Genomic DNA, 143,732 nt, shown 5'->3' on the forward strand with positions numbered 1-143,732 from the left:
GAGGATGATTATGTGTATAGATGATTAATATATATATATATACACGAGAAAATAATAGTATGGTATGTCAACTTTCTTTTTTTTTTTTTTTTTTTTGGGGATGTGAAAATTTTGGATTCTACATACCAAAAAAGTGACTTTTTTACCATGCTGTACAATTGGAATGAATCTTGAATTTATTGAATACTTCTAGTATTAATATTTTATAAAAAATAAAATTAAGGTAATGATGTTCAACTGCTGGCCGAAAAACATAAAATTAGTAAAAGATCAGTTTAGAGTTTTATGAGATTTTTCATTAGCAATGTTCTTTGAAATTTTAGCTGGAAAGGGAATACCAGCAGTAAATTGTTTGAAGTGTGAACTCAGTGTGGATGGGTCATTATTTCATATGACTTTATTGCCATGCTTACGCTACACATTGAATTATTAGATAGCGACTCAAACTTGATATTTTTGTTTTTTTGAACAACTCAGACTTGATAGTTAAATACTGCCAATTTTTGTTGGTGAATAAGTTAAATACTGACAATGAAACTTATTTATTTATGTAATTTTAACTTTAATAATATTTTAAAAAATATATAATAATTATTAAATACAAAAATATACATTCACAAATTGGATAGGCGTGAAAGATATAATACAATTGTAGACTGGTATGTTCATATTTTATAATTTCATCGGATAAAATTACTATTTATTGCAGTCTTTTTAAATACGTAGATAGTAAACTGCATAATATATTATTATTTAAATGAGGTTATGGTTTTGTTATTTTATAAATTTTAAATATTAAAATTTATAAATAAATAATGTTGGCGATTTCTTGAAGAAAACAACTCCTTCCGTCATCAGAAGTAACTTCCGTCTAGTTTTGCATTCTTTCCCGCCATAGTTGATAGAACAAGAATAATAAAATATATATATATATATATATGTATATTTGTTATGATATTATTAGTATTATGTTAATAAATTACTTCTCATTATCTTTTCATTAATCATTTTTTTTTAATAAATAGAATCCTTTTTCACTTTGGCCTAACAAAAAATAGAATTTTTATTTACTTTAATAAAGAAAAACAATATTTGATTTTAATTTATGGGAAAAAAAAAAAGAAAAGAAAAAAGGAAAAGGTTTTGGGACTAGTTTGACTAGTTGACTATATCAGCGATTAGTTTAGTCGCATCGTTATTTTCTGAAACGTTGAAGTTCAGGACCGTTACGGTACCCGGAGGAAGAAATTAAGGAGCAATAAACCGGGTCGGAACATATGATCGGATCCAATGTACAACCATTGAATTGAGTTTTTCGGACGATGCGAGGCTGAGGAGGTTTGACTTAGTTCGTCTATATGCGTCAATGGACGTTTTTCCAAACCAGTATGGGCAAACACAAAGCGACAATTATAGCTCTTAATCGCCCTTTAAACCTCCTCAACAACCAACCATCTTAACGACACTCCCAAAGCCCTTCTTCTTCTTCTTCTTCTTCTTCTTTCGCTCTCTTTTGTCCTCTAAAAAAAAAATAAAGATTGGTTCAGATACCCCTCCTCCTCTCCTATCCAAAGGTTGGTGTGGTTCTTTAGCTTTTGATTGCTTGGCAAAGCTGTATTTTTTTTGGGAGTTGGAATTTGCACGTTAACTGTTCGATCATTTTTCTCTGTGTCTGTTTTTGTTTTGTTTTCGCCTGGTGGTGGTGTTAAAACAGATGGGGAAGAAGCGAGTAATGGTGCCAGTGCAAGAAGTTGATATGTCAGCCGTCAAATACCAGCAGGAAGACATTCAAGGTCATTTTCAAATTTTTGTGTATACATTGCTTTGTTTTGCTGTAGATTTGGTTGTGTGTTTGTGGGGTTTCTGTGTTTTGATTTTTGTTCTGAAACTTATTAGTACATGGTTGTATGGTGCTTGTTGCAGCTCCACATTTGACAGGGTTCGTGTTCAAGTTATTCGTTTGGATTATCGAAACGCCGTTGATTGGTCCTTTGATTGTATCTTTCTTAAAGAAGCAGAATAAGTTTGATGAGGTCTGTTGTATACAGTTATTTTTTTGCCTTTTTAAATTGTTTGGCTTTTTCTGATCAAAAGTTATGAAATGAAATGGCTGTCTGTATTACAATTTGCAGTTGATGCAGAACACTGACATACCAGAGGCACCCATGTTTAGACCCGAATTTCCCCCCCAAGGTTTTCTTCTGTACTCCCTTTTCTTGTTACTGTTTTCCATTTGGGCTGCTCCACGTGGATGGACGGCACAGGGATGGCCGAAATGGGACCTTTTTTAAAAGTTCCCTCCGCTGCCTGCTTTAGCCTTTATGGGTTATGTCACATAAATTAAGTGTGATCGTGTGTCTTCACTTGTGTTTGATCAATTATTTTAACTGTTGCTTTAAGACAGACTGTTTGCTTTTGATGTCCTTTTGTGTTACAATGTATGAAAGAGATGTGATAAAGATCCATACGTTGCGTTGCATTTTATTGTGTTAGAAAAGATGAAATTTGAAACATCATTGTATAGAGAAACTAAGGCTGGGACAGAAATGTCAAACTGAAAATCAAACAAATTGCTTATCTTGTGGTTTGGAAAGTGTAATAGAGCTCATCCATAAAAACTGATAGCTTGAGTGTGGCATGAATTAGAACCCGAGCCTGGTGTTGTCATGCTTGATGAAGAAGGAAAACCTGAAGAGAGAGTTGAGTTAGCTTTGAAATCCCTTCCACAATATGATCCTGCTAGCTGCTGGAATGGGGATTCATCCCCATCTTTCCGATACTGGAAAATACGTGATTATGCATATGCTTATCGTTCTGGGCATGCAACACCAACCACAGTAAGTTGATGTTGTTTCCCCAAAATTTTATTTGTTTGTGACTGAAATTGCAAGTATCTAGGGTCCAGAGCACATAATCTCAGTTATAAAGGAGTTACAGCAGTAAGAACAAATTTTCATTTGCTTGTAACTGAATTGCAAATTATGTAGGTTGCAGGGCACATAATCTCAGTTATAAAGGAGTTCAGCAGTAAGAAACCCGCACAACCTTTGTTGATTTCTTTTGATGCCGAGGAAGTCAGGAAGCAAGCTGCTGCTTCAACTAGGAGGTTTGAAGAAGGTACTTTAAAGTGGTGACCATGTTTTGGTAGATTGCACTATGTATATTTAATTTTAAAAAAACCATGTGTCTATTTATGTTGATGGTGGTGGAAATAGATGCATACTTGCATAATACATATGACAACTATTAATTTTTATTTTGTAGGGTGCCCATTGTCTATCTTGGATGGGATTTTTGTGGCAATCAAGGATGATATAGACTGCTATCCCCATGCTTCTAAGGGTGTGATAACATTCACCATGTTCTTTAGTGTGTATATATATATATATATGTATATATTAACAACTTAGATATTATTCCATAATGACAGGTGCAACAACTTGGATGCATGAGGTTCGCTCTGTTAGGAAGGATGCAGTGTGTGTCTCAAGATTGCGTAGCTGTGGTGTCATTTTTGTAGGGAAGGCAAATATGCATGAGCTGGGCCTGGGAACAACTGGAAACAATCCAAATTATGGGTAAGTTTTTCCTAAGCACATATAATATTGATTAGTAAGAAATCCTTGGAGTGCTAGAGTTGTATATTCGAAATTATTTAGTTATAGCTTCGGTATAGGATGAAAATATTCATATCTTATGACTTGGAAGGGCTCAAAGTAATTATTGTTGTAACAAAGATTTTGGGGCTTATTATTTTTTAAGGTATAAATGAACAATGCAGAAAGGTCATTGATCTTGTAGCATGCCTACCTAGCTATTTTGGAATGAAGATCTTTTAGTTACTCTTTCTTCATTAACTTTATCTTCCTCTTCTTTTCAGTAGAAACATTTTCAGTTTTAACTATTATGAAGGTGTCTTATATGCTGATATGATCCATATGCTTTTGCACCATCTGTTTGTTTAGGAGATAAATGCAAATAGTTTTGATTAACATCTGTTACATGATTTGCTATACTATCTGAGTCCAATGTTTATGTACCAAGTTTAATTGTATAATTGTTGGGTGGTCTAGAACAACAAGAAATCCTCATGCACCAGAAAGGTATACAGGCGGATCTTCCTCAGGCCCAGCAGCAATTGTAGCTTCTGGAATATGTTCTGCAGCGCTTGGAACAGATGGTGGAGGTTGTAAAAATTTAATTTGAAAGGGTTGCACTTATTTCTTATATATTTAGCATTAATTATGCTTATTTATTGTAAATGAGCAGGTTCAGTGCGTATACCTTCTTCCCTTTGTGGGGTTGTGGGCTTGAAGACAACATATGGACGCACTGATATGGGAGGGTAAGCCCTTTTACTTTTAGGTTCAAGATTAAAGTCCACTAGCTCCTTTTCTGCTGCATTGCTTTGCAAATGGAACATGATGTCATGGTAGGAACCAGATATTGTTCTCCAGCCTCCGATATTTCTTTATGGCTTTTTAATTGGAGATGTTCTGTGCAGAATCACTCTGAATCTTAATTTATCAATATATAGTAAGTCAAAATGGACAATTCGTTTTATAGTGCATTATACATAAATAAACTTCTAATTATTTGCCTGACAAGCGTCTTATTGGCCTTCGTGCTAAGTTAAATAGAAATGTGCATGCAATGGCTATTAATCTGATAATCAATTCAGAATTTTCTGTTCGTACCGGCTAGCCGATTGGGGTACATGCACTTTAGTGTTTATAATGAATTTTGCATTAATATACACAGCATCTACTAATAATGTTGTGTCAGTTAGAACCTATATTTGGGACATCATATCTTTAGAATGAGACAAAGGGAAATCAAAATGCTCACTGTCAAAAGATCTGGTTGAGTTTGGGATATATCATGTCTAACTGCTACTTTGTGCTCACCCCTAGAAAGGCCAGAATCCTTACAACATGAACGTAGTTTCACACATGGATAGTTAAGAAAGTTCATAGTAATTGAATGGAATATTTTATCTTGTTCACTTTTGTTTTATGTACATATATGATCCTATAATAAGATTTTATCAAACAAGAATAATTTGATATATATTGTTATTCTTTCTTTTCTTTCACAGGTCATTATGTGGTTCTGGGACTGTGGAAATTATTGGACCAATTGCATCATCAGTGGAGGATGTAATGCTAGTGTAAGAAAATCATGCTTGTACCTGGTTTTCCATTATTTTTAGTTGCATCAAATTTGAGTTTCTAATCAGATGGTTTATATATACATATTTTATTTGTCTTGAGATTCTCATCCTTGTAACAGGTTTTCTTTTACTTTGAGTTGCCGAGTTTCTCACCAGACGGTTTCAATAGTTGCCTTTTGTTTTCAGTTTGTTCTGATAGTTACTATTTTTGCTTTTCTAAATCAACTTATAATTTATCAGGTACTCGGCAATCTTGGGCTCTTCTCTTGCAGATAGAATTAGTTTGAAGCCGGTATATTTTAAAATCCTTCCTACTGAATACTTGCCCATAAACTTAGAAAAATAATTGCACTATTAAGATGTTACTTTTATTATGCATCTCTTGAATGGTGACCTTGTTGGCCACCAGAATGGAACAAAAGAAAATTAAGAAAGATAACTGCATAATAGAATGCAACAACTTAATATTTGGATTTAGGATTTAATGATTTATCTTACTTAAATCTAGTCGTGCACGAGCATAGATGGATAAGGTAGTTTCAGTTTCTGCACTGTTTTTGGTAAGACTGGTTTCAACTCATTAACTTGAGCTTGTTATGGATCATGCGCATTTTTATTGCTGATGTTGACCCTTTCTTTTTTTTTTTTTTTTTTCCCTATTGATGATTGAGACAATTTTGGCCAGCTTTTACTCCTCCATAATAATTAATTTGTCTGCCTCTCCTAGTCCATATGTCAAAGTAATCAGTGTTCACTTTTTGTAGGGCCCACCTTGTGTTCCAAATTTATCTTGTGACAATTCAAATACTTTAGGATCCATGCGACTAGGGAAGTATACAGAGGTAATAGCCCCTTCTTATGGAAGTAGATTCTACTCATTTTTCTTATATATCAACTGGCATGTTTTAAATTATATAAGTATATACTCATAATGCCATTCTTCTGCAGTGGTTTAATGATGTATATTCAACCGATATTTCTGAAAAATGTGAGGATGCTCTTAATCTTTTGTCAAAGACCCATGGTTGTGAAGTAAGTCTTGCTATTATCACATGGTTCATATTTTGAAATCCGTTATTATTGATAATATGTTTTAACTAGAGATTCAATATACTTAAGCTGAGACACAAAATTTTCTTTATTATAATTTTTCAAGATGGTAGAAATTGTTGTACCTGAGTTGGAAGAAATGCGCAGCGCTCATCTTGTTTCGATTGGATCTGAGACACAGTGTTCATTGAATCCAGATTGTGAAGATGGGTTTGTTATTTTTTTTAATTTTTTTATTATTATTATTTTTTTATATATTTAATTGTTTATTATTTTTGGCAGAGAAGTGATAGATTTAATACCTAAATAACAATTGAATCGTCTTGACATAAATAACTGAAATGTTTAAAATAGTCCATTTGTTCCTTCATCATAAAAATGTTTACAATGTCTTTCCATTTATGCAAATATTTTTGGGTTTGGTACTGTTTCTCTCTCTCTCTCTCTCTTTCCCTCCCTCCCTCCCTATATATATATATATATATATATATTTCTTTGATTTCTTTGATTGCAGGAAAGGTTCAAGATTGACATATGATACTCGTACTAGTATGGCACTTTTTCGATCATTTTCTGCAGCAAACTATGTTGCTGCCCAGTGTCTTAGGTGAGGCAAAATATTAAATAAAAATACTTCATGTGGATTTGGTATCCAAGTTATGTGTAACAAAGTCAGAATACCTTTTTCGAGAAAACACTTGTATGACATACAAACCACACAAGCAATCGAAATTAGACGAAACCTAATTAAGCAGTGTTTGGATGTGCGCTGGATTCTAAAGCTTTTCCAAGATGCTGAGCCTGAGCCTATAAAAACAGTAATTTAAATTCCATCTTGATGTGAAAGAGGAATAGAATTATTATTTAAAGGGTGTTACTTAAATTTCCACCTTGAAGAATACCTCAAGTAGAATTATTATTTGAGTAACTGCCAATATAAGTATACATTTCAAATCGTTCAGAAAACATTAATTTGGTTTCTCAGAGAAAATAACCAAGAGTAAGTTGGCATTCTTAGATAAGTAGATAATAGCATGTACCATGTGAACCCATCCTCATGTACCTTATTCTAAAATTCTAAACAGCCATTTCCCATGTGTTTCCATGTCATTACTTCTCTGATTTTCTGCAGAGGGTTGCATTATCTTAAGGCTTTGATTTATCTCTTACTGAGAGTCGGTTACAAAGCCCTAGCCAATTTTCTCCTAGAAGCATCTAGCTTGAAATAATTAATTATAAATCAATGTGCAAGATTCTTCTAACTTTCATATTTGCTCTTGCACTTGGAAACATATAAGCTCTTAAACTAGATGGTCAAGTTTTCAACTGATTTAATCTTACTTCTAGCAACTCATCTTTTAGTACCATGTAAGACTTTATTCAGTATTGCTTGTCCCCACATGATAAACCTGAAAATGAAAAATTTCCAAGAATATTTCTTTTCCTGCATATATTATGTGTGAAATGTTGAGCTTTTTGTGCTACTATAATTGGGTAGAATTAAACTTTTGGCATCCTTCTGGCATCAACTTTTGTGGGATTTAAGGAATAGGAGATACTACTTTCATGAATTTGACAAGTGTTTTGTAATTTAGCGCTGTTATTATACTTCTCTCTTTTTATGTATAACTTCCTGTAAAACCTACTAGAATCTCTTATCTTCTAGTTGTTTGGATATTTATACTTTAGTCTTTGTCTGGTTTGTTTCAGGAGAAGGATTATGTACTATCACATGGAGATATTCAAAAAGGTTGATGTCATAGTGACCCCAACAACCGGGTATGTGAGCAGTTTATTACAGGAGTAGTGGGTACACCTGTCGATTAGTTGAATTACAACAAATTCATTTAATGGACCGAATTAGGGTATAGGTTCAAGTTAAATTTTAAAATCTATTTTAAACAAAATTGTCTCCATGACATGATATTTTGGTAACTGATGCTGTTATCAAAATTTAGTTCAAAGGGCGGGATGTGATGCCCAATCTCAGATTTGGAGACACCACAAGGTCTGAGGGGTCTGAGACTCCCTAAGAGATCTAAAGGGTCTTAAAAGTTCCTTCATGTAACTTGGGACTTTATACAGTTTTAGTTATTGTTACTTTCTATAGGCCCCTCTCTTGTTTTTTGAGAACCATATGTAGAGATCCCTCTCAAAACTTGTTATTTAATACTTTGCTTAATTTATAGACCTTTAACTAGATAGTATGAATATCTACTTCTGGAAAAATAATTTATTCACCATATAAATTATTGTCTATCCATTTCAATAGTTTAAAATTTCATTATGAAAAACTTTATTATTTCAATTGAAATGTTATATGATATGCTTTTCTCTTTGTTTTATAACAGCATGACAGCACCCAAAATACCATCTAGTGCTCTTAAAGATGGGGAAACAGATATGCATGTTACAGGTCTGACTGTTTACATCCTGGTTGCAACTTCAGATAATATTTGCCCATTCTTCTCATAATTTAGACAAAATTGCAGAATAATAATTTGCTGTCTTCCTAAATGCATGATCTTGAAAGTGTTTATAAGCCAAATAATTCTTTCAACTAACAATGTTTCTGATGCATTCTAATCTTTTGTTTCAGGCTACCTTATGCGGTTTATCCTTGCTGCAAATCTTCTTGGACTTCCTGCTATAACTGTGCCTGTGAGTGATATACATTTTTCTCTTAGAAAAGGGCACTGCTTGTTTGTAACAGATAATTTGATGTCACTCTTAGTCTTAGCATAAACAAGTTCAGGATAAGGGGCTCCACCTTCATTACCAATTGAGCAAGCTGCTATTCTTCTATGCTAGTAATTCATGGCCTGAGACAGAAAGAGCATTCATCCAGAAAATTGACTAACCGACCAATTTGGTCTAGTTCTTGGTGTCATGGGTTCCAAAAAAATACTTATATATAGCTTAATATCCATTATCCATTATCTTAGGTTAATATTTCATAATGAAATAATTCAGTGAACACAGAAAGAACTTGTAATGTTCTATACCATCTTATGTGTATTACTATTCAACTGATTCTCTGTCCTTTTTTATCAATGCGAATAACGTTCAGGTGGGGTATGACAAACAAGGGCTTCCAATAGGATTGCAACTGATAGGCCGTCCATGGGCCGAAGCATCAATTTTGCGTTTGGCTTCTGCTATAGAGGTATCAACTGTCTGTCTTTAACCTTCCAGTGAATGAAGGAACAATGAAGGCTTTAACTTTTCACTGTTTTCATGTTTTCAGGAACTATTTGCAGAATCCAAGAAGAGGCCTGTTTCATATTTTGATGTTCTGAATGGCTGACTTTGTGATTTTGCTGGCGGCTCGTTATCATGTTTGCAAGAGATACAAATTATATGATACGGTAATTGGTAAATGACAATTTATGAATTTGAAGTATGGAGAGACCTTTTCCGTACACAGTTGTGTAGTGTATATTGAAAATGATCCCATTTGATAATAAATCTGCCCTTGCAAACAACTATTGTATTTCATATGAACCTTCTTATCCCATCAATATTGAAATATTCTGAAAGTACGAAAAGAATTTAATCCTAGTGGACCATAGTCTAGTATTTAATGTATTCCCTCTCCAGGGAAAGTTCAAATACAACAACCAAATTTCATAACTCACGAGTAATATATGATTGGTGGGAAATATCCTATCGTTGTCATTGCTAAATTGACTCTCTCTATTTTCCATTTTATCTTGTATGCCATTTGGATGGTACATAGTTTTGTAGGTCCATAAAAATATCTCCTGAATATATCTTCCATTTTGTATGGTTAATATTCTTTGCCCTAATCCACATAGACCAAGGGGAGAACACCTTGCCAGTTCCAAGATATTGTGGTTATTCCAGTTCCTTTCAGCAATCTATTGCATCAACAGGCAAGGGTAGCAACAACAAAAATTCTGAGATTTTTTTTTTTTTTTTTTTGGGCAATTACTGTTTGGAAAATAGCTTGCAACAAAGAAAATGATGTTTGTCTTATGATGAATGTGGACAATCAATGGAACTAACAAGCCGAAGCCCAGGAGACCTCATGGACTGAATAAGCACAAGAAAAATTTACTATTTTTGATAAAATAAAAAATAAAAATAATAATGGCAAAACAGATTACCACTTGATTTAGATTTAACAATTTCTCATCAGTTTTGATTTAGATATAACGAAAAAGTTTATCGTCTCTGTTAATCTTGTGCGATGCCAGATATCTCAAAGGCAGAACCTTTTCAATCCCTTTATGATGGGCTGCATTGTCACACACCATTTTTCTATGTATAAATTTTGTGAGATACCTGAAATACAACAACATATACATCGTACAGATACAGAAAAAAGCCAGATTCTCAGAAATTATGACTGGTTTCATCACTTGGAATTGGACTTACATGGAAACCCCTTTTCTTTTCTCTCTTTTCCATTTTGTAAATCCAAAAAAATAAAATAAAATTAAGGGTTTTCTTTCTCAAAATTCTCATTTGCAACGTCACTAGGGAGATCCACACCATAAGGAACCTTTCCTGGATAATCAGTTGTTGAGGAATCTGATCCTGTCATGCTGGAATACGAGAGAAGGTTATATAAGCATCCTATACAAGCACAAGCAGCAATTCCTCTGGTTTTTATTGAAAATTCAAAAGCTAACCTTCTGTCTACGAGGACCATAGAGCGAAGCTCACAATTGGTGAAGCTGCAAATTGACATGTTAGAAAAGATATTCCTTACACTATAAAACGGGAAATGGTGATGTTATCATTATCTATCTTGCTAGACAATAAGACTCCACATAAAATACAATAAAAGTGCATGCTGTTTTAAAATCAATTCTTAGCTAGTGATTCACACTTGAATCTGTTGGAGTCGAAATATTCTCCAATAAAATAAGAGACAGTATGAGGAGGTTTGACTTAGTTCGTCTATATGCGTCAATGGACGTTTTTCCAAACCAGTATGGGCAAACACAAAGCGACAATTATAGCTCTTAATCGCCCTTTAAACCTCCTCAACAACCAACCATCTTAACGACACTCCCAAAGCCCTTCTTCTTCTTCTTCTTCTTCTTCTTTCGCTCTCTTTTGTCCTCTAAAAAAAAATAAAGGTTGGTTCAGATACCCCTCCTCCTCTCCTATCCAAAGGTTGGTGTGGTTCTTTAGCTTTTGATTGCTTGGCAAAGCCGTATTTTTTTGGGAGTTGGAATTTGCACGTTAACTGTTCGATCATTTTTCTCTGTGTCTGTTTTTGTTTTGTTTTCGCCTGGTGGTGGTGTTAAAACAGATGGGGAAGAAGCGAGTAATGGTGCCAGTGCAAGAAGTTGATATGTCAGCCGTCAAATACCAGCAGGAAGACTTTCAAGGTCATTTTCGAATTTTTGTGTATAGATTGCTTTGTTTTGCTGTAGGTTTGGTTGTGTGTTTGTGGGGTTTCTGTGTTTTGATTTTGGTTCTGAAACTTATTAGTACATGGTTGTATGGTGCTTGTTGCAGCTCCACATTTGACAGGGTTCGTGTTCAAGTTATTCGTTTGGATTATCGAAACGCCGTTGATTGGTCCTTTGATTGTATCTTTCGTAAAGAAGCAGAATAAGTTTGATGAGGTCTGTTGTATACAGTTATTTTTTTGCCTTTTTAAATTGTTTGGCTTTTTCTGATCAAAAGTTATGAAATGAAATGGCTCTGTATTACAATTTGCAGTTGCTGCAGAACACTGACATACCAGAGGCACCCATGTTTAGACCCGAATTTCCCCCCCAAGGTTTTCTTCTGTACTCCCTTTTCTTGTTACTGTTTTCCATTTGGGCTGCTCCACGTGGATGGACGGCACAGGGATTGCCGAAATGGGACCTTTTTTAAGAGTTCCCTCCGCTGCCTGCTTTAGCCTTTATAGGTTATGTCACATAAATTAAGTGTGATCGTGTGTCTTCACTTGTGTTTGATCAATTATTTTAACTGTTGCTTTAAGACAGACTGTTTGCTTTTGATGTCCTTTTGTGTTACAATGTATGAAAGAGATGTGATAAAGATCCATACGTTGCTTTGCATTTTATTGTGTTAGAAAAGATGAAATTTGAAACATCATTGTATAGAGAAACTAGGGCTGGGACAGAAATGTCAAACTGAAAATCAAACAAATTGCTTATCTTGTGGTTTGGAAAGTGTAATAGAGCTCATCCATAAAAACTGATAGCTTGAGTGTGGCATGAATTAGAACCCGAGCCTGGTGTTGTCATGCTTGATGAAGAAGGAAAACCTGAAGAGAGAGTTGAGTTAGCTTTGAAATCCCTTCCACAATATGATCCTGCTAGCTGCTGGAATGGGGATTCATCCTCATCTTTCCGATACTGGAAAATACGTGATTATGCATATGCTTATCGTTCTGGGCGTGCAACACCAACCACAGTAAGTTGATGTTGTTTCCCCAAAATTTTATTTGTTTGTGACTGAAATTGCAAGTATCTAGGGTCCAGAGCACATAATCTCAGTTATAAAGGAGTTCAGCAGTAAGAACAAACTTTCATTTGCTTGTAACTGAATTGCAAATTATGTAGGTTGCAGGGCACATAATCTCAGTTATAAAGGAGTTCAGCAGTAAGAAACCCGCACAACCTTTGTTGATTTCTTTTGATGCCGAGGAAGTCAGGAAGCAAGCTGCTGCTTCGACTAGGAGGTTTGAAGAAGGTACTTTAAAGTTGTGACCATGTTTTGGTAGATTGCACTATGTATATTTAATTTAAAAAAGACCATGTGTCTATTTATATTGATGGTGGTGGAAATAGATGCAGACTTGCATAATACAAATGACAACTATTAATTTTTATTTTGTAGGGAGCCCATTGTCTATCTTGGATGGGATTTTTGTGGCAATCAAGGATGATATAGACTGCTATCCCCATCCTTCTAAGGGTGTGATAACATTCACCATGTTCTTTAATATATATATATATATATATATATTAACAACTTAGATATTATTCCATGATGACAGGTGCAACAACTTGGATGCATGAGGTTCGCTCTGTTAGGAAGGATGCAGTGTGTGTCTCAAGATTGCGTAGCTGTGGTGTCATTTTTGTAGGGAAGGCAAATATGCATGAGCTGGGCATGGGAACAACTGGAAACAATCCAAATTATGGGTAAGTTTTTCCTACGCACATATAATATTGATTAGTAAGAAATCCTTGGAGTGCTAGAGTTGTATATTCGAAATTATTTAGTTATAGCTTCGGTATAGGATGAAAATATTCATATCTTATGACTTGGAAGGGCTCAAAGTAATTATTGTTGTAACAAAGATTTTGGGGCTTATTATTTTTTAAGGTATAAATGAACAATGCAGAAAGGGCATTGATCTTGTAGCATGCCTACCTAGCTATTTTGGAATGAAGATCTTTTAGTTACTCTTTCTTCATTAACTTTATCTTCCTCTTCTTTTCAGTAGAAACATTTTCCGTTTTAACTATTATGAAGGTGTCTTATATGCTGATATGATCCATATGCTTTTGCACCATCTGTTTGTTTAGGAGATAAATGCAAATAGTTTTGATTAACATCTGTTACATGATTTGCTATACTATCTGAGTCCAATGTTTATGTACCAAGTTTAATTGTATAATTGTTGGGTGGTCTAGAACAACGAGAAATCCTCATGCACCAGAAAGGTATACAGGCGGATCTTCCTCAGGCCCGGCAGCTATTGTAGCTTCTGGAATATGCTCTGCAGCGCTTGGAACAGATGGTGGAGGTTGTAAAAAACTAATTCGAAAGGGTTGCACTTATTTCTTATATATTTAGCATTAATTATGCTTATTTATTGTAAATGAGCAGGTTCAGTGCGTATACCTTCTTCCCTTTGTGGGGTTGTGGGCTTGAAGACAACATATGGACGCACTGATATGGGAGGGTAAGCCCTTTTACTTTTAGGTTCAAGATCAAAGTCCACTTACTCCTTTTCTGCTGCATTGCTTTGCAAATGGAACATGATGTCATGGTAGGAGCCAGATATTGTTCTCCAGCCTCAGATATTTCTTTATGGCCTTTTAATTGTAGATGTTCTGTGCAGAATCATTCTGAATCTTAATTTATCAATATCTAGTAAGTCAAAATGGACAATTCGTTTTTATAGTGCATTATACATAAATACACTTCTAATTATTTGCCTGACAAGCCTCTTATTGGCCTTCATGCTAAGTTAAATAGAAATGTGCATGCAATGGCTATTAATCTGATAATCAATTCAGAATTTTTCTGTTGGCAGCAGCTAGTCGATGGGTACATGCACTTTAGTGTTAATAATGAATTTTGCATTAATATACACAGCAGCTACTAATAATGTTGTGTCAGTTAGAACCTATATTTGGGACATCATATCTTTAGAATGAGACAAAGGTAAATCAAAATGCTTACTGTCAAAAGATCTGGTTGAGTTTGGGATACATCATGTCTAACTGCTACTTTGTGCTCACCCCTAGTAAGGCCAGAATCTTTACAACATGAACGTAGTTTCACACATGAATAGTTAAGAAAGTTCATAGTAATTGAATGGAATATTTTATCTTGTTCATTTTTGTTTTATGTACATATATGATCCTATAATAAGATTTTATCAAACAAGAATAATTTGATATATATTGTTATTCTTTCTTTTCTTTCACAGGTCATTAGGTCGTTCTGGGACTGTGGAAATTATTGGACCAATTGCATCAACAGTGGAGGATGTAATGCTAGTGTAAGAAAATCATGCTTGTAACTGGTTTTCCATTATTTTTAGTTGCATCAAATTTGAGTTTCTAATCAGATGGTTTATATATATGTATATTTGTCTTGAGATTCTCATCCTTGTAACAGGTTTTCCTTTACTTTGAGTTGCCGAGTTTCTCACTAGATGGTTTCAATAGTTGCCTTTTGTTTTCAGTTTGTCCTGATAGTTACTATTTTTGCTTTTCTAAATCAACTTATAATTTATCAGGTACTCGGCAATCTTGGGCTCTTCTCTTGCAGATAGAATTAGTTTGAAGCCGGTATTTTTTAAAATCCTTGCCACTGAATACTTGCCCATAAACTTTGAAAAATAATTGCACTATTAAGATGTTACTTTTATTATGCATCTCTTGAATGGTGACCTTGTTGGCCACTAGAATGGAACAAAAGAAAATTAAGAAAGATAACTGCATAATAGAATGCAACAACTTAATATTTTGACTTAGGATTGAATGATTTATCTTACCTAAATCTAGTCGTGCACGAGCATTGATGGACAAGGTAGTTTCAGTTTCGGCACTGTTTTTGGTAAGGCTGGTTTCAACTCATTAACTTGAGCTTGTTATGGATCATGCGCATTTTTATTGCTGATGTTGACACCCAACACCCCCCCCCCCCCCCCTTTTTTTGTTTTTTTCGTCCCCCTATTGATGATTGAGACAATTTTGGGCAGCTTTTATTCCTCCATAATAATTTATTAGTCTGCCTCTTCTGGTCCATATGTCAAAGTAATTGTTGTTCACTTTTTGTAGGGCCCACCTTGTGTTCCAAATATATCTTGTGACAATTCAAATACTTTAGGACCCATGCGACTAGGGAAGTATACAGACGTAATAGCCCCTTCTTATGGAAGTAGATTGTACTCATTTTTCTTATATATCAACTGGCATGTTTTAAATTATATAAGTGTATACTCATAATGTCATTCTTCTGCAGTGGTTTAATGATGTATATTCAACTGATATTTTTGAAAAATGTGATGATGCTCTTAATCTTTTGTCAAAGACCCATGGTTGTGAAGTAAGTCGTGCTATTATCACATGGTTCATATTTTGAAATCCGTCATTATTGATCATATGTTTTAACAAGAGATTCAATATACTTAAGTTAAGCTGACAAAATTTTTTTAATTATAATTTTTCAAGATGGTAGAAATTGTTGTACCTGAGTTGGAAGAAATGCGCAATGCTCATCTTGTTTCGATTGGATCTGAGGCACAGTGTTCATTGAATCCAGATTGTGAAGATGGGTTTGTTCCTTTTTTTTTTTTTTTTAAATAATTTATTTATTTTATTTTTTAAATTGTATATTATTTTTGGCAGAGAAGTGATAGAATTAATACCAAAGTAACAATTGAATAGCCTTGACATAAATAACTGAAATGTTTAAAATAGCCCATTTGTTCCTTCATCATAAAAATGTTTACAATGTCTTTCCATTTATGCAAATATTTTTGGGTTTGATACTGTTTCTCTCTCTCTCTCTCTCTCTCTCCCCCTATATATATATATATATTTCTTTGATTTCTTTGATTGCAGGAAAGGTTCAAGATTGACATATGATACTCGTACTAGTATGGCACTTTTTCGATCATTTTCTGCAGCAAACTATGTTGCTGCCCAGTGTCTTAGGTGAGGCAAAATATTAAATAAAAACAATTCATGTGGATTTGGTATCCAAGTTATGTGCAACAAAGTCAGAGTACCTTTTTCGAGAAAATACTTGTATGACATACAAACCACACAAGCAATCGAAATTAGACGAAGCCTAATTAAGCAGTGTTTTGATGTGCGCTGGATTCTAAAGCTTGTCCAAGATGCTGAGCCTAAGCCTATCAAAACAGTAATTTAAATTCCATCTTGATGTGAAAGAGGAATAGAATTATTATTTAAAGGGTGTTACTTAAATTTCCACCTTGAAGCATACCTCAAGTAGAATTATTATTTGAGTAACTGCCAATATAAGTATACATTTCAAATCGTTCAGAAAACATTAATTTGGTTTCTCAGAGAAAGTAACCAATAGTAAGTTGGCATTCTTAGATAAGTCGATAATAGCATGTACCATGTGAACCCATCCTCATGTACCATATTCTAAAATTCTAAACAGCCATTTCCCATGTGTTTCCATGTTGTTACTTCTCTGATTTTCTGCAGAGGGTTGCATTATCTTAAGGCTTTGATTTATCTCTTACTGAGAGTCGGTTACAAAGCCCTAACCAATTTTCTCCTAGAAGCATGTAGCTTGAAATAATTAATTATAAATCAATGTGCAAGATTCTTCTAACTTTCATATTTGCTCTTGCACTTAGAAACATATAAGCTCTTAAACTAGATGGTCAAGTTTTCAACTGATTTAATCTTACTTCTAGCAACTCATCTTTTAGTACCATGTAAGACTTTATTCAGTATTGCTTGTCCCCACATGATAAACCTGAAAATGAAAAATTTCCAAGAATATTTCTTTTCCTGCATATATTATGTGTGAAGTGTTGAGCTTTTTGTGCTACTGTAATTGGGTAGAATTAAACTTTTGGCATCCTTCTGGCATCAACTTTTGTGGGATTTAAGGAATAGGAGATACTACTTCCATGAATTTGACAAGTGTTTTGTAATTTAGCGCTGTTGTTATACTTTTCTCTTTTTATGTATAACTTCCTGTAAAACCTACTAGAATCTCTTATCTTCTAGTTGTTTGGATATTTATACTTTAGTCTTTATCTGGTTTGTTTCAGGAGAAGGATTATGTACTATCACATGGAGATATTCAAAAAGGTTGATGTCATAGTGACCCCAACAACCGGGTATGTGAGCAGTTTATTACAGGAGTAGTGGGTACACCTGTCGATTAGTTGAATTACAACAAATTCATTTAATGGACCGAATTAGGGTATAGGTTCAAGTTAAATTTTAAAATCTATTTTAAATAAAATTGTCTCCATGACTTGATATTTTGGTAACTGATGCTGTTATCAAAATTTAGTTCAAAGGGCGGGATGTGATGCCCAATCTCAGATTTGGAGACACCACAAGGTCTGAGGGGTCTGAGACTCCCTAAGAGATCTAAAGGGTCTTAAAAGTTCCTTCATGTAACCTTGGGACTTTATACAGTTTTAGTTATTGTTACTTTCTATAGGCCCCTCTCTTTGTTTTTTGAGAACCATATCTAGAGATCCCTCTCAAAACTTGTTATTTAACACTTTGCTTAATTTATAGACCTTTGACTAGATAGTATGAATATCTACTTCTGGAAAAATAATTTATTCACCATATAAATTCTTGTCTATCCATTTCAGTAGTTTATTTCAATTGAAATGTTATATGATATGCTTTTCTCTTTGTTTTATAACAGCATGACAGCGCCCAAAATACCATCTAGTGCTCTTGAAGACGGGGAAACAGATTTGCATGTTACAGGTCTGACTGTTTACATACTGGTTGCAACTTCAGAGAATATTTGCCCATTCTTCTCATAATATAGACAAAATTGCAGAATAATAATTTGCCGTCTTCCTAAATGCATGAACTTGAAAGTGTTTATAAGCCAAATAATTCTTTCAACTAACAATGTTTCTGATGCATTCTAATCTTTTGTTTCAGGCTACCTTATGCGGTTTGTCCTTGCTGCAAATCTTCTTGGACTTCCTGCTATAACTGTGCCTGTGAGTGATATACATTTTTCTCTTAAAAAAGGGCACTGCTTGTTTGTAACAGATAATTTGATGTCACTCTTAGTCTTAGCATAAACAAGTTCAGGATAAGGGTCTCCACCTTCATTACCAATTGAGCAAGCTGCTGTTCTTCTATGCTAGTAATTCATGTCCTGATACAGAAAGAGCATTCATCCAGAAAATTGACTAACCGACCAATTTGGTCTAGTTCTTGGTGTCATGGGTTCCAAAAAAAACTTATATATAGCTTAATATCCATTATCCATTATCTTTTGAAAGGTTAATATTTCATAATGAAATAATTCGGTGAACACAGAAAGAACTTGTAATGTTCTATACCATCTTATGTGTATTACTATTCAACTGATTCTCTGTCCTTTTTTATCAATGCCAATAACGTTCAGGTGGGGTATGACAAACAAGGGCTTCCAATAGGATTGCAACTGATAGGCCGTCCATGGGCCGAAGCATCAATTTTGCGTTTGGCTTCTGCTATAGAGGTATCAACTGTCTCTCTTTAACCTTCCAGTGAATGAAGGAACAATGAAGGCTTTAACTTTTCACTGTTTTCATGTTTTCAGGAACTATTTGCAGAATCCAAGAAGAGGCCTGTTTCATATTTTGATGTTCTGAATGGCTGACTTTGTGATTTTGCTGGCGGCCCGTTATCATGTTTGCAAGAGATACAAATTATATGATACGGTAATTGGTAAATGACAATTTATGAATTTGAAGTATGGAGAGACCTTTTCCGTACACAGTTGTGTAGTGTATATTGAAAATGATCCCATTTGATAATTGTTGAGTTGTAGATGAGCTGTAAATAAATTAGGTGATTAGTTGAAATCCCTTTAATTAAGGGATTTGGTGAATATATATTTAGGATTGAGTTAGTTTCCTATTATGAGTTAGTTTCCTTTTTTTTTTTTTCTTCTTGTAATTTGTTATATATTATCATGTACTATCAATATGAAAATTAAGGAATTATTTTTCCTCATTTATTTCTATTTTTCTTCATGGTATCAGAGCCTAGGTTAAACCTATCGGTGAACAGTGCTTACGTACATACAGTAATCTCTACGCGAACAGTAACCGACGTGAACAGTGCTTCGCGTGAACAGTATCTACGTAAGCCTAGGTTTTTTTGCTTTCCTGGGTTCCTTCTCTTATTTTTTTTTTTTTTGTTTTTTTCAGCCTTCATCGTTGAGTTTCTTCTTTTACATACTCTAGCCTTCATTGCTAGTACTTCCTTTATCTTCTGTGGAATTTTTTTTATTTTTTATTTCCATTCCCAATGGCAACTTCTGCCTCTAGCACCCTTAGCAATCCTAACTCATCTGAAGAATCCAACTCTGTCCAGAAAATTGGAGAATTACAGAATATACGGACATCCAACAGGTTTAATGGGAAGAATTTCCTCAAATGGTCCCAAATTGTTCGCATATACCTAAAGGGCAAAGGGAGACTTGGTCATCTACTTGGAACAGGACCAGCAAAAGAGGATCCAACCTTCGAAGCATGGGACGAGGAAGACTCTATGATTATGTCCTGGTTGTGGGACTCCATGGAACCAACAATCAGTGATACTTGTATGTTTTTTACCACTGCAAAGGAAATTTGAGACTGCCTTCATCGCACATACTCGAAAGCTCGTAATACCGCCCAAGTATATGAGATCAAAGTCAAAGCTGGGGCCACTAAGCAAGGAGACAAATATGTTACAGAATATGCAAATCTTTTGCAAAATCTGTGGCAGGAACTAGATTATTACCAAGTGATTGAGATGAAGTGTCATGAAGATGCTGTCAGCTTGAAGAATTTTATTGAAAAAGATCGGGTTTATGATTTTTTGGCTGGATTGAATCCTGAATTTGATCAGGTCAGGATCCAAATCATTGGCAAGGACTGCACACCATCTCTAGAAGAGACAATTTCATTAATCCGAGCTGAAGAAAGTCGAAGAAGTATTATGTTAGAACCACAAACCATGGACGGGTCAGCCCTAGCTGTGAAAACAGATCATCAAGACAAAGAAAAAGGTGATCTGCCTAAATTCCCGGGTAGAGAGAACAAGGATACTCTCTGGTGCAACTACTGCAAGAAACCGAGGCACACCAAGGAGATGTGTTGGAAACTACATCGCAAGCCACCAAGCCGAGAGTGGGGAAAACGTTGGGGCAGCAAAGACGTCAGGCATACATGACAGAACAACCCAAATCTGAAGAAAATTCAGCAATAGGAGGGCTCAATAGTGAAGAACTTGAGAAGCTAAGAGGCTTGCTAGGATCTCTTGACAAACCTTCTGGAACTTGTTCATTGGCTCTCTCAGGTAAACCTTCACTTCCTTTTTGCATGAATGCCTCAGATAAATTTTTCAGTAATTCATGGATAATAGACTCCGGTGCCACAGACCATATGACCCCTACATCTCAGTTTTTTCACACCTATACCCCAAGCCCAAGTAACAAGAAAATTATAGTGGCCAATGGATCTTTAGCTACTGTTGCAGGATTTGGCGACATACACATCACACCTACCCTTATTCTTAAAAATGTCCTTCATGTACCAAAATTGTCAGCCAATCTTGTTTCCATTCAAAAGCTTACTCATGACCTTAAATGTTATGCTATTTTTTCCCCTTCTTATTGTGTTTTTCAGGATCAAGACTCGAGGAGGAGGATTGGACTTGCTAAGGAAAGAAGCGGCCTTTACTACCTTGAATCATCTCATAATATTAGGACACCTTTATCTTTATCTTTTTTCAGTTCTTCAAATAAAGAAACCATTTGGTTGTATCACCGACGTCTTGGTCATCCATCTTTTAGGATTTTAAAAGTCATGTTTCCTCATTTGTTTCTAGGATTAGATATTTCTGAGTTTCATTGTGATATTTGCGAATTAGCAAAACATACTCGTGTATCTTTTCCTATTAGTAATAAAAGAAGTACTTATCCTTTCCATTTGATTCACAGTGACATATGGGGTCCTTCTACCATACCTAATGTTTTTGGGGCCCGTTGGTTTGTATCTTTAATTGATGATTGCACTCGGGTTACATGGCTCTTTCTCCTTAAACAAAAATCTGATGTTAGCATTGTTATACCTAATTTTCACTCACTGATTCAAAACCAATTTGGGGTTAAAATAAAAAGCTTTAGGACAGACAATGCTAGAGATTACTTCAACCAGATTTTGTCCCCCTACTTTCAATCACAGGGCATTATTCATGATTCATCATGTGTTCACACACCCCAACAAAATGGGGTAGCAGAAAGGAAAAATAGGCATTTACTCAATACCACCCGAGCACTTCTCTTCCAAGGGAATGCTCCTAAATCCTATTGGGGGGAAGCTGTCCTTACTGCCACATACATGATCAATAGACTTCCCTCACAGGTATTAGACAACAAGAGTCCCATGGAGGTTCTCAACAGTTTCTATCCTCATTTCAGAACCTCAAATGGGCTAACTCCTAGGGTATTCGGATGCACTGCTTTTGTTCATATCCATGGCCAACATAGGGGCAAGTTAGACCCTAAAGCCATCAAATGTGTCTTCCTTGGCTACTCATCCACTCTAAAGGGGTACAAGTGTTACCATCCTCTATCCCGGAAGTTTTACATCTCTGTTGATGTTACTTTCTTTGAATATACACTTTTTTTCTCCAAGTCTTCTCCTCAGGGGGAGATTTCAATGATGGAGGATAGTACTTGTGAGTCCTTTGAACCACTTAAAGCTCTTGACCTTCCTTCTGTTCCAGTTCGTGTTGTTGAACCTGAGTCATCTTCTATTCCCGCTAGTGAGTCATCTCCTATTCCAGTTAGTGAGTCATCTCCTATTCCAGCTAGTGTTACTCAAAATTTCCAGAGGTTTTCTCAGGTGTATTCAAGGAGAAAGGCCGCTCCAGAACTGACACAGGTCCAAGAATCTAACTTAAACCCTGATAATGGGATCACAGTAAGATCTGACCCACTTTTGCAAGCAAGTGAAATATCCAACCAGATCTTCCTATTGCTGTTAGAAAAGGTACCAGAGAATGCACCAAACGACCACTCTATCCACTATCTCACTATGTCTCTCTTAAGCACCTATCACCAGCCCACAAAAAGTTCATTGTGAGTCTAAACACCATTACTATCCCTAACACTGTTTCTGAGGCAATGTCAAAAAGAGAATGGAGGGATGCTATGAGAGAGGAAATGGATGCATTAGAGAAAAATAAGACGTGGGAGATTGTTGATAAACCGAACGGGAAGAATATTGTAGATTGTAAGTGGATTTACACGCTGAAATATAAAGCTGATGGATCTCTTGAGAGATATAAAGCAAGATTGGTGGCAAAAGGATATACTCAAACTTATGGGATTGATTATCAGGAGACCTTTGCTCCAGTTGCAAAAATGAACACAGTGAGAGTCCTGCTGTCATTAGCTGCCCACTTCACTTGGCAACTACTACAGTATGATGTTAAGAACGCATTTCTCCATGGTGACTTAGATGAAGAAATTTACATGAATATTCCACCGGGATTTGTAGAGGACACAGGTAACAAAGTGTGCAAGCTAAGGAAGGCCCTTTATGGGTTAAAACAATCCCCTAGAGCATGGTTTGGAAGATTTGCAAAAGTCATGAAGAAGTCTAGGTACAAACAAAGTCAGGGTGATCACACTCTTTTCATTAAGCATTCAACTGCAGGAAATGTGACTGCTCTCCTAGTCTATGTAGACGACATCATAGTGACTGGAAATGATGAGAGAGAGGAACTGAAGCAGAAACTAGTGGAGGAGTTTGAAATAAAAGAATTGGGTAAACTGAAGTATTTCCTTGGTATTGAGGTAGCATATTCCACACAAGGAATCTTCATTTCTCAACAAAAGTATGTGACTGATCTATTGGCAGAAACAGGAAAAATTGGTTGTAAGCCAATTTCTAATCCAATGGATCCAAATCACAAGCTAGGAGAAGCTAAGGAAGAACCAGCTGTTGACAAAAGAATGTACCAGAGGTTGGTTGGTAAGCTCATATACCTTGCTCACATTCGGCCAGACATAGCATACTCTATGAGCGTGATCAGCCAATTCATGCATGATCCAAGAGAATCTCATCTTCAAGCTGCTTACAGGGTGCTACATTACTTGAAAGGCAATCCGGGGAAAGGAATTCTGTTCAGGAAGAACAATACTCTGGCTTTAGAAGCTTACACTGATGCTGACTATGCAAGTTCCCTAGTGGATAGAAGATCAACTACAGGGTATTGTACTTTCCTTGGTGGTAATTTGGTGACATGGAGAAGCAAGAAACAGAATGTGGTGGCAAGATCATCTGCAGAATCAGAATTCAGGGCTATTGCTCAAGGATTATGTGAACTACTCTGGTTGAAGATCATTCTAGATGACTTAAAAGTCATATGGGAATGTCCCATGAAGCTCTATTGTGACAACAATTCTGCCATCAATATTGCTCATAATCCTATTCAACATGATAGGACAAAGCATATTGAAATTGATAGACATTTCATCAAGAAAAAATTGGAGGAAGGATTAGTGTGTATGTCCTATGTTCCTTCAGAACGTCAATTAGCTGATGTTTTAACAAAGGGGCTAAATAGTTCAAGATTTCATGATCTCATATTCAAGCTGGGAATGGAAGACATCTATTCCTCAGCTTGAGGGGGAGTGTTGAGTTGTAGATGAGCTGTAAATAAATTAGGTGATTAGTTGAAATCCCTTTAATTAAGGGATTTGGTGAATATATATTTAGGATTGAGTTAGTTTCCTATTATGAGTTAGTTTTCTTTTTTTTTTTTCTTCTTGTAATTTGTTATATATTACCATGTACTATCAATATGAAAATTAAGGAATTATTTTCCCTCATTCACTTCTATTTCTCTTCAATAATAAATCTGCCCTTGCAAACAACTATTGTATTTCATATGAACCTTCTTATCCCATCAATATTGAAATATTCTGAAAGTATGAAAAGAATTTAATCCTGTTCTCTCTTCTTTGCTTCTTTGCCGTGACGTGTGAGCCGAACTTTTCCAGTGGACCAGTCTAGTATTTAATGTATTCCCTCTCCAGGGAAAGTTCAAATACAACAACCAAATTTCATAACTCACGAGAAATATATGATTGGTGGGAAATATCCTATCGTTGTCATTGCTAAATTGACTCTCTCTCTTTTCCATTTTATCTTGTATGCCATTTGGATGGTACATAGTTTTGTAGGTCCATAAAAATATCTCCTGAATATGTCTTCCATTTTGTATGGTTAATATTCTTTGCCCTAATCCACATAGACCAAGGGGAGAACCCCTTGCCAGTTCCAAGATATTGTGGTCATTCCAGTTCCTTTCAGCAATCTATTGCATCAACAGGCAAGAGTAGCAACAACAAAAATTCTGAGATTTCTTTTTTTTTTTTTTTTTTTTTGGGCAATTACTGTTTGGAAAATAGCTTGCAACAAAGAAAATGATGTTTGTCTTATGATGAATGTGGACAATCAATGGAACTAACAAGCCGAAGCCCAGGAGACCTCATGTACTGAATAAGCACAAGAAAAATTTACTATTTTTGATAAAATAAAAAATAAAAATAATAATGGCAAAACAGATTACCACTTGATTGAGATTTAACAATTTCTCATCAGTTTTGATTTAGATATAACGAAAAAGTTTATCGTCTCTGTTAATCTTGTGCGATGCCAGATATCTCAAAGGCAGAACCTTTTCAATCCCTTTATGATGGGCTGCATTGTCACACACCATTTTTCTATGTATAAATTTTGTGAGATACCTGAAATACAACAACATATACATCGTACAGATACAGAAAAAAGCCAGATTCTCAGAAATTATGACTGGTTTCATCACTTGGAATTGGACTTACATGGAAACCCCTTTTCTTTTCTCTCTTTTCCATTTTGTAAATCCAAAAAAATAAAATAAAATTAAGGGTTTTCTTTCTCAAAATTCTCATTTGCAACGTCACTAGGGAGATCCACACCATAAGGAACCTTTCCTGGATAATCAGTTGTTGAGGAATCTGATCCTGTCATGCTGGAATACGAGAGAAGGTTATATAAGCATCCTATACAAGCACAAGCAGCAATTCCTCTGGTTTTTATTGAAAATTCAAAAGCTAACCTTCTGTCTACGAGGACCATAGAGCGAAGCTCACAATTGGTGAAGCTGCAAATTGACATGTTAGAAAAGATATTCCTTACACTATAAAACGGGAAATGGTGATGTTATCATTATCTATCTTGCTAGACAATAAGACTCCACATAAAATACAATAAAAGTGCATGCTGTTTTAAAATCAATTCTTAGCTAGTGATTCACACTTGAATCTGTTGGAGTCGAAATATTCTCCAATAAAATAAGAGACAGTATGAAAACTTACCTCCTACAGATTTCTTTCTTCACAAGAGGATGACAGTCATTTCCAAATGCAGTTAGTGTATGAAACAAGAACCCGCGATGGGTAACAATTGCTATCTCCTTCTCTTTCCTAGTCCACAACCTGTGAAATACTCTTTTGTTAGATGGTCCAACATCCACATCAATCAAAATACTCATATGCATACTATATGTATCTACTAAAGAACAGGAGAAGTCGTAATGCCAAACATAATTAGCATAACTAGAAAGCTCTTTGGATATTAAATTTACATGATCTTTAAAACTACTGAATTATGTTAATACGTGTTCAAACAAGAAAAGAATTGTATTTACAGAAACCCCTCAAAAAACTTTCTTCCTATGGAGGGCCAGATCTCAGCAGTACATGATAAATGTTTGTTAGATGATAGATGACTAAATCTAGCGAGACCAACATAACATGTGATTCTATAAGATGAGGTTCTTGCTTTCTGAAGTCCAGAAGATAAACTCGATGGCGGAACCTTGAGGCTCTTGTTAAATTTGACACACTGCACCAGAGGGCTTATAAAATGTAAAACCAGTATAAATTTTAAGAAAACACCATATCATTGTTCTTCCAGAGAAGCCATCAGGATTTAGTCTCTTAATAATCAAATGAAAGAAAGCAACAGCCAAGAAGTTCATGCTAAAGTTTCTATCGCAAAATGCTGTTGCAACTTCAGTATAATAGTTTTATTATGTCCTAGTAGGGGATCACAAGATCCACAGAAATCTTTAGTTTTATACTAAAATAGATATTCACCAATTTAAGAATTGCAATCCCCTCGCTGCAACTTCTTCCTTCGTCTCTCTAACATTGGCCTTCCACAGTATATCCTCGTTGCTTTCTACCTGCAGTATAAAATGGTCATTTTCACATAACACCTACTAAACTACTAACATTGATGAGTTTGTACAGCCACCAAATAGATATCATGCATAAAATTTATAACTATTTTTTTTTTTTCCAGATTTATATGTACGTTACTTACCAGCGAAAAATCAATTGCTGGAAATAGAAACTGATAGTCACTGATATTCCTTCTCTTATCACAAGGATGAACTCCCTGCAATTAGAAATATGCAGGAAAATAATGTTGGGTTGTAAAAGTCAACATAACATCAAATACCATGAATTATTCATTTCTTTCTATGCAAAGGGGAAAATAAAAATAAATAACACTCAATCTTATATACATATTCAAGGAATTGGTACTTGAATGGCAAGCAGATAAATAAATGTGCTTCTTGAATACATTTCAACATTTTGCATCAATATAGAAAATAAATTCCAAACCTTGGCAATAAAAAAAGGGGCAAATAAACAAGTAATATCAAGACAATATCAAAACTATTGTCAGGGATAAAATGGTTATTATCTTGCCTATGAAAACATGCAGCTTTCTTCCCTAGATGTCATAAAGCAGTCATGGTCATTAGGTCAAAACTATATTATATATGTGAATACATATACTTACAAGATCCATTACCATTTACTACATGGTATACTTTCTTGGTAAGAAACATGACAACTGCAAGATACACGAACATTTTGATCTAACAAGACATACCAAATGTTCACGGCAAAGCTCTAGAGCAATGATTGGAGGGGAATCAAGACTAGAAATTGCAGCACGTCCACTATCTGCTGCATTTGCCACCATCAGTGGCACCACATCCAATCTATCCGTATAGCCCTCACCTCCAAATACTCCAACAGCCGTTTGCATGGTCCTGCAATGTCAAAGTGACCATAAGCAAAGCTTTGCAGCATCTAAAATGGAAGCATGTTTGGTCAACAGCTAATCACCTTAGCAAAGGTGATGTAATAACTAGATCAATCTTCTTGTAAAGCCCACATGCACGAACATGCTTACGCAAATTATCAACCTGTAACAATAGCAGCAAATACTCATAGAAGTGTTCCTTCTCTGGTAACATTGACAAAAATGTAAAGTGGTACATGCTTTTCTTTTCTCTTACAAGAATTTGTATCAGAACATGTTTACTTAGCTTCTTACCTGCTGCCAGCCCAGTGGCGTAAGCTCTGCATCAAAATATTCAGGTTTCAGGTATGATTTGTAGTTCTTTTCTCCGTCTACATTGTGGATGCCTTGTCCATGCCTGACCTGGATGTGTGTTTTTATAAGACAACAATGCCTGATTCAAGAAAAGAATCCAAGGAAAAAGGGAATTTTGAACAGAGTATATAGCACATTTCAATTCACAATGGACACTGGGAAAATGAGATTAAAAACAAACCAGGTGAATAGTTTTGCATCGGTGCAAAGGAAACAAACTGGGACCTGCCCCACTATCCATATCTGCAACTAGACTGAACAAAGATCAGCTTTCACATATAAAGGAAATACGAAATCATATATACATCTTTAGAAAAACATGGCTTCCAAACAAATTATGGTTTAAATCCTTAGGCTTAGACATAACAAATTTCAAATTTGGAGCACCTTTAAAGAGGTGGACAATGTTACAAACAATCATAATGTTAGAAACTTTTATGATATTGTAAGGCGATTTCCTTTGTGTACTACTCTGAATCTAAGAACCCTCAACTCCAATGAGAAAGTACAATATCAAAGATCATAATAATTTGTTCATAAGCCAACAATGACATACACAAAGAAAGAAAATTTGTAGCTGAAACAACCTTATTACAATGTTACATTATTCTTTTGACATTAATGCAGGTCTACGATAATATCCTGCCACAACAAAAGCAGAACCTACAGAATAGAATTTGACATGATTCAAGTGTTTAAATTAGCATAACATGCTGTTGGATATTAACACTGGCTCAACATAAGTATCAACTATCATCAAATAAAGCCTAAGGTCTTACAAAAAAGTTAAAATACACTTTGAAGTTTATTAAGTCTTTCAAAGAGGAGAAATAAACTAAGCCTTGCATATTATATGCATTCAGGCAAAGATCATGAGTACCTCCTTGACAATGTAATTTACTATCTCTCCACTATAGCACTATGGGTACGGAGAATGGGAGGAGAACAATAGAAAACTACTCAGATGATCGCTCTCTCTAAAACACCATCCATTTATTTCTAACAGCCAGTTCCTTGTTATGGAAACCCTCCCACCCACCAAAAAAGTTTTCACATTTTCTTGTTGGCACCCTGCATTCGGTTTCTCTTCCACTCTAATTCATTTAGGAATTTTACCGTACTTTTAAAATCTAAAAGCCCCACTTTTATAGAGTTTACCACATTCCTTCCTACTAGAATTTTGCCCGTGAATCTCAACCAACAATGAGAGAAATTAATTATTAAATACAACCCACTTACCAAAGGTTTAAAATTCCCAACTTCCGCTAGCTTCAGCAACTAAACAGTAGAGAAAATGGTTATAAACTAGTAATCGAATCCAAAATGACATGTACAAAAATTCTAAATCCCACGAGCTTCAGCATGCCAGTAATTTCCACCACATTCATAAATAAAAAGAGTCCAACCATCAACTCAGATATACGCTAAACTTCCAATGATCCTTCATCCAAGACACCCAATGTTAAAGAAATTTAAAAGTTAATAAACGAAACAAATTTTCTGAAAAACAGAATGGACTCAGAACGCATCAAGCGGATCATACCTCAAAAATGGCTTTCCATAGAATAAATTAACCAAAAAGAAACAACTTTTATAACAGACTTTGAAATATACACAGTTTGGAGATGGAAAGGTTTACCAGGGGCGAATATAGAGGAGCAGAAAAGAGCAAGGACAGGAGATGGGGATTGGGATCTCAAGGCAGTGGAAGAAGAGAGGAACCTAATGCAAGAAGTGGTATGATTGTGACTGCTAGGACTGGCAAATATAATATTAAGGCTAATAGCCATGTTGATTGTTGAGGGCTGTGGATTTTTTATATATATATATATATTTTAAAATTAATTAGGAGCTGATTGGAGTGAGTGATTGTGAGTGGGCCTCCAATTGGTTTGTATGTATTTTTACGTCTTTACATGACTGCACTCCCAAAGGAGAGAAGAACTCTCACTTCCCCAACAGGAAGGCCGCTGCGTTGTGGTCCATCAAGGGGTATATTGGTCTTTTGAACGTTTGACACTCACGTAGAGATGCCAATGACGCCAAAGCCAGAATCAAAGGCTTTTCTCATTTCATCCATACGAAAGGAGCTTCGAAAATGCCTCCTAAGCTAATCTCACCTCTCTTTCCATGGCTCATCTTCTTGACACTGGTTTTCATCTTCCTTTACTCTTCACTCCTCCCATTTCACTCTTCTTTTTCTTCTTCAAGACCACCATCCAACAAGATCAGAACTTTTTCCCCGTGCGATTTCTTCAAAGGACGTTGGATTCTGGACCCAAGTCGAAAACCCATGTACGATGAGACCTGCCCGTTTCACAGAAATGCCTGGAACTGCTTGAGAAACAAGAGGGATAATATGGATAGGATTAATTCTTGGAAATGGGTGCCTGCAACTTGTGATTTGCCACGGATCGACCCGTTTCGGTTTCTGGGTATGATGAGGAATAGGAATATTGGGTTCGTTGGTGACTCTTTGAATGAGAATTTCTTGGCTTCTTTCTTGTGCATTCTTAGAGTGGCTGATGTGGGTGCAAAGAAGTGGAAGAAGAAAGGGGCCTGGAGAGGAGCTTATTTTCCCAAGTTCAATGTCACTGTCGCTTACCATCGGGCTGTATTGCTCGCCAAATATGAGTAAGTTTGCTAGTTGTGTGGTTTCTTAATATTTACTGGTTTATTTTTAAAAGTTTATCTTTATATCTTCCTGCACCAAAGTTTGAATTTTTTCTTCTTTTCAACTTTCGTGTTTATGTTTATGTTCATTGTGTTCCTTTTCGATTAAAGATGTTATTGTTATCAGTTAAGTCCACTCTTGGCATAGTCTAACAATAAAAACGAAGGATTTGTCTTTTAATCCATTATTAAGTACCGTCGCAAAAGAATGCTCAAATGCAAATATGCTTGTATGGGTAAAAATCAAGCATTTTTAGGCATAAGCAAAAACAAGAAGGTGCCTTTCGGGATCATAGCAATCTTCCCCACCACTGACACAGAAATCACAATACCCTAGGCTAAGGTGATTTCAATCTTTATGGTGGCCAGATGGGTGAGAATCGCGAGGCACTCTGATTCCCACTCACTTTGGTATATTATGATCTTGATGGGTGTTTTCTTAGTTTGATACGCAAGTAGAAGTGATATATGACTTCCATTTCTTTTTTTTTTTTTTTGGCTCAACCTTGTTAGTTGCACTGTTCCTTGGTTTAGATTGAAGTGCACGGTGGTTAGTGGTTCTTGAACTGAAAGTTATTCAAAAACCTTCTTAGATGTCTCTGTCATGGGTTTGATATCAGTCTAAAAATTATGAAATGGCAAACTCATATTTTCTTTTCTGATCAAATCAAGGTGGCAGCCCAAGGATCCTTCAGTGGGTGAGCAAGATGGATTGGAAGGGATTTATCGGGTAGATGTCGATACTCCTGCTGATGATTGGGCTCACATAGCTGATTTCTATGATGTCCTTATTTTCAATTCTGGCCACTGGTAATTTTCTTTTCGATTGGCTGTTTCACAAAAGATGTTGATTAGTTAACTCTGCTACTGTTGCGCTTTGATACTTTACTAATTTGGTTTTTCATTAGGTGGGGTTCTGATAAATTCCCAAAAGAGAAACCTCTTGTGTTCTATCATGCGGGTCAACAAATACATCCTCCCCTTGAGATGTTGGATGGATTTAAAGTAGTTGTTGAGAATATGGTCTCATACATACGAAAACACTTGCCTCACAAGACCCTCAAGTTTTGGCGTTTACAGTCACCAAGACATTTCTATGGTGGTGAGTGGAATGAAAATGGCAGTTGCTTGTTCAATGATCCTCTTGAAGAGCTCCAGGTATGAATAGATTATGGCCCTCCTCTTTTTTACGCCACTACCACCCTTTTCAGATATTACTTGCAATTTTAATCTTCTTCTGAGCTATAGTGAAATTAGATCCAAAAATTTTGATTCTGAATGTGATCTAATTCTAACAGTGCTTTGAAATTTTGATTCTGAATGTGATCTAATTCTAACACTGCTTGGAAAGAAACACAATCATGTACTTCCATAAAAACATTTCCTTTTAAAGTGTCTTTTTGTTTATTGTCTTGAGAAAATTCGATTGTGATACGTGGACAGCTTGACTTGTGGTTTGATCCCAGAAATAATGGAGTGAATAAGGAAGCAAGAGTGCTGAACCAGATGATTGGAGATACATTAAAAGGAACAGATATTCAATTGCTCGACCTGACTTATTTAAGTGAATTCAGAGCAGATGCCCATCCAGCAACCTGGTTGGGAAGGAAAGATGCAGTGGAAATCTGGGGCCAGGACTGCATGCATTGGTGCTTACCTGGTGTCCCCGACACTTGGGTCGACATTGTATCAGAACTCATCCGTATTGGGTTGGAGACAGGGTGATTAAAAGTTTGACAGGATCTTGCATTAAAATCTCATATTGCATATCTGGATGAGTCTCAGGGGGTTTGGTTTGAACAGATTCTTTGTATGCAGAGAAACACCAAGATGAATAATAGCATTGGTGCATCGGTATACTACACAAGAATTCTGATCAGAGATTGATGACAGTGTTCCTAATCGTAAAGCTTGCAGTTCCATATCTCGCGAAGGGAAAAGTGAGTGTTACAGGTACACTCCAAATTGTAACAATATCAGACCAAGAGGTGAAATTATAACAAACGAGTGACATGTCAATTCATTTATTCTTTCATTTGTCATTTTGATCATTATTTTAAATATATGATGAGACAACTGTGCTCTATAGGTATAATACAGATTCTTATATCCTGGTTTTATGGATGATAGAACAGATTTTTTGTGCAATTTTGTGTTGATGCTCATTAGTTATGCTTGCTTCTGTATGTGTGCATTTACGGTTTAACATGCATTTTTCCAACTCCTTGACTGCAAGTTTTGCTGACAAGCAGATAGAGAGTGTTTGTGGATCCGGTTATGATCCATAAATCTGAATATTAATTTTACAGAGGTGTTATTTCAGAGTTCAATAATTACGAAGAGTGATAGATATTGCAAGCCATCCGCCAACATTGTTCCTCCTAGCAAAAGTAATTACTCTATGAATCCAAATTCACATACCTTTTCTAAACGACTTCATCCAAATACCGTTTTGATAATCAAGTTTTGTTTTATTATGTATATTTTCAAGATTGAAGTTAAAACCTTGATAGTCAAATTTTGAAGTTCTTTTCGCCATGGCACGGCAGAATATACTCTTCTGTTTTTAATCTAATAAAATACATCAAAAAATTTATAGTTCAATTGAAATAATTGCCAAATTGATAAATTGTTAAACCAAAATGCTTTTCCAAATAAACTTTATACAAATTGGAAATTAATTCCAATGATTAACTTGGCTTGACCAATCATATATTAAACAGGACTGTTAACACCATGAATTGTTCTAGAAGTATTCGACTTATTACATGATCCTGAGGTCTTGTAAACCAGAGGAACCAATCAAGAGCAAGGCCTGGGAAAGAAAAATTGTTAAAATATTCACTGTTTTAGTCAAAAAGGGAAATTAAGGATGAATCCTATTGTCCCTACAGAAAGCCACCAAAATCAACCTCTCAATCCCCTGTTTATTGTGTTCAGAGTAGTCGCAGCCGTCCTATCTGGAACTATCCCTCCTTCCAGAATTTAGCCTTGAAGTCTCAGACTTCCCAAAAAATCTCAATTAATTTACCAACCCAAATTCCAGAAATCCTCAAATGGCTCTAAAAATTATTCTCCTGTACCCAGAATTTTCCCAACGCCCTCGAATATTCCATTCCCTTTCTTTCCAGTCCTCGACCTTTTTCAGTAACAGAGCCAAAACCCTAGCCCAATGCTCCAAAAAGAAGATCAACAATGGAGGGTTGGCTTCGGATTTGGCCAAAGAGGTGGCGAGGATGAACAGTGTTCTGGTGCAGAGAGAGGAAGCAATGGAGAAGAGCAGAGAGCTGCTGTTCAGGGAGCTGTGTGAGTACCTAAACCTCAAGGCAGAGGAGGTTAAGAAGAGGTGGGGGAAGATGGATGACGAAGAGAAGTGGGCTTTGGCTAAAGGGTTTCTTTCAGAGTGGGGTGCGAGTTTTCATCCACTTTCGGCAAGGTCTGTCAAAGAGTTGGTTGAAGAATATTTACGTAAAGAAGACCCTTCTCCAAAATCTTCTTCTTCTTCTTCTTCTTCTTCTTCTTCTGCTCTGTTTCCTACTTTAAAGAAAATAATGGGATTTTCACAAAACGAATAGATTCATGGATACTACTCAGTAATCAGTAGCAGACATTTAATCTGTTTTCTTAGATAGTTGAGCATGTAAATCTAATATTTGGCTTCATGAGAAATTCAAATAATATTAGTTTTATCTGAAGATATCCTCCATATATGATAGGTTTGGTTCTTTCTTTTGGCAATAGAAATGCTTTACCTTTTTTAAGAACATAAAGAGGGTAGTTTCTTCTATACGTTATTTAAGCCAAACATATGAAAGATTTTATGTGTTTGCTTTGAATATGACATATTTTATTTACGATGTGAAAAATGGTTTCCACTCAGCTGCTTTTTGGTAAGTAATAGAGCCTCTGAAATGACTAATTTGGAGTTTCTGTTGCTTATCTTGTGGTGGTAGATGTCTAGTCGAATCGGTTTTCTTTGCGATTCAATATTTTGAACTTCTTGGTCTATTATTCCTGAAGAAGTCATAAACAGGTTTGAGTTTTATTACTTTGTTCTGGAGGCTCCTTATGGGAATTAGTGCCCATAGTAATGGAGATCGATTGCTTAATTTGAAAGTGTAAAATGGTTGCACCATCTCTTCGGGCAAGATGCAGCGATCTCTTCTTAATTTCTGCCACACGTTACACCGAAGTTTAATGAGCGGAAATCAGAGTCAGTTTATTGGACGGTGACACTATGCAGAAGATGAATCATTGAATCACAAATGTAATTCTATTCCAGAACTCAGGGCAACCAACAAGTCTATTTGACATTTTTATATAATCAATGGTCCTTTTAAAAATCAAACTATGAATCTCAAAAAAATTCCTATATACAAACTATGAACGCAATGCATCCACAATATCATGACCCCTTGTTGAAGGTTGGTGAGAGGAGAGAGCGGATTTCACTAATTTTCAGAAATATAGCTGCCTGCACTGGGCAACTGAAGCTTCTGCTGGACAGTATGGACATTTAAATGTGCGTGTGCTGCTCTTTGAGAGCTTCATGATTGATTGCTTGCAAAGAACATGCAAACATGGCATCAACATGGGTGGATTCTCTTCACTTCCTTGGTCTCTGCTTACAGGACAGACAAATATGGAATGGAACTGATATTCCTTGCTCAATTCTACAGGAACTGGCAACTGCTTCATTGCTTGCCATTCCTGCTTCTTCGCAGCCATTACATTTGCCAACTTTAATAGCGTAGGCAGCCCTTCGAATCCAGCGGTTATTGCCACACTCAATGGGCTTTTGCAGGACTGCCCGAGGAGACGGCAGAATTGCTGAATCAGCTCATCCGTTGATTTCTCCCAATGGGTTGGGGACATCAACTCAGAGTAAGGAGAACTAGCAAGCCTTCCTCGAAATGCAAGACAACCCATAAGCTTCATGATCTCTTCCTTGTAAAGAAAAGCAAAAGGAGCAAGGTAAGTTTTGGCATAGTTAAGTGCGTCAGCTTGGGTTCCGTTCTGTAGTATCTCCATGTACTGCAGACTATGAAGTTTAAGCTCAAGATGGGAACCATTCTGCTTCAGCTTTTCACGGTTAGCAGAGACCCAGTTCAGAGCAGGTTCAAGGTTCTTAACCCTCATGGACTCAAGTATCTGATACATTTCCAAAAACTGAGATTTTAGCACAGTTGCCTCGTGTTCTCCAGCCTCATATATTATGCTATCTCCTAGGTCAAACAAGCCTTGCTGGTAAAAATGGTTTGCAATTATCTGATTCACTATATGGAAGTCAAAGTCAACATTTCTGTATGCCTTGGATATGTCAGGATTGAAGGATCTTTCAAGGAGTTTAGGGTACTTGCTAAGGTTTTGGTTCAGTTCCTTTTGGGAACCTTCAAACTGCTGGACTGGGCTAATTGCATTAAGCTTGAGTTTAAGCTCTGCAAGAATGGACTTCTGATCAATGGATGAAGTAGAGTCATGAGTTGACAAGAACTTTGCAAGTGCCTGCTCAATTTCCTGGCCAACATGATCAATTACTTCATGAGATTTTGAAGATGAAAGCTTTTGCTTCTTAACAACACGGTCAAATGCATCTTTGATGGTATTCAGCTCCATTTTTGAAATTGAATAATAAACTCCTGCATGCAAGTAAAGAAGGCAATTGTTTGTTTGCTCAAATGAATAGAGAAAATGCTATGCAAATTACCTCTTATAAAATGAGAACTCTCAAATGATTAAACAACTCAAAACTGAACAATCTTGTATGAAGGCAAACCATAAAGCAAGCTCGAGTTTTTGCCTTAATGATATTCTCATGCACAAGTCCATATATGAAATTGAATGACAAAGCACAAGCATGGTGTTAGAAACTTGGTTTAAGACCACAAAGCATCCAATTCAATATTGCTTAGTTTGCAATGAAAAGCATGCTAAAAGTATACCAGACAAAGTTGATTACAATTTATACTGCATACTTTCAAATAATCTGCATAGGATGCATTTTCAAATTGCGTAAAATAGAGGGGATGCATGTAATGCAGCTTTTACACTTAAGCCTGCTGCTGTTTCTCCTCCTATTAAAATAAGTTAGGAGCTTGATCTGGACCACAATAGGAGGGGCATATATCTATTTTCTAATACTTATTATGTATTATTAAAAGGCCACAGTTCTAGCATTATTGAAGATATACAGTCCAGAAGACTGTACTTAGTTGGGGACTGTTCTTCATAAAATTAATTGTCACCAAAGTAAAATACTGGACCAGGTGAAATACTACATGTAAAGGGTATATATTAGCAGTAAAACCATGCAAAACTCCATCAAAAACCTTTTATCCTAAACTATGATTTTTAAGTGCTCAATAAGTCACTTAAGAAGTTTGTGCCTTATCCAAGAAGTAGTTAATAAGTGTACATAGCTCCCTAAAACAGGTTATATAATTAGAATGGAAAGCAGCCTCAATCAGTTATTGATAGTTGAGTCTGCTCAATTTATCTCCAGGACGAGCTGGAGTAAAAGGACTCCAAATTTAAACTGATTGCTCAATAAAATCATAGGCCATCTAAGGGGCATGAATCAGCTACTACATTTTTCCCAAAAAACATGTAACAGACAGAAACCATTTTGAAAAATTTGATCGTTATCATTAGACATTTTTGAGAATCTTTATGTATTCTATATTAAATCCTACCACAAATACCATTTACATACTCAAAGCACGTTTGACCACAAACAGACCTTAAACCTCTAAACTGAATGACTTCTCAACCCAAATAATCATGAAGTATCAAAGATCAACCAAAAATTAGTGACGGAAAGAAGCTGCGGGGAACATCAAGGTCTCCAGACAAAATGTCAAACATCTATGCCATTTGTGTTGCAGAAACGCAATGCTAACGTGTCAAACCTCATCTTAACTTGAAGGTGAGGCTATGTTAATTTCATTGTAAATGTACATATCAAAATTGAATAATTCTGGGTTCAGAAGTGTTCAAGTGAACTGGTAAGCTATTAAAGGAACAAGGCACCTGACATCCTCAAAAATTTCTAACATGCCAGATTTTGAGTAAAATTTTCCTATAACCATAGGTGCAATTTTAAGAAACAGATATGACAATTTGAAACATAAAGTAGTTTGACCACAAAAGTAAATAAATTGGCTCACCAAACAATTATTTTCGGTTTAGGGCTTCATCAGAATTAATGTGGAATAGTATATAACTATAGATGGTGAATGAGGGTCTGACCCTACGTCATCCCCATAGAAAGACAATTTTACTTATTGATACTAAAAAGTTGTTCCTAGTTGATCATTTGCATTGATACAAAGTAAGCATCAAATGAAAACATTTATAATTAATAAACTTGGATGTGAAGAACAAAGATAAACGGTATACCTTTTATAATCCTTATAATACCTTGTCTCCAACCAAATATTTCCTGAAATGAAACAAAAAAGCAAAAGAAATTAATCAACTAAGGACCTGTAGAGAACCGCTAGGTTATTGAACCAACAAAAGCCAGAGCTTTTGCACTCTGCTAAATCAATATAAACGATTTGAAAACCATCTCATCCCCTAACAGACATATACAAACAATCATGCCAAGACCAAGTCCCATGGAAACCAATTGGAATAGTGCAATCACAAAATATATTGAAATTGATAACACAAAAAATATTCCAAATAATATGCTTTTGCATTTTTACAGTCCGGTATCGAAAAGTTTTTTTTTTCTACTCCTAAATCCAAATTAGGTATAAACTACCTAATAGTAATTCACAAAAAATCCAAACTTCTTGTTGTCTCCGTTTGGCCACCAAGAGAGAAAAAAAACAAAAAACGAAACAGTTCGGTTTTTATCCAATTAATTATGCGCTAAACAGAAAAAACAGACGCAAAAACAAGATTTCCTTCCTCTGTTTTCCTGGGAAACAAACAGAGTAACGGATCGTGGAATCGAAATTAGGAAAATTGAAAAACATGCTGTGGATTCAAAGAAATTAAAAATTTGGAGAAAATTTTTGGAGAAAATTTAAATCCTTTTCATTAACAAAAAAAAAAAAAAAAAAAAAAAAAAAAAGGTAAAAAGTCGCGGGTTTGGTAAGGTACCTGGAGAGGAGGGTAGCAGAGGCTCCGAGAGAGGCGAGGAAACGCAAGCGTGCGAAGTATGTGAGAGAAATGAGAAATTGTTGGTGACTCACGTGTGAATTATATCCGTTGTTCTGGAATTGCCCTTCATCTATTTACTTTATGCCCTTTGTATCCACTCCTTTTTGGCTTCTATTTTGCGAATGGAATGCGATTGTGTGGCTCGTGAGTCGTGTCAGTTCAGTACGGTTATGATCGGCTGCAGTTCCTTCAATCATGCTGAATAGTAAGTGACACATTTTGGTTATCCTAATATTATGATAATATATATAGTAAATAATATTATATATATATATATATATATTTATACCATATTCTCAATAAATAATAAAAAATACAAACACAAAAAATGAAAACAATGATAGAAAATATTGTATTGTATATATTGAAATTGGAGTATATATATTTTATATATTTATAATAAAATATTTAAAAAAAATTATAATTTATATATAAATATTTTTATTAGTTTGTATGTTTATTTTATTGCAAAATAATAAGATTTTATATATAATAATTAAGAATTAGATTAATTATTTTATTTTATTATATAATAAAGATATTTTTTTAATTAATATATTTCGCTTAAAAATTTTGTATACTAATACATATTCATATATGTATATGTAATAAATAAAATTTCAATATTCTTATATATAGATTTTAATTATAAGATTAATATTTTTATTTGATATCCTTAAAATATATGTAACCATAAATAAATTAATAATGAGATTTAACTTTTTGTTTGGTTTCTTTTAAAAAATTTTAAAGATAAGAAAAAAAAATAATATATATATATGTAATAAAATATTTTGCATAATAATTTCATAAACTAATGCATATTCATATATGGATATGTAATAAATAAAATTTTATTACAAAATAATAAGATTAAAATATAATAACTAATAATGAGATTTATTTTTTTACAAAAATTTTTTTGATGAATAATGTATTTTTTTTAATATTTTCCAAAAAATGTTTAAGATGTACTTATGTATATATATATATATATATATATATATTTTAAGTTGCATTTAAAAGATAATTTTTAAATTACAATAATATATATATAATAAATAATAAATAGAATTTACTTATAAAAAATAATAAGATTAAAAAGCGTTAATAAATAATGAAATTTATTTTCTTATAAAAAATTTATGATAAATAATATATTTTTTTAATATTTTTCAAAAAATATTTAAGATGTACATATAGTATTTGATAAGAGCATGATAAATATTATCATTGTTTTATAAGAAAAAATGAAACATAATGACTAGAATACTTTTATTTTAACAAATTTTTATTTGATAAAAATATTACATAAATATTGGATTTATTAATAATAATCTACAACAAATTTTAATTATATTATTTAAAAACTTATTACAATGAGATTTAGAATATAAAATATTTTTCTGCAAAATTTTGAATTATATTATAAGAATTTAACATAGAAAAATTTATTATTTGTAAAGAATAAAAAAAAAATGCATTTGAATTTGAATTTGAATTTTATAGATAGAATATATTATATAAATATATTTCAATTTAAATTTAAATTTAAATTTTATAGATAAAAAAATTAAATTGATAAATATTTTTTAATTTAAATTTCATAAATAAATTATTTTATAAGGTAAAAATATATTTACAGGATAAATAACAACAACAATAACAACAACAACAATAATATAATAATTAAATAATTAAATTACATTATGAGTATTTAACATATAGAAATTGATTATTTACATGAAATAAAAAAAATATATTTAAATTTGAATTTAAATTCTATAAATGTAAAATATTATTTAAATACATTTGAATTTGAATTAAATTATATAAATATATTTGAATTTAAATTTAAATTCTATAAATAGAAAAAAATAGATAAAAAAATTTTATATATGAAATAATTATATCGGTAAATATTTTTTAATTTAAAATTTATAATCGTATAATATTATATGTAAATGTTAAATTTATAATTTTTAACAAAGGTTTATAGTATAAATTAGAAAAAAAAAATCTAAATATAATTATTTATTTTTAAATATGATTAATTATTATAGATTATTTTTAAAATAATCTATTAGGTTGCATATGGGATGGATGCTAGCTCCAACTTAAAAGAAGAAAACAGAAAGTGAAAGAAGATATCATCTGTAAGAGATTGAAATCTTGTAAAATTTGATTGCATTCAAAATCTGAATCATCAGTAAATTTAATTACAAAAAATCGACGTCAATGAGTATTACAGACATCTCTGCTACACATTACAAATACTCATCTCAAAATGGGTTTGTCTTCCACCATGTATGGTTATAGGTTGAGGAAGATCAAAGAATAAAAAGGGACTGACTTAATCTTGTAAAATGTCAGAAAAAAAATTGGTATACAAAATGTTCTATGATTCTACTGTGTAAGTATAATTAGAGCAGGAGAAAAACGCAGCTGCAAAAGAGCTTACTTCTGGGCTTGTTCCATCTTAGATCGAATCTTTTCTTCTAACACAGATGTTTCCTTCTCAAGATCAAACATTCTATTTACTGCACGCATATTCTCTAATGTCTCACTTAAATCGCGACTGCCACTTGCGTCACATCTGAGGTGCTTCATTGGACCTTGAAGGAGCTTCTTCACTATACCCATGCTAAGATCATGGATTGCTGCTTTTTGTTTCTTTGTTATATCATCGCCCATCTTTGACAAACATTTCTCCTCTTCAGAAGCCCTGATCTTTTCAACGTAAGCTCTAAACTTCTTGATGGTAGGCACTGTCTCTTGAGAATCTTTCCAGTCCTCAAATTTACCTAATTCCTCCTGGATAATCACCTGAGCTTCCATAGATTTCCGGCGCCTATCTTCCATGTTAGAAGACACAACTTCCTTGAGGTCATCCACGTTGTATACGCATGCAGTCTCAAGATCTGAGATACCTGGTTCCACATTCCGGGGAACAGAAATATCAATGAAAAGCCGGCGTCCAATTTCCGCACCCACATGAGGTAGCATCTGTACATGTTCTTTCAAGAATAATGGGGTTTCTGACATTGTGCTTGTGAAAATTACATCAGCTTCCGCAGCACTTGCTAGCGTTTCTGAAAGGGGTTTGTAGATTATTTCTGCATTTTTAAACTCTTCACGGAGGGCAGCAACTTTCTCCTCACTTCTGTTGACAACCACTATTTTTTCACACCCTTTTGCTATTAAGTGTTTGATCACGAGTTTTCCCATCTTGCCAGCTCCAACCACCAACACTCTAGCAGACGCATAAGAAGATTTGGGAAGCTTCATTTGGGCCAGTTCCACAGCAGCTGAACTAACAGAAACTGACCCAGAGGAAATGTTTGTCTCGAATCTAACTCGCTTACCAGCACTGATTGCACGGTTAAAGAGCTCCCTCATTTTCCCATCAAAGCCAGCTGTTCCTTCTCCAAGTTTCACAACTTGTTTAACCTGAGCAAGAATTTGACCCTCCCCTAAGACAAGCGAGTTAAGTCCAGAAGCTACTTCAAACAGGTGCTGGCTGGCATCTTTGTTATAGAGCAAAGACCTGTGCTTGCATATCTCTGAAACAGGAACTCCACTTCTCTGCAAATAACAAAAAAATACATTAAATTTAGAAAATCATGAATGGATGGTCAATTACAAACTGGCACTTTCTACTTATAACTTTCTTCTGAAGAAAAAATATACTAAGAGACAGGACATACCTTTGACATCCATTCAGTCACCTCTTTAACCCCACGTTCCTGAGACAGAGCAACAACATATATTTCTATACGGTTGCAAGTACTAAGGACAGCAGCTTCCTCTATATGATTCAAGGAACAGAGCTCGCCTATGGCTTGCGGCCACTGTTCTTCTGGGATATTAAGTTTCTCTCGTAGCTCAACTGGAGCTGTGTGAACATCAAGTCCTATTACTGCAATACTGCTCTTTGCTTTTGTATATCCTGACAGAAGCGGAAAAAAAAGAAATATATTAGAAAAAAAATGCTTCCTTTGAAAACTTTTGGTAAGAAGAAACACATAATTATTTGAACTACAGTAATATCTATAATTTCTTGGTAAGCAACAGGCAACAATTATTTAGCAATAAATTAAAAAGGACCGAAATTTCACAATTTCAAAGGATCATAGAATTCTGTCAAACAATGTGAAGGATAGTAAAATCTTAACAAGCAGAAAATAATTGCAAAGCATAATAGGAAAAAAGCTATTTAGACAATACATCTAGCAGTCACATGAACCACAAAACAGAACAAGCACATTAAAAATGAATTCTAGCAAACCAAATGGAAAACTGGGCATTCACACACACCAAAAAAAGGACAACTTGGCTTTGCCTCATAAAGTTTAAGTCTAATAGTTACATAAAAATACGTGTTCTTTGTTCAGTTTCCTGGTCAATAAATAAAGGAAAATTCCAAAACTCTTATTTTAGAAAAAGAAAAAGTTCTTTTGGTATATAGGCTTCCTAAAACTTTTGGTTCCACTTACTTTCCATTTTATTTTAATTGACATAATCAAACACGTAATAGTCTGGTTGAAAGCAAAAGTGTGAACACAATTGAGTGGTTGCCACCCACCATTCTCAGAGATGGTCAACAATTGCAACTCCACAACGAATTAATTCAACAAAATACATACACAGAGCTCAATCCCCGAATAATTCTTCGTCATTCAAAAAAATTGCAACTCCACAACAAATTAATTCAACAAAATACATACACAGAGCTCAATCCCCGAAAAATTCTTCGTCATTCAAAAAAAAAAAAAAAAAACTTAATGTCTCAAGATAGTAGTTACCATAATTTGAAACAGTTAAAAGAAAATCAAACACCAAATCACAATTAAAAAATAAAATAAAATTAAAAAAAGGCAATGTTCAAAATTGTAAAGGAAAAACTGTTCGGAATTTGGACTTACTGTCAACAGCGGACGTCTTGAGCAGCTCGAGAGCGGAAACACCAAGAGCCTTCGAATTCTCGTAAGTAAACTCCGATCTTGGAGTAAACAATGGTCCTCTATTGGAAACTAGAGCGCGGAGTCTTCTTGTAGGAGAGTATAGCATTCGTAATTGCGAACGCGAAGAAGCAGTGGAAGAATAAGAGATGGTGGTGTTGGAATCGGCCATTGCGCCTGGAAAAGAAGCCGCGAAGCCATTCGCAGCCGCCGCAGCCATTGAAAGTGAACGGAAAGTAGAGAGCGAGAGAAAGCAGCGAAACAGCTCTGAAACTTGAACCCTAGAGATTCAGAGATCGGAAATTTTGGAAAACGAAAATTGGCGATGAAAAGGAAGAGGCGGGTATATATAATGGTGTTGAAGACTTTGAGGGAAATTGTCAAAAGTGGTGGTGATGGGATAGGGTAGTTGTAGCGGGTACCAAAAATTTGACCGACCAAGGAATTTGTACACGTTTAAATTTCTACTCCTATTCAATCTAAAAGACGCAATTTGAACTCCTCTTAGCGTTGCCTCCACACGCTAATGTTTATACTTCTATTTTTAGAAGACGGTGAAAATTACTATGAGTAGTAGATGGGACACTTTGTGTCCATCTCAAATTTAATCTTGTTTGTTAGTTATTGATTGGTTTTAATTTTCTTATATGATTTACAATTAGGCTGCCCATAATTTATTTTTTATTCTATTTGGGATTTCTTTTTGCTTAATAAAAATAATCAATTAAAAAAATTCACTTTTGGATACCAATATTTTAATAGTTTATTTTAAATTCTAAATTTCTTTAATTCTAAATGGTACAAAGACTTAATATCAATCAATGAATTGTGAAATTATTTTCAAATTAATGGTGATAGCATATAATTATTGGAGGATCCTTAGTCCATCTCAAAGTGTGATTCAAATCCTATTTTTAAAAGATATATGAAACAATATGATTTAAATACAATTTCAAGACGAAACTCTACACGTATTAGACAACATCACTCCAAGAAAATTCATAAAAAAATTGTCAATAGAAAAAAAAATAAAAAATTCAGTATTAAAAAAGTTAAAAATAATCAACCATTCCGTATCTAGATAGCAAATTACCCAAAATATAATTTAAATAGCAATTCAGATATTTGAAAGAGAAAATTTCATTTAAATACTTTTAATTTTATTTTAATCAGAGTTATATTTATATTTATAAAAAATCATATTTAAAATTTATCAATAAATTTATTTTAGCTTAGTTTTTACACTTAAAAATTATAACTGATAAAACTGAAAGTTTTATGGGGATGTATTCGATTCAAAATTTAATGAATTTAAAATGAGTTATAGAGTTTAAAGAATTTGATGGATTGTTATGAAATTTCATATATTTCATAAAAAATTTATAAGAATCCAATGAAATTTTTGGGTTCAATGTTGGATTTCATTTTAATAATTTTATTCACAATTTCACCGTTAAAATCCTTTCAAATTTATTAAAATTCATCATTTTTTAAAATATTTTAAAATTAATAACTTTTTAAATACTACTAAACTTTAAAAGAATTCTATAAAATTCTAATTAAATACATCTAGATTTTAATAAATTTTTATAAAATCTATTAATATCTAAATTGAATATCATTAAATTTATATATATTTTTTTAAACTCTAAATCGAATACAATTAAACTTTTAAAATCTTTCAAATTCCATATTAAATATATTCCCCTTAAATAAAATTTTACCTTATGGAGATACTATTTAAATTCACCACCACCCACGTTGTCATCACGTGCTTAGTTTGACTTTTAAATTGTTGACCAGCCTTATGCGTGGCTCAGGAGTTAAGGTACGTCCTTTCATAGCGTACTATTTTATATACTTTATTATAGCTTATTGGAAATCATTATTTTTAATTTTTTAATTTTTTAAAATTTATTTGGAGTTCCATTTACAATCTTGTTTATAACAATAAATAAATAGACGGGTTTTTGCACCATTGCCCTTTGAGTTTTGCCCTTAATTTATCCTGGATCTTTATATGGGTCATTTTTATCTTCTTATCTTTAAGAATAATGTTATATAAGGATAAAATATTAATACGATTTATTTTTTGATGTTTAAAAGTCCTTTGACATTCACATGCTCTCTTTTAACCTCAAAGTTCAATGACAAATTAAGTAAATCATCTAATTCTTTTTCTAATAATTAACCCCAATTTTTTCAATCAATCTTGTGGAATGGGAGCAGACTCCACCATCATCATCATAAATGAGGGAGCTAGGATTGGCATTTGGAATCAAGATCAAACAACCATAAGGGAGTTTTTTCTAGGACTCACGCTAAAGTTCAAAGAGGGTGGCATCATTGCCAAGTTGAGTGTAAAATAGAGTTATTATCAAAATTCTCCGCCGCCAACCTCATTGGAAACATTAATAAAACCAAGTCTGTTTTGTTGCTCAGTCAAATTTGCTATATACATGCTAAAACAAAGGATCTAACTCTGGTTAATCTATGATATTGGTATGGCCATCCTAAACATGCAAATTTTGTCTTTCATACAAAAATATAATTAATTAAGCTTCCCATAAATTATTTAGATTATTTTTGTTGTATAAATTAAGGATCTTAACATTTTATTTTTATTTTTTTTTTAAAAAAAACCCTTTCTTCTTTTTTCTTTTTCTGTCACTAAAACCCTTTCCTTTTTTCACCTAAAATATGATGAAATTGGTTTTTCCATCGGTTTTTTTTATTTTGTTTATTTTATTCATTTATTTATTTTTTTAGTAATAAAAAATAATAGGGTTTTGGTTATGAGAAATAAAATATGGTGTTTTACCTAGTTTGCCTTTGAATTTAAAAGCCAAAAGGGACCATATGCATGGCATACCTTTTAATACTAGTAAATAAACCGTGTACATTTTGTCCTAGTTTGACACCATTTCAAAAAATCAAGACGTAAAAATAACAAATATAAAAGTTAAAAGGTAAATTATAAAAATGACAAAAGCTTAGAAGGTATTGTTACAAAAAAACCCTAAATAAAAGACAAATAAATATTAATTTCATTGTCCCTTACAGGACAATCTAATAGTTCGGTCAACTATTTTTTACCATCCATGTTGGAAGTTCAAAATCCAACCATAACAAGTTCGAATTACAAATATAACTAAACTTTCAAAATTCGATCTATTAACTAATTCTAATCATTAAAAATAAAAAGAAAAAGTCTCCTTTTTTTTTTTTTTTTTTTTTTTTTTTTGGTTTGTTTTTAACCTGTACATGTAATCTAAGCATGCAGGTAAGAGTCTTTGCGTTTGCATATAATCTCACTTCACCATATACAGTCTTTGTATATAATCTCACTTCACTATAAACATAGAAGCCTAATGAATTGGAAAACCATATAAGCACATGTATACATAAATGAACACCTGATTATGTATTGAGATTTACCAACAAAAATAAAATAACTAACTATGCATTTGATAATGTTAAAGATATTAAAAAGTTTACTAAAATATTTATCTTGCAAATTGACATGTTATTATTTTATTGTTTAAAATATTACTGTAATTTAATTATTTTATTGTTTAATATATTTAAGTCTGGGCTTATTGTAGTATATTTTGATTCGTTTATATATATATATATATATATATATATGATTTGATTGATATATGTGATGGATGGATTTGAATTTTGTTTTTTTTTTTTTTAAAGAAAATAATAATTTTATTAGTAGATTGCAATTATCTTAAAAAAAGGAAATGGCTTTGTCATTGTACCAAATGCCATGAATAAAAGAACTAAAAAGGAGTTAAATATAGAATAACTAATTTATAATAAAAAGAGTTCTATACATTTCATCATGTTTTACTAGTTTTATAAATTAAGCTACAAAATATAAATATATTCTTTTTATGGAACATGTAAAGTTGTTATACAACATTAGAAAACCTTATAGAAAAAAAATTACAAAATAAGTTAAATTCTTTATCAATTATGAAAATACAAAAATATATTTATAAAACTTGCAGAAAAAAATAAAGTTAAATATATTTTTCTCTAACATAATATAATACACAATTAAATAAATAGATTTACACATAATTAATAACAATATATCCTATTTATACAAATTAATGAAATAAAAATCATATCGAAACAAAACAATAGCACGAAAATTTTCTAGCATACAAAATCTAAATCGAGTTGTCCAGCTAACCAAACAAAATTTTTCTCCAATTTCCAACAAATGGGCTCGTCGCATATTCTGAGAGCCTCACCGCTGGCTTCGTCCAAAACCAAAATCTTCAACACCACGACCATTACCAAACCCACCACTCTCTCGAAGCTTCTCTCACCGCAAGGCACCATTGTGCCCACGTCTCTCTTCAACAGCATCCATTTCACAGCCACTTCACAAAAACCTACCACCAGCGCGCCATTTGCGGTTGGGTTTGGCGGGTCTTTTCGTCAGAGTAAGCGTACCTTTCGTGGTGGGGTTGTTGTAGCCATGGCGGCATCTGGGTCGGTCCAGAAATCGGAGGAAGAGTGGCGGGCCATCCTCTCCCCTGAGCAGTTTCGGATTCTGAGGCAAAAAGGAACTGAGTAAGATTTCTAATTTCTTTGGATTTACTTGCAATTTTTTGTTTTTAAAATTTTTCTTTGTGTTAATTGGAGGATAAATCAGTTAAATATTGTGCAAATTTATTAGATAGCATACTATAGAATTTGATTCCAAGAAAGGGAATGTCTTTATTTATATGATAGTTTTTAAGAATAAGCAATCTTGGTCTGCGAAACTATTGATTTTTTGGAAGCTGGATATGAGTTTGCAAGAGCGTCCATGATGGATTTAGGCCTAAAAGACTATAAGAAATTCTGGGTGTTTGTTGCAAAGGTGCAAAGTTTTATATTTTTAAGTACATACAAGAGAGGTAAGAGAAAATGGAGAGGTGGGACGTTGTACTAGTGGTTCTCTTCCTTGAATTTGGCAAACAGGAATTGTTGGTGAGAGACTATGTTCTGTTTCTGAGATTGATAGGAAGAAGAATAAGCAAACGACAACCATGGTGATTGAGGCTTGTTTATGTGCCTTTTATAATTGGGCCAGCCTTCATTTAACTGAATGCTGCATTGGTTGTCTGTCATGTTAATCTGTTCCGTTTTACCCTTAAGTGTTTGTGTTTCCTGTATTCCTTTTTTTTTTTTTTTTTGGGTGCGGAGGTGGTGGATTTGAAATGAAGTCGGTGATGAATGAAAGGGCATTTAGTTTGAACTTGGAAAGAGGATAGGGAGTAGTAGTAGAAGTAGGTTTTATGAACCTAATGGAAGATATTCTACATTCAAGATGGGACTTTTTGATAGGTGTTGTAGGTGTGGCTATAAGTTAAGTTTCAATTACCTATGACCCTTATCTTTTCCAATTGTGGGACTGGTTGTGTAAAACAGGAGTACAGCATGATGCAGGCAGGTTTAAATTTGGGAGTTGCTAAATTGACAAACTTGACTAATCATGTTATGGATCGAAGGCAGTAATCAATATGTTAATAAAATGCAACGGAAAGTCTATTTATTAATGAGAACTTTTGTTTTCATTTTGTGTCTTAAGAAATTACCAAGAACTAAGAGAAGAAAAGAACCAAAAAGCACGAAAAGCTAAAGGAATGCAAGAGAATGAGAAATATAAATGTGGAATCATCATGACCTTGAATAGCATCGTTTAATGCATGACTTGTCAACATGTCTAAATGTCATCTGTTTTAAATTTCTTGATGTGGGAATGAGAATAGGATGCTGCTTGCTTAGTTTTCTGTTAGAATATCTAATTAAGAATCAAGAAGTAAAGGTGAATCATGTTCTTATAATTGTTTGGATTCTATCCAGATACCCTGGCACAGGTCAATATGACAAGTTCTTTGAAGAGGGTGTCTATAAATGTGCTGGTTGTGGTACTCCTCTCTACAGGTCGACAACCAAATTTAATTCTGGTTGTGGCTGGCCAGCTTTCTATGAAGGTCTTCCCGGGGCCATAAATCGTAATGTAAGCTTTCTTCCTCCACATGCTATACTTCCTTCCTTTTTATTCCGCCAATCTTAACTAAAGAAGCTTATTCTTTTATCAGCCTGACCCAGATGGAATGAGGGTTGAAATCACCTGTGCTGCTTGTGGTGGTCATCTGGGTCATGTTTTTAAAGGAGAAGGCTTCCCAACACCCACAGATGAACGCCATTGTGTCAATAGCGTTTCACTCAAGTTTGTTGCTGTAAATTCTTAGGCTTTCTACTGTGAGTTGTATGCAAAGTCTGTTTTGAACATAACAGTCTTTCTGTAACATTTTGTGAGATTATAATGCCGTCCATATAAATTGATGCTGCAACTATGATTTTCTATTGAATGCTGCCAAAGTTCTGGATGTTCCCTGCTTGCATTTGTTATAAAGTATCTTGTTTGTATCATATTATAGATTGTCAGTGGAGCTTCATTTTGTGTTTGATTGTTACATGACGGCGTTCGGAAAAAGCTGAATTATAACAATGAAAGAGGGCTGTAGGATTTATAGAATTCAAACGTTTTCGATTCCAATGCCACGTGATCAGAAAGTAAGATTGAAACTGGACCACGTCATCCTCTATTGCGAGGCTCAAATAGTAGGAAGACTTGTGGCAACGAAATTTCTTGCTTCCTATTATAGTTTTTATAAGTCCATGACCCAACAAACTCGATCTTATTTTATTTTAATAGTTTTGTTTTTGTTTTTAAATATAAGTTACATATTAAATGCCAATAAATAAAAACAAGTTACCATTTCATGTCTAAATAAACAAAACTAATGAGCATAAAAAAATTAGTAATTTAACATTTATTTTTGCATCTTAAATTCGTGCACAAAATCTCTAAAGTTTGGTTGTAACAATAAAAAGAAAGTTCACTATCGTTTTTACGGATTTACAAAAAGGCAATGGTCAACAAGATAATTTTGTTTGATAAATATTATAGAAATTAGAAATCGTTGAAGTTTAAACAAGAATCAATATCAATAAGTTTGAATTTTATTATTATAAATTGACATGAAATTGAATTATATTGAAACTGATAATCTATCATATTAAATTATATTTGTGTCATGTCTTATAGTATTTATGTAAAATTTAGTTAATTTAAATGCTACCTATTAGGTTTCATGTGAAAGTAAATTTCGTTAAATTATCACATAATCTATAATACGATTTGTTAACTTATTAAAAATCTATATAAATTTTAAAATTTAAATTTAATTTATGTTTCAAACAATAAAATATATTTTTTAAATCTTATAAATACATTTATTTGTTTTCAAATTATTAAAAAATTAAATTACAAAAAAAAAAACATATTAATACATATTTAAAATAATGAATTAAGTTTTTTGATATTATAAAAATTTATATAATTATAAAAATACCTCTTTTCAATAAATCTAATAAATTTATCTTATTTCATCTATCAAAATTTATTAAATATAATTGAATAATATGGATAAAGATTCGATATAATATAACCTAAATTCGTAAATTATTATTGAGATTCATATTGTGATATAAAAATAACTATTTTTTATTTATTCTTTTCTTATGAATTTTTTTATTACAATTTAAGGCAAATTTTCAGGATGAGCTGTTATTTAGATTCGCACGTAAAATATAAAAGATATTTTTATTTTTATTTATTTTTTTAATTTCTGGTAAAGAATTATACTCCCTCCCAGATAATCACATGATTATTAGTACAAGGAATGGCCACGTAGGCATAACGTTAGCTTCTAACTTGCAAAAATCCATTTTCGTTTTATAATTTTATTGTCATCCAGTTGACGTTCAATCAAAAACCCATTTGGCTTCCCAACAAATCGTTTTCCTCTAGTCTCGGACAATCTGAACTTCCAATTTCACACTCTCTTTTAAGCTTCCTGATTCACTGGCTTAAATTCGTGCACTTGTCCTCCTCTCATTAGTTCGAACTCTATTGTTCCTTTAACTTTCCATGAACACTGGAGAAATTAACAAAGAATTCAAAAAGGTCGATTCTTTTTGTATCTCTCAGTTCTTTGCAGAACCATTTCTGGAGTTTATTAGCAACCCAGATAATGGTTTTTAGTTTCTTCAAATGGGGTGTTCTTGTTTCATGAGTTCTTGCATTATGTTGGATTCGGCAATTTATTTCCGAAGCTCTAAGGTGGCCTCTTATCCAAACTATGACAATTTTTTTTTTAATATGATTTTTTTTTAGAAGGATAAATTTTGCATTCTACCCTTTATTTGGAATCTTTGATTCATATGCATTTTTTTTTTTTTTTTTGGGTTCTTAGGATTCCATTACTTAGGAGTGGAAGAAAATTCTTCTGTTTAATGCTTAGTGACCTGAATTGAACCATCTTAGTGATGATTTGTTAAGTCTTTCTTATACTGTTATACATACTGGTGGGAGTATGTATAATCGATTTTTCGATACTAAGCTATCTGCATAGGTATACTTCCATTAATTAGCTAGGAATTTAAATGCTAATTTAGTTTCTTGACCTAGTCAAACTATATTTCGGCGAATTGGCGGTAATGCTGTACTCTTTTTCTCTCTACATAAATATCTGTATGTTTTACTTAACTGTCATTCTATGTGGTTTTCTGTCCAACGTGAAATTACATGTGTATGGTATGAATGATAACTGTGGATTGCATGTAAGCAATCAATGAAATGAGATAAAAACACTCTGGGAATTATGAGTATGAAAAGGAATTTTTGTTTATTTGATCCCAGTTTTGTCAATGTCACTGATGTTCTTCAAAATTTTTACCAAGGACGAAAAGATTCCAAACACTGTCAATCTTTTTCTTTTGGAAATCCAGTTAATTGGCAAGTTTTATGTCTTGGTTGGAGATTAACCAAGATTATAATCTCCAACTATCATGTCAGATTATTTCCAGGCTCTTAATGTGCTCATGCATTCTATCCTAATTATGGATTTCGTGAACTGATTGGAAATTTGGTAAATCATGACATTCATGTTCCTAATTCATGTCATGCGGTAAATGGTTTACGATGCTTGTTAGTTCAAGTCTGTCAGTCCATCAATCTCAGTAGAAGATACCTGAAAAAAATACACGCATATGAATGTATGTATGCCGTTTTCATATCTTTGGTTGCAGAGCTCTGGTGGTACCGTCTATTTCATGTGTTCATTATCTTGCAGGGATGTAAATTTGTCAAACACAAGGGCCCATTTTTGGCTTGCTCTCCTGCTATTTCACAAGTGTGTAGATATCCTGTTAATCTTACATTGTCTGGTAACCTGCAAGTGCAGTGTTTATCATGTGCCATTAGTTACAAGACAAGCCACAACTCTTTTGTTTCAAGATGTGTCTTTGAGAGAAACTCTTTGTTAACCTCCTCACTTTATGGTTGGAGAGGATTCTCCATCACTAATCATAGATCAGCCCGTTTGGCAAGCTCGAAAATACATGCTACACTTGATGTTGCCCCTGCTGTTGATGTCATCAATGATCTAGGACTGGATACTTTGACATTATTAGGTGTGACTGTCTTGGTTGTTCCTGCATTCAAGATCATTAAAGCTAGCCCTGTAAGATAAGATACCTTGTTTTTTAGATTGTCTTTTCTTTTACCTTCTATGTTTTAATATGTATTATTTTTATTTTTGTTTTGTGTTTACATTTAATATTCTGTCAAATGACATTGGAAGTATGATACTGTCGTCAGATACTTGGTTTCTTCTTTGCTGGGATTGTGCTCAATCAATTTGGCTTGATTAGAAATCTTACAGATGTCAAAATTCTGTCTGAGTGGGGGATCCTTTTCTTGGTAAGCTTTATATATGTCTACATATAAGCTTCTGTTTTAAATTTGCAATTTTTTCTCATCATCATTTACAGAAGTATTACTATGTTAAGGACAAAAACAAATGATAATAATCTTAACAAAAACTACGCATTTTTGTTGCTTCATTTTTTTTTTTTTAAAGTAAATTATTTATTATCATCAGGAAATTCTTATAAGAAATAGCAGCGGGAAATATCTTCAGTGAATTATTTTTTATCAGATTTCTAAACAGTGATACTAGCAGTTTTCGGATACTGGATTTTTCTTGTCATATATTCCTTCTTGTATAATATGGAATTTTTGGATAATGCAAGGTCAGCATTTTGCAACTTGCTTCGGGAAAAGGATTAGAATAGTTCATTTTCCCACTTATGGAAGAGACTACATTCAGCTCTCTCTATCTCTCTCTCTCCCCCTCTTTGTCACTTTTCTTTCTATAAAGTTTTCATTTTAAACTTCAACTCTGCCAAAGAATGAAAAGACATAGTTCGAGTTGGGAAGCTATAATCCTCTCATTACAGTAGATTATGCTCATTTATCTTGTAAGTTTGATGTTACTAATTTTGGATTCATTTATTTACCTTTTCAGCTGTTTGAGATGGGTCTGGAGCTCTCATTTGCACGTCTAAAAGCTCTTGCAAAGTTTGCCTTTGGCATGGGATTGACTCAGGTATTACAGTAAAAAAGAGATGTCAACACCAAAAGGAATTAAACAGAGATGTAAAATGGGGGTACGCTAATGTTTATAGGGATTTCAGAATAAAGGTGAATATTCAGGATGGATGGGTGGGTGGCAATTTATGAAGTATGAAAATCCTGGGATACCAACTCCTAGATGAAAATCCTGGGATACCAACCCCTAGACTTTATTCTGGTTGGTTGTACCAGGGAAAACTAATTAATTTCCATGACTTAGTACCCTCTTACCTCTATGTGAGCAATATCATGACATATAGTTTCAGCAGGTTTATAAAGGACTGTTAAACTAGAGAAATATTTTCTATCAATGGACGTCTATAAGTGGATTTTTGTTTGGAAATTAAATATCTCAAGCTCTAACTGATTCCATAAAATTTTATTTTTCCTGTGTCTTAAATGTTCAGCTTGCAAATAACCTTTATAACTGTTCTTTAAATGTTTGGCATATTGCAATGTGTTTTACTAATGCTGAATAAGCAATTGACTTCTTTCCACCCATCTTGTTCCCCCTTGAAGGTCATCTTATCTACCCTTGCTTTCACAGCATTTGAACTTCCTCCTAATGGGGCTATTGGGACAAGAATTTTAACGTTCCTATTCCACTCAAGGCCCGATTTGGTAAGAACTCTGTTTTCTATACATGTAATCATTATTGCATATATTCCTTCTTTGTGCATTGTGATCTGAATGTGTTTGCATGTGTTTTCTATACAATGTTACTTTGTTGATGGCAGGTCAACATCAGAAGCATTGATGAGGCTATTGTGATTGGTGCTGCTCTTTCTCTGTCTTCTTCAGCTTTTGTTCTACAGGTATTCTGATTGTAGATATAAAGAAAATGATTTTGAAATCAAAGAACAAGTCTATTTCCTTTTTCTTGTAGTGGCAGATCAAATGTGATGTGCAACTAGAAGTTAGTAGCTTATCTTTGTCATATTGTACTCTATTTTTTCAGAAATTGGCTTCTTAGTGTAATTGTATAATATTGTACCATTTTTAGTATCAGTATCCTCCTGAAAAGGAACACAGAATTTCCATTTTGTTAGGTGAATAACCAACATTTTGAGTGGAATATGTTAGAATGGCTTGTATAAAATTTAAATAAGTTCAACAGATGTGGCAACAGAAATTGGGCTCTATTCTCAGTTGTGCTAGAAAACTGTTTCTTTGAAGGACTTGCGTGATACATTGGACTGTTGGATAGAATCTTACTTGTTTTATTTGGTTAATGTTGCATAGAACCTTGAGCTTTCTTTCAAATTAATTTGTGCTGTAGTTAATGAACATTGCACGAGGCTTACATAGTGTAATGAATAGCTACTTGCAGAGAAAGGTGAGCTCCCAACAAGATTTGGCTCAGCAACTTTGGGGATTCTTCTCTTGCAGGTCTGTTTTATAACTGTGCTAGGAATATCCTTAGCATTTAAATTAATATGATCAAGGTTTTATTCTATTATTGATGAAAGAAAAAGGGTGCTATTATATTTCTTTTACATTATTTTGGTAATTTTCTAGGTTATCATGCAAAATACATGTCAAAATGGTATCATTAGCAATTTGAGAACTTCTTTGCTTGATATTTGCAGGACATAGCTGTTGTCCCTCTCTTGGTCATACTTCCAGTGCTAGAGAGCCAGGTATTTGAGAAATTTACTATGCTATTTTATGCCGAATATGGTAGACGGTTGTTCTCTCAATAGGGTTTCACCTTGAGTTGGCTTTCCTAGCATATAACTTTCTTCTGCACTAACACCTTGTTGATGTAAAAAGTTTATCTATTTATGAATTTGTATATTGTACCTACAGTCTGCTTTTATTTGCAATTCACTATTGATCATTACTTCTATTTTTCCTTTTCTACAGAATCTAGGAGAGGAGAGTATTTGGCCAATGCTTGCTCAAGAAAGTTTGAAAGCTTTAGGAGGACTGGGTTTGCTTTCTCTTGGAGGAAAATTCCTTCTTAGGCGAGTTTTTGAGGTGTGCATACTTATCCAAACACAAAAGGTCATTCATGCCTTTATTTGTTTTGGGCCCACTAAATTAAGTTTGCCTGTCAGGTTGTTGCAGAAGCAAGGAGCTCTGAGGCTTTTGTTGCTCTCTGCTTATTAACAGTTGCTGGGACTTCACTTCTCACCCAGAAGTTGGGTTTTAGTGATACGGTTTGATCTCTCTTCTAAGAGATAGATTGTTTTTTGGAATCAGTTCCTGCCATTTTCTATTACTTACTATATTTTATTTCGTTGTGTAGCTTGGTGCATTTTTGGCTGGAGCATTGTTAGCCGAAACAAATTTTCGGACTCAGATTGAAGCTGATATAAGGCCGTTCAGAGGCTTGCTTCTTGGGTTATTTTTTGTTACCACAGGAACATCCATTGACATGCAGGTACCGGGTTGATTCAATGTCATGCAATATTATGTTTCTGGTCATTGTGTCTCTGAGAGGCATATTAGCATATGGTCCAGAGAAAACAATACAGATTTATGATGAATGATTTTTTCCTTAAACTAATATAATTGGCTCTGTTTCCAACATACATAAATTCATAGACCCGTGACAAAAGCAGAGTGTCAGCTGATATTTCGAGGCCGTATTTTCATTTATATAAGTGATTTTTATTTTCTATGCAGCTCCTTTTCCGAGAGTGGCCGAATGTACTTTCCCTCTTGGCAGGTCTGATTGTCATCAAGACATTGATCATAACAGCAATAGGTCCTCGTGTAGGACTTAGTATACAAGAAAGTGTAAGAATAGGATTGCTTCTATCTCAAGGAGGAGAATTTGGGTTTGTAGTTTTTTCTCTAGCAAACAGGTAAGTAATAAGCTACAATGTACAAATGCTTTCGAACTAATCATTACATGATTATTTTTTTCTTTAAATTTCTGTCTTCTTCAATGCAGCCTTGGTGTGCTACCACTTGAGCTGAACAAGTTGCTCATCATTGTTGTTGTCTTGTCAATGGTATTAACGCCATTTCTTAATGAAGCTGGAAGACGGGCTGCTGAAATTATTGATCAGAACTTTGATGTGGAAGATGTATGTCTGTACTTTGACAGTTGGCAGTCACTAAATATATATTGTCATTCACAATAGAATATGGATGGCTTCTAATATAGATGTATTTAGTTTTCATACAATGATTAACATACTACTCAGAAGCCACAAACTTAGCCTAGATTGGGAACTATTCTGCATCTACACTATCCATTTGTTGATTATTTATTTTCTGACATAAAAAGGTAAACTGACTAGTGGAAGGTTTTAAAGGCTATCAATCATGAAATGGTTCTATATATTTGGTTATTGTTCTTTCTTTGTAATAGCATCAGTTCTATGCAAACTTTCAGTTCCGGTGAATATTCAGTTCATAGATCTGCTATATTCCCATTTCTTTAGCTACAATTTAGATTATCTGAATTGTTATACAAAATTTTTGTAGAGAGCTGATGAAATGGTGAACTTCGAGGCAAGTGAACCAGTTGTTATCCTTGGATTTGGACAAATGGGTCAGGTAATATTATTATTAAATCATATCATTTTAATTGAGTTGAAGATCTACAGGCCAAGAGGAATGATCTCTTTGTCCCCCTTTCTCTTATATGCAGGTTCTTGCCAATTTGTTGTCCACTCCATTGGCTTCTGGAGTAGATGGCGATGCTCTGGGATTGCCATATGTCGCTTTTGATCTAGATCCCTCTGTAGTGAAGGTCAGTGACAATTATCTTGTTTACTAGCCTCTTAATTTAAAAGACTGCTGCCTATAATTTATACCATTTGAATAATTATTACCAACCCAAATATAAGTTTCTGGGGTGATCATGTGTATGGAAATAAAATAACTTAAAGACTCTGATCAAGTTCATCAGTAGGGGACTTCCATATATGTCATGTACAAATCATATGCTAATACAACTTGGTAACTGTTTCTAACGAAACCTGATATGCTATTATTTACTGTTGTCCTTTTGAGTAAGCAGTGGTGAAATTTCCGAGCATTAGGATATTAGTGGACTATTGGCAATGTTTAAGAGAGATCATAATATTGTGAGCTTGTGGAAGAAAATCTTGTATAAACCAGTATTTGAAGCTAAAATTATTTTTAGAAGTTTAAGTCGTAAGAACCTACATTTCTGAATGCTAGAATCATCTCACCGCCTGATAATTAGATATCATATGTAGTTTTGGACTCTCCATGATAGAAAAGCATAACGGCCCAACCAATACTCTGTTCATTCTTATTACCACAACCAAAAGAAAAAAAAAAAAAAAAAAAAAAAGGAAAAACTCTGTTTACCCTTTTGTGGTTGGTTGGGTATGGTTTGCTGTTTGATGTACATGTTGTGGTCATTTAAGTTTGTTCGTTATGTGTAATTATTTGCTATCAAATAGATGCAAATTCTTATGCATAACCACAACTTTTAAATGTATACATGACCATATTTTTTCGGAAACCTGAACAGAATATTATCTTTCTTTTCTAAGTTTCGACTATTATGTGCTGAAATGGATTTGTTTCTGATGGGTATACGAATAAAACTTTATGCTGTGCTGATAGTGAAATCTTTTGATCATTATAACCATAGGGATCCAGAAAACTTGGTTTTCCAGTTCTTTATGGGGATGGGTCACGTCCAGCTGTTTTGCAATCAGCTGGTATCTCTTCTCCAAAAGCTGTGATGGTCATGTATACTGGGAAGAAGAGGACAATTGAAGCTGTTCAAAGGCTTCGGCTTGCTTTTCCGGCAGTAATGTTCCCTCCCTCACTCAATAGTTTCAAATTTGTGTCTTTTTCATATGCACATAGCTTTACTGTATGAGGTCTGTAGCATGCCAATTATTGTTTTTAAATATATGGCTTCCTTTTAAACTTCTACTCTTTTTTGTGATTTTACTTGTCTGATTGTCGTAATCTCATGGTGAATATTCAACATAGCAGATCCCAATTTATGCCAGAGCTCAGGACCTCATGCACCTCTTAGATCTGAAGAAAGCAGGTGCTACAGACGCTATTTTGGAAACTGCTGAGGTAGTAAAGAGTAATTGATCAGTTCTTTAATTTTTGGTTTGTAACTAGAAGGTTCTCTTTATTTGAACCTGACTTTGTTTAATTTCTTGCAGACAAGTTTGCAGCTGGGCTCTAAGCTTTTGAAAGGGCTTGGTGTCATGTCTGACGATGTGACCTTTCTTAGTCGGCTTGTTCGTGACTCCATGGAATTACAAGCTCAAGAAGTTCTAAGCAAAAGTGGTGATCAAGAAACTGATATTATGAAGCCGCTGCAGGTACTCATAAAAAGGAAAATCAAGATAAAAATTTGGCGTGGCACTTGATAAAGAAGTTAGCAAAATTAGAAATTACAACATCATTCTTCTAATTCATTTTTCTTGTCTTTTCTCCATATAATGCATGGATTTCCTTTCAACTTGTTCAACAATCTGTAACTAAAAGTGTTTGTTTGTCAAGTTGAGAGTTGCTGATTTTGTTGGTGGCCCGGAATCCATTTCATCAACTTCATCAGCAAACAACGAGTCATCAGGGGCAAACCGGACAGATGAAAACCAGACAGAATTTTCTAATGTCATGAGATCTCCAGATGTAAATCAAGCAAAAAAATCATCTGAGCTTCAACAGTCTGAAAATTCTGAATATGATGGTGTTCTGTATTGCAAACTGGATAAAGGAAATGGCGTCTCTGACAACTCTAGAGATGCCGAGGTGGAGAAGATCATGATAGACACATCTATCCCTTATGCAAAAACCGAAGAATAGTGAATGCTAAACTATTTTTGCTCCTTGGCTAAACTATTGCCCCTCAAAGTTGTCAAATACGCGTACATTTTAATGAGTCTTAACAATGTGTATAGGAACATGCTAAACCAACAGTTGGGATTAGTTGGTTGAAAATGTAGTTTTAACCTGTAATATATTAAGTGCCAGGGCTGTTCTATTTAACAGCTGAGAGACCCCAGTTTTGATTTATCACAAACCACAGCCTGTGTATTCTTTATTTTAATGACAATGTCGTTTAATTTACTTCTATCATAGTTATTTTTCTTCAGTTCAAATCTTCTTCACTTGAATCTTCATCTGCTGAAACTTTTTTGTTTTTTGGGCTCTGGTTTTGTGGGAAACAAATTTTGTAAAGCTGAAGAAAAAAAAGGTTTACTTGCCAGAAACCAATCCTTTCTCTTCTTTTTGATTATATAATTATTTGATTTAAAACGGCTTATTGAAATGAAAAAATAATTTGTTTGTGAAAGCCAAAATAAACAGAAATAAAATATCAACCTATATTAGATAATTTTATTAATCATTTTTGGTCCTACCTTACAGCAACTAACTAAAAATATATAATATTACCAAAAATAAAAAAAATAAAAAATCATAATATAATAAAATAGACTTTAATACAAAGAAACGTATTTTTTTCTTTTTGTTCTTTTTGTTCTTTTTTTACTTTACTTTTCCACACGATATTTTTCACTCTAAATCGGTCTAAATGGAAAGAAGAACAAACATGGTGTTGACGGACTTCCAAGTCAATGGCGGAAAAACAAAAAAAAAAAAAAGAAAAAGAAAAATATAAAACTCTGTCCTTTCAGGCTTTGATTCTCCAATTGGTGATCAAGATCATCAGAAAAGCAGAGTTTGTGTTTTCTTCAATCAGATGGCAGAAACAGTAGCTTCACCAGTTTTGCAGGTGGTCATTGACAGAGCAGCTTCTCCTACCTTACAAATCCATGGGACCAATTGGGATCTCAGAGACAACTTGGAAGAGCTTCAGACAGCTTTGTCAACGGTTCAAGCTGTTGTTGAAGATGCAGAGGATTTGGGTAATAATGGAGCTGTAGGAATTTGGTCCGCAGAGATCAAAGCTCTTGCCTATGAAGCTGAAGACCTGTTCGACGAGGTGGTCATCAATGGAGGAAGAGATTGAGTTGGAGTATTTATGAAGAGGAAACATAAATTAGAAATTGAATTTGTCTGTGAGGCTTCCATTGAATTTGATTTGAGAAAGAAAGTAGTTTTCTTGATTTAATTATTGAATCCAATAATTTTGTATATTTATGATTACCATTCTGTAATTATGTGACTTTATTTTTTGTTTTTATTTTTATTTTTACTATATATATTATATCTTACAAAGATTTCTTTATTCTTTTCTCTCTGTTTGGCAAGAAAATTGATACCAATCATGGCATTACAGTTCTCTTTCTTTTCAAGAAAATTGGTAACAATCATAGCACTACAGTTTCACCAAAAAAAGAAAAATGTTCTTATTGTAATAAATTGATATTATATGATTGATTCATCGTAAAAAACAAAAACCAAAACCAAAAAGAATAAAAAAGCACACAGTCAGGATCGAACCTGGGCTGAAGGAGTGCATGGGAATGGTGTTTGCCATCGCAACTGCTCTTAAGGGAATTTTTATATACAAATTATTATTTATCCATTCTTTATCTGTTGTAATGTTGTTGTCACTGTCGCTGTTTGTGATTGGTTATCCCAATCTCGGTTAGCCAAAATTAAACAAAATTAAAATCCCAATTTCCGTTAAATTATTATCATTTTCGTTGTGGATAAATAGAAAAAGACATGGGGGAACATTGCTGTTCTATACCTTTTTCACTGATGATGATGATGGGCTTGGAATTAATTCTTTGTTTAATTAATTTGGTGGAAGTTCATAAATATTTTATTGTCGGGAAGGTGGGGGACTTCTTTAAATTTGAACCGTGTTGTAATTTTATTTATTTATTTATTTTTGGTTACAACTTTTCAAGAAACTTCACAATACGACCAAACTATATTGTCTGAAAAAAAAATATAATAATAATAATTATTATTAATTTCTTTTGAATAAAACATTTAATATATCAATAAAAAATATATATTAATTAACTACTAGAATTTTAAGTGGAAAATACGGTGATGCATAGATTCTTTGAAAGTTAGAAGAATGGAGGCAAGTCACTTCCAGAGGGAGTTCATGAGAAGTTTCGGTGTACTAATAATATTGACTTCAACATAATTACAAAAAGAAGTTTCTGTTTTGTTAGTTTCTGTTTTGTTTTCACCTATTTCAGGTTGATTTCCCATTTATTTACTGAAAGAAGTTGATTTCCTCTTTATTTATTTAATCTTTTTTTTTTTTTTTTTTTGGGGTATTGTGTTGAGATGGTGATTAGAACGATTATCCCTTGCACCTCTCCCATTTATTTTAATCCTAAAACAATGCGTAATTGAATTAAATAATATTTTAAAAAATTTAAAGATGAAATGACTTTGAAGTTTCCATTTACTGACTCCTCTTTTACTTTTTATTTTATTTATAAAGAATACTAACTTCTTCTTCTTTTTTTTAAAATTATTTTCAGATCTTCTTGGTTTGCTTATTATTATTCTTATTATTTTTTATTTTCCTTTTCTGTTAACGAGGATGTATAGCTTTAAATTCAAAATCATTAGAAAAAAATGAGACTTCCCCAAACAAAATATATATATGTATATATATATATACAATCGAATAAATAGCTTATTGAAAAGATAAATATAAATAAAATAAGGCAATAAAAACTGATACTTTATTGAAAGAATGAGTAAACTAAATATAAAATGACACTTTATCAATTGAGAGAAAGCAATTGCAAGAACAATATTATTAACAATTTGTTTTGCTAAATTGGAAAATGGATTAATTTAAAATAAATTAAAAAGTTAAGAATTTAAACTGCTATTTAAAAGTTAAGCTCTCAAAACCCTGCAAGTCATGACTATTAAAATGCAATTAATTCTTAATTATAGCATTATAGTTTTTTTTTTCTCCATTCCATTAGTTAATTTTGTCTCATTAATTACAGTAAGAAAAAAGTTCTTATTTATAAATTTATATTATATGATTGATTCATTAATTATTCATGTACTATAATGTTGTTGGGGTGGACCATATATTATCCAAGTTGGTTGTCTATAATTAATTATCACAATCTTTGCTAGCCAAAAACAAAATTAATCCCAATTTCCGTTTTATATATCCTTTTCCTTGTAAATTAATGGAAAAAAGACATGGGGAACATACATAGCTGTTCTGTAACTTTTCTAGCTTTGTAGGCTTTATAGTTTGAAGATTAGAATTTGCTTACGATATATTAATAATGGGTTTAGAATTAATTCTTAGTTTGGAGGAAATTCATAAAAATTTTATTTGATGGTGCATGTTGGGGGGTCATTTAATTTGAACAAATGGGTTGTAATTTTCTTTTTTAATTAAAGTTTTCATGTGGTTACAAATTCTCAAGAAACTTCATTCACAATTCTACCAAAATATTTTCTTTGAAAAAGCTACCAGAGTTATTTTACGTGGAAAATACTTATTGATAAGTTCTTCGAAAGTTATAAGAAGAATTATAGATGGTGGCACTGACTTTGGATGTAAAGCAAAGTCAAATGAGAAGTTTCGGTACATTAACAGAATTGTTGACTTTTCGACAGCATAATTAGGAAACGAAGGAACGTACTTATTTCGAGTTGATTTCCCATTTATTTTATCATTCAAAAAATGTAATTTAATGATATGTTGGAAAATTTCGATGGAAATAGTTACTAACTTTCCTTAAAATAAAAAAAAATAAAAAAGTAACTCCTCATTTGGTAATTATTTAGTCCAGGTCTTATCCATTTGCTTATTATAATTAATTTTCTTTAATATCAGGATTTGTACTAGATTTATATTCATAATCATTAGCTAAAAAACGCAGCCATTGGAGTTCCTCACTAAATGAACTATTAAAGGAATAAATATTATTAAATATAAGACAATAAAATAAATAACATTTTAAATTATTAGTTTATGTGATAAAAAAAATTATTAATTTATATTTAGTTATATTAATTTTTAAAAAAATTTATTTAACCATGTGTTTAGGTTAAATTTATTTTTCAACGAATAAAATAAAAATACATTATCTTACCTCATCATCTTGATAAATATGTTAATAAACTAGTTTAGTCTTTTAGCGTTACTCAATATAAACAATTTTTTTTTTTGGGGGTAAATAAGTCCATAAACATTTTGAAATCTTAGAATTGGTCTTTTTTATGCGGAGATCCCCCTCTTATTTTTAATTTTGTATTTGGTCATATATATTTTATTATATTTTAGATTTATTTTAGTATTTTACATATTCTGGCCTATAATATTTTATTAGCTTTCCTTATCAATTAAATATTAGTGTATAGAGTTTGTAATTATTTATTAATTATCATTAAAATAATTGAGATAATGAATTAGTTGTATAAAAAATATAAATTGATTTGTTATTTATATATAAGTGACTAATGATAATTTCTTTATTCTAAACTAAATAATTTGTATATATATATATATATATATAGTATGAGACTATGAGGGTTTTACCATCAAATTGACAAATGAAAACAAATAAGAAACTTTTACTTGTCTGCTCTTTCTCTTACAACCTTTTTTTTTTATATTCAATATAATTAAGTAATTTAAATTATGGTTGTTTAATTTATTTAAAAAAAAAATAAACATTTTATTTTTATTTTTACAAATAGTCTAACTATAAATATTAATTTTTTTATAAATAATAATTTAACTTTCAACCACCCTAACATACCTGGCTCACCCCAGGTTTTACGTTTCCACACACAAGAATAAGAGTTCCTAACCCAACCTCCAGTGTGAATAGGTCCACCTCTAGTATGAATACGAGAGAGATGCTGACCTGTAAGTCAATGAAGCCGGGAACAAAAATTTATATATATATATACACATACTTAATATGTTGCTTCTATTAATCCTGCAATCTCCAATAACTATATATTGTATAGTAAGTGATCAAATTCAAAGCCATCTCTCTGATAATTATAATTAAGCACAGGCTTTAATAATGGCAGAAAATATTCTTGTGTCAGAAGTTTTGCAGGTTGTCACAGACAGACTAAAATGTCCTCTCATAGAGAGGCTTAGCAACATGTGGGATCTCAGAGACAACTTGGAAAGGCTTCTGAGCACCTTGCCAAATCTTCAAAATGTTCTTGTGGATCAGCAGGCACTGGCGGCAGGAATTTGGTTGCAATTGCTCAAGGATTCTGCTTCTCATGTTGAGGACCTGCTTGAAGACTTGACCACCATCAATAACTTCGATGATCATCATATTCTTGACCAACAATTTGCAGACCGTGTGAAGGAGGCCTTTGCTACGTTACAATCTACTGCTGATGAGGTGCTTCAAGAGAATGGTTTTGGTCAATAGCCAATTAATTGAATCTAAAAGCTCAATGTTTATGTGATGTGGGTTTTGTAATTTTTTATATTTATATTGTTACTTTATATATATTTAGGGGGAAGAAAATATTGTTTATTTTGTCTGGTATATTCTTTGGAAGATTTTTGTCTTACCAAAAGATTAATTTTAAGAATATTAATGAAGAAATCAAACTATTTTTTATGAGCATTTGGAATTGCATGTGCATGGTTAGTTTTGGCAATAAAGAGATCCTAATTGATATCTAATTTTATCGTTTTATTTCTTGGGAGGTTAGAATATGCTTTAAGATATTAATAGGTTTAGAATTAATTCTTAAAAATAGATTGCCATAAATTGTTGGAGGATTTTGCTAAAAATAGGGCATTTAATCAGTGATCATGTCATTCATAAATATTTTTTGTGGTAGGGGCCGGTGACTTCTTTTTCAAGTATGTAACAATATTTTTATTTTTTACTTATCTATATATATATATATAATTTTTTTTAAGAAGTTTATATTTATATGTAAATATATTTATGAAGTGAACACTCATCAAGAAATGGAAGCTAATCCAATCAAAGTTTTTATTTCTGAAAAGGAATATACTAAATAACTAGAAATAGAATTATTTTATGTGGGAAATAATAAAGAATTTTAAAGAATAATACGCAGTGGATTCAATTCAAAGACAAAAAAGCAAGAAAAGGAATTCAATTTGTTGGAAGAATGGTGGTAGGTTTCTTGGGGGAAGTTGAGAAGTTTCGCTGCATCAACAGGATTGATCACGCATGATTACTTTTTAACATCATAATCAAAGCAAAAAAATCGTATGGATTTGAAATTTGATGGTCCTACACATAAAAATGTATGAGTTTCGCATATAAACCTTATAAGATGCGATAACCTTTTTTATTTATTTTTTAATATCTAGGGACCATCAAATTTCAGACCACGCCATTTTTGCTCTCGTAATCAGGATTTCCTTTATTTGTTGTAAATTAATGAAAAGTTCAATTTTATTTTATTGTTATTATTTTTTTGTTCTTCCTTGTCTGGACAAATGAAAAGTTTAAGTTTGTTCAATATTTTATGCAGAACAATTTTTAATTTAATTATATGTATCTTAAACTGTAAAATACATGTGAAACTATCTAATTCAAACAGTAGTGCTTGATAATTCAAAACAAAATCATTTGAGTTTCCAATGATAATATTTTATGGAATTAATTAGGTATTCGACAACCAGTTATATAAATATATTGGCTCCTATTTTTTTTTTAATCTAAAATTATGAATGAAAGAAAATATATATTAGATTATTATATATTTTCTTTTTTTTTTGGGTCTTCACAGTAATAAATTTTTACTCAACTGCAAAGAAAATAAAATCCAAAAATAGAGAAGTCGATCTATGTAAAAAATAAAACAATATAATAATAATAGATGTGCAAAAATTTTAAATATAGTATCATTTTTCAAAAATTTAAAACTTCTATTGTACATTAATATTCTCTTTGAATTACGTTCACATTGATTGAGAGATAAAAACTTTTAAGTTCTAATTATTATTATTATTATTTTTGTTTGTTTTATGTTTTGTCTACTTTTTTTTTTTTTTGGTTGAAAGATATGTTTTGTCTACTTTTCCCAATATATAATAAAGTATTTGCATAAATATAAAATATGGCCTTTGGCCGGCCATGATTGCAACCTGTACAATCGTACTTGAACCCAAAAAAAAAAAAAAAAAAAAAAAAAACACCATCTTATTAGCAAAGTTTGTATTTTTTCATCATTATAGTACTAAATTCCTCTGTCTGATTTTCGCTTTGTTAGCTGCAACAAATGGAAAACTTGTTTTCACCTCCAGTTACAAATTGGCTGCGTCATTTCTACAAAAGCATTGTGCTAATGGTGATGTTGTTGGATACAGGATGCATGATTTCATTCATGATCTTGCACAATCTGTTGCTGGAACAGAGTTCATTATTTTGGACAATAAATTTCCTTCAGGGAGTTGTACACAAATTCACCACTTGTCTGTTGTCTGCGATTTTGGATCTCTAATGATTCCAGAAAAAGTTATATGAAGCAAAGCATTTTCGAACTCTCGCTGTTTTTTAAGGAAATTTTGGGGAGGGCCCTCATTGATTATATTCTACTTTTGCATACTTGCGGGAGCTGGATTTCAATGGATGCCTCATCAAGATTTTGGATGAATCAACTGGCCAGTTACTATTTTTGAGGTATCTTGACGTATCTCATACACATATCAGATCATTACCTCATAGCATTGATGAATTCTCTTACTTACAAACTTTGAATATAACTGGTTGCTAAAATCTCAAATCTTTACTGAACTTAGCAAAAATGTTAAGCCTAGACATCTTAACAACTCTGGATGTGAATCTTTGACCACCATGTTACCTTTTAATTAGCTCCACGAGCTTCCTGATCCTATAACCGCAGAGCACAGGGAACTGATCAACAAGGCTCTACCTCAATCTCCAAATCAGCTTCAATCACTGCCACTGTTTGTTGCTGGTGGCATTCCTGATTTGATGCTTCTGGAACAGCTTGATCTTCATGGGAGTCTGAAAATTACACACTTGGAGAATGAGAAGCATAAACCAGACTCAGTGTATAAAGGATTGAGAGAAATCAAAGGCATTGATTCGCTGGCTGTTTACTAGGGAGATGATGATGATCATTGTCCAAACATCAACCAATATGAGGAATCTGCTTTTAGAAGATTCCAAGAGAGAAGACAAAACCACTCATCCAGATGGTGAAACCATGTTCAACCGGATGATTTACTGGCAGGGCTTCTTCTTTATTTCTTGTGAAAGGATACCCATGGACACTTTGGCCCACTTGGAAGAGAAGTCCTGTTTTAAATCTGACCGCAATTGAGTTGATTGACTGTAGAAATTGTGTGTGTCTTCCTTCACTTGGAAACCTTCCATTACCTAGCAGTCTCTTGTTGCAAGCAATGCATGGCGTACAACGTATCGGCAAAGAGTACTGTCATGGATGCATTGGGAGGCCATTCCCAACACTCAGAGAATTAGTCCTCATTGATTTCCAAATTTTCATTGCCGCCAGCATTTGCTAACCTTACTACTCTAAAATCATTGACAGTTCGTTGGTGCGAAAAGCTCACCTATTTGCCAAGTGGTATGCAGAACATCAATGCTTTGGAGTCCTTAGAGATTGGTGATTGCCACAGACTCAAGTTTTTGACAGAGATTGGGACTAGTGGCTTCAATAAGCTTCGAACTTTGTCCATTGAAAATTGCAGCAAGCTGATTTTTTATCAATGGGGTTGAAAAATCTTGCTTTTCTTGAGCACTTGATCATCATGTACTATCCACGTCTTGTTAGTTTATCACAGAGTGCACAAAGCGTTCCTGCACTTCAGAGTTTGAGCATCTTAGGCTGCCCTCCAGCGTTCAAGTATTTCCAGATGAGTTTCAGAATTTCAAGGGACTCCATAGTCTGGAAATCAAAAGCTGTCCTGGCTTAGAAGCATTGCCAGAGTGGATTGAGAAGCTTATTTCATTGAGATCATTAGCTATTTCAGATTGTCATAATATAACTTCTTTACTTGAGAGTATACATTGTCTCACTGGACTCCAGCACCTCTCAATTCAAGATTGTCCTGGACTTCTGGAAAAGTGCAGACTGGCAGGTGGCGAAGCAAGCAGTTCTTCCAATTAGAGCAAAGTTCTGGTCTGTGTACATTCTTAACTATGGTTAATATCTGTTTTTAACACTTGTTATTTATAAGTAAATTGAGACCGATTTAATTCTCTCATTTTTTCTTCTTGTCAAAGAACATTATGAAATCATAATCTTAATTTGAAGAAGGCAAAAAAGACTCCCTTGAGGGGAATCGGTTAACCATCATCATCATCATGGGCTGCAAAACTTGGATTATTTACTGCTTAATTTTGTTCTCTACTAGCAAAACTTAGCATAAGCATTTTCTGTATCTGCAGGCAATATTAAAATAAAGATTTGAATAGGATTAGGAACTATTAAAATACCATCTGTCACAAAAAATATTTTTGCGGGATTTTGCTAAGACATGTAATTAGGAAAGCAATAATAGTGCATTAGTAAAGCTATTGACAACAAGAGTTGGTGACTCAATTCTTGAGCCCAAAAAAAAACAAAAAGACGTAAAAGTGTTAGAACGAAAGTCTAATAAATGATTGTTATTTTCATTAAAATTTCAAACTTTTCTAAACATATTTCATTTTCTAAGTTTTATTTATTTAAGTTTTTCCCAAACAATAGAAAAAGAATGGATCTGAAATTTCTTTGGTAGATATGGCCATATGGGTGATATACATGATACATGTAGATTTCACTGAAAATTCACTGAAACTGTTTAATACAATAAAACTGAAAATGAGTACCTCAGTTATGAACATTGAAGCTTAGAGAGCACCAAAAATATAAAATAAAATAAATCATAACTTGGATAAAACGCCAAACTTCTAGTCTTTAATCTCTCCGAACCCATCAGGGAAAATAGGAAAAATGTTACACGCGGCAAGCTCATATCATATGTGGACATTGCTATTCTAGTCATGGTTGGATTTTTTTTTTTTTTTTTTTTTTTTTTTTTGGTAATATAGTCATGGTTGGATTTTGAAAGCTCATGTATACATACGGCCATGCTTGACTTCGTCTTCTAAAAAATGGGACCCAGTCCTAAGTCTCCTTCTAGGCTTCTAGTAATGTCAGGGTCATGCCGAGGTCAGTTATACAGTTATACTATCTGCATTATTACAAACTTTATTGAGCTTTACATAATTTTCAATAACCTTGAAACTTTGAAAAGTCAAGAAAGATTTTTCACTCTTCAACATGAAAATGAGGTAGTAGTCCCCTGGCTAAACAATAGTTTAATTCTGAATTTGGGGTTTCATTTTGTGAACCAAACTGAGCTTATTTTATTTTATTATTTTGGGTTGGTGATCTATGTGGGATTTTCTCTGTTAGGAGCTGTTTGACATGATTTTGTTCTGGGTCAAGCCCTCAATGTTTATCTGGTAAATTTTGGAGAGAGTTGTAACATCCCAATTGTTTCCAATAAAAGAGAGATTCCTTGTAAAACTAAGTAGCTGTTTCTGTTTTTGTAGACCTTATCAGGATCAGTGTGTGGTGTTGGGGCTAGCTTTTGATTAGAAGCAATATTATTCGCAGATTTGGAAATTGGTTCATCAGGATCAGTATTCATTAGGTAGCTGCTTCATTTTTTTTGTTTGTATTGTAGCTCCAACAAATGGCAGATCTAGTTCTGTCCCCAGTTTTACAGGTGCTTTTTGACAGATTGGCTTCTCCACTCTTAAGAAAGCTTGGAAATATGTGGAATCTCTCTGACAACTTTGAAAAGCTAAAACGCACCTTAGTATATGTTCAATCAGTTCTAGAAGATGCAGAAGAGAAGCAAGTGACTGATAGAGATGTCAAAACTTGGTTGTCAGAGCTCAAACATGTTGTTTACGAGGCTGAAGACTTGCTTGATGAGATTACCATCACTGAAGCACTCTTGGATTCTGGAGAGCAGGGATCAGGTATGAGGCTTAATTTTTTTCAAACAGGATATGCTGACAGAGTTAGAGAGATGCTTGATAAGTTAGAAACAATTAGTGACGAGGGCTCTAAATTCAATTTGAGGGAGCGTAGTATTATCCATGGTAGGATTGAAACTAGTTCTTATGTTATTGAATCTGAAGTCTATGGGAGAGAGGAAGATAGAGACAAGATAGTGGAGCTGTTACTGTCTGATGAAGCTACCCAAGGAGTTGCTCTCTCATGTATTCCAATAGTAGGGTTGGGAGGTATAGGGAAGACAACCCTTGCTCAATTAGTATATAATGATCAGAGGGTAACTCAATATTTTAATGCTAAAGTATGGGTTTTTGTTTCTGATCACTTTGATGCCAACATAATAATGATGGCAATCATCGAATCTCTTACCAACCAAAAATATCAGTACACGAGCATGGATGCACTTCATACCACAATCCGTGACCTGTTGCATGACAAAAGATACTTAATTGTATTAGATGATGTTTGGACAGAAAATCAGGGAGACTGGGACAGGCTCAGACCACTCTTTAGAAGTGTTATTGATGGAAGCAGAATTATAATTACAACCCGCAGTAAAAGAGTTGTACGTATGCTCAAAGTGCCAACTACTTCATATCATTTGGATGGTCTGTCTGAGGAAGCTTGTTGGTCATTGTTTCTGCAATATGCTTTCCAAGAAGGAGAAGAAAAAGAGCACCAACATCTCTTGCCAATTGGACAAGAGATTGTAAAAAAGTGCAGGGGAGTGGCATTAGCTGCAAAAACCTTGGGAAGTCTCATGTGCTTCAAAAGGGAGGAAAGGGAGTGGCTGGCAGTGCAAAACAGTGAACTTTGGAACTTGAGTGAAAGTGAAAGTGAAATTGTACCTGCCCTGAGGTTGAGCTACCACCATTTGCCCCCCTACCTCAAGCGATGCTTTTCATTCTGTTCAATAATTCCTAGACGGTTTGAGATCAAGAAAGAGAAATTAATCCGCCAATGGATCGCTGCAGGCTTGGTTCAACTTAGCAGAGAAGGAGAATCACCAGAGGAAACTGGTAATGATTGCTTCAACGATCTCCTCTGGATGTCCTTTTTCCAAGAGGTGAAGCAATCTAATAACGATGCCCGCATAATTGGATATAGGATGCATGATATCATTTATGATCTTGCACAATCCGTTGCTGGAACAGAGTTCAGTATAATAGACCACACTTCTGCTCCAAGGTATCCTGCACAAATTCGTCACTCATCTGTTGTTTGTGATTTTAGATCCGGCTCAATAATTCATGAAGAGTTCTACAAAGCAAAGCATTTACGAACTCTCTTTATATTTTCAGAAGGTGGTTTCAGAGAGGTACCTCATAAACTATTTTCAAGTTTTAGATATCTGCGTGAGTTGGATATGAGCGGGTGTGGCCTTGAGGTTCTGGATGGATCAATTGGTGACTTAATATGTTTGAGGTATCTTGACATATCTTATACACACATCAAGGAGTTACCTTGTAGCATAGAAAAACTTCTTTTCTTGCAAACTTTGAACGTTGCTGGTTGCTATAATCTTACATCATTGCCACAGTTAGCAAATATGTCAAACCTCAGACATCTTAATAACACTGGATGCATAGCATTGACCAGCATGTTACCTTTAAATAGACCCTTTAACCAGCTGCAGAGGCATACTGAACTTTCCGCAGAAGAGCACAATGAACATATCCGGGTTCTACCCCCTTATACAAACCAGCTTCAAACATTGCCACTGTTCGTTGTTAGTGGGCTTCAGGATATTAAGCTTCTGGAACGGCTTGACCTCCGTGGAACTCTGAAAATTACACACTTAGAGAACTTGCATGATCAAGGTGGCATAGATTTCCATGCATTAAACAGAATGAAGGGTGTTGAGTCGTTGGGATTGTATTGGGGGGATGATGATCATTGTCCAAACATAAATCGTGAAGAGGACTATGTTTTTACAAGATTCCAAGAAAGAAAGCAAGTTCACTCATCAGGGCCATCACAAAGACTTGAAGCCAGTGAATCATTAGAATTGCTTATTACCCGTCTCCACCCTAACAAATATGTTAAGAGACTGACAGTTAAAGGTTACCTAGGGATCAGGTTTCCTGATTATTGGCTTCTCTCTTCCAATTTGACTGTGGTTAACTTAATTGACTTTGGAAAATGTGAAGAGCTTCCTAGCCTTGGGCATCTTAAGTTGCTTAACAGTCTCTCAATGCGGAAAATGCCTGCCGTAAGGCGTATTGACATACGGTTCTATGTTGAGCGTCATCTACATAGCACCACACCACCATTTCCAGTACTCAGAGAACTAGTCCTCATTGATTTCCCTAATTTGGAAGCGTGGTCAAGCCCAGATGATGGAAATGCTTTCCCCAGCTTGAGAAAATTAATTGTCAGTAAATGTCCAAAGCTCAATATGATGCCAAAAATTCCATCTATTCAACATTTGGAGCTCAGAGATTGTAATGCAACTTTAGTTCATTACTTTCAGAAGCTAACATCCCTAACAGTTCTTGTAATTGAGAAGGCCAGAGGTTTATCATCTTTTCCAGGTGTATTTCCTGTAAACAACCATCTTCTTACAACTCTGGATATTATATCTTGTCCCCTTCAGCGTCTGCCTAATTTTGGAAACCTTACTGCTCTGAAAGCATTGACAATTCGGTGGTGTCAAGAACTCTCCTATTTGCCACAAGGTATGCAGATTCTCTGTGCTTTGGAGTCCTTGGAGATTGGTGATTGCCACAGTCTCATGTTTTTGCCTGAGATTGGGTATGGTGGCTTCAGCAACCTTAAAACTTTGTCTATTGAGAACTGCAATAATTTGACTTCCTTGTCGATGGGCTTCAAAAATCTCACATTGCTTGAGCACTTGATCATCATGTACTGTCCAAGTCTTGTTACTTTACCCCAGGGCATACAAAACCTTTCTGCCCTTCAAAGTTTGACCATATTAGGCTGCTGTCCAGAGTTTATGTCTCTTCCAGAGGAGTTACAGAACCTCACACGGCTGCATAGTCTGGAAATTAGAAGCTGTCCTGGCTTAGAAGCTTTGCCTGAGTGGATTGAGAAGCTTGTTTCATTAAGAACCTTGGCTATTTCCGATTGTCAGTGTATAACTTCTTTACCTGAGAGTATGGTCCGTCTCACTGGACTCCAACACCTCTCAATTCAAGATTGTTCTCAACTTTTGGAAAGGTGTAGACCGCAAGATGGCGAAGATTGGCCAAAGATAGTCCATGTCCCATACAAGCACATTGGACCTCCTGAGCTTAGCCATCCAAGTGAAGCAAGCATTTCTTCAAATTAGAGCAAATTTATGGGCCTTCTTACCTGTGCTATTGATATCAAGTGATTTCTGATCCATCGTTTTTTTGTTTTGTTATTGACACTTTTCATGTATTATCTGTTTTATCTACGTATAATTCATAGTTCCCTCCTCCAGCTTATTTTCTGATACCAAATCTATCTTTTGTTATGAATCATAAACCTACAATTGTTACGGCAGCACTTTGGTTCTTTCCAATGAATACCGTTGTCAAATCAGTTAAATATTGTCTAACATTGTCTATAGCGAGCATGAAGCTAACTTTTTTCTTGTTTTTAATCTGAACACCTTTATCATTTGTTGTTTTACTTTTATCTCACTTTCATTTAATAGTGGCCTTCTGACTTTGATTTTTTTTTTTTTTTTTTTTTGGCCCCCCAGATTATTCTTAATTTCCATATTAAAATCATGCATACTGTGTGGCATTGGATTTGATAAAGTCTACTTAATTTTGTTGCAAATTGCATATGTTTTTTGGGCCTTACATTATATAATTCAAGCATGTCTTAGTATCAGCGTTTGGTGACAATGCAATTAGCTCTTCTGCATTATTTACTATTTATGAGGTGAAATGTTTTGATTTTCAAAATCGGTAAACTGTATTGTATAGAAAATGTTCCTTGCATTGCAAGAATTAAAGCTTGAAATTGTGTTGCCATTTTAATTTCTGAATTTGGTGGTTTCTTCAAACCTGGTATTATCTTTTTTTCAGGAGAGCTTGGTGTGAGTTTTACGATAGCATGTTCTTATACAGAGTTTCTGATTGACTCTGCATTTCTGTTTGTTTCTGATAAAGACATTCATAGTAACTATGTACATAATACTCTTATCAGTAGCATTTTTCTCCATCATAAGTAAATTGATGATTGGCAGTCTTGGATAGGCTACGGACATGGACCATGTGCCATAGTATGCAAATTAGCCGTGATCTTCCACTGCATTTTTTTTTTTTTTTTTGGTTGGACATTTTATAATTTCTTTGACATCAATTTGCTTGTACCTCTGCCGACAAAATCTAAAAGACAATTCTTTTTCCTCTTGTTCTTAAACGTAGTGAGCAAAACTCATACGTGGAAATTGGTAGCTCCACCAATCACCACCAGTCATCATTGGATTTGCATGCGTATGTATGATGATGCCGTGGTGGGCTTCGCATTAAACAGAGAGGGACCTTCTCTTTCAAGTATTATATCTTCATAATATGCAAGAAATCCATACCAAGGTAGTAAATTTCTCAACAATTTCTGTATCTTCCAATGAAGACTGACTACTGTCTTCTTCATACTAATAATGCTAAAAAATTTGTTTTAATTAAAATATTCAATTTTATTATTTTTTTTTTTAAAAAATAAAGATAAATAAATCAATTTTTTTTTTTTAGTTAAAATAAAAACTGGGTTGGGTTTTGATCATGATCTTGGGCTTTGTCCAGGTCTTTTTTGGGCCTGGTATTGGTGTTTAGGTTGCCGCTGAACTTTGCTTGGGTTAGATCATGGGTTACTCTTGAGTTTGGGGTATGTTTTGGGCTTGAATTTTTCATCGTTGGTCAAGGCCCAAGGGAAAGCATTAATAAACAAACAAACAAAGAAATAGGGGGGTTGAGTGACGTTGAAGGACAAATATGCTTGTGGCTAAAAGCAGCATTTTAGTTGAGTTGGGAGTTTTTTCTTCACCATCATTTCCAGAAAAGTTATACGAAGCAAAGCATTTGCGAAGTTTCTTATTGTTTCTAAAAGGTGGTTTCAGAGCGGTACCTCATAGATTATATACAAGTTTTAAATATATGAGGGAGCTAGATTTGAGTGGCTGTGGCCTAGAGGTTTTGGATGATTCAATTGGTGACTTAGTATGTTTGAACAATCTTGATGTACCTCATAGATTGTTTACAGACTTTGATTGTATGTGGTAGCTATAATCTTGAAAGTTAACAAATATCTTAAGCCTCAGACATCTCAATAACAATGGATATTAATCATTGACCACCATATATATTACCTCCATTTGGAAATCAGCTTCAAACGTTACCACTTTTTGTTGTTGCTAGAAATGCTGACTTGGTGCTTTTGTCTGAAAATCACATACTTGGAGATTGACATCCACATTATGGCTCTGCATGCTCCCTGTCGAAAGTAAAATGGCCTAAGAGTCGTTAGAACTTTACTTGGGGAATGACGATCTCTGCCAAACAAGAATGCAGGAGAGGAATATGCCTTCACTACTTTTACTCATGTTTCGCTAAGTGAGCTGATGGTTTAATTACACTCTCTTTTAATGAATTTAAAAAAAAAAAAAAGAGTAACTCTAGGTGCACTTGGTTGTTTTTTCAAAAAATATTTTCTGCAAAAGAAGTAATCATCTTTGGTTGCTTATTTATTTATTTATTTATTATTATTATTATTTTTTTTGGGGGGTGATATTCCTAACAGCTCACAATAACATGTGCATGCTGTACCCTTGATTGTGAAATTTTGTAGATATATTGTTGTTTCCATCTTAGTAACCTGTTTCACCTCATATGAGTTTTTCTGGTCATGTATATATAATATATATAGATATATATATATATATATATATATATATTTCTAGCACGTTTATCTGAGAATTTTGTATATAATGCTATTACCTCTTGTGATAGGTAGGCTGATCATTTTTGCGAGCTTCAAAACTTCTAATTAAGTTTTAAATTCCTCCTTTAAGTTGAAATTTGATATCCTATTTTAGATATATATAAAATACAGTAAAGGTTCCCTGTGTATATCACAAGAATTTGAAGACTGAATGATGTTTTAAATTGCTATTTAATTTCCGTAACGTTTACTTCCTATTACTCTTATGTGTCAACTTCGAATATTTTGTAATTTGGTAGATTTGGTTTTGAACTGATTCTCAATAGATTTGGTTTTGAACTGATTCTCAATCATATGTATATATCAATTTTGAAGCTTTTCATGGCCTATGGACAATCGACCAAGTGCTGTATTAAATGATATAAATTAGCTCTGCTACTTTATGTTGATATGTTTTTTTTGAATGTGGTAATTTAATTTGTTTGGATTTGTGCTTGCACAGATGATAATTCAGGAAATCAAGAAATCATGAGGCTGTTAGAATATTAAAATCAAGATAAATTACATAGAAAATCACATGTTTTTAGTGATCATGCCTCCATCTTGTGCTCGAATTATTCAGAGGAGTTTTTTTTATTTTTTTTATTTTTTTAATTTTTAATAACTAAAATGGCAATCTCAGTTCCAAAATTCTGATAGAAAATAATCAATGCTTGAAAGCGGAAAATTTCTGATCCTATTACTGAAAATCAGAGTTCTAAAAAAGAAATGATGCTTTTAGATAACGTCTCACATAGTAACAAAATTTATAAAAAAGTGGTCAACGCTGTATTGGCCGCCTAATGCGCACCTAGGCCTAAAAGACGCAAGCCTTTTTGTTCGAAGATTTTTTTTTCTAAGATTGCTTTTTCAAAAATGTTAAAAAACAATTCATAAGAAATTAAAAAATAAAAAATATTGTTAAAAAATGAAAACTTTTTTAAGATTAAGTTTTTTTTTAAATAAGAAAAATAAAAATAGAACGTATAAGGATTAAGAAATTAGAGAGAAAATTTAACCCAAAAAAAAAAAGAAAAAAATGAAATAAAATAAAGAAATGCTCAAGTTGAAATTAGGGAGCCCAAGGAAAATAATTTTGTATTGAATGGCACGGAAGATGAGTTGGATGAAGATGTAGATATTGCATTGGAGTCTAATAAAGAATTAGACAAGAGTTAGATTATGGTAATAGCTAAAATATGTATTAATCTAGCCATTAATAGGTATTTATAGGTTTATAATATGTATGTTTTAAAACTAATCTATTGTTGAAAATTTGAAAAACATGAATTTTTATAAATTTATTATGATCAATTACATGCTAATTCATATTTATTGCATATACAAAGGTAATATAAACTTATTTATATTTTAACATTTAAAATATGAATTATATTGTTTATTTAGTAGCCTTATAATAATATAATTGTGAAATACCTTTTCACGCCTAGGTTTCTAAGACTTAAGGCTTGACCTTGTCACCTTACTATGTTTAAGAACACTGCTGAAAATATTTGTCTATTAAAATTTAACCTTAATTCTTAAATACATGTATTGTTGAAAAGATTTCTGGTACAACAAAAATTTAAGATTTAAATATATATGTGTTTTTATATATGTTAGAGCTAGTTTGGTGACCTGAGTTTGAAAGTGAGGATTTTTTCTCCCTTAACGTAAGGCCTATATACACTTCACCACCACTAATTTGAAAATTCATCATAAACCTCCCCTGGTTTATCTCTCATCTAAAATGTTAACTTTTTTACCAGAGTTTGACTTGTAAAATACCTTTGATTTCTTAAATGTATACAAGTACTAACTTATGCTCTTACATTTCAATTTCTATTTTAAAATTAAATACGTTTACTTATTTACCATTCAATCTGATTCTATTCATTTCAATGATTAGTCCCAAAAAAACTATTAAAAGGTTAGAAAATTTTGAAGTTTTTTTTTCCTTTTTTTTAATATATTTTGTAGCTAACTGATAAAATAATATGAAATAAATAACCAATTCAGCAAATATGATATAGATAATTTAAAATAAATTAAAAAAAGGAATAAAATGAAATTATAAAAAACTTTTGTTTTTACGCTTAAATTATATAAAATTAATATATAAACAGATAACCTAACTTTTTTTCCCTTAAATTGTATGAAATATTCAATAAAAATAATAAAATGAACAACAATAATGGATATTTACGTATTTGGAAATGGATAATACTTTTTTTTTTTTGGGTCTTTTAAAAGATTAAATAGCCAACTAAACTATTTTATAGTTGGATCAGATTACAAAAGAAATGCTATAGAAAATCACTTGAGACAAATCTTTTGAGATTTATACAAGAAAACCATATTTTTCTACTCTATACTTTCTCAAAATTGAAAGTTAAACTTGAACCAATAAAAACAGAAAAGAATAAAGAGATCAATACTTTCCCTTTTTATTCCCTAGTCTACCCCCTGTCAACCTTCGTCCTAAAAAAATTAACAATATACTTCATTTGTCAACCATCAATTCCTGTTTTCTATCCAGTAAAAGAGCAAGAAAAAAATATCTTTAGACTAAAAATTAACAAATATATTTAACCACATGTTTTAATTTGCATGAAAAATCTTTATAAAAAAAAAGAAAAGGAATTGAAGAACATGTAGAGAGCAAGTAACTTAAACTCCATACCTCTAAGCTTTTCTACAGGATGAGAGGAAATTAAGTAAAAAAAATAAAAAAAAATGAATTACTGCATCCAGCATCATAAAATATAGAAAAGTTAATAAAAAACTTAAAAGTTTTATATGAAAAGGGTCGCTTCACAAGAAAAATTAACAGAAACCAAAAATTATCTTTGGGAAAGGCAGCTTATTGAGACCGAAAGCTGAAGCCTACACCCAAAAGCCTTGAATGTCCCTCGAGAATCCTATCTCTTTTAAAAAAAAAATTAGGGAAGTTTTATTCACTATATAAATTTTTATACTTACACTATATTTTACACATATTAATTTTTATTTCAATTTTTACATTTACACTAATTATTTATATTTAATTTATTCTTAAATATAATTAAATACATATATCAAATTTATTACTCTTAATATTATTTTAAATTAAATGCATACACTACATTACAATCATAGTTCTAAATTTCTACTGATATTTTTTCTTATATGAAAACGTTTAAAACTACAATCACATTCATTCATCAGCATATTCCTTACCGATCGATTTCTTGGCTTCTTCTGCTTTATTTTTCTACAAAAACAACAATAAATCAAAATAAGAAAAAATTGCTTGACTTAGTTTTGTGCTCTTCATTTTCAATAATTTTTCTCGGATTAGTTTATCTATAAAATATATTTTTTCTCTTCGATTTTTTCTTTTTTCTTTGATTTTTTTCCTTTACCTATTTTAGTTTGGTATACATAAGTTAGACAAATGTGTTTCCTTCCAGATTGCATTTTTCTTTTTTCTTTGATTTTTTTTTTCTTTACCTATTTTAGTTTGGTGTACATAAGTTAGACAAATGTGTTTCCTTTCAGATTACATAATTAAAATATAACTACATAATCCAATATATGTAACTCGGATGGATACAATTTGTTTGAATTATATCATTCCATTCGAACTACATAATCCAGAAATTATTATATAGTTTAATGTATGTAACCCGAACAGATACAATTTATCTAGGTTATGTATATTGGTAGGCTTTACGTATCTTAATTTTTTTTGTCCAGATTATGTAATTCAGATATGACTGAAATAGTCTAATATATAACCTAGATGTGATTAATTCATTCAAACTATGTTTACCGGATGACTTTACAAATCATTTAAACAATTATTTTCTTTGGTGTACAAAACTCAGACGTAATCCAAGCATTTGATATATATATATATATATATACCAAATAACTTTAGAATATATATGACAAAAATAACCTGTTGGAAGAACATATAAAATAAAATTAAACAAAAAAAAAAAAAGCAAACAGAAAAAGCAAATAAATAATAAAAGAAAACTAAATACTTACATTTTTAAAATTGAAAGTATTTATTTACCAATTATTTTTGTTGATTTTTTGTATTAATCCCTAAACTTCATTATCTTCATTTTAAATTTTATTTTATTTTTTCTAAAATTTTATTATGTTTATATAATTAGAATATTTATAATTTTCAATAAATATTTTTGGAATACTGAAACATAATAAAAAATGTAATATGAGTATTAAAATTAACCGTATGAAAAAAGAATCCAAAATAAATTAATAACAAAATATATACAAAGTCATTCATACTCTTCCACCGTTTAAACTAACAGATGAAGATGAATGACAAATTTTAAAAGTGCTGGTAGCTAAACTTAGGGAAGGTAAATGAAATTATCCTAGATTTTTCTTCACACACACACACACACACACATATATATATTGTTTTTTTTTTGGGTGAATAGGGCGGTTGAACATATTTTGCATTGTTTGGTTTTTTTTTTTTTGTTTTTTTGTTTTTTTGTTTTTGTGGCTAAAAGTTGGAATTCATTAAAACCAAAAGAAAGGCATATAAAAAATAGTCTAGACTCGAGAGGCTTTCTCAGGTACATTCTTCTGGGTTAAACACACATCAAACGTTGGCGGGAGCCAATTTAGGTCTATATGTCCATATACCTCTTGGTTCGACACTCATTGACAAACTAAATGGGCCAGCTCATTTGCTTTTCTAGGGGTCCAACAAAAATACAATTACTAAAATAGGCATAAAATAAAATAATACTTTTGAACAAAGGCTTAGCAACCTAATGCGGTCTTTATGCTTTAAGGCCTGGATAACTAGTAAAGCATCAGATTAGGGAATTTGCTCCGATATCCCAGTTTGAAAGCCTTTAATGAAATATACCCACCTCCTTTTGAGGTTTTTTGTTTTACCCTCTGTTTTTTTAATATTTCCAAACCACCCTTTTCAAATATCAAAAGGAAAAATAGACATGAAAAGCACGGAGAAAAGAGGAAGAGAAAGTGAGAGAGAATGGCGAAGTAGCTACCGGAGAGTTCTTCGAGAGGAGAGATGAGTGGAGGAAGTATCCTAGGCTCAGCAATCAGCTCCGCCATGCTCTTCCCAGTTTTGGCCTCGGAGCCGCCACCTTCGGCGTCTACCTGGTCAGCAGCAGATCTACAATCTTCCTCTTCCTTTTCTTCTAGGTCTACTTTTAATGGTGTGCTTTTTGTTGGGTTTTTCAAGAAATATTCAAAATAGAAAAATAAAATTAGAATCCTATCGTTAGAACCTTGGCTTGGCTTTTGTCATTGGGACTTGGCAAGTGGAAGTTTATTTTGGAAGCCACAGCAGGAGGAATCAGCCATGGTTAGATTCAATTCTGCTATATTTTTCATCTTTTTCTCTTAATTTTATTGCTTTTTTGGCTTTGGGTGAGGGGAAAAAAAAGCAAAAATTTGTTTTAAAAATGCAAAACTTTAGCATTTCAGTTTTGTCAAGTTTTATGAATTCTTGATTGTGTATGTTTTTATAATAAATTTTTAGGTGAAGTATTCGAGAGAGCCTAATCCTACCAAGTGTGAGTAATTTTTCCATCTTTTTTTTTTTTTTTTAATTGTTGTTGTTGATTTATAGAATTTTGTTGGCCACTGAGAAAATCTTGGAAAAGGGAGGAGCGAAGTTAATTTTTTGAAATATTAAAGTTGCATTTTTGAGCAAAAGATATTGATTTTTCTTAGTTAATTATATTGAATTTGGTCTAAAACAAGGCTTTTTACTAGGGATTTTCTTTAGTGTTTAAATGAAAGGTAGATTGGTTAAGCATGGTTTTAGTTTTGGAAAATTTATTGTTAATGTTATTTTTTATGATCTTAATCAGCTTGCAATGCCAGGTGATCAGACCTATGAGTTTGTTTTAAGGTATGCTTGTTCAACTTGATTGCCTTATTAATTGCTTTAGGCCGGTTGTCAAGTCCCACATCGGTTGGAAAGGGGAACGAAGCATGGCTTATAAGCGTGTGGATACCTTTCCCTTGCAGAGGCCTTTTAAAACCTTGAGGGCTGAGTTGTAAGAGGATTCTCCAGGCCCAAAGAGGACAATATCTGCATGCAGGTGGTCTGGGTTGGGCTGTTACAGATAGTATCAGAGCCAATATCCGGATCGGTGTGCCAGCGAGGACGCTGGGCCCCAAGGGAGGAGAATTGTCGAGTCCCACATTGGTTGGAAAGGGGAACGAAGCATGGCTTATTAGCGTGTAGATACCTTTCCCTTGCAGAGGCCTTTTAAAACCTTGAGGGTTGAGTTGTAAAAGGATTCCCCAGGCCCAAAGAGGACAATATCTGCATGTGGATGGTCTAAGCTAGACTGTTACACCGGTGTTCTTAATTTATGTCCAATATCTCTTATGCTGGTGTTTTAGTGTTTTATTGGAAGTCTGAGATGGTTAGTGATGGTGAATACCTTTAATAATATTAAAGTTCAATGAAAAAGTAATTATTAATATAGTAAATCAGTGATAGTATGTCAAGGGTTAGGTTAGATCATCAATATAGGAAATTTAATTTAAAAAATAATTAGTAAATAGAGCTTAATCTCATAAAAAACTGGTTTGATATCTAGTATGCTAATGATTTTGAAATGTGACTTAATCAAGTTAATGCTTTGTTTTTGTTATATTCTCTGTTTAGAATACTAGGGAAACAGCGCATCATGCCATGCAGGCCCTTCAGAATACTGTAAGTAACATGTCATTTACACAGGTCCTTGTAGAACATAAGGAGAGAAGAAAAAGGGACAGTAATGCAGTGATGACAATGGTGATTAAACGGTCAAAGCCTTCTTAGATTGCGCTTTAGTCTCGACTTGGCACCAACGAACTATTTGTGGCAATAGATCCAAATACGAAGCAGTTGTTGTATTATGAGGACAAGGCAGACCATTCAAAAGAATCTATATATCTAAATAAGTTATTGCTTGTTGAAAATACTTTGATATCTCTGCACAACGACAAACAGGTTAATTCCTCAAATCTCTCCATCAAAAGTAATTTGGTTGTTTTTAGGTTGCTTATTACTATGGTATGGAAATGTGGTAATTTTCAGCTTCAGTTCTTTTTTTGCCATTATTATTATTTATTTATTTTCACCTTCTACTTTTGATAAGTACATATGAGTGGAATGAAAAATGAATTGGTACATGATGTACATTGTTCAATTTATTTCCTAGGGATTTCTTGTTTGTTCACTTCCTTCCTTTTGCTATGGTTTTATGTACCAAAGTGTCTTTTAGAGTTAAGGTCTTTGTATGCATGATAGACATGGATATTTTTCCCGTGGGCATGTTGTAACAGCCCAGTACCACCCGCATCAAGATATTGTCCTCTTTGGCCCAAGGTTCACTCCCTCTCTCCCCCCCGGCCTCAAGGTTTTGTCAAAACGCGTCTTGAAGGGAGAGGTGTGCCCCTCTCCAACCGATGTGGGATGTTACAATCCTCCCCCTTTGGGGCCCAGCGTCCTCGCTGGCACACCGATCCGGGTCTGGCTCTGATACCACTGTAACAGCCCAGTACCACCCGCATCAAGATATTGTCCTCTTTGGCCCAAGGTTCACTCCCTCTCTCCCCCCCGGCCTCAAGGTTTTGTCAAAACGCGTCTTAAAGGGAGATGTGTGCCCCTCTCCAACCGATGTGGGATGTTACAATCCTCCCCCTTTGGGGCCCAGCGTCCTCGCTGGCACACCGATCCGGGTCTGGCTCTGATACCACTGTAACAGCCCAGTACCACCCGCATCAAGATATTGTCCTCTTTGGCCCAAGGTTCACTCCCTCTCTCCCCCCCGGCCTCAAGGTTTTGTCAAAACGCGTCTTGAAGGGAGAGGTGTGCCCCTCTCCAACCGATGTGGGATGTTACAATCCTCCCCCTTTGGGGCCCAGCGTCCTCGCTGGCACACCGATCCGGGTCTGGCTCTGATACCAACTGTCAGGACCCGTCCAGAATTTCTTCCCCGGAACCCTAGACAGCCCTGATCCCAGGGAAACCCTACCGAACCCTCCAACGGAAAATCCAGCAGAGCCTCCCCTAAGGGATTTACTTACCACAAATTACCTGCACTGAAAACACACTTCAAAAAACATCCCCTTATTCCTCCCACAAACTACAAATTGATTCCACAAATTGCAGCAATTCAAAATAAAACAACAGCAGCAACCCAGTGCATAAATAACAACCACACGTCCAATACAGTATACAGAGCATTATACAGAAACATGTGAAATTTATAAAATGACAGATAAAGAAGCAATACAAGGTTGAGAGGAAAAAGGGAAGAAAAACTGCTTAAACCTTCGGCAACGAACTGAGACGTTGAGCTCGCCCCGGACAATCAACGTCTCCAACCTGGACCTAGGGGAACGGAATTTAAGAGTGTGAGATGCTAATCATCTCCGTGAGTAACCCAAGCTACTGAACACCTTTTAATAATAATAAAAATAATAGTAATAGCAATTAAGGAATAGAACAAATACCAACAATTAATAAATAAATAATAATAACTATTGGAAAATAATAATTTCCCTCAAAACTCTCACCAATCGCTCTGTTTGAAATGTTCCCTTTTTAAAACCTTTTCGCAAAACCCAATGTACATACCTCCCAAAAACCAAGGGATTAAACCATTTAATACACAATAAATAAATAAAAACATACCCCAATATATATAGTAAAAATATAATAAATTATAGTAATTAATTTTGAACACCTTTGGGGTTTAAACCATTATTTGCAATTTACACCGACGCACCACACCATATACCGGTGATGCCCTCCGATACCCAGCGTCCTGAGCACCGATTGGCGGGGGGGTTAAAGAGAGAAACCTGCAACGGTCACTTCGGCGTCCCGACAGTACCGCTGCTAAAACCATCAACCCGGCCAAGGAGGGGGGCGGCTATGCACAACAATAACCTTGCCTGCCCACGGTCCAATGGCAACTCACGGGTGAAGTAATAACCTCACGCTAAACCATATAATAACCGCGTGCTACCATGTGTCCATACACCATACACCAGAACACCAATACTGTATGAGTGCGTCTAAAAATAACCATTAACAACCAACCGTACTGTTTTTCCAAAAACTACCGTGGGAAATATACCATATTTTCACAAAACACCATCCCACATATTTTATTTAATAACCCGGTACGAAACAATTGATAACCAACAAACCAAAATTTTCTCCAAGTACGAGATGCAACCATAAAAATACCGCGGGCATAATTTATAAAATTTAAACCAATATTTTAGTAAAATATTTAACCCAACTATGCCCGGAAAATCAATTTTAAAAACCACGTACAAATGCCACCAAAATACAGCTCATGCATAATAAATTAAACCACAATATAATTCATAAATAAATCACACCACATGAGCATAATTTAAATACCAATTTAAATACCAATTAAATAAAATTATTTTGGGCAATTAATTATATTTAATTGGTATTTAAATTGGTATTTAAATTATGCTCATGTGGTGTGATTTATTTATGAATTATATTGTGGTTTAATTTATTATGCATGAGCAAGGTGTATTTTGGTGGCATTTGTACGTGGTTTTTAAAATTGATTTTCCGGGCATAGTTGGGTTAAATATTTTACGAAAATATTGATTTAAATTTTATAAATTATGCCCGCGGTATTTTTATGGTTGCATCTCGTACTTCGAGAAAATTTTGGTTTGTTGGTTATCAATTGTTTCGTACCGGGTTATTAAATAAAATATGTGGGATGGTGTTTTGTGAAAATATGGTATACTTCCCATGGTGGTTTTTGGAAAAACGGTACGGTTGGTTGTTAATGGTTATTTTTAGACGCACTCATACAGTATTGGTGTTCTAATGTATGGTGTATGGACACGTGGTAGCACGCGGTTATTATATGGTTTAGCGTGAGGTTATTACTTCACCCGTGAGTTGCCATTGGACCGTGGGCAGGCAAGGTTATTGTTGTGCATAGCCGCCCCCCTCCTTGGCCGGGTTGATGGTTTTAGCAGCGGTACTGTCGGGACACCGAAGTGACCGTTGCAGGTTTCTCTCTTTAACCCCCCCGCCAGTCGGTGCTCAGGACGCTGGGTATCGGAGGGCATTACCGGTATATGGTGTGGTGCGTCGGTGTAAATTGCAAATAATGGTTTAAACCCCAAAGGTGTTCAAAATTAATTACTATAATTTATTATATTTTTACTATATATATTGGGGTATGTTTTTATTTATTTATTGTGTATTAAATGGTTTAATCCCTTGGTTTTTGGGAGGTATGTACATTGGGTTTTGCGAAAAGGTTTTAAAAAGGGAACATTTCAAACGGAGCGATTGGTGAGAGTTTTGAGGGAAATTATTATTTTCCAATAGTTATTATTATTTATTTATTAATTGTTGGTATTTGTTCTATTCTTTAATTGCTATTACTATTATTTTTATTATTATTAAAAGGTGTTCAGTAGCTCGGGTTACTCACGGAGATGATTAGCATCTCACACTCTTAAATTCTGTTCCCCTAGGTCCAGGTTGGAGACGTTGATTGTCCGGGGCGAGCCCAACGTCTCAGTTCGTTGCCGAAGGTTCAAGCAGTTTTTCTTCCCTTTTTCCTCTCGACCTTGTATTGCTTCTTTATCTGTCATTTTATAAATTTCACATGTTTCTGTATAATGCTCTGTATACTGTATTGGACGTGTGGTTGTTATTTATGCACTGGGTTGCTGCTGTTGTTTTATTTTGAAGTGCTGCAATTTGTGAAATCAATTTGTAGTTTGTGGGAGGAATAAGGGGATGTTTTTTGAAGTGTGTTTTCAGTGCAGGTAATTTGTGGTAAGTAAATCCCTTAGGGGAGGCTCTGCCGGATTTTCCGTTGGAGGGTTCGGTAGGGTTTCCCTGGGATCAGGGCTGTCTAGGGTTCCGGGGAAGGAATTCTGGACGGGTCCTGACACATGTCATTTCTTATTTTGATTGAATCTTGAATCTACGCTTACAAAGTTTCTCATTTGTAGGATTGCTACATTGACATCTGCTCCCCATAGGTTCTTAGCCTTTTTACTGACAATTTTGATTACCAACATCTACGATGCCATTTTGTCAAGGGATTGCTTGTTGATGATGTATGTATTTCAAATTAACTATCTATTATGTTAAAACAAATTTAAACTATCAACTAGATTTACATTTCCATCTCATACTTATACATTATATTACATAAATGGAGGCACAAATACACATACATGATGCTTATGCCTCTACCAACATGAATTGTGCATATATTATTGAAACTTTACGTTTTAAAATATAACAGAACTCTCTTTGATTAGAATGTAGCAGAATTATTTCATGACTATGCTTAGCTGTCCATAAACTTGTCTAGTTATGTTGGATAAGAATGCGGAAGGATAAAGATTTATTGGTAGAAATTTCTTATATTTTTTGTTAATATGTAGCCAGTTTGGATTGTCATTCTCACTGTTTAGTACCTTTTGTCAAGTGAATATGCATTTTGTCCTCTTGGACATGTCAACCTTTATATTCATTTTAGTTTTGAAATTCTTCTAAGGTAACCGTCTATCCATTCAGATTATGGGCTACAAAATACTCACACATGAAATTCATTCAAGCTATGCAGCGAGACTTAACAATATCCACAGCTATGATACTATCAGGAAGGACATAATTCAGCGATGGACATATCCATTGGTGCCAGACGTTAAGTTTTTTGGGAACTCTTCGGTTAAATTGGAAAGATATGGGATGTATGGAGCATCAAGTAATTATCACAAAGTTGTTATGGGATATCCTTTTTATAATTGTTTGAAGAGTTGACAATTTTCTCATGTACTCATAGCTTTATGAATTGTATCATTTATGTTAAATATTCATATAAAAGAAAGTAATTTAAGTCTGCTAGAATCCTTATTTAAACATTTCTTTGTTACTTATGTTAAACTATTATTTAATTCTGTTGATATTAATAAATGCAAGTAAAACAATAGAAAAGCTCTTATCAGATAATTGCACCTTATTGGTGCTTATTACTGAAGAATAGCTTCACCTCTCTCTCTCTCTCTCTCTAAGAGAAAGGAGCTTTCACCCATTTTCATGGAAATGACCAAATAGATGTACGCAATTTAGAGTGTAACATAATCTTCATTTTTAGAGTACAACATATCACCATCTATAATTTCTACTGTGCTTTTCAATTGCATTTATACATAAGCTTCTTTGAGTATCTTGTATGGCTTTTAAATTATTTTATAATGGATTAAACATTAGTGTGATTCTTGAGGGAAATACCAAGATGTGAATGGTTGCATGCTAACGTTATTGAATTCCTACTACTTTGTTCAAGCTACAAAAACTCTTTCTCTTACATCTGTTTGGCTTTTATATGCTGCCACTGAGATAACATGTTTTTTCATTGGTATGGCAGATAGCTAGACTTGCTTTCTCCTTAATCGATTGAGACTGTATCTATGTGGAAGGGGTTGATTATGAGGTGAATTATTTAAAGGTTGATTCAGAGGGTTCCAGTGCAACATGATTTTCTTGGATCTATGAACCCTACCTTTCAATTCAATAGCAAGGATTAGGTCATTTTTGAAGTTGTACTCTAATATGAGCTACTTGAATCATCTATAGCCCTTGTTACATTCAAATACTTGCAATTTTTTTTTTCTTTTTCATTTTACTTAATGGAAAATTTACTTTCTTTATTGTCGGTTGGAAGAGCAAGACCATATGTCGGTCGAACTGCATCTTAATAAAAAATATTTGTTAATATTTTTCATCAAAAAGTATAAACATTTTTAAAATGTATCTCATATTTTCATAAGGTACATTCACAATTATTAATATAATTATATTTAAGCATAAAAAAAATATAAAATATATATATATATATATATGTGCACAATTATTTTTTATTAATAATATATTTTTTTATTGTTATAGAAATACTAAATATAACTTTATTAATGATCCTCAATAAAAAAATCCCCAAAAAAATGGAAAAATTTCCAATAAAGTTGATTACCGATGCCAACAGTTTCATCAGTAATTATCGAAATTCCATCGATAATTAAAATTTGTCATTTTTTTTTTCAATCCGACAACTTCGATAATGTGTGTTTCCACAAAGAACATGCAGAATTTGACTTTCTTAATGATCCTCAACAATACAATCCACAAAAAGTTTGGAAAAAGTTTAGAAAATTTCAACTAAAGTTGATTACCGACGGGTCATTGGTAATTACCGATGAAACCGTCAATAATCCATATTAGAAGTCCATGTGCCTGCTGGAAAAATTACCAACAGTTCCATTGGTAATTACCATCACCCCGTCAGTAATTTCAAAGTTGAGGATCATTAATAAAGTTAGATTTAGCATGTTCTTGGTGAAAACATACATTATCGAAGTTATCGAATTGAAAAAATATGCAAATGGAGATTACCAACGGGATTTCGATAATTACCAATGAAACCGTCGGCATCGGTAATTACTAATGCACCATTGGTAATCATTTTTTTTTTGAAATTTTCCCACCTTTTTCGATCTTTTTTTGGATTCTTTAGTTGAGGATCATTAATAAAGTTAGATTTAGCATGTCTTAGGTGGAAACACACATTATCGACGTTGTCGGATTGAATTGTGGTGATTTGCTTTGAAAAAATGGTCAAATTGGAATTACCGATAGGGTTTTGGTAATTATCGATGGAACCGTTGGTAATTTTTCCAGCAACTTAATTTACAACTAATATTGATTACCGACGGTTCCATCGGTAATTACCGATGACCCGTTGGTAATCATTTTTGGTTGAAATTTTCTAACTTTTTCCAAACTTTTTGGGGATTGTATTGTTGAGGATCATTAATGAAGTTAGTTTTTGCATGTTCTTGGTGGAAACACACACTATCGAAGTTTTCAGATTGGAAAAAATATGCAAAACAAAATTACCGATGGGGTTTCAGTAATTATTGATGAAATTGTTGGCATCGGTAATTACCGATGCACCATCGATAATCATCTTTTTTTGAAATTTTCCCACTTTTTTCCTATTTTTTTGTAGATTTTTTAGTTGAGGATCACAAATAAAGTTAGATTTAGCATTTTCTTGGTGGAAACACACATTATTAAAGTTATCTGATTGAATTGTTTTGATTTGCTTTGAAAAAAATGTCAAATTTCAAATTACCGATGGGGCTTCGGTAGTTACCGATGTTTCCATTGATAGTTTTTTCAGCAAAGATAATAGCTCCTAATATGGATTACTGACAGTCTTATCAGTAATTACCGATGGTCCGTCGGTAATCATTTTTATTTGAAATTCTTAAACTTTTTTTGATCTTTTTTTTTTGGATTCTAAAGTTGAGAATCATTAATAAAGTTAAATTTAGCATGTTCTTAGTGGAAACACATATTATTGAAGTTGTCGAATTAAAAAACTATGCAAATTGAAATTACCGACAGGGTTCGGTAATTACCGATGCACCATCGGTAATCATCTTTATTTGAAAGTTTCCCACTTCTTCTAATCTTTTTTTGGAATCTTTAGTGGAGGATCATAACAAAATTGAGGTTTAGCATGTTTTTGGTGGAAACACACATTATCAAAGCTGTCAGATGTAATTGTGGTGATTTCCTTTGAAACAATGGACAAATGTCAAATACCGACAGTGTATCGGTAATTACCGAAAGAAGCTGTTTGTAATTTTTTCAGCAAGCATATGTACTCCTATGTTGGATTACCGATGGTTGCCATCGGTAATTGCCGATTTTTTGCCATCGGTAATTGCCAATTCTTTTAAAAGTATTATGAATCATTACAAATGCTATGTGCACAAAGAATAAATGATATTCCAACCAAAATTCAATAAGCACATTAAATATCGTATTATTACTATTATTGAATATCATCTCCGTAACAGTAAAAAACATACAACATACTGATCACACAATGCTATTTTACCAAAACAATACGACAAATGACTTTTTCAATAAAACAATACATGAAACCAACGACTTTTTTACCAAATCACACATTAAGCAGTTAGGCTACTAATTACATTCTTACAACATTGCATAACACAAGCATACTGCAACTAAACAAATAACAAAACTACACATACATAGTAAGATATACTGAATAACATACTCCTGGGGGCTTAACATCGCATAGAGAGATTTATGGTCCAGATGTTGAATGATGTTGTTGGTTGGTAGTGCTATCAAGAGGTACGACGGCTGAGCAAGATCGTATGCTATGACCAATCTGTTTACACCTCTTGCATCTATATTGAAGACCCTCCTCTCCTTGAGATTGAATCCATTTCTTTCTTGATCTTCCTGACTATTTGCCAATATCAAATGGAAGTACAAGCTGATTTATGACATCATTTGGAGCATGCCACTGACATTTATCTCCAAGTGGATATGTAGTCTCCGAATATGCGTCACAGAGACACTCAATTGGGTAATGCGCCGAGCAAAGGGTATATGGAGAAATATGTCGATACTTACATGCTGCAATTGCATGGATACAAAAAAATCCATCGATGTCGAATTCCTTGCATGAGCATGTCTTACTTTCTAAGTTGACAACTCCAACCAACACACCAAGGCCAACAACCTGAAACTTGTATAAGTTTAATGGAATAACATAGAAGCCTCTGCCATTATTTAAGTGCTCTTACCTGATATTTTCCAACCAGTTAGTAATAGGAGTTTGCATTGCAGTTGCATTATTTCGACTTTCATACCACCACTTTTGCAAGACATCACGAATGTGATCTAGTAGTGCCAAAATGGGTTTATCTCTAACATTAAAAAGCACGGAATGCTTGCTCTCTGCAATGTTAGTGGTCATGATGTTGTATCTATTGCCCAAAAAATGTGATCTAGCCCACTTAGCAAGATTTGCATCCTTGAGATATTATACAACTTCAATACTAACCCATTCTAAAATCTGCATGGCCTTATCAAATTCCTCAACAATATATGCTCTAGCTGCATCATTAAAAGTTGATATAATCTCATTGACATTACCTTTAAGCTTCTTAGCATGTAAATTTGTACCAAGATTTTATGTGCAGTGGCCATGGTGATTATTAGAGAAAACTGTCCGTATCGCTTTTGCAATACCCTTGTGTTTGTTCGATATAAAAGCTATATTAGGATCATCACCAAATGCTTCTTTGAATTTCTCAAAAAACCACCTGTAGGCTACATCCGTCTCCTCAGGGCCTATTCCATAAGCAAGTGGATAAATTTGATTAGTCTCATCCGAACATGATGAAATATATAACAAACCTCTATATCTATTCTTCAGTGTCGTTCCATCGACAACTACGACTCTCTGCATATGATGAAACCCTCTAATGCTAGCTCCAAATGCCATAAAAAAAATATAAAAATCTATTTTGATCATCAATTTCAATTCGAGTAAATATACTTGGATTCTTGCTCTTTAAAATGTAACTCCATACAGGGAGTTTTGCATATGACTCTTCAGGCGTACCACACAAACCTGATAGTGCAGTTTCCTTAGCGACCCATGCTTTATTGTAGCTTATGTGTACTCCATAATTAGACTGAATGTCATGCACAATATCACAGGGTTTGTATTGCCTTGAAATTCCATCAAACTTTGGTTGGATGGTGTCTCCAATAACTGAACTTGTTGCTTGACGATGATCCCTTTTTATGATATTTAAAGAGCAAATATAGTCATCCTAGAAAATCCTAATCATGAATGCGTCTGTATTCTCACCATGTATCTTGGTAGCATGCAATCACCACTTGCAATTGTCATTTATACATACAACCTCATATCGGACCCTATCTGATTTCTTGATCTTGAATTCAAAATTTCTCCTCAGTACATATAGACAAAGCTTCTTTTGTAGCTCATTCTTACTTGAAAGGAGTTGGTTCATTCGAATGATTTCATGGTCATTGATAGATGTGAAGCTGCGATTAACTTTATGTGCAACAACGGATGATGTAGATTCCCGACAAATGTGCATATGGTTATCAGTATAGGGAGAATCAAGCACATCATCGTTCACATTACCAATGGACTATTACCATGAGGAGAAGCACCATGTTGACGATCACCAGGCAATAGCCCCGAATGTTGGGTCCAACATATGTTATGCAACCCATCTTCACTAAGATCAGTGTTGCCCTTAACCTCATTTTGTTCCTCATTTTCATAAACATGGCTACGATATTCATTCATATCATTAATGTTGAAGCACTCATTGTCATGATCTTGTTCCACAATTTGCACATCATTTTCACAAATTTGATATTCGGAGAGTCGTGGGAGAGTTTCAAGGACATGATGTTCGAACGCTGGGGACTGCATGTCAGCATCGAGGGAACATATAGCTATCTTGGAAACTTGACATGGTGGGGCAATAGTCATCAACCCTGAACTTGGAGGTGTGCTATTCATAACACATCTAGCAATATTATTAATGTGTGGGACTCTGAGTAACACATCAACAATAAGTGGAGATCTATCTTGAGGTCTGTGTGAACTATATTCTTCTATAAAACATTGTTGGTCATCATCAGTTTTCATAACATACGGCTCGCCTTACAAACACACATGGTATATAAACTTAAAGGTCAATTGATGTTGTGTAGAATCCAAGTTGAGAGCATTGTAGACAACATCTTCAAGTTCAGCCAAAATAGAATTCCTTTTAATACGTATAATCTTTTTTCTTTAATGTTGGTACATCCACGTATCTTCAGAACATAAATTCCATGTTCCATCGTAAAAAAGTAGAATAGAAATTTGTGACATTGATCTTAAAAGGGTTACCAATTGCAAACAGAATAATTATTTCTTGTCACGAGCTTCAATTGGTCTTAAGAATTCCAATATTTGCTCTACTAGATTCTTACGTGGAAGGATTAATTATCATCCTAAAGCAAAATAAAAGAAAAATTATGAATGCATTTTCAATAATGCGTATAAGGAAATTCCAAAGAAATATGTTAAAATGTTTACGTATTGACCCCTAATAGAATAGCTAATAACACCTGACAACCATAGTGGATAAAGTAGAATAAGATATTAGGTTTGTGATATAGGGTGAAAATATAACCTAGCAATAGTCAAAATCAACAATGATTAAAAATAAAAACCAACATAGAAGTTGGAGTTAATGATAGAATCAAAACATGAAAAATATATGAAAACAAAAGCAGGGAAATATATGTATTTATATATACATACCAATCTTCATTTACTCTACTCTACAAATATACATTTTAATTACCAATGAAACCTAAATTCTATGGGCTCCACAATAAAGTTTTTCAGAGTCTTTTTGTTATCTAATTGTTGGCAGACCAATAACAGAGATAAAGTGAGAAAATAGTGGTTTTGTGGAATGGTTGCTAACTGAAACCTGCGTAGCCAAGAAAAGAGAAAAAGAGAGGGAGACATAGAGGATAAAATTGAATGTGGTAGATGGGAGATGAAGAGAAAGGGATAGAAATTAATGGGGATAGATTTCAATAGTCAGAGAGAGAAATGGTAGATGGGTGAAATATGCATTGTTCTTTAATTCATTTAATGCTTCATCGTATACATATTTTGGAATTTAACAAAATATTAAAAATAAGGCACTATTAGAAATAATGCTCAAACAGATTTAAAATCGATGACCATAATTTTAAGAAAATGCATAAGCTAGCTAATTGGACTAGAACTCAAACCAAATTAAACTTAAATATTTATTATTAAGCCAAATAAACTTCTCCATGCATGACACAATAGCAGCTAAGCATCCAATATTTCATCGCAAAGGTAAGATTCAAATGCCCAAAAATGAAATATTAAATAATAAAATAAAATTAAGACAAAAATGGAAAAGTGCAATCTTTCTAACTGAAGATAGATGAAACTAAATAAATGGTAACAACTACAGACAACAAAGTCTTGACTCAATGTCTCAAAAGGCTAATAAATATTTATTTTTTCACACTACGAAGAGCTACAGGTCAACAATCTTTATTAAAGTTACAGAGATATGTTGGAAGCAAAATTTGGAATTTAGCATTATAATTAAATAAGAGAAAGAATACAATAGAATATATAGCTTTCTTTTGAGACATTGAGCTTTCCTTTAAGAAGGTAACTTTGACATACAAAAGGTTGTATAAAAGTCAAAGTTGCTCAAACATACATTATGTGTTACAGGTAGTCAATGCTTTGAAAACAAAATCAAAATGTTTGCGAAGTGAATGTAAATGAGCATCTATAATGTGTTTTTCCAGTCAACCAACAAAGCTCAAATATACAAAATATATACAAAAGATAGCATATGATTGCTCTCACAATACAAGAAGTTTTCAGTATGAATTGGGCACTCAATTCCACTATTATATGTGAAACAGCACCGGAAAAGGGTAACGTGCTCTAAAATAAATATTTGTTTAACAATTGCATTGACTATTTTTTTTTTCTTTTCTTTTCACCTAAAATGAGTAAACTAATCCATAATAGAAACCAAAGCGCGAACCAAGATAGAAAGCAACAACAAGCAACCATGAATCACTGTGAACTGCAATTAGTGACAACCAATCCTTCTTTTGCATCCCATCCCTAGCATGATTTATACCTAAGGCTGGTTCTGGAAGCTCAGGAGGCACCTCCTCAACAGGTAGATTAACTTCCCATGTCTCATTTGGAAGTCCATAGAGATACAAATTCTCATTCTCTATAAGCATAAGAAATAACAGAACACTCAATTAATCATACAAACTTTTAACTCTAAGAAAGAACATTCTATACCCTAAAAATAACATAGCAAAGAACATTCTATACCCTAAAAATAACATAGCATCATTGCTTGCAGTAATATGTCTGTGCTTCATACTAAAGCTTACCATAAAAATACATAACATATCTCTCCAATTCTGACAATAATTACATGAGGTGCAAATGCTATTCCAACCGCGCTATTCATCCAATCATCTACCAAGAAGGAATTTAACAAAAGAAAATTTGAAAAAGATATCCACAGACTTTAAAATATATGCAGAAACAAATATCCATAAAATTAGCACATAAAGCCACCTTTCTTCCTCTGCATATGATTCTATTTCACAGCCCCTAAACATGTTAGGATATATTTGTCCTAAATCAGTCATGTTTCATGGGACATTTTTCATATCTAACAAAGGTCCACCAAAAAGAATTTTAAAACACTAATTAAACAAGCACGAGATGGTAACAAACATCCAAAGAAATAAAGTAAATGAAAGTTGCAACTTAAAAATTAAACCTATATATTGCATATAAATCACCAAAAATCATGAAGAAAAAGAGAGAAGAGCAAAGGTGAAGTCGAAAAATTGACAAAATTTGCAAAGTTTACCAAGCATAGCTGATGTTGTTTCATTCCGGTCCTAGGTGGCCGCCCCTACTCTGTTTCTGAGAAGATGTGGTTGAACCGTGTGTGAGGTAAGAAGGAGCAAACATGGGTGACAATCCCAAAGAAACAGGCCCATTAGGACCATATTTTCTAGGTCTTCCCCTTTTTTTCTTGAAATCTAGGGTTTTGATAGGGAAAAAAAAATTGTAGAGAGATGGTGGAAAAGAAAAGCAAAAAAAATAAAATAAAATAAAAAAAGAAGTGAGGAAAAGACAAAAGAAAGGAAGTAAAAACAAAAAACAAATAAAATGTTGATGAAGGAGAAGAGAAGAGCTAGATTTTGATAGGAGAAAAGATATTGCAAAGAGGTGGTGGAAAAGAAAGAAACAAAAAAAGGAAATGAGGAAAAGACAAAAGAAAGGAAGAAGAAACAAAAAAAAAAAAAAAAAGTAAAATATTGATGAAGGAGAAAAGAAGAGCTGGTGGGTTTTGATAGGAGAAAAGATATTGCACAGAGGTGGTGAAAAAGAAAGTAAACAAAAAATAAACTAAAAAAAAAAAGTGAGGAAAAGACAAAAGAAAGGAAGGAAAAAAAGAAGAAGTAAACGTTGATGAAAGAGAAGAGAGTAGCTAGGTTGCAGGAGTAAACTTTACAGGAGCAGACTTTGCAGGAGCTTTTCGACAGTGAAAGAAAAAAAAACCAAAAAAAATAAAAAAAAAATAATTTTAATATAAAGATATTTTAGAAATATTAAAAAATAAAAAGATAAAACAAAAAATTTGATGAATTAAGAGGTATAAATCATTAAGACCTTTAAAATAAAAATATTGGACCAAATTCCCCAACATTTTAGCCGGCCACCTCCGGGACACTTAACATCTGATTTCGGCATTGTTTGGGTTGTGGGATAATATCCTCATCTCCTATTTGGTGCTGTATATCCGTTGGATTATAAAATCCGGACCCACATCTTTATCCCCTCCACAACCGGATCAATTCTCCTCAGAAAGTATGTATGGGTTATCATTATCCCACAATCGCAGGATACAAAGTTAAACAGAGTCGTTCGTCTTCCCAACCACTTCCAGAATTACTCCGACATCCATACACTCCTCTTCCTCGATAACGTTGTCATCGACAATGCCCCATGGTTTTCGCCATTTGGAAGAATTTCAAATAATATCGTCAAACTCCAATCCTTTCCTCTGAATTTTTCTGATTTGCTTGCATTTAAATATTTCCAAGCCTGTATTTCAGAACTAGTATTATATATATATATATATATATTCGTAGTTGAGTTGATTTTAATGGAGATGAAAGAGGTCAAATTGAAGCCGCGTATGGAAGCTTGAAACGTGGCTGTTCACATGGTGAAGAAGATAAAGTCATCTTTTTTTTCTTTGATTTTCCCTTGGATTGCCAGATTTCTTCACCATTAGACATCCTGTTGATGTGAACCATCAAATTTATTGATTAAATTCGTTTATATTGTATTTGGATTTTTTTTTTTTTTTAAGTTAATGGAGTCTTTTTTAAACTTGACTTTTATTATTTAAAAATGTATTTTTATATCCTCGTAGAACGACGGTTTTACTCTGTATGCGGTGATTATATTGGAGTATCTGGAAAATCAGGAATAAGCTCGTTTGTGAAGGTAAAAGAAGTTCTCTGGAAGATGAAGTCAGGCTCATTAACAGAAAATTTGAAGATTTTTGTATGACCAGGCCTACCCCAGCAAACCAGCCAGTCCCCACTGGAAATCAAGCAACCACATGGTCCCCTCCCCCTTTTGGGATCATCAAAATTAACTCGGACGCTTTGATAGGGAAGGATTTCGCTAGCCTCGGTATTGTAGTGAGGAACCATGTTGGCGAAGTTCTTAAAGTTGAAGTTTGGAAAGAGAGGATAGATATTGCAGAAGCTGCTGAAGCTGCTGCAACTTTAGGGCTTTGTCTCGCGCCTTTACCGACGGTTTCCGATATGTTTTGTTCGTAAGTGACGCCAAAAGCATTGTTCAAGGTCTTAACAATCCGAGGTCTCACTCTTTCCAATGCTCTGCAAATGTTTTCATCAAGAAAATATTACAATTGTATCCTGTTTTCAATTCTGTAACTTTTGCTTGGACCCCAGGAAACAACAATAAATTGGCTCACCTAGCTGCTAGATGGGGTCTTCTGATAGCTTTTGTGGTCAGATTTCTCCCTTTTTGGTTATTATAAACCCCCTATTTTATCAAATATATCATATCTTATCTTCTAATCTAAAATTATAATAAATCAATGTAAGGACTAAATATATTTAACCCATTTCACTCCAATCCAATTCAATCCTCTCATTTATATGTGATCCAATCCACAGCCTTGGTGTGTGGGCAGGACTCAAGCATGCATAATGTGAGCTCGCTTTTGATAAGCGAGTTTGGTGTGACTCCTGCAATTGACAACATTAAATATATCAAACAAGATTACAAGTTTTTTTTTTTTTTTCAAAAAAAAATGTATTGGATAACATTGTAGTGTTAGATTTATGCTCCAGAAGTAATCTAAATCATTGATCAAAAGCCTTAAATAACAGTGGCCGTTGGATCCCCAAGCTAGCTAATAAAGTGACAGAGCCCATTAATAAAGACAAGTGTGGCCTATCTGTTGGGTCCAAGGTAATTAGGAAATCCTGAGAGGCTAGGGTTTGGAGTCTATATATAGACTACTTTACTTTCTAAAGAGCCTTCAGATGGATTTTTTTTTTTTTTACGTACTAAAATAATACCTTGGAACCTTTTCTAGTGATTGGGTGTGTCCACACATAGATCCTTCAGCGCAAAAAGTTAGTAAAATCTCTATGGATAATGACATAATTTATCGCATGCTTTATTCAATATCGATCAGGCTTCCGCTGTGTATATGATACCAGCATGTAGAACTTTACTAGGCATTATTGCTCAACTTATATTCGATGTCTATGTGCCCATGAATTATTTGTAATCTCACGCTTAGTTGTTTAATATAAATTGAATGGAGCCCATATAAAATCACTATATGGTACAACCCATCTTTATCTATTTATTCAAATCGTGATACCAATGTTATCGCTTCTATTATATGCATATATTGATAGAGTTCCGAATAGAGTTTTTTGTTTGAAAGCTAGCGTGTCATGCAAGAGAGGCCATTTTTGGTAGTGGTTACATTTTTTTTTTTTCTGGGACAAGAAGAAATATTTTATTAAGAAACGTCCAAGGATGAGATAAAGAGCAGGTCAAAGTTACCAAAATTTATTTATTAAATATTTCATGGGGTATTACCGCCACTGATGGGGAAGTTGCTTGTTTGAGTTAAATACCAAGATGATACAACAGGTGCGTTATCAAGTGGCAATGGGCTAGGCTAAAATGTTGGTCAGTGTCACATTCAATGTGATATGACAACAATTACAAAAGAGGCATTCGGGAAGAGACTATAACACCTACAAAGTTAGCCTGTCATATTAATTTGGCAGTTTGATGGGCTTTGTGTTTTCAAAACCAATGTTAGGAGTGAAATTTTGACACTTATGGAAGTTTGTATTTCTTCCTTTAATAATATATGGGACCCGACGTAAATTTCCTTTGTACTGTTGATTGTTTCTGTTGAGAGGGCTGTCATTGACAGGACATGGTCTTAAGAGGTATCCACCCATTTTCTTATCGTATTATAAAATAGGGAAGAAAAAAAAAAAGTTACGAGGTACATTTTATTTTGCTGTTATTTTTTTAGATTCAAATTAGATTCATTCATGTGTGATGGATGATAATGTATAATTATAATAAATAATATTAAATATAATTTATAATAATTAATTATATCTAAAATTTTATTTAAAATTTTTATTACTGATAAGTATATTTAAATTTTTTTTATTCTTTACAATAAAAATTTGTTAAAACTTATAAATTTACTTTTATATATAGTATTATTTGATTATGAAATTCAAATTCAAATATTACCTATATAATTTTTTCCATTTGTAAAATTTTTCATTTATGATATAACTCTAACAGATGATATTAAATATAATTTATAATAATTAATTATATTTAAAGATTTTATCGCTAATAAGAATATTTGGATTTTTTTTTAATCTATACTATAAAAGTTTGTTAAGAATTATAAATTTAACATCTATTTATAATACTATTCAATTATAAAATTAATATTCAAAAATTACCTATATAATTTTTTCTATCCATGGAATTTTTCTATTTAATTTTTTCGTATATGGAATTTAAATTTAAATTTAAATGCATTTATATAATTTAATTTTAATTTAAATATATTTAAATAATATTTTCCATATATAAAATCCAAATTCCAATTCAAATGTATTTTTTGATTCCTTACAAATAATTAATTTTTATATATTAAATACTCACAGTATAATTTAATTATTTATCATTATTATTATTATTTATCCTATAAATATATTTTTACCTTTTAAGATCAATTATTTATGGAATTCAATTAAAAATATTTATTAATTTAATTTTTTCCATCTATAAAATTTAAATTCAAATCCAAATGAATTTATATGATTTAATTCAAATTCAAATATATTTATATAATATTTTCCATATATGGGATTAAAATTTAAATTTAAATATATATTTTGATTCTTTGTAAATAATTAACTTTCCTATGTTAAATTTTTATATATAATTTCATTGGATAAAGAATTCAATTTAAATGAAATAATAGCATCTTCTATATCTCTTCTATTATCTAATATATATATATATATATAGATATATTTTTTTTAATTTAAGGGATCTTTCCTTTTTTATATATTTTAAAATGTTTTTCATAAAATAATTATTTTCATTAAATTTTGTAACTCATTGTTTCTATTTACAATTATTTATACCATATATAAAATATTTTATCTTATAAATATTAGTTAAACCCTGCACAAATATGTAAATTTATGATTAATAAAAATCATACCTTAACATATTCCTAAAACATCTTCAATTTTGTTTTATATTAAATATTATATATTAGATAATTTAATATTGAATATTAAATATTAAAATTATAGATACTTATTAATTTTTCAATTTAAATTTAAATTTAATAATTATCATTTTAGATCGAATTTATCCATTTTTTATATTTAAGAATATAATAATATAATTAGAAAAAATAATTAAATAATAGAATAATTATTTAATAATATTATCATTTATGTCAATAAAATAAAAATAGCACAGGATAGCAATTAAGATTCGAAATTGAATAAGATCACAAAAATCAACTCAGTCATAATCACAAATCAAATTAATCTTGTACAATTTTCATTACATTGTAAATATTCAGTTAGACTTTCAAATACAAAATCCACCTTTTATATAAAATTGATTTTACATGGATCCATATGAATTAAAAATTGTTATATGTGTACATATATTTATATATTAAAGTACATTTTGAGCATTTTTTGAAAAATATTGAAAAAAAATGTATTATCCATTTTAAATTTGTAATAAAGAAATCAATTTTATTAGTAATTATCATATATTAATCTTATAATTTTATAATAAAAGTTCATTTATTGCATATTCATATATAAATATGTATTAATGTATAGAGTTTTTGTGTGAAATATCTTTAATAATAAAAATATCTTTTATTACATACATTTTTTTTTTTACCTAATCTTTAAAAAATTCAAAAAGTAACCAAATAAGAAGAGAAAAAAATTTCTCCGGCCAAGTTTTATTCCATCACCAAAATTAAAATCTTCATACCCATATATTATGGAAATTTTCAAAAATTATGATCAATTTTTTTATTCAAAGTTTTACAAAGATTGTAGAATTTTTATTTTTAAAAATATTGTTTATATAAATTATTTGTAAAAATAGTATTTATATAAATTATTTGTAAAAATATTATTTATATAAATTATGCTAAAACCGTTGTACATGTTATTACAAATGTTTATAGTCAAATCTTGATAATGCCCATACCTTATGGAAATTTTCAAAAAATTAAGATCAGATTATTCCTTTCAAGTTTTATTAAGATTACAAAATTATTATAATGCCCATACCTTCAAATTTTATTACAAAATTATTATCAAATGTAATTTTATCAATTGTTTGATAATTATAGATAATTATATCAAAAATTAATTGTGTATATATTTAATTATAACCATAAAAAAATATAATGAACAATAAATAATAAGTTTATAATAAATAAAATAAAAATAAAATAATAATTTTGAAGGAAATTTGAAAAAAAAATATAAATACATAACGTATACGCTTTTTCTTTTATATATTATATAAATGTTAAATAGTGTAAATTATTTAAAGCAAAGTCAGAATGAAGTTGATAGTTAGTTAGCCTCCATTTAATTTAATAGTTATGGGACCATTTTCATTTAATTTCCATGTGCCTATTTTTGGTAAAAATATTGAAATTCCAACTCAAAGGATGACTTTTTGGGTGAAGAATCTAGCTAAGATGACCTCAAAATGACAAAATAATAATAATAATAAATAGTGCTAAGGGACTTGAAAAGGGCACTGGCCTTATAACTTTACACAAGTTCGGAGAAAATCCTTTTTGGAAATTATGGAAGCTAAATTTTACTTTTATTTTTATTTTTTCCGTGTATATATATATGTACTTTGTAATTGATGAGCATGTGGTCATCTAAAAATGACTTTAATTAATAATTGCAATCGGATTCAATTACGTAAAAAAGAAAAACATCTCACCAGTAGAAAATCGACTCTTTAATTAATAATTGCAATCGGATTCAATTACCTAAAAAAGAGTAAAATCTCACCAGTAAAAGTCAACTTTTTAATTAATAATTGAAATCAGATTCAATTACCTAAAAACGAAAAAAATCTCACCAGTAGTTTGACTTTCTTGACCAGTTTTTTTTTTTCCGACTTTATAGATAAATTATATCGATTATGCATAGAAAAATGTTAATGCAATGAATATATAAGCATTAAAATTTTTATATAAAAAGTGAGTTTAATTTTTTATATGTAGAGAGTTAAATCCTAATTTTTTTAAAAAACTTTTCAATTTAAAAATGCAATGAAGTTATAAAAACTCTTTAAAATGGGAAAAAAAAATTAAAGAACTTGTAAAAGATTCTCTTACATAATATTTGTTAAATAATTTATATGAAAACCAAAAACATATATAAGTAGAATAATAAATAAGAATAAAAAACGTTATTGGAATATACTTTAAATTTTACTAATTATTTTAAAAAAATTGTTATAATTAAAAATATATCATTTATTTTAAAAAAAGCTATAATGGTATATCTTTAAATTGAAGCTGTTAATAGTATTTTTCCTAAGTAATATGCGTCACATGCTTTAGGATTAGAGAAATTCGCACCTTTACATCCCAACCAAAATTTATTAGAGTTGGCCATCTCACCCAAAAAATAAAAAAAAATAAAAAAAAATGATATTGTACGCTATGAACTCACCAAAGTCTTGAACCATTTGGTCCTTTTAAATTTTCCTTTTTTTTTTTTCCTTTTATTACAAATTTTCCTTTCTCTTTTCATTTACGAAATTGTGGCTCCGATGGGGACCCAATCTTATTTTCGTCTTTACTGGTTTTCTTATGCCGCGAAGTCTATGATATTTGGTATGAAGGGGAAGAAGGAATTGTCAAAGAGGTTAAGAGATTGAATACTTGACCGTCACTTTACATCCTCAGGCATCCTGCTGGAGATCCAATTTTGACAAATCAAGAAACTGAGGTTTGGAGGTGATGAAGAGAGACCCCATAGAGGGAATTGTTAGAGAGGTCGAGTTTTTGAAGGTGTTCCATCATGCCCAGATCGGCAATAAACAAATCTTAAATCTAAAATTTGCAAAGAACCAAAACTACTGATTACTCCTGGGTACGCATCGCTCATTCCTGGAGCTACGAATGAGCCTATTCTGTACAATGCTTCCACGAACAATTAAAAAACAATAAAAAAAAAAAAATAGCCACAAAGGGCACGAAGCATTGTAAGAGTTACAAATGTAGAAGGAAACAGAGGTGAAGGAAGTGAATGAAATGAAAAAAGACACAAAGCATTGCACGATTTACAAAAGGATATAAAAACAAAAATAAAAATAAAGTTGAAAAAGCAACATTTAAAATAAAATCGAAAATAAAAAAAAGCCAATCAAATCAAAATTGAGTGCAATTGATAAATTTAAAAACATCCACAAATATTTGGATATCTATTGAATTATTTCATTTTTTTTTTATTTAAGAACAATTCGTGCCCGACTTTGTAAAAACCAGTTAACCATCCCTAATTAACATCGCCTAACTTTTAATTCTACCAAATAAATAAAACAAATAAAGATAAATCTAGATCTAAAACTCCTTCCAATCTCTATCATCATCCTTAATTTACAGTTCCTACAATTTCTCAGCAACCAAACACAAAAAAGAGAATTGACCAACACAAAATCCATAGGAAAAGAAAATTAAGAGAGAAATAAGAAAATAGGAACGAACAATCCATTGACCGAGAATATCAAGTAGGAGCTCACTGCCATTGGATAGGTAGGCAGCAGCGGTGTACATAAGGTAGCCATAGACAATTATCAAAAAGAGATTACGAAATGCGATGGTGGTACTAGACATAAGACCCTAGGTCTGCTCTCAGGTAGACTCCGCAGTATAAAAAATGGGATCAAGATGAAAAGAAGATTGATTGATTCCGATTATCATGAATCCATCGGAGCCCGAATTTCATAAATCAAAAGAGAAAGGAAAATTTGAGGGGAAAAAAAAAAATGGTAAATTAAAAAGATTTAAAAAAAAAAAAAAAAACTCTTTTAAGTTCACATGCCAAAAACGTGATAATTCTGTTAATAATTTTAATTTAAACATAAAATTTTAAAGGGATCACCGATGAAAAATAAAAATAAAATTTTAATTTGTAAAATTTTATATAATATATATTATTAAAAATAATAATTATTAAAAAATTAATAAATATTTGATTGTAAATAAAAAAATATATTAAATATTTAATAAATTTATATATAAATTAAAATAATTATATTAAATATTCGTTCAGTTTCCTATGAATTTTAAATATAAAATTTAAAATTAACTAAAATAATTTAAAAAAATTATTTATTTTTTAATCAAATGCACAACATCAGAATAAATTTTTTAAGTTATAAAATATCAGCTTTAATAAAATTTGAAGTACAAAAATGTGTCCTCTTTTTGGTAAGACACATTTGGATTACTTGCCAAAAAAGGACACAATTGGATAACATATTATTAAATAATCAGAATCAAAGCAACCAGTAAATGTATTATTTAAAAAATAAATAAAAACAATAAATGCAGAAAAAGAAGAGAAAAAACAATAAAATAATAGGCACTAGGCGGTGAATGAGTTTTGAGTTGTCTGTCACTCTCTCTCTCTGTCTACTCACTGACTATGTCTATATAAAGTGGAGGTTTTGCTGCAAGCAAGGTGATCACATTCACAAGAACCATCTCTCTCTCAAAAACATAAAATTCAGATTTTTTTTTTTTTTTTTTTTTCAGTGAGTGGTTGTTCGCCTGCCTCCTTACTGGCCCTCTCTTGGAGCTAATTAAGAATTATTAATCTTACAGGTATATATAATATTTTATTTAACTACTACGTTTATCTTGTAATTATTCTTTATTGGAAGAAAACAAATACATAGAGCGTAGTCTGTGCATATATAGATGTATATAAAAGCATATATATAGAAAAATATTATGGTGTGATTCGTTCGTATGGATTTGACATATATATATATATAAAATTTATTTTTTATCCAAAAATCCTATATTCAATTTGTTCTAAATGAATCCAAGGATGCCTTCTCAACAAATTTGGTCCAAAAATTTCAAATAAGATAAAAATGATATATATATATATATATATAGTTAGTTAGTCTTTAATTAGAATACCATAATAATTTTTTTATTAGAATCTCACCTATCAATAGTTTAAAAATATATATAAGTTCTGATAAATTTTTTTATTCTTTTAAAATTGTAATATTTCATTAAATTTATATAAGATTTTAAATATATTTTTAATAAGTGAAATTTTGATAAAAAAATTATCAAAAAATATATGTTATATATGGGCTATCAAAACATATATATATATATATGTATTATATATGAATAGTTTTATTTTAATTTTAATTTTTTTTTTTACTAATATTATATACGAGTAGTTATGCCATAATGGATTTCAACGCTTATCATTGTAAAAGTAATCAATTTTTAGCATTAAAATATTGATTTATAATAATATCTTTTAATATTAAAAAATTGGTTGCACCTAGGATATAATAGATGCACAAATTTATTATAGTCAAATTATATATATATATATATACATATATAATTAGATTTAAATGAAATTTTTAATTTTAAAATGAATATTATGATTTTTTTATTTAGTTTTGTATTAAAAGTTAAAATTTAAAATTATATTTATTAATCTTCAAAAATTTACTTTTCTAATTAGAATTTTAATTTTATTAAATTTATATTTAATTATTTTTATTAATATAATTGAATGACTAATAAAAAAAAATTTAATATGAGCCTAACTCTCTCTCTCTCTCTCTCTCTATATATATATATATAGACACCAATTATAACCAACTATATAAAGAATACTTTCATAATGTTTTCATAGCAGTATACATACATACACACCAATTATAACTGACTATATAAAGGATACTTTTATAATGTTTTCATAGCAATATACATATATATATATATATATATATTAATTTTACGTTCCAACAAATATATATATATATACACACACACACACGTACATACAAGCTTAACTAATATACATATATATATATATATATATTAATTTTACGTTCCAACAAATATATATATATATACACACACACACACACGTACATACAAGCTTAACTTTGAGAAAATATATATATATATATATGTATATAAATGTGTTATTGCATACAATTGCATTATCTAGCAAATCTGGATCAGATAATATGTGGAAGATAAAGTTTGGAGGGGACGCGAAGGAGCCATACTTGTTCAGCACAAACAACTTCCATGGAAGGCAGATATGGGAGTTTGAGGCAGATGCAGGAACACCAGAAGAGAGAGCTCAAGTTGAAAACGCTCGCCACAATTTCTACCGTAATCGGTTCCATGTCAAGGCCTGCAGTGACCTCCTCTGTCGCTTCCAGGTAATTATTCTTTTCCAGTTTTCAGGTTAGATATACATTGTGCACCGGATTCTATTTCAAATGGACAAATTAGCAATTAAAATCAAGTCAAAGTCAATCTTGAATTGAAATTTGTTTGTAGCCTTGATTATTTTTTTTATTTTAATTAATAGTAATGGTAACATTTTAATCAAATTTATTTATTATATAATACATATTAAAATATTATTAGTTAACATATTCATATAATTTAAACATAAATATTAATTAAAAAAATAAACTAATTAAATATTATTATATTATCTATCACAAAATTTGATAAATAAATCACTAAATATTTTAATTAGTCTAATATTGTTGTTTAATTAATCATAATTTTTAAAATCTAATACCGATGATCTTCAAATATTTAAGGGTTAAGTGTATTTTGGTAATTTTTAATTTTTAAGCTATCATTTTTAAAACTTACTGTATTTAGCCTTCAATTTTTAATTTGGTGTAAACTGAGCCATGGTTAACTTTGGACTATTGGAAAGTTAATGATCATCCCATGTAAGTTGCAAATGGGTATTAAAATGCAATTTTTATGAAAAATAAAAGATACTTTAAAAGAATAAACTGCAAAATAGCCAAGAAATAGGGATCTTTCTATAATTTTATATTTTAAATCATATACAAAAATTATAAGATTTTTAATGTAATTTTAAAATTTTACAATTTAGTACTATATATTTTTTAAATATTATATTTTGATACACTATGTGCAACTTATATGGTATGATTTTTGACTTTTTGTTAGTCATCAATTAACCGTAATCCAATTTGCAACAAAATAAAAAATTAAAAACTTAAAAGGGTGAGTTTTAAAACTGAAGTTGAAATTACAACATCGCCAAAATAAAAGGTTATCAAAATGCAATTAATCCAATATTAATTACATTAACATATTTTATTATTTGATTGTGATTTACTATTTCCATTTTCATATTCTCATTCCTATCACACCATTAATGGAATTCCATTTCATTTTTAAAAGTAACTATATTTTTTACTTAGTTTTTTTATTTTTATTTCACTTTTAAAAGTAACTATATTTTTTACTTAGTTTTTTATTTTTATTTCACTTTTAAAAGTAATAATATTTTTTACTTAGTTTTTTCATTTTTATTTTTTTCTTATGTTTTAAATTATACAACATCATATTAAATAATGGGGAACAAAAATGGGAATAGAAAAAGTGAGAGAAGATGTAAATACTTATAGCAATAGTCTAGAATTAAGGCATATATAGTCCCCCCATATGTCAACATGGGATTTTTATAGGTAAAATGAGATTTGGGGTTAATATAAAAAATATTTAAAATTTTTAATAATATCATTCATATCCTTTGAATGGATCTAAATTACTATTATACTTTTAAGTTAAATTACTTTCAAAATTCTTTTTATTTTTAATTTTTTGTAATAATTAATTTGAAACTTCAAATTTTTTCATATTTTAATTAATTTTTATTTAAATTATGTGATAATTTTTTCATTTCTATAAAAAAAATGATAATTTTAATTACATAAGCTTTTTAAATAAGTTATAAATTTGATAAATATCTTTAGCTAAATATATTTGATAAATTATAAAATATTTAGTTGAATATATTTGACAAATTATAATACATTTAATAAAATATATTTGATAAATTATCACTTGGTTAAAAAAAAAAAATTTCTTATTAAAATCACCATATAAATTTTTTCAAACTAAAAAAATATTAATTACTTTAAATAAAATTAACTAAAATATAGACTAACAAAATTTTAAAGTTTTAAAATTAATTATTACAAAAAGAAAAATTGAAATTACTTTAATTTAAATAAAAATATAAAAATAATTTAGACTCCTCCAAATGTATAAATAATATTATTAGAAACCTAAGACATATTATTATAATTATATATGTGTCTTGAGGGAATATTCCTTTTTTTGTACGGCCATATATATGTCTTGAACTTGTGTTTATTTTAGCAATTTTTTTTTTTAAATTAAGTTTTTGCCACGCTATTGAGTTTCTTTTAATCTCTTACCATGCAAAATTCCAAAAGAAAAATCAAAATTAAAATAATTTTTTATGTGTTGACTTGAACACGTGGACACGTGGACAATAGACAACAACAAAGCTAAAGTCGGCATCTAACTACGTTTAGTTTTTGCTGTAACTTCTAAAAACATTAATTTTAATTGTGTTATTAAAATAATCAACTATAAAAATAATTGATTAAGTATTTAATAAATTATTATTTTAACACTATTGTATTATTGAAAATCAATATTTAAATATTTAATTGCTATTATAATTTATAATGATTAAAAATTACATTATTTACTATCATTGCTTTATTTGAAGTATTATATTTTTATTATTATAACATATTTGACAATTACTAAATATTTAACACAATTTTTTTTTTATTATAACTATAATAAATGTTGACAAAAAAATATAATAATTAGGAAAAACAAATGAAAGCTAAAAAATATTGATTATAAAGTTGTTTAGTAAAATATTATTAAATAGAGACAAATATGATATTTACGTTTTAATAAGGATTTAACATTGATATTTTGGTTGTAAATAATTGGAAAAGCTAAATAAAAATCTCTAAATGTAGTAGTTTGGTTTTTTTCAAAAATAATTGTGAAAGAATATAAATTATTTGTAAAATCATAATTTTTATATTTTATTAAACATTTAAAATAGTTTTAGATTTTTTGATAATAGTTTTGAAACTCCAAAATCAGTTCCAAACCAATACTACCCTACTTTTCCTTCATATTCGTTTCTACCTTAATCTAATAGAGGCCAACATTATAACATAAAGTATACAAAAGGTATATTGATCCACACGATAAACCAATATCTGCATGCAAAAACCACTGGCCATAAGGACCAATATATATCTCAATTAGTTGTTGTTTGGAATTTTTATTTTTTAGTTCTATTTAATTTTTTTTTCACATATATATATATATATATATATATAGATACACACACATAGAGGTACGTATTAATAAAATCAACGTCCAAAAGTATAATCTCTTTGTAAAATTTGATCATCAGAAATGAAATTAATTACCAAGAATTAACATAACTTTTCAATTTTCTTGTAGGTAAAAACATGAATTAATTATTGGTTGCGCTTGGTTTCTAATTAATATATTCATCCAAGAAAATAATTAAAACAGAGTTGCACACAGCTTCTGAGAGAGAACAGATTCAACCAAATGATTCCTCAAGTAAAGGTTGAAGATGGAGATGATTGGAAAATTACATACGAAACTGCAGATGCCACACTGAGGAGGGCTATAAACTTCTGGTCGGCCTTGCAAACTCCCCATGGCCATTGGCCTGCTCATTGTACTGGTGCTATGTTCACTCTTCCTCCCTTTGTCAGTACTGCTCTTAACCATTAAAAGATATCTACCTTACTTTCGCTAATACAAATCTCTTCTTTTATAAATGGATGGCACACTACACATCCCACCCATTTATATATATATATATATATATATGTATATGTATATGTATAATCAATACTCTTGAGAAACGAGCAAGTGGGTCTCACATAATGCTGACCCTTTATGTTATACTCTCGAACCAAAAAAAATTTGCTCCTATTTGCAAGAGAAGGGAGTGCCCTCCCGGGAGTAATGAAATGTACTCCTTAACCAATTACTACAATTGGGAGGCTAAGTTACTCTAGCTAGTATAATTTCTTCAATTTCCAAATAAAATTAATTACCCCTTTTGTACCCCCCAAAAAACAAAAAAACAATTGCAGGTGTTTTGTATGTATATCACTGGGACTCTCCACACTGTATTCAATGAACATCATCATAGGGAAATGCTGTGGCATATGTACTGCCATCAGGTAAAAAAAAAAAAAAAAAAAAGAAAAAAAGTTGAAATTAATGGCCACTTGATAACCAGTTAGTTTTTCGTTTTTCATTTATTGTTTTTTGTTTAATTTTTTTTTTTAAAAAAAATGTGTTTGATAAATTTTTTTTTTTTAAAGTTTTTTCTACAAAAACAAAATAAAACAAAACAAGTTCGGTAACCGTTTTCGTTCTTCCTTTTTTTTAAATCTTTTATTTTTTTTTAAATGTTACACATGAAATCCACATTAATCTATATCGTTAAATTTGGAATGTTTTCCTATTCTTGTTTGGACTATATTGGAAACCATTCCTATTCGGGTAGGTCCTAATCTCGCACCTGTTTGGGCTATTGAGGGCCCTGGGCTTTTGGCCTGTTCAGGCTAAGGCCTATTCAGATGGTCTCCAGCCTCGAACCCTTGTTTGGGCGATCCCAGGCTGGGCACCCATTCAAGCTGTCGAGATCCTGTACAGGAGACCCAAAAAAAAAATAAATAAATAAAACTGAAACTTTTTTTTTTTTAAAATTAAAAATTACAATCATTTTTATTTTTATTTTTCATTTAAAAGAAAAAAACTAGAAACGCTTATCAATGCATTGTTTTAAAAAAAAAAAAAACTGAAAAAATTAAAAAGAACGGCTTATCAAATGTGCCCTAAATATCACAGAAATTAATGTAAATTAAATTGGTAATCATTGAGCTAAATATTTAAGCAAAGATAGATACATATAAATGAATAATTAATACAGAATGAAGATGGTGGGTGGGGATTACACATTGACGGCCCAAGTATGATGATGTGTACGGTTCTCAATTACCTGGCCATGAGAATACTTGGAGAAGGACCAGATGGTGGGTTAGACAATGCCTGTGCAAGAGCTAGAAAATGGATTCTTGATCATGGTGGTGCAATGTTCTCTGGTTCTTGGGGGAAGACTTTGATGGCTGTATGATATATTTCTTCAATTCATTATTGCTATACTTATTATAATTTGAATATTTTTTTTTAATAATTGGTGGTTGAGAGATTCAAATTTCCATCATTGTCTAAGAAAATAGTATTTTATATCAATGGATGTCACATAAAAATTATTATAATCTCAGTTTAAAAATTTTTTTAAATTAAAAAATTCATTTCATTAATTTCTTATTTTTTTGTTCTTTTAATTATTATTCTTTTTAATTTTTCAACCCAACACTGCCATTATTTCCTATACTCATTAAATTAACTTTTTGCATGAACTCTAGATACTGGGGGTGTATGATTGGGCGGGTTGCAATCCAATGCCACCAGAGTTTTGGTTCCACCAAACTTTAGTTCCTTTGCATCCATGTAAGCTTATACTAATCTCTGTGATTGTATCCAAATGGAAGTATATAGTAATTTAGCATACATTATATATATTTATCAATTAAAATATATATATATATATATATTATAATGTATTTATCAGTGTATATAACTTTTGTAAGTTATGAATGCAGCCAAGATGCTCTGCTATTCTCGTCTGACTTTCATGCCCATGTCATATTTGTATGGTAAGAGGTTTGTTGGGCCCATCACACCTCTTATTCAACAACTGAGAGAAGAACTCTACAACCAACCTTTCCATCAAATTAAATGGAGCAAAGGGCGCCATTGTTGTGCAAAGGTTATCGTATTGGATTACATTTTAATATAATCTTTCGATGCATGATAGGTATTGATGCTCAAATTATGGTACATGATACTCTTTCCACCAAATATAGTGAGATGTAGATGTCTTGACAATTTTATGCCCAACCATATTTGATGGGATGGACAAAATCAGTTATGGTGGAAGACTAATGCTCATTATAAAATTGCTATATATGTATATATACACGTATGCATATATATATTAGTGGTGGTTTTCTTATCCAAGATCCACATAACCTAATTATGGGTAATAGGTGATGGACTTTAGATCTAGATACGTGAATTTATATATATATATATATATTATAGAAACTAAATGCAAATTGATAAAACGTCTCAACTGTGTTTTTCATGTTCAAATGATTTTGATTGAATATATTTGTTAACGCAGGAAGATAATTACTACCCCCATGGTACATTACAACGCCTAATGTGGGATAGTTTTTACTATGTGGCCGAGCCTCTTTTAAATAGCAGGTTCTTCAAAAGCATAAGAGAGAATGCTGTGCAAAAATTAATAGACCATATTCATTATGAAGATGAGAACAGTCGATATATCTCAATTGGATGTGTAGAGAAGGTAACTAATGAAAGGAACTTTTAATTAACAAACTAATTAGAGAGATGAAATTTAATCTTTTTTTTTTTTTTTTTCAAGGCACTGATGATGCTTGCCTGCTGGGTGGATGATCCAAATGGTGCATATTTTAAGAAGCACATTCCACGGGTTGCTGATTACTTATGGGTTGCAGAAGATGGATTGAGTGCACAAGTTAGTTATATATTCCTCTATTGGTCTCTTTAGGGTTACATACAGTTAACCCAAAACTATTATGCATTTTGCATTTAAGCCTCTAAACGAGAAGGAGGGGGATAAAAAAAAGGACGAAAAAGCAATGTGATATGTTAAAAATGTACTTAATTACACGTTTTGAAATTATTCATCTGTTGAAAATGCATAATTGGACCAACGTGACAAATAAACATGAGTTCATGAGGCAATATGACATTTTTTGAACTTCATTAAAAATATAAAACATGTTTAGGGGGGCTAACTGTATTTGACCCCTTTACTTTATTAGAAAAACAAAGACATCAACAAAAAATGGCAACAACTTGAGTAGACTCATAATTGCGATGGTTACTAATGATTAATTGAATATATAGGGTCTTGGTAGTCAGACATGGGATGCTAGTTTTTCCACTCAAGCTCTGCTTGCTGCCAATATGAGTAACGAACTTGGACCTGTACTGAAGAAAGCACATGAGTTCTTAAAGTTATCTCAGGTTTTTAACTGAATCTATTATAATAACTTGATTGTATTTTTCTCTCAGTTCTTTCACTTAATTACTCGGTACAACATTAATATTGATAAAGGTGAGGGTGAATCCTTCCGGTGACTACTTTTCTCATTTTCGCCACATTTCTAAGGGAGCATGGACTTTTTCTGATAGAGATAACGGATGGCAAGTTTCTGATTGTACTGCAGAAGCTCTCAAGGTAATAGTTTTCTTTTGCACAAATATTCACATGCATGATCTTTAACAAAGGTTTTATGTTGACCTTAGATTACTACGCCTCAACTACATATATATGTATATATATATATATATGTATATATAGATATATGTTGCTTGCTATGTAAATAATATCTGTCATATATTTCAGTGTTGCTTGCTGTTCAGAACCATGTCGCCGGGACTTGTAGGAAAGCCAATTGAACCGGAGCGTTTATATGATGCAGTTAATGTCATACTTACACTACAGGTAAAGGATGAAGCAAATGATTCACCAAAAAAAATAAAGTATTGGAATAAAGCAAAAGTTTGCAATTGCAGTAGTACTCACTTCCATTTTCTAAGTAGAATATCTAGTCAATAATAAGGATGTTTTATATATTTGAATAAGGCTAAAAATGGAGGTGTATCAGCTTGGGAACCAACAGGAGCTCCAGGATGGTTGGAGGCAAGTAATGATGAATCTTGAAACTAATCGACACCCTAATTTACCACCAATACTTATTAATTAAACTGCATCACTAACTAAAAACTGTTTTTTTCTCTGTTTTAGTGGCTGAATCCTATCGAATTCTTCGAGGACGTTGTCATTGAATACGAGTAAAATTCTTTACAATTAGCTTCAGTTGTTGCAATTAGATGTATCCTTGTAGACTGACTGAGAGTAGTGATAATTATAATCCAGGTACGTAGAGTGCACTTCCTCATCAATTCAGGCCATAGTTCTGTTTAAGAAGCTATTCCCTGGGCATAGGACAAAAGAAATTGATAATTTCATCATCAAGGCCGTAAAATACATTGAAGACAAACAAATGCCAGATGGCTCATGGTAATAGGAAATCACTGGTAGTAAAATTGTTGTATTAGTTATAATAAATAATAATTATAATTATAACTGCAGGTATGGGAATTGGGGAATTTGCTTTTTGTATGGGACCTGGTTTGCAATTAAAGGGTTGGAGGCAGCAGGGAAGAGCTACGACAACAGTGAGGCTGTGAGAAGAGGTGTTGAATTTTTACTTAACACACAGAGAAAGGATGGTGGCTGGGCTGAGAGCTACAAGTCATGCACTAACAAGGTCTGTTTATTTCACTTTTTTCCATTAATGAATAATGTTAATCTTGGGTTATATATAACAAAATTTGTAATCTCCATAATCTTACTTGTTAAAAATATTTTTTTAATTTGTTTGAGTACTGCTGCAGGTATATACACCATTTGAAGGAGACCACTCAAATCTGGTGCAAACTGCATTAGGATTGATGGGTTTAATCCATGCTCGACAGGTCTGTTTGTATATGTATATATATCAAATCAGTTTTATTATACATAAAACAAATTAATTTCATTCTCTTAATTTCTAATTAGTGTTGTTATATGACAATGATATAGTGTGATAGAGATCCAACTCCTATTCATCGAGCTGCAAAGCTTTTGATAAATTCCCAATTGGAAACTGGAGATTTCCCACAACAGGTTATCCCTTTCCTTGTAACCTCTTCAATAAATGAACCAAAAACAGAGAAAATTGCACACACACAAACATATATACATATATGCATATATAGTCTTATGGATATTTGAATGATTAATTATTTGTGGTTGGGTAATGGCAGGAACTAATGGGTGTATTCTTTAAGAACTGCATGCAAAACTATGCAGCTTACAGGAACATTTTTCCGCTCTGGGCCCTCGCTGAATACAAGAATTTGGTTCTATTTCCTTCTATGTAGTTGGTAACTAGTCAACAGAATAATTGAAAGCTCAGGTCATTAACGGCCAGTGGCACAATGTATATGAAGCAGTAATATGTATATCATGCTATGTCCACATTCCTCCTTCTTTAGAGTGTGTTGAACCTAGATATTTATAATTTTAAACTATGATATCATGTTAAGTATCTATTGTTCTCAAAAGGTTAAGCTGTCATGAAGTGGGTTTAATAATATCTATAGATCTATATATAGATCAAGCTATGTTAACAACAAGCAGTTCTTCTAATTAGAGCAAATATATTTTGTTCCTTGTGCTCTTGTTATCAATAAAGAGGTGCTTTTTTTTTTTTTTTTTTGTCTATATCTTTCTCTAATCTCTCTACTTTGTTGTTTTTTGCTTTCATTGTCTACTTCATTGTTTGATCCTTGATGTCAGGACCCGTCCAGAATTCCTTCCCGGAACCCTAGACAAGCCCTGATCCCAGGGAAATACCACCGAATCTTCCAGCGGAAAATCTAGCAGCACCTCCCCTAAGGGTAGGACTTACCAAAAATTACCTGCACTGAAAACACACTTCTATAATCATCCCCTTATTCCTCCCACATATTACAAGTTGATTCCACAATTTTACAGCACTTCACAGGAATAACAGCAATCCAGTGCATAAATAAAACATAAATATCCAGAATAGTATACAGAGCTTCACGAAGTGCTATTTAATAGAAAATACAACAAAGATGAAAGAAATAATACAACTGAAATGAACGAGTACAAAAGTACTTCTCAAAACACGATAGCGGCGAAGATTTGGTTCGCTCCGGAAGAACGCCTACCATCCCTTGCACCTAAGGGAACGGAATTTAAAAACGTGAGATGCTAATCATTTCAGTGAGCGACCCTAGCTACTGAACACTTTTAATAATAATAATAATAATATAACAAATAAGGGAATTTAATTAATACCGACAATTAAATGGTAAATAAATAATAACAGTTGAAAGTAATAATTTCTCTCAAAACTCTCACTAATCACTCCGTTGGAAATGTTCCCTTTTTAAAACATTTTCACAAAACCCGATATTCGTATTTCCCGAAAACCAAGGGATCAAACAACTTAATAAACAATAAATAAATAAATAAATACCCCAAATGTAATTAAAATGTAAATAAATATAATAAATAATTTTTGAACACTTTTGGGGTTTGAAATTTTATTTGAAAATTTACACTTGACGCACCACACCATATCCCAGTGATGCCCTCCGATACCCAGCGTCCCGAGTACCGACTGGCGGGGAAATTAAAGAAAGAAACTTGCAAACGGCACTTCGGCTTCCCGACAGTACCGTTGCTGAAACTGTCATCCCGGCCAAGGAGGGGGGCGGCTGATGCGCAATATATAAGACTTGTCTGCCCTCGGTCCAATGGCAACTCACGGGAGACATAATAACTTGCGCGCTAAACTACATATACACCAGAACACCAATACTGTATGAGTGCGTCTAAATTAATTACTAAATTAATTATAATCGTACCGTTTTTCCAAAATTACCGTGGAAACTGTACCAATTTTCACATTTACCATCCCACATATTTTCTTTTAACAATCCGGTACAAAAACATCGATAACAATAAAACAATAACTTTCCTCGTAACACGAGATCCAACAAATAATATACCACGGGCATAATTATGAAATTAAACCACCAAATTAAACAAATATTTTCTCAAAATATTTAAACCAATTATGCCCAAAAATAATATTAAAACCACATACAATTTATTACTGAAAATACCTTGCTCATGCATAATAAATAAAATTAAATCACAATAAAATCATAATTAATTGCACCACATGAGCATAATTCAAATATCAATTAAACACCAATTAAATATAATTAATTGTCCCAAAATATTTTTAAAGGTGGGTCACTCACCTTAAGCGTGTATATCAGCTAAGATCCTCCGTAGGATCAACTTCACTACTCGCACGCGCACCTAAAACAGCCACAGTACACCAACCAAATATATTAATATTTTAATCGGATAACTCCCAAATGAGTACCCGGGGAGCGAACACAAATGACAACTAAAAATTACGAATAATATACCGAATCGAAGCTTGAGTGATGAGGATCATGGATTCGGTCTTACTTCTCGGAGATCGGACTCGAGGTGGCCGGAATCTCGCTGGAAAGCTTTCGGGATTCGACTCCTCAATTCTCCCAAACCGTCGCGAATTGGAGGAAAAGGATTTGGATTCAGGAGGTCGGAATTAGTGGACAGGGACCGGCGGTGCAACTGGGTACTTGCTGGAACAGTGACTTCCGGCGAGCCGCCATGGTCACCAGCAACCGTCGCCGGCGGTGGAGCGTGCGGTGGCCGTTGGCTGAGATTTTTGGGGGTTTTGTAGATCAAGGGGAGAGGATTCCAACGGGACCGGCGGTGAGGCAAACGGAGGCCAGACGGCGAAGAGATCGGGATTTGAAGATTTTCGGCGCCTCGCCGGAACATGCTCCGATCCCGGCGCGTCGGAGGTCCGGTGGCCGTGAAATTTGGTGGGTAGGCCGGAATTGCCATGGGTGAGAGACCGGTCAGGCGTGTGTGGCTTGAAAGTGGTCGGAAACGGGTCAACGGCGGTGGAAGGGAAAAATCACCGCCGAGCTTCATCGGCTCGGTCTGGGCTCGTCCGGCGACCGACGGTCGTGAGATTTCGGGGTTCGGCCGAAAATGGGATGGCGCTCCCATCTGGCCAGCGCGTGTAGCAAGGATGATCGGCTGGAAAATTCAACGATTTCCGACAGCCGATCGTTTCTCTCTCTCCTCTCTCTCTTTCTCTCTCCTCCCCGGTGTTTTTGCCAAATAAAAGCCATCGTGGGTGACACTGTTCACCCACGTGGACCAATCAGATGACGACACATGGCATTACTGTGTACTTAAGCCGGATATAATAAAATATTACGGTATCCGGCGAACTTCAAACATCCATAACTTTTTAACCAGATGTCCAATTTAAGCATGCCGCTAGTCTATGAACTCGTATCGACGAGTAATTTACAACCATACAAAAGTCAAAACAAAATTACACAACAATAAAAAGTCAACTCCCGGCACCTTTTGGACATTTTGCACCTCGACTTGTTTTGCCCATAACTTTCAAACCGTAGCTCTGTTTTCGACGTGCTACTAGTCTACGAACTCGGAGCATCATGCACTTCGCCACAGTACCATGGTCAACTAGAAATTTCAACTAGAACAAAAAGTCAACTTTTGACCCACTCGGTCAACGATCAACCTCGGTCAACATGCACGAATTCCAATGTGATTTGGGACGGGGTGTTACACTTGAGTTTATATTCTTTTAACAAATCAGTCTCCAATTTATGAATGACAAACGTCCTAACACCAAAGAGCCTGAACAAACTCTGTTCTTAGTCAGTTACATTCATAAATTTATGCACTTTTTGTCTACCATATAATTATTCTCGGACACCGATATCATGTTTTGTGAATCTACCGATATCATGTTTTGTGAATCTTTCTTTGGTATGCAATTAGAATAAATTTTTACTTTTAAATTAAAGCAAATTATATGTGTTATAGCCAACCATATGTTTAGATTTAGAAAGTCTAAAAGTCAGTATCAGAGTTTGCATGGTTGCAACTACCATATTAGCTCTTTAAATAGACTGTTAATTCTGCAAGTTTCTAATAAAAAAGCAGAATCTTCTGAAGTGTTCTGGAATTCCTTTTTGAGTTTGGTTTCTTATTTCAGACGGGTTCATTGTACCACAAGAAAAGAATCTAAGAAGTTGGGCCAGGACTTGATCGAAGCTAGGAATTCTTGTCTTTGTAGATAATGGAATCAATGCATTTGGGTGTGTCTGGTGTGAGCATTTAAGTCGAGCATAAAAATTGGTATAAGCTTTGGACAAGAGAGCTTGGACAACTTTTTGTTATTAATGTTAATCTCTCTTCTAGTATTAGACTATCATTGTAACTATTTACTATCTCACTCTAATCTGGTTTTACTTTGAATTTTTGATCAATAATTAGATATATTTTGTTCTGTTAAAATTTTAGGCTTATGTTGTATCAGGTTTATATTGTGAGATTAAGATAACAAGTAAAAAAGGAAAAAAGTGAAAATTTATAATTGACATATTTATGATTTTTTTTTCCTAGGTTCATCAGTAAGTTATTTCGTTTAGATCATAAAAAAGAAAATATTGGTTAAATTAGACTCATTAAGTTTTTTATCACTATTTTTGTAGGGGACTTGTTGAATTTATTTTTTATAAAAAAAAAAAAAAAAACAAGAAGTATCATTTTTTTTTAAATATAACAAACTTATAGTTTTTAGAGTCAAGTCTCTTCCATCTGAGTTACAGAACCTCAAGAGACTGAATAGTCAGCAAATCAGAAGTTGTCCTGGCTTAGAAGCACCACCAGAATGGATTGAGAATCTTGTTTTGTTTCATTGAGATCCTTAGCAATTTTAGATTATCAGAGGATAACATGTTCACCAAATTCTAGGTTGTCCTCAACTTCCGGAAAGGTGTAGACAGCAAAATGGTGAAGATTGGACAAAGATATATCATGTGCCATATGCACATTAATTTGGACAAAGCTTCCAAAGTGTTCTGCTGGAATTCCTCATTGATTTTGATTTCCTATTTCATAACATATATTAGCCCATGTCCCTTATAAGCACATTGAATCATTTGAGCTTAGGCATTCAAGTGATTCAAGTGAAGCAAGCAGTTCTTTCGGTTAGAGAAAAGTTTTGGGCCTTCTTAATTAATTGTACTATTGTTTTTCAGTAACCAACCTCAGATCCATCATTTTTGGGCTTTGTCGTTAACAGAACTAATATTTTATCTATAACTTATTTGCTACTAGTTACTTGAATTCATAGTTTGATCCTTCTTTTATCTTCTTCTAGATAATAAAATCCATCTCTTTAGATGATGAAATTTTCATGAAAGCACCTGGTTCTTTCCGAGGAATATTGTTCTCAATTGGTTAAATAGTGCTCACATTTTTGTACCTCTGTGCTATATATTATGAACACCTCTGCCATTTCTTATTTTTCATTCACTTTTATCACATAGTGAACCCTTGAATTAAAAAAAGATATTGTTATGAAGTCAAAACTATCATTTAAAAATACACATACACACTTATATATATATATATATATACAGCAGGGGAGTAGGTTCATAGAAGGACCTAAGAAATTGCACCAAGTCAACCATTCCATTCAGTGTTTGGGGATTCCTAATTTGTTATTTTATTTTAGAGAAAGGCAGTGACATATATCAACATGCTGGCTTTCATTCATATGTGCATTCCAGGATTCAACTGTTTGACTTAAACCATCTTATTGCCGGGTCCTCTGATCCTTCTTTTTGAATAGCTACAACAAAATGGAGAACTAGTTTCTACTCCCGGTTTTGCAGGTTGACTTTGACAGACTTGCTTCTCCTGTTCTGGAAAAGCTTCGCAATCTGTGGGATCACGCAGACAACTTAAAAATGCTAAGAGGCAGCTTATTTGATGTTCAAGCTATTCTTCAAGATACAGAAGACAAACGAATGCCCGACATGGAAGTGAGAATTCGGTTGCCAAAGCTCTAAGGTGTTGTTTATGAGGCCCAAGACCTGTTTGAGGAGATTGAAAACAAAGGTTTTGATATGGTGGGAGAGCAAGGGCAAGGATCAGATACGAAACCAGATGTTTTTCAACATACACGTTATGCAGGCAGGGTGAGAAGGATGCTGGATGAGTTAGAATCCACGTGAGATGAGGGGGTCTGTGTTGAATTTGAGGTAGTTTCATATAGTCCATGATAGAAGAGAAAGTAGCTCTATTGTTGTTGAATCTGAAGTTTATGGGAGAGAGGAAGATAAAGAGAACATTGTTAAGCCGTTATTATCTGGTGAAGCTACACAAGGAGGAGGTGTGTTATGCATTTCAATAACAGGCTTGGGATGGCCGGGAAAGACCACTCTTGCTCAATTGCTATTTAACGATCGAGGGGATTAAAGCATTTGTCGGGCAACATGTAATGCAACATAGAAAAAAGCATATATATATATATTAACTAGCCAGGGTTTTGCGTTTGTACTTTCTTTATTGCCTGTTCATGCTAGCTTCCTTTGAAGAGCTTATAACCAAAAAAACAAAAAAAAAAAAAAAAAAAAACCGGAAGCTGTTTGAGAAGTTTAATGAAACTTTTAAAATTTCATATCTATCCTTTATATTTGAACATGACAAATTTAAATTTTCAATACTGTACCAATTAAAAAGTCTTTTATTTTTATTTTATTACCAAAAAAGATCTCATTTTTCACCCTTTTTGTTCTTGCTTTTAATTTTTATTTTCCTCCTTAATTCTTTTATCTGGAACTGGAGACCAACTAGTCATTACTCTTGAATTTGACATTTCTTTATATTAGTTATCTTATGTGCTAAAATTTTCATTGTTATTATTCTTTTTATTATATTTATTGAATCGTATGTTTATGCATAAACGCATTTATTACATTTTCCAGTTGAATTTTAGTAACAAGGTATTGGTCCGGATTTTTCAATATTTTTTAATTTAAAGCATTTCATTCATGTTCAATATTTTTTAATTTGACTTAGATGATAGTTTTTCTTTTTTTTAATTATTAAAAAAAAAAAAAGCTTAGGTGATAGTTATTGCACTGTGACTAATGCATGTGATGATAAATTAATAAATTAATCCTATTGAGAAGCTCTTTTTGAAATAAAAAGCTCTTCCAAAGTAGAGGTACCGAACACTATAATAAATAAAAATAATGAAAATTTAAGTTTTGTTTGTTACTTTATTAAAAAAAAAAATGTTTCATTTGGTATTTTTGAGAAAATTATTTGTAAGTATTTGATAGTTTTTAATTATTAGACTGCCTTACACGAGACCTTAATGATATAACACATCTTTCACATTAATATAATAATATAATCAACTTTTTTTTGAAGAAAAGGATGCCTTGGTTTAACAAATTTAGGCATTACTTGGTATAATTTTTAAGAAGCCAAATGCATTTTTTGAGGTTTAAAAGCTGTTTTCAGAAGTGTTTAGATAATTTTCAGAAAATGATTTTAGTTTTTTATAAGCATTTCTAATCGAAACCAATAAAATTTGCTGTCTCAGGAAGCATTTTTGAATAAACAGAAGCAAAAGTAATAATAGAAACTATGCCGAATAGAGTTTTTATGTTAAAGTTGAAAGTGGAAATTTATAATTTTCAAACAAAAATAAAATAAAATAAATAACTGCATCGGAGTCTATGAAGCGGACAATGAAAATAACAATAATGCTAGAATTATTCAAAAATTTATCAAATTTATATATCAAATGATGTGATAATAAATAATTGGTTTATTTTTTAAAATTATTTTTTAAAACCAAAAAGTAACTCTACATGCACTTGGTTGTTTTTCAACGATTATTGTTCTCAATCACTTGAGTAGAAAAATATTTTTCTCCAACAAACAGGTATCCATCTTTATTTGCATTTCTTTTTTTTTTTTTTTTGGGTGATATTCCTAACACCTCACAATAACATGTACCTGCTGTACCCTTGATTGTGAAATTTTGTAGATATATTGTTGTTTCAATCTTAATATACTGTTTCACCTTATATGAGTTTTTCTGGTCATGTATATAATATATATATATATATATATATTTTTTTTTTCTAGCATGTCTATCTGAGTATTGACATTTGAGTGCAATACTCTTAGCTTTAGGGATAGGTAGGCTGATCATTTTGCCAGCTGCAAAACTTCTAATTAGGTTTTGAATTCCTCGTTTGAGTTGAAATTTGATATCCTATTTTAGATATAAATTACAGAAAAGGTTCCTTGCGTATATCCCAAGAATTTTAAGACTGAATGATGTTTTAAAATTGCTATTTAATTTCAGAAGCCGTGGTGTCTACTTCCTATTATTCTTATGTGTCTACTTCGAATATTTTTGTAATTTGGTAGATTTGGTTTTGAAGTAATTCTCAATCATATGTATATATCAATTTGGAAGCTTTTCATGGCCTATAGACAATCGACCAAGTGCTATAAATTAGCTCAGCTATTTTATGTTAATATGTTTTTGTTGAATATGTGGTAATTTAATTCGTTTGGATTTGTGCTTGCACAGATAATAATTCAGGAAATCAAGAAATCATGAGGCTGTTAGAATATTAAAATCAAGATAAATTACATAGAAAATCACATTTTTTTAATGATCATGGCTGCATCTTATGCTCGAATAATTCAAAGAGGAGTTTTTCTTTTTCCTTTTAATAATTAAAATGGCAATCTCAGTTCCAAAATTCTGTTAGAAAAAATCAATGCTTGAAAGCAGAAACTCTCTAATCCAATTACTGAAAATATTTGTCCATTAAAATTAAGCCTTAATTATTAAATACATGTATTGTTGAAAAGATTTCACGTATAACAAAAATTTAATATTGAAATATATATATTTTTATATATGTTGGAGCTATACAACTAGAATCGCATTGATAAATAACACAATCAATACGTCGCACAAAATATTTAACAACATATCGTAAAGAGTCGCCTAATATCCTGTCGCTAAATCCATAAGACAACTAGTGCCTCATTTTAAGAGTCGCCTTTATTAAAGTTTTTAGCGACACATACTTACTTTTAGCGACGCATTATGTGTGTCGCCAGTATTAAAGTTTTTAGCGACTCAAAACATCTTCTAGCGATTCAGTTTAAGAGTCGCCTATATTCACGTTTTTAGCAACTCATATTACATTTTAACGATGCATTATAAGAGTCTCTGTATTTGCTTTTTTAGCGACTCAAAAGTCTTTTAGCGACTCATTTTAAGAGTCGCTTATATTAAGTTTTTAACGACGCAAATTTAATTTTAGCGACTCAGTTAAAAGTCGCATATTTTAAACTTTTTAGCAACACATATGGAGATTTAGCAACGCACTATGAGAGTAGCCTATATTTGAGTTTTTAGCGACGCATATAGTCTTTTAGCGACCCATTATATCGATTAACTTATAGTGACGCATTATTTAGCGACATTTATGTACAATGCCGCTAAAAACTTGTTAGCGACATTTTCGTGTTAAGTCACTAAATATGTTAGTCGCTAATAGCCGAATATTTAGCGACTCATTATTATCGTCTCCTATTTAGCGACGCTTTAAATAAAGTTGCTAAAAAGGATATTAGCGAATTTCTTTATAGAATCGCTAAATATGTGAGTCGCTAAAATTAGGCCATTAAAGGTCGCCAAATATATTAGGCGATGTAGTTGTTTGTTTATAGTCGCTCCTTCTTCTTCTTTTTTTAAATTTTTTTCAAATTTGTGAAAAGTGATTAAAATAGTAACAATATAAAAATAATTAAAATACAAAAATCTAAAACTAGCCAAAATAATTAGAATACAAAAATTTAAAATAAATATTTTTTCATAACAAATTAATTATCAAAGAAATTAAATATTATCTCATTGACATATTTTTACATAATTTGTAAACTATTGTATTTTTCCATAACAAATTTAATATTAATTAAACTTCTATGAATGCATACTCATTGAGATGGAAGTTGGCGTCTTCTTGTTAACGATATTACACCCTCATACTGCATATGGAAAAATTAAAAAAATTATTAACACTTATACAAAATAAATAAAATATTAATCATTATTAAATTTGTAATTTAGTAAATGAAAATATAAAGAATATTACCATTGTTCTTAAGATTTGGCAAGGCACATTTTTCCCCTCACAGTCATTACAAACATAGCCACTCTCACATTCATCCTTATTATCATTTTCATCAATACTTGCCAACTATATGATAAATGTATTGTGAGCCATCGTAGTATCTCCAAGAACATCTTCTTCAACAAAAGTACGATGTTGTGGTGAAGTTAAAACAACAGACGATCTCGAATCAAGTTGATCTTCAACATAAAATACTTGTTGAACTTAGCAAAACAATGTCAAGCAATATCACAAACAAAATTTCTACAAAAGCAAGATTAATAAAACCCAAGGAACCTAACCTACAGTTAAAATGAACAAAAAAAAAAAAAAAACCAACCCACCTCATGTCTCCGCCAACCACAAAGAAAAAATAAACTCACCTAAATGATGGAGACAAAGAAAGAAAAAACCCAGAAAATCACGAGGGCAACATAGAGAAATCCAGCTTCTCGGCCGACGGCAACGTAGGTAAATGAAAAATGAAACCCAAAATATTCCACTCTTTAAGTTTCTCTTAGATTGCTTCCAAATATAATATCTATTAGGTAGTGTACTTGATATAGTTTTAAAAAAGAAAAGGGATTCAAAGGCGAGCGTAAAAATTTTAAAACATGCCAAAAATTTTCAAAAAATGGCAAAAACGTGCCTTTTCTCTCAATTTTTTTTTTCTTTGATTAATTTTTTATTTTTCATCTACAAATGAAAACTGAAAATATTTCTTAAAAATATGAAGCAAAATATCGAAGATTGCTATTTATTTTTCTGTTTTTCAAGTACATATTTATTCTTTATAAAATTTGCATATCTTTTAAATTTTTTTTTTTTTAATTGAGAGAACAGGTGACGCATTCTTTTCAAAAAGGGTTGCCTATTATTGAATTGTGGGATCAAGCGATGCATTATGGTCGAAAAGCATCATCTGTTCCATTTTTTATATTTTCTTTATAATCTTTAAATAGTTTTTTAATTGTTCATCTACAAATATATTCATGTAGTAATTCAATGAACATAAATTCCATTGATCTAAAAACAGAAAATAGTTTGTCAATGCTCTTCTCAATTATTCACATATATGTGTATAGACAAGATACAAAATATCTCATAACCTAATTTGAGATAGGGTACCAAATATAGAATTCTAATTCAACAAGCATTTATTGACCAATTTATCTACATAAGTATATTAAATGAGCTTAACTTTCATGTGTTTGTGGTCAATGATAGCTTACTTGTTTTTAAAAATTCAAAGTCTATTAAATTGTTTTTTTTTTTTTTAAAATTTTTTTTGAAGGAACAGGCAACACAATTCCATTAAAACGCGTCGCCTGTTCCATTTTTTTTTTTAATCTTTAATTAGTTTTGTTGATTGTTCATTTACAAATTAAAAAAACAAAAGCATATTTGCAAAATTAAAAAAATGACTAAAAACAACTTTCAAACTCAAAGAAGTTAAAAATTGGTTGGGTGAAACAGCGATGCAGTTGTTGACAAATGCGTTGCCTTTTCATCTATTTGGTGACTTTTTGTTAAAATAATACGTCATCTAAAACTATATTAGCTAGTTCTTATTGTATTATTACATCTAAGTCATTTGGCTTGGTGATGTAGTAATTCCTTGAGAGTGTAAGAGGTTTTGGGTTCAAATATTGGCATGGCCCTATTTTTTTTTTTTTATGGGTTTGTAAATGTTTAAATACAAAAATTGAAAAAAAAAAAAAAAGGTGACGCATTTGCTGAAGAATGTGTCGCATTTTCATCCATTTGGCGACTTTTTCTTAAAAGAATGTGTCGACTAAAACTATATTAGCTAGTTCTTGTTATATTATAACATCCAAGTCATTTAAAAGAATGTGTCGACTAAAACTATATTAGCTAGTTATTGTTGTATTATTACATCTAAGTCATTTGGCTTGGTGGTGTGGTGATTCCTTGAGAGTGTAGGAGGTCCTGAGTTCAATTCTTGGCATGACTCTATTTGATTTTTTTTATGGGTTTCTAAATGTTTAAATACAAAAATGGAAAAAAGAAAGAAAAAAAAAAAGAAAAGGCGACTCATTTGTTGAAGAATTTTCATCTATTTGGTGACTTTTTCTTAAAAGAATGCGTTGCCAAAAACTATATTAGCTAGTTCTTCAAGTTATTTGGCCTAGCGGTGTGGTGATTTCTTGAGAGTGTAGGAAGTCTTGGGTTCAATTCTTGGCTGGTCGTATTTGATTTTTTATGGATTTTTAAATGTTTAAATAAAAAAATTGGAAATTTTTTATGGATTTCTAAATGTTTAAATAAAAAAATTGGAAAAAAAGAGAAAGCGAAGCATTTGTTGAAGAATGAGTCACCTTTTCATCTATTTGGCGACTCTTTTTTAAAAGAATGCGTCGCCTAAAACTATATTAGCTAGTTACTGTTGTATTATTACGTCTAAATTATTTGGCCTGATAGTGTGGTGGTTCCTTGAAAGTGTAAGAGGTTTTGGGTTCAATTCTTGGTAAGACTCTATTTGATTTTATTTTTGTTTTAAATAAAAAAATTGAAAAAAAAAGACGATACAATTGTTGAAAAATGCGTCGCCTTTTAATCTATTTGGCGACTCTTTGATAAAAGAATGCATCGCCTAAAACTATATTAGCTAGTTCTTATTGTATTATTACATCTAAGTCATTTGGTCTGGTGGTATGGTGATTTTTTGAGAGTACAAGAGGTCTTGGGTTTAATTCTTGGCATGGCCCATCTGATTTTTTTATTTTTATTTTTTTTTATGGTTTTGTACTTCTTTAAAATAACTAAAAAAAAAAAGGGTGAGAAGAGAACAGGCGGCTCACAATCTAAATAGTGCGTTCTCTGTTAACTATATATATATAAAATTTCTTTAAAAGAACTAAAAAAAAAAACTAAAAAAAAAAAGGTGAGGAGAGAAAGAACTAAAAGAAAAACTAAAAAAAAAACAAAAAAAAAAATGTGAGGAAAGAACAGGCGACGCATAATCTGAATAGTGCGTCACCTGTTAATTATATATATATATATATATATAAAGTTCAATTTTAGCGCTCTAATATTTTTATTGGTTATTTGTTGTTGAAATAAAATTAGATTGATTAAAAAAACTTAAAAAAAAACAAAGGTGAGGAAAAAACAGGCGACGCACAATCTAAATAGTGTGTCGCTTGTTAACTGTAAATAAAAAAAAAAAAAAAAGGCCAGCTCACAGTTGGCCATCTAATATTTTTACTGGTTATTTGTTATTGAAATAAAAATATATTGATGAAAAGAACTAAAAAAAAAAAGCTGAGGAGAGAACAAGTGACGCACAATCTAAATAGTGTGTCATCTGTTAACTATATATATATATATATATAAGGCTCAGTTTTAGCACTCTAATATTTTTATTAGTTATTTGTTGTTGAAATAAAATAAAATTGATTAAAAAAATTAAATAAAAACTAAAAGTAAAAAAATAAAAAGAGAACAGGCGACCCACAATCTCATTGCTGCATCGCTTGTTACATATATATATAAAAAAAATAGCTCAGTTATATTACTCTAATATTTTTATGAATTGTTTGTTGTTAAATTAAAATTAGATTAATTAAAAGAACTAAAAAAAAAAAAGGGGAGAGAACAGGCAACGCACAATTTATTCCGTGCATCGCCTATTAAATATTAAAAAAAAATGAAAAACTCAGTTTTGTTGCTCTAATATTTTTACTGGTTATTTGTTGTTGAAATAAAATTAGATTGTTTAAAAAAACTAAAAAAAATTAGAAACTAAAAGGAAAAGAACAGGCGACGCACAATCTAATTAATGTGTCGCCTATAACATATACAATAAAAAAAAATAACTCGATTATGTTACTTTAATATTTTTACTGCTTATTTATTATTGAAATACAATTAGATTGATTAAAATATCTAAAAAAAAAAAAAGATAGGAGAGAACAGGTGACGCACAATATAAATAATGAGTTGCATGTTAACTATATATTAAAAAAAAAAAAACATTTCAGTTTTATCGCTCTAATATTTTTATTGGTTATTTGTTATTGAAATAAAATTAGATTGTTTAAAAGAGCTAAAAAAAATTAAAAAGTAAAAGGAAGACAACAGGTGACGCACAATCTAAATAGTGCATCGCCTGTTATCTTTATTAAAAAAAATAAAAAAATAAAAAAACCAGTTCAGTTATGTTGTTTTAATATTTTTTTGGTTATTTGTAGTTGAAATAAAATAATACTATTTAAGAGATTTGTAAGAATAAACTGTACAAGAAAAATTATATAATTAAACACAACATCATATAATTAAATTTTATTATTATGTAAATATAGATCAGTGGTTGGTATTCATTTTTCATGAGTAGCATTTAAACGTATAATACAATTCAGATAAAATATACATGCAGTATTAATACAGACTCTGGTCAGCTCCATATTTAGCAACCCTTAACTGATATATCAAGTGTTTTTTTTTTTTAACGACCTTTTAAGATCGACAGTTTTTGGACACATCGTATATTTATTCAATTTTTATTGATGCATTAATATCAGAGTCACGGTTTTATTTTTTCAGATGCGTTTGTTTCGTAGCGTTGTTAAGTCAATGTCGCTAGATATCAATTTTCGCATAATACTAGTTTGGTGGCCTGAGTTTGAAAAGTGTGGAAATCCTCCCTTAACGTATGGCCTCTGTACACTTCACCACCACTAAGTTGAAAATTCATCATAAACCTCCCCTGGTTTATCTCTCATCTAAAATGTTACTTTTTGACCAGTTTGACTTGTAAAATACCTTTGATTTCTTAAATGTTTACAAGTACTAACTTATGCTCTTACATCTCAATTTCTATTTTTAAATCAAATACGCTTACTTATTTACTATTCAATCTAAATCTATTCATTTAAATGATTAGTCCCAAAAAGCCTATTAATTTCAATGATTAGTCCAAAAAAACCTACTAATTTCATGAGTAGAAAATTTTAAAACTTTTTTTGAAAAAAAAAATTTAAATCTATTTTTAATCTATTATGTAGCTAACTGATAAAATAATATAAAATAAATAACTAATTTAACAAATATGATATAGATAATTTAAATAAATTAAAAATAGGAATAAAATGAAATTATAAAAAACTTTTTTTTTTAACTCTTAAATTGTATAAATTTAATATATAAACAGACAACCTAATTTTCTAACCTAATTTTTTTTCCCCTTAAATTGAATGAAATATTCAATAAAAATAATAAAATGAACAAAAACAATGGACATTTGCGTATTTGGAAATGGATAATACCCTTTTTTTTTTTGGTCTTTTAAAAGATTAAATAGCCAACTAAACTATTTTATAGTTGGATCAGATTACAAAAGAAATGCTACAGAAAATCACTTGAGACAAATCTTTTGAGATTTATACAAGAAAACCATATTTTTCTACTCTATACTTTCTCAAAATTGAAAGGTAAACTTGAACCAATAAAAACAGAAAAGAATAAAGAGAACAATACTTTCCCTTTTTATTCCCTAGTCTACCCCCTCTCAACATTCGTCCTAAAAAAATTAACAATAGAATTCATTTGTCAACCATTAATTCTTGTTTTCTATCCAGTAAAAGAGCAAGAAAAAATATCTTTAGACTAAAAATTAACAAATATATTTAACCACATGTTTTAATTTGTATGAAAAATCTTCAAAAAAAATAATAATAATAAAGGAACTGAAGAACATGTAGACAGCAAGTAACTTAAACTCCATACCTTAATTTTATCGACGAAAAAAAAAAGTAACTTAAACTCCATACCTCTACAGCTTTTCTACAGGATGAGAGGCAATTAAGTAAAAAAAATGAATTACTGCATCCAACATCATAAAATATAGAAAAATTAATAAAAAAACTTAAGTTTTATATGAAAAAGGTCGCTTCACAAGAAAAATTAATAGAAATCAAAAAATTTCTTTGGACAAGGCAGCTTATTGGGACCGAAAGCTGAAGCCTACACTCAAAAGCCTTAAACGTCCCTCAAGAATCCTAGCTCTTTCAAAAAAAATTTAGGGAAGATTTATTCACCATATAAATTTTTATACTTACACCATATTTTACACATATTAGTTTTTATTTTAGTTTTTACAATTACACTAATTATTTTTGTTTAATTTATCCTTAAATATAATTAAACACAGATATCAAATTTATTACTCTTAATATCATTTTAAATGAAATGCATACACTACATTACATTAATCCTAGTTCTAAATTTCTACTGATATTTTTTATTATATGAAAACGTTTAAAATTACAATCAATTCACTCATTAGCATATTCCTTACCGATCGATTTCTTGGCTTCTTCTAGTTTATTTTTCTATTTTTCTACAAAAACAACAATAAATCAAAATGGGAAAAAAGTTGTTTGACTTGGTTTTGTGTTCTTCATTTTCAATAATTTGTCTCGGATTAGTTTATCCACAAAATATATTTCTTTGTTTAACTTTTTTTTCTTTTTTTTCTTTGATTTTTTTTCCTTTATCTATTTTAGTTTGGTATACATAAGTTGGACAAAACACAATTCATATATAACTGCATAATATGATATATATAACTTCGATGAATGCAAGTTGTCTAAATTATATCATTCCATTTAAATTACATGATCTGGATATAATATGTACTCTAATGTATGTAATCCGGACATATACAATTTATCTAGATTATGTATATTGGTAGGGTTTACGTACCTTTATTTTTTTGTCCGGATGATGTAATTCGGATATGACTGAAACAGTCTAGTATGTATAATCTAGATGTGATTAATTCATGCAGACTTTGTTTCTCAGACAACTTTACAAATCATTCAAATAATTATTTTCTTTGGAATGCAAAACTCAGACGTAATCAAGTCGTTTAAGGTACATATACTGAACAACTTCATAATGTATATGAGAAAAACAATTGGTTGAAAGAACATATAAAATCAAAATTAAATAAAAATAAAAATCAAATAAAAAACATACAGAGAAAGCAAATAAATAATAAAAGAAAGCTAAATACTTATATTTTTAAGATTGAAAAACAATTATTTGCCAATTATTTTTGTTGATTTTTTGTATTAATCCCTTAACTTCATTATCATTCATTTTTAAAATTTGTTTTATTTTTTCTAAAATTTTATTATGTTTATATATTTAGAATATTTATAATTTTTAATAAATATTCCTAGAATACTGAAACTAATTAAAAATATAATGTGAGTATTAAAATTAACCGCACGAATAAAACCATCCAAAATAAATTAATAACAAAATTTATACAAAGTCATTTATACTCTTCCACCGTTTAAACTAACAGATGAAGATTAATGATAGGGAAGATGAATGACAAATTTTTTAAAAGTACTGGTAGCTAAGCTTAAGGAAGGTCAATGAAATTATATATATCATTATCCCACCAGAGCAGGATAAAAGTTAGAGTCGTTCGTCTTCCCAACCAGTTCCAGAATTACTCCCCAATCGATACATTATTCTTCCTCGATAAGGTTGCCATCGACAATACCCATGGTTTTCGCCATCTCCATCATTTTCGGCAAATTATTTCTCAAATTTGGAAGAATTTCAAAATATATAGCTGCTTTCTCATAAATCAGATTCCAATCGTTTCCTCCGAATTTTTCTGATTTGCTTGCAGTTAAAGAACCCATATATTTCCAAGCTTGTATTTCAGAACTAGTATTACATATATATATATATTATATATATATATATAAGATAGATATAGAGTGATCAAAATTTTCTATTAAAATTTTGGTATTCATGATGTCATATTATTTAAATAATTTATCTTTTATGCATATATGGTAATATAAAATTAATATCATTAAAAAAACTAATACATAATTAATTATCAAAATTTTGATTAAAAAATTTAAAAACATGTCGTATTATTCATATATATATATATATATATATTCGCAGTTGAGTTGATTTTAATGAAGATGAAAGAGGTGAAATTGAAACTGCGTATGGAAGCTTGAAACGTGGCTGTTCACATGGTGAAGAAGATAAAGTGTTTTTTTTTTTTTTTTCCTTCTTTTTTAAGGCTTTCCCTTGGATCGCCAGATTTCTTCACAATAAGACATCCTATTGATGTGAACCGTTAAAATTATTGATTAAAATCGTTTATATTGTATTTGAAGCGCTTTTTTTTTTTTTTTTTTTTAAGTTAATGGAGTCTATTTAAACTTGATTTTTATTATTTAAAAATGTATTTTTATATCCTGGTAGAATGATGTTTTTGGGTTTTTAATTATAAAAAAATTATATTATGTTTTAAATTGTATAGTAATTTAAAATTTTTACAAATTAATTATAGTCACTTCACCATATATCATATCTTATCTTCTAATCCAATATTATACTAAATGAACGTAAGGACTAAATAAATTTAACCCATTTTACTCCAATCCAATTCAATCCTGTCATTTATATGTGATCCAACCCACACAGCCTTGGTGCATGGGCAGGACTCAAGCACGCGTGATGTGAGCTCGCTTCTGATAAACGAGTTTGGTATTACTCCTGCAATTGACAACATTAAATATCTCAAACAAGACTTTTTTTTTTTTTTTTTTAAATATATTGGATAACATTGTAGAACTTTACTTGGCATTATTGCTCAACTTATATTCGATGTCTAGGTGCCCATGAATTATTTGTAATCTCACGCTTAGTTGTTTAATATAAATTGAATGGTGCCCAATATAAAATTACTATATGGTACAACCCATATTTATCTATTTATTCAAATCGTGATACCAATGTTATCACTTATATTATATGTATGTATATATTGATAGAGTTCCGAATAGAGTTTTTTCTTTGAAAGCTAGCCTGTCATGCAAGAGAGGCCATTTTGTTTAGTGATTACATTTTTTTTTTTTTTTTTGGGACAAAAAGAAATATTTTATCAAGAAACATCCAAGGATGAGATAAAAAGCAGGTCAAAGTTACCAAAATTTATTCATTAAATATTTTTATGGGGTATTACCGCCACTGACGGGGAAGTTACTTGTTTGGATTAAATACCAAGATGATACAATAGGTGCGTTATCAAGTTGCAGTGGGCGAGTCTAAAATGTTGGTCCGTATCACATTCAACGTGATATGATAAGCAATTACAGGCAGTCACACAGAATGCAAGCAAGTAGCTTTCTTACTCTCCTAGTAGCGTAAGTTGACGGCAAGTTAGGAGGCATTGGAAAGACTTTTCAATAAAAAAGTAAAGAGGCACTCGGGAAGCGACTGTAACACCTACATTTTTTTTGCCTGTAAAGTTGGCCTGTCGTATGAATTTGGCAGTTTGATGGGTTTCTATGTCTTCAAAATCAACAGGTTGAGAGGAGTGAAATTTTGACACTTTGGGAGTTTGTATTGCCTCCTTTAGTAATATATGGGACCCGCTCCGACGTAAATTTCCTTTGTTTTGTTGATTGTTTCGGTTGAGAAGTCTATCATTGACAGAACTAGTCCCAAAAAACTCAAGGAGGTATCCACCCATTTTCTTATCGTATTATAAAATAGGGAAAAAAAAAAAAAAAAAAAAGAGTTACTTGGTACATTTTACTTTGGTGTTATTTTCTTAGATTCATTTGTTAAATATATAGGGTAAATTATTTAAAGAAAAGTCAGAATGTAGTTGATAGTTAGTTGGCCTCCATTTAATTTAATAGCTATGGGACCATTTTCATTTAATTTCGATGAGCCTGTTTTAGTAAAAACTATTGAAGTTCCAACCCGAAAGACTTCGGTAACTGAATAAATTTTTCAAGCTCTTTCCATGAATAATGTAGCTAAGATGACCTGAAAATGACAAAAAATAAATAGGGCCAAGGGACTTGAAAAGGGTACTGGCTAATGACTCTACGAAGCACAAGTTAGGAGAAAATCGTTCTTGGAAATTATAAAAAAAAAAAAAATCTCACCAGTAGTTTGACTTTCTTGACCAGTCTGTAAATCATATTAATTATGAAGAGAAAAATATTAATGTAATAAATATATGTATTCCAAATTTTATATGGAAAGTAAGTTTAGCTTTCTATATATAGAAATTTTAATTTTATTTTTTATTTTAATTTTTCAATTTAAAAAATATATTAAAAAATTCATTAAAATAGAGAAAAAAAATTTAAAGAACTTGTAGGTGATTTTTTTTATATAATACTTGAAAAATAAAAGAAAATACATAAGTAGAATAATAAATATTCATAGATAAAAAAAAAAGAATAAAAATGTTGTTGAAGTATATTTTAAAATTTTACTATTTATTTTAAAATATATTTATAATTGAAAATATACCATTTATTTAAAAAAGGCCATAATGGTATATTCATTTTTATTGAACCTTGGATAATACTTTCGATTTAAAACTATTATATGAGAAAATAATTAAGAAAGTATTATTTGTCACCGCTAGAAAACATCAAAATTAAAATTCTTATGTCAATCAATATTTCAAATGATTGTTTAAAAAATTCACTTTTTTAAATAAATACATAATTAAACATAACTAATAGATAATAGTATATAATCGACGGTCCAACTTATAACAACTAACAAGAGTTAATTAACTAATATAGGTAGTTAGCTATTAAAAGTATTTTTCCTACACAATATGCAATTTGCGTCACATGCTTTAGATTAGAGAAATTGACACTTTTACATTTCAAACTTTAATAAGGTTGGCATTTTACACCAAAATTTATTTTTTTGAATTTATTTTTTTGAAATTGTACACTGAACTCACCAAAAGTCTTGCACCGCTGGTCCCTTTTTAACTTTTTTTTTTTTTTCAAATCATTAACAGAACCATCATATGTTTGTGTCACACTTTTATATTTTATGCAGTGAAAATAGATCATACCATTACGGTATTCTAAAGGTGCGGACCGTCACATTTGGCATGTGGACTTAAAAGAGGGGTATTTATGTTTTTTTACCTTTTCTTTTTTTCTTTCTTTGTTTCTTCCTTCTTTTTTTTTATTTTTTTTTATTTTTTATATTAATGAAATTGTGGCTCCGATGGATTGATGATCATCAGGACCAATCTTATTTTCGTCTTGGCCGGTTTGCGAAGTCTATGATATTTAGTATGAAGGGGAAGAAGGAATTGTCAAAGAGGTTGAGAGATTGAATACTTGATCGTCACTTTACATCCTCAGGCATCTTGCTGTATATCCAATTTTGACAAATCAAGAAACTGAGGTTTGGAGGTGTGCCCAGACCGGCAATAAACAAACCTAAAATCTAAAATTTCCGAAGAACCAAGCTTCTGATTACACCTGGGTACGCATCGGTCATTACTGAAACTACAAAATGGCCTATTCTGTACAATGCTTCCACGAACAATTAAAAAAAAAAAAAAAAAAAGCCACAAAGGGCACAAAGCATTGTAGGATTTACAAAAGTAAAAAGGAACAGAGGTGAAGAAAGTGAAAGACTGAAATTAAAAAGACACAAAGCATTGCACGATTTACAAAAGGAGAAAAAAAACAAAAATAAAAAATAAAAATAGAGTTGAAAAAGCAACATTTAAAATAAAATCGAAAAAAAAAACAATTTATAAATTTTAAAAATTATATTAAATTGAAAACATCCACAAATATTTGGATATTTATTGAATAATTTCATTTTTTAGAACAATTCGGGTCCGACTATGTGAAAACCTAGTTAAGATTGCTTTAACTTTTAATTCTACCAAATAAATATAACAAATGAACGTAAATCTAGATCTAAAAAATCTTCCAATATTTATCGTCATCCTTAATTTACAGTTTCTACAATTTCTCAGCAACCAAAAGAAAATTGACCAACACAAAATCCATAGGAAAAGAAAATTAAGAGAGAAATAAGAAAATAGGAAGGAAGAAGCCATTGACCGAGAATATCAAGCAAGAGTTCACTGCCATTGGATAGGTATGTAGCAGCAGTGTACATAAGGTAGCCATAAACAAGGATCAGAAAGAGATTACGAAACGCAGTAGTGATACTAGGCATAAAACTGTAGGTCTGCTCGCAAATAAACTCCTCATTATGAAAAATAAAATAAAAAACCGGTCAAGACTAAAAAAAGATTGGTTCCGATGATCATGAACCCATTGGAGCCCTAATTTCATATATCAAAAGAGAAAGAACAATTTGAGAAAGAATAAAATAAAATAAAATAAAAACCTCTTTTAAGACCACTCACCAAGCATGTATTAGTTCTGTTAATAATTTGAACAGAAAATTTAAAAAGGACCAACGTTACAAAATTTGGATAAATTCAAAGACAAAATATCAAAATAATTTTTTTAAGGTATAGAATATAGCCTTAATAAAATTCTGGATGCAAAAATATAATTTTCTTATGATTATACGGCAAGAGGACACATTTGGATAAAATATTATTTAAATAATTGCAATCAAAGCAACCAGTGGATGTAGTATTTTTAAAAAAATTTAAAAAAAAATAAATGCAGAAAAAGAAGAGAAAAACAAATAATAGGCACTGGGCGGTGAATGAGTTTGAGTTGTCCGTCACTGTCTTTGTCAGTCTACTCACTGACTCTGTCTATATAAATAAAGTGGAGGTTTTGCTGCAAGCGAGGAGATCACATTCACAAGAACCATTTCTCTCTCAAAACCATAAAATTCAGATTTTTTATTTTTTTTATTTTTTGTTTTTGTTTCAGTGAGTGGTTATGCGCCTGCCTCCTAAGTCCATTCTCATTGCAATTGAAGCTAATTAAGAATTATTAATCTTACAGGTATACATAATATTTTATTTAACTCTTTCTTTTTTTTTTTTTTGGCTATCCCTAGATCCTTCGAAACAAATATATGTAATATATATATATATATATATTTATATATAAATAATAATAACTGTCTCGGTCGGGATTTCTCAAGAAAACTCCTCCACATATATATATATATACTAGATATGGCCACGTGCGAGCGATGCACGTGGTTTGCATTAAAATTTGAATCTTTAATAGCTTTTAAGTAATATGGAAAAGTTTGAATAAAAAAATTGTTAAATTAGTTTTTTTAATTAACATTTTTCAATTTGTTTAGAATGATTTAATCTTAAATTATTAACAAACATAAAAAAATTAATCATTTTATCCCAAGTTTTTCATAAATTTAATATTTAAATCGCATCATAAAATATCCGGTGTATGGATGTCCGATGTATCATATATGTTCTAATGGAATTGACCTCAATCCCTAAAAAAACAAAACAATCATATATGTTCAAAAGCATGATTTCAAATATATAAAAAATGACCAGAAAATTTAAAATAAATAAATAAATAAAAATAACATCAATAATATAAGTAACATACATTGAGCTTACCTATTTGAAGAATTTACTAAACTCAACAATTCATGAAATACAACATTTTTGATCAATGTATAATCTAATTCATCTATTGAAGGCATAATATTCAAAATTTTTATACATTGTCCCATCTTTGCTCTAGGCAAAGCCACATATAACTGACCATGAGAAAAAACTGGTTCCGGTAAATATACACCAACATAGTATAATGTTTGTCCTTGAGCTTTATTAATTGTCATTGCAAAACATAATCGTATTGGAAATTGTTTACGTTTAAAATGTAAGACATCTTTTACATTCTCTATTGGCATAAATGGAATTCTAGGTAAGAAAACTCTTTTTCCTCGATATTCTCCAACATTAATTTCAGCATCTATCACATTTTGATCAAATCTACGACAAATTAATCTTGTTCCATTGCATAGCCCTTCAGAAGGATTAATATTCCTTAATAGTATAACTGGACAATTTACTTTTAATCTTAATTCATGTGGAGGAAATCCATTAGGCACTAACATATTCAAGAAATCTTCATGAATATCTTGTTGACTTTTATCTAAACATACATCATAACTATAATATGTTATTGTATCACCTACAAATCTATTTATTAAGACATTATTAATTTGATCCACATAATCATTTTTAGGTGTTAAAATAGCTCTATTTATCATAAAATCTAAGTTTTCAGCATACTTTTCAATTTCAAGAAATACATGTTTAATTAAGTTATCCAATGCATCTTCTTTATCAACATTTGGAACAATCATTTGACATGGCAATTTAATATAATCATCATGAATATATTCTTCAACTCCATCACCAATGCGTAACAAATATTGACTAAATAAAGGATCAAATTGAGCTCGCATATTTTGACTTAATTTTATTTTATGTAATTTTGGCCATAAATATGAATTAACTAAAGATGAATTTATAACTTCTTCTCTAGTACCTTTTGGAACTACAGGAAGAACTTGTCTAAAATCCCCACCAAAAACAACTACTTTACCACCAAATAACAAATCACATTCATTTATATCTTGTAACATCTTATCTAATGATTCAATTGCTTCCTTTTTTACCATCGGAGCTTCATTCCATACTATTAAACTTGCATCTTTCATAAGTTTCGCTAATCCTGATTGTTTACTAACATGACATGTATTATGTTCTTCCATCACTAAAGGTATTTTAAACCTGGAATGAGCTGTTCTTCCACCAGGTAAAATGGAAGCTGCAACTCCTGAAGATGCTGTAGCAAGGGCAATTAAACCTTTTGATCTAACAGCAGCAAGAATTGTTTTATATAAGAAAGTTTTTCCACTTCCACCAGGGTCATCAATGAAAAACAAACCAGGTACTTTAGAGAACACTTTATCTAATATTTGATCGTATGCATATTTTTGTTCAATATTTAAAGATTGTGCACATGCAATATCATCATCATTTATAACAATCGATAATTCCTCACTAATTTCTCTATTATCATCATGAATATCATTGTCATCAATGTCAAATTCCAAAAGATCATAATCAGCTAAAGTTTTTCCCATTGATTCCAGGATAATGTTAATATGTCCTAAAACTTTTGATCTTTTAACTCTATCACTATAATTTAAATATTTAAAATCATCAGATAATGCTTTCTCATATTTAATCCATAAATCTCTCGGATTACTTGGACTACAATATACTAATAAAGTAGCAAACAACCTTCGTAAACTATAAGGCATTTGGTACAAAGATGCTTCCTCCAAGCATAACTCAAAACTATTATCATATTCTAATAGACCATGCAACAAAGCTGCATCACGATATGATAACACCATTTACACATTTAAGATCATCAAAAGATGTGGCTCCCCTAACATGATTTAATAATAATCTTAGATAATACCTCTCATGATCAAATGGATTCACATTTACAATTCTATCAACAACATCACACCGTTTGCGTATATTCCAAGTTTTAAATTGGGAGGACCAAACATAATGTCCAGGAAACTCCCTATATAATAATTGTCTACTGTTTACATTTACACGATTCATAACAAAATATTCAGTAAGCATAGTTTTTGCAAAGAAATCATTATTCACAACAGATTGTAAATTAACAGAATTCTTGAAACTCATCATTTGCTTATTTTCCAAATGAATTTGTAATGTCATTACATGTGGATGCATTTCATTTAAAGAAAAGCCATAAATTCTCCACATCACTTCAGGCGGTGATATCCATCTAGCAGACTGAAAACTATGTATTTCATCAATATCTTCATCATTTTTAAATGACTTTATATTCATTGCAACTTTATCATGTCCTTTGTATATATATTTATATAAATATTTAACAGCCTTTATTGTAGAACATATTTCAACATTTATGTGGCAATCAAACTTTGCAAGCAGATAAGGATTGTAAGGAACCACCCATCGATTATCTAGAACAGATCCTCTAATCTTAACTTTACAACCATCATCACGTCTTCTATACAATGGAAAAGAATTTTTCCCTAAAACAGTTTTTGATGTAAATGACATAGGAAATTTATTTTTACAAATACCATCTTTTTTCATACATATGTTTTTAGGATTAAATTTTCCACAAGGTCCATGCATCATGTGTTTTTTTACAGCAGAAAATAAATGTAAATTATCATTCTTATTTGGTATTTCAGCACATACAATCTTATCAAATATATCGG

General features: G+C 32.0%; 13 protein-coding genes and 1 long non-coding RNA gene across 36 annotated transcripts; 8 read left to right on the plus strand and 6 right to left on the minus strand.

Annotated features, from left to right (window-relative positions):
* The first annotated feature begins 1,130 nt into the window (after positions 1–1,130).
* LOC107426514 (fatty acid amide hydrolase) lies at positions 1,131–9,782 on the plus strand. Its single transcript, XM_048481387.2, has 21 exons — positions 1,131–1,574; positions 1,715–1,793; positions 1,924–2,033; positions 2,133–2,193; positions 2,647–2,837; positions 2,988–3,117; positions 3,265–3,342; positions 3,431–3,578; positions 4,074–4,186; positions 4,270–4,345; positions 5,099–5,170; positions 5,414–5,465; positions 5,938–6,015; positions 6,122–6,205; positions 6,330–6,433; positions 6,738–6,830; positions 7,934–8,002; positions 8,575–8,639; positions 8,823–8,884; positions 9,294–9,389; positions 9,471–9,782. Exons 2-21 carry the CDS (start codon positions 1,715–1,717, stop codon positions 9,528–9,530), a joined length of 1,821 nt encoding a protein of 606 aa, XP_048337344.2. The 5' UTR covers positions 1,131–1,574; the 3' UTR covers positions 9,531–9,782.
* A 778-nt stretch (positions 9,783–10,560) lies between these two features.
* On the minus strand, positions 10,561–11,023 carry LOC112492843 (uncharacterized). The gene is made up of 2 exons (XR_003057280.3): positions 10,882–11,023; positions 10,561–10,794 (listed from the first exon to the last, which is right to left on the minus strand). It is a non-coding gene; the product is annotated as an uncharacterized LOC112492843 (long non-coding RNA).
* A 125-nt stretch (positions 11,024–11,148) lies between these two features.
* LOC107426515 (fatty acid amide hydrolase) lies at positions 11,149–30,172 on the plus strand. 9 transcript variants are annotated; one of them, XM_060811412.1, is made up of 23 exons: positions 11,150–11,371; positions 11,511–11,589; positions 11,720–11,829; positions 11,927–11,987; positions 12,441–12,631; positions 12,781–12,910; positions 13,058–13,135; positions 13,218–13,365; positions 13,861–13,973; positions 14,057–14,132; positions 14,886–14,957; positions 15,198–15,249; positions 15,742–15,819; positions 15,926–16,009; positions 16,135–16,238; positions 16,528–16,620; positions 17,724–17,792; positions 18,341–18,405; positions 18,589–18,650; positions 19,064–19,159; positions 19,241–19,901; positions 20,020–20,988; positions 21,318–21,619. In XM_060811412.1, the coding sequence occupies exons 2-21, from the start codon at positions 11,511–11,513 to the stop codon at positions 19,298–19,300; spliced, it is 1,821 nt and encodes a 606-aa protein (XP_060667395.1). In that variant the 5' UTR covers positions 11,150–11,371; the 3' UTR covers positions 19,301–19,901; positions 20,020–20,988; positions 21,318–21,619. The 9 variants fall into 9 exon arrangements, with proteins under 9 accessions (XP_060667399.1, XP_060667400.1, XP_060667401.1 ...); XM_060811413.1 differs by having other exon boundaries at positions 19,241–19,797; XM_060811414.1 differs by having other exon boundaries at positions 19,241–19,787.
* LOC107426703 (phosphoglycerate mutase-like protein 1) lies at positions 25,200–29,977 on the minus strand. 10 transcript variants are annotated; one of them, XM_016036948.4, is made up of 11 exons: positions 29,803–29,933; positions 29,403–29,441; positions 28,345–28,417; positions 28,104–28,211; positions 27,893–27,972; positions 27,654–27,816; positions 27,075–27,149; positions 26,846–26,934; positions 26,063–26,182; positions 25,804–25,848; positions 25,200–25,716 (listed from the first exon to the last, which is right to left on the minus strand). In XM_016036948.4, the coding sequence occupies exons 3-11, from the start codon at positions 28,402–28,404 to the stop codon at positions 25,608–25,610; spliced, it is 849 nt and encodes a 282-aa protein (XP_015892434.3). In that variant the 5' UTR covers positions 28,405–28,417; positions 29,403–29,441; positions 29,803–29,933; the 3' UTR covers positions 25,200–25,607. The 10 variants fall into 10 exon arrangements, with proteins under 10 accessions (XP_015892434.3, XP_015892433.3, XP_024932802.3 ...); XM_016036947.4 differs by having other exon boundaries at positions 28,345–28,406; positions 29,803–29,932; XM_025077034.3 differs by having other exon boundaries at positions 28,345–28,406; positions 29,403–29,604; positions 29,707–29,846.
* Positions 30,173–30,261: 89 nt separating the features above from the next.
* LOC107426728 (protein trichome birefringence-like 12) lies at positions 30,262–32,984 on the plus strand. Its single transcript, XM_016036988.4, has 4 exons — positions 30,262–30,797; positions 31,509–31,646; positions 31,745–31,994; positions 32,280–32,984. Exons 1-4 carry the CDS (start codon positions 30,262–30,264, stop codon positions 32,559–32,561), a joined length of 1,206 nt encoding a protein of 401 aa, XP_015892474.1. The 3' UTR covers positions 32,562–32,984.
* A 582-nt stretch (positions 32,985–33,566) lies between these two features.
* Positions 33,567–34,531, plus strand: LOC107426731 (uncharacterized). The gene has a single exon (XM_016036992.4). The coding sequence runs from the start codon at positions 33,893–33,895 to the stop codon at positions 34,409–34,411; it is 519 nt and encodes a 172-aa protein (XP_015892478.1). The 5' UTR covers positions 33,567–33,892; the 3' UTR covers positions 34,412–34,531.
* Positions 34,532–35,090: 559 nt separating this feature from the next.
* Positions 35,091–39,099, minus strand: LOC107426729 (protein RMD5 homolog). 2 transcript variants are annotated; one of them, XM_016036990.4, is made up of 3 exons: positions 38,949–39,099; positions 38,235–38,277; positions 35,091–36,475 (listed from the first exon to the last, which is right to left on the minus strand). In XM_016036990.4, exon 3 carries the CDS (start codon positions 36,450–36,452, stop codon positions 35,295–35,297), a length of 1,158 nt encoding a protein of 385 aa, XP_015892476.1. In that variant the 5' UTR covers positions 36,453–36,475; positions 38,235–38,277; positions 38,949–39,099; the 3' UTR covers positions 35,091–35,294. The 2 variants fall into 2 exon arrangements, with proteins under 2 accessions (XP_015892476.1, XP_015892477.1); XM_016036991.4 differs by lacking the exon at positions 38,949–39,099 and adding an exon at positions 38,605–38,898.
* Positions 39,100–41,163: 2,064 nt separating this feature from the next.
* On the minus strand, positions 41,164–44,377 carry LOC107426811 (glutamyl-tRNA reductase 2, chloroplastic). The gene is made up of 3 exons (XM_016037100.4): positions 43,934–44,377; positions 42,716–42,957; positions 41,164–42,593 (listed from the first exon to the last, which is right to left on the minus strand). Exons 1-3 carry the CDS (start codon positions 44,187–44,189, stop codon positions 41,466–41,468), a joined length of 1,626 nt encoding a protein of 541 aa, XP_015892586.1. The 5' UTR covers positions 44,190–44,377; the 3' UTR covers positions 41,164–41,465.
* A 3,752-nt stretch (positions 44,378–48,129) lies between these two features.
* On the plus strand, positions 48,130–50,416 carry LOC107426768 (peptide methionine sulfoxide reductase B5). Its single transcript, XM_016037039.4, has 3 exons — positions 48,130–48,565; positions 49,844–50,000; positions 50,083–50,416. The coding sequence occupies exons 1-3, from the start codon at positions 48,210–48,212 to the stop codon at positions 50,233–50,235; spliced, it is 666 nt and encodes a 221-aa protein (XP_015892525.3). The 5' UTR covers positions 48,130–48,209; the 3' UTR covers positions 50,236–50,416.
* Positions 50,417–51,765: 1,349 nt separating this feature from the next.
* Positions 51,766–60,566, plus strand: LOC107426766 (K(+) efflux antiporter 3, chloroplastic). 4 transcript variants are annotated; one of them, XM_016037037.4, is made up of 19 exons: positions 51,766–52,172; positions 53,185–53,574; positions 53,712–53,813; positions 54,421–54,501; positions 55,047–55,148; positions 55,265–55,342; positions 55,848–55,916; positions 56,117–56,167; positions 56,394–56,507; positions 56,588–56,689; positions 56,779–56,913; positions 57,159–57,340; positions 57,430–57,565; positions 57,969–58,040; positions 58,135–58,236; positions 59,113–59,274; positions 59,466–59,555; positions 59,648–59,809; positions 59,976–60,566. In XM_016037037.4, exons 1-19 carry the CDS (start codon positions 52,104–52,106, stop codon positions 60,294–60,296), a joined length of 2,520 nt encoding a protein of 839 aa, XP_015892523.1. In that variant the 5' UTR covers positions 51,766–52,103; the 3' UTR covers positions 60,297–60,566. The 4 variants fall into 4 exon arrangements, with proteins under 4 accessions (XP_015892523.1, XP_048336769.1, XP_024933019.2 ...); XM_025077251.3 differs by having other exon boundaries at positions 51,768–52,172; positions 59,991–60,566; XM_048480811.2 differs by lacking the exon at positions 51,766–52,172 and adding an exon at positions 52,281–53,107.
* A 9,966-nt stretch (positions 60,567–70,532) lies between these two features.
* Positions 70,533–75,957, plus strand: LOC107426516 (putative disease resistance protein RGA3). The gene is made up of 2 exons (XM_060811587.1): positions 70,533–74,762; positions 75,794–75,957. The coding sequence occupies exon 1, from the start codon at positions 71,101–71,103 to the stop codon at positions 74,719–74,721; it is 3,621 nt and encodes a 1,206-aa protein (XP_060667570.1). The 5' UTR covers positions 70,533–71,100; the 3' UTR covers positions 74,722–74,762; positions 75,794–75,957.
* Positions 75,958–96,633: 20,676 nt separating this feature from the next.
* On the minus strand, positions 96,634–100,024 carry LOC107426650 (PHD finger protein Alfin1). Of its 2 annotated transcripts, XR_009634277.1 has the most exons (3): positions 98,591–100,024; positions 97,782–98,452; positions 96,634–97,121 (listed from the first exon to the last, which is right to left on the minus strand). XR_009634277.1 is itself a non-coding variant. In XM_048461758.2 (2 exons), exons 1-2 carry the CDS (start codon positions 97,786–97,788, stop codon positions 96,880–96,882), a joined length of 249 nt encoding a protein of 82 aa, XP_048317715.2. In that variant the 5' UTR covers positions 97,789–98,199; the 3' UTR covers positions 96,634–96,879. The 2 variants fall into 2 exon arrangements, 1 of the variants encoding a protein (XP_048317715.2); XM_048461758.2 differs by lacking the exon at positions 98,591–100,024 and having other exon boundaries at positions 97,782–98,199.
* A 7,284-nt stretch (positions 100,025–107,308) lies between these two features.
* On the plus strand, positions 107,309–118,193 carry LOC107426517 (taraxerol synthase). Its single transcript, XM_016036716.4, has 19 exons — positions 107,309–107,438; positions 108,843–109,048; positions 112,278–112,469; positions 112,862–112,951; positions 113,707–113,904; positions 114,206–114,290; positions 114,443–114,609; positions 115,027–115,215; positions 115,294–115,407; positions 115,803–115,922; positions 116,014–116,136; positions 116,305–116,403; positions 116,545–116,601; positions 116,707–116,753; positions 116,839–116,982; positions 117,055–117,232; positions 117,360–117,440; positions 117,547–117,630; positions 117,771–118,193. Exons 2-19 carry the CDS (start codon positions 108,848–108,850, stop codon positions 117,885–117,887), a joined length of 2,286 nt encoding a protein of 761 aa, XP_015892202.3. The 5' UTR covers positions 107,309–107,438; positions 108,843–108,847; the 3' UTR covers positions 117,888–118,193.
* Positions 118,194–136,086: 17,893 nt separating this feature from the next.
* Positions 136,087–142,856, minus strand: LOC132805445 (uncharacterized). Its single transcript, XM_060820524.1, has 2 exons — positions 141,980–142,856; positions 136,087–136,220 (listed from the first exon to the last, which is right to left on the minus strand). The coding sequence occupies exons 1-2, from the start codon at positions 142,854–142,856 to the stop codon at positions 136,087–136,089; spliced, it is 1,011 nt and encodes a 336-aa protein (XP_060676507.1).
* Between the last annotated feature and the right edge of the window lie 876 nt (positions 142,857–143,732).

This window comes from Ziziphus jujuba, chromosome 9 (assembly GCF_031755915.1).
Source record: "Ziziphus jujuba cultivar Dongzao chromosome 9, ASM3175591v1".
Lineage (NCBI taxonomy): Eukaryota > Viridiplantae > Streptophyta > Magnoliopsida > Rosales > Rhamnaceae > Ziziphus > Ziziphus jujuba.

Bases quoted from the DNA above. Each gene is read 5' to 3' on its own strand.
- LOC107426514 (XM_048481387.2), top strand. From the start codon at position 1,715: ATGGGGAAGAAGCGAGTAATGGTGCCAGTGCAAGAAGTTGATATGTCA. The intron at 2,838-2,987 runs GTAAGTTGATGT...CAAATTATGTAG, and splicing joins GGCATGCAACACCAACCACA to GTTGCAGGGCACATAATCTC. The intron at 8,003-8,574 runs GTATGTGAGCAG...GTTTTATAACAG, and splicing joins ATAGTGACCCCAACAACCGG to CATGACAGCACCCAAAATAC.
- LOC107426515 (XM_060811412.1), top strand. From the start codon at position 11,511: ATGGGGAAGAAGCGAGTAATGGTGCCAGTGCAAGAAGTTGATATGTCA. The intron at 13,136-13,217 runs GTGTGATAACAT...CCATGATGACAG, and splicing joins CTATCCCCATCCTTCTAAGG to GTGCAACAACTTGGATGCAT. The intron at 19,160-19,240 runs GTATCAACTGTC...TCATGTTTTCAG, and splicing joins GTTTGGCTTCTGCTATAGAG to GAACTATTTGCAGAATCCAA.
- LOC107426703 (XM_025077033.3), bottom strand. From the start codon at position 29,953: ATGGCTATTAGCCTTAATATTATATTTGCCAGTCCTAGCAGTCACAAT. The intron at 28,212-28,344 runs GTTTGTTTTTAA...ACACACATCCAG, and splicing joins GATGCAAAACTATTCACCTG to GTCAGGCATGGACAAGGCAT. The intron at 27,817-27,892 runs GTGATTAGCTGT...TTGACATTGCAG, and splicing joins ATTACATCACCTTTGCTAAG to GACCATGCAAACGGCTGTTG.
- LOC107426728 (XM_016036988.4), top strand. From the start codon at position 30,262: ATGCCTCCTAAGCTAATCTCACCTCTCTTTCCATGGCTCATCTTCTTG. The intron at 30,798-31,508 runs GTAAGTTTGCTA...GATCAAATCAAG, and splicing joins GTATTGCTCGCCAAATATGA to GTGGCAGCCCAAGGATCCTT. The intron at 31,647-31,744 runs GTAATTTTCTTT...GTTTTTCATTAG, and splicing joins ATTTTCAATTCTGGCCACTG to GTGGGGTTCTGATAAATTCC.
- LOC107426731 (XM_016036992.4), top strand. From the start codon at position 33,893: ATGGCTCTAAAAATTATTCTCCTGTACCCAGAATTTTCCCAACGCCCT.
- LOC107426729 (XM_016036990.4), bottom strand. From the start codon at position 36,452: ATGGAGCTGAATACCATCAAAGATGCATTTGACCGTGTTGTTAAGAAG.
- LOC107426811 (XM_016037100.4), bottom strand. From the start codon at position 44,189: ATGGCTGCGGCGGCTGCGAATGGCTTCGCGGCTTCTTTTCCAGGCGCA. The intron at 42,958-43,933 runs GTAAGTCCAAAT...CGCTTCTGTCAG, and splicing joins CAAGACGTCCGCTGTTGACA to GATATACAAAAGCAAAGAGC. The intron at 42,594-42,715 runs GTATGTCCTGTC...TGTTATTTGCAG, and splicing joins TGACTGAATGGATGTCAAAG to AGAAGTGGAGTTCCTGTTTC.
- LOC107426768 (XM_016037039.4), top strand. From the start codon at position 48,210: ATGGGCTCGTCGCATATTCTGAGAGCCTCACCGCTGGCTTCGTCCAAA. The intron at 48,566-49,843 runs GTAAGATTTCTA...GATTCTATCCAG, and splicing joins CTGAGGCAAAAAGGAACTGA to ATACCCTGGCACAGGTCAAT. The intron at 50,001-50,082 runs GTAAGCTTTCTT...TTCTTTTATCAG, and splicing joins CCGGGGCCATAAATCGTAAT to CCTGACCCAGATGGAATGAG.
- LOC107426766 (XM_016037037.4), top strand. From the start codon at position 52,104: ATGGGGTGTTCTTGTTTCATGAGTTCTTGCATTATGTTGGATTCGGCA. The intron at 52,173-53,184 runs GTGGCCTCTTAT...ATTATCTTGCAG, and splicing joins TTTATTTCCGAAGCTCTAAG to GGATGTAAATTTGTCAAACA. The intron at 56,690-56,778 runs GTTTGATCTCTC...TTCGTTGTGTAG, and splicing joins AGTTGGGTTTTAGTGATACG to CTTGGTGCATTTTTGGCTGG.
- LOC107426516 (XM_060811587.1), top strand. From the start codon at position 71,101: ATGGCAGATCTAGTTCTGTCCCCAGTTTTACAGGTGCTTTTTGACAGA.
- LOC107426517 (XM_016036716.4), top strand. From the start codon at position 108,848: ATGTGGAAGATAAAGTTTGGAGGGGACGCGAAGGAGCCATACTTGTTC. The intron at 112,470-112,861 runs GTCAGTACTGCT...AAACAATTGCAG, and splicing joins TGTTCACTCTTCCTCCCTTT to GTGTTTTGTATGTATATCAC. The intron at 116,404-116,544 runs GTAAAGGATGAA...TATTTGAATAAG, and splicing joins ATGTCATACTTACACTACAG to GCTAAAAATGGAGGTGTATC.
- LOC132805445 (XM_060820524.1), bottom strand. From the start codon at position 142,856: ATGGTGTTATCATATCGTGATGCAGCTTTGTTGCATGGTCTATTAGAA. The intron at 136,221-141,979 runs GTACTAGAGAAG...TGTCAATTGCAG, and splicing joins TCTTCCTGTAGTTCCAAAAG to GAGTAATACCAAACTCGTTT.